General features: G+C 39.0%; 3 protein-coding genes across 8 annotated transcripts; 1 reads left to right on the forward strand and 2 right to left on the reverse strand.

Annotated features, from left to right (window-relative positions):
• Positions 1-22,630: 22,630 nt before the first annotated feature.
• Positions 22,631-33,953, reverse strand: NUP35 (nucleoporin 35). Of its 2 annotated transcripts, none has more exons than XM_032190128.1 (9): positions 33,882-33,953; positions 33,284-33,454; positions 31,393-31,520; positions 29,747-29,807; positions 29,008-29,149; positions 28,554-28,623; positions 28,336-28,464; positions 24,047-24,211; positions 22,631-23,714 (listed from the first exon to the last, which is right to left on the reverse strand). In XM_032190128.1, the coding sequence occupies exons 1-9, from the start codon at positions 33,898-33,900 to the stop codon at positions 23,637-23,639; spliced, it is 963 nt and encodes a 320-aa protein (XP_032046019.1). In that variant the 5' UTR covers positions 33,901-33,953; the 3' UTR covers positions 22,631-23,636. The 2 variants fall into 2 exon arrangements, with proteins under 2 accessions (XP_032046019.1, XP_032046018.1); XM_032190127.1 differs by having other exon boundaries at positions 33,284-33,457.
• A 96-nt stretch (positions 33,954-34,049) lies between these two features.
• Positions 34,050-40,333, reverse strand: DUSP19 (dual specificity phosphatase 19). Its single transcript, XM_032190440.1, has 4 exons — positions 40,070-40,333; positions 39,944-39,990; positions 38,614-38,766; positions 34,050-35,300 (listed from the first exon to the last, which is right to left on the reverse strand). The coding sequence occupies exons 1-4, from the start codon at positions 40,287-40,289 to the stop codon at positions 35,079-35,081; spliced, it is 642 nt and encodes a 213-aa protein (XP_032046331.1). The 5' UTR covers positions 40,290-40,333; the 3' UTR covers positions 34,050-35,078.
• A 16,901-nt stretch (positions 40,334-57,234) lies between these two features.
• Positions 57,235-116,747, forward strand: NCKAP1 (NCK associated protein 1). 5 transcript variants are annotated; one of them, XM_032189746.1, is made up of 32 exons: positions 57,235-57,466; positions 67,279-67,296; positions 68,411-68,521; positions 78,220-78,312; positions 78,509-78,565; positions 79,510-79,652; positions 79,739-79,829; positions 81,735-81,872; positions 82,643-82,691; positions 83,191-83,347; positions 83,987-84,043; positions 84,552-84,648; positions 84,871-84,977; positions 86,676-86,808; positions 89,614-89,695; positions 90,104-90,162; positions 90,969-91,114; positions 92,548-92,680; positions 94,004-94,123; positions 94,416-94,555; positions 95,711-95,842; positions 96,466-96,684; positions 97,042-97,172; positions 97,585-97,682; positions 101,326-101,419; positions 102,164-102,246; positions 102,699-102,779; positions 106,221-106,314; positions 107,942-108,058; positions 112,091-112,200; positions 114,890-114,979; positions 115,585-116,747. In XM_032189746.1, the coding sequence occupies exons 1-32, from the start codon at positions 57,359-57,361 to the stop codon at positions 115,699-115,701; spliced, it is 3,405 nt and encodes a 1,134-aa protein (XP_032045637.1). In that variant the 5' UTR covers positions 57,235-57,358; the 3' UTR covers positions 115,702-116,747. The 5 variants fall into 5 exon arrangements, with proteins under 5 accessions (XP_032045637.1, XP_032045638.1, XP_032045639.1 ...); XM_032189747.1 differs by having other exon boundaries at positions 78,226-78,312; XM_032189748.1 differs by lacking the exon at positions 67,279-67,296.
• The last annotated feature ends 5,149 nt before the right edge of the window (positions 116,748-121,896 follow it).

Here is a 121,896-nt window from a genome sequence, read left to right on the forward strand (position 1 = left end):
TTAAGTACATACACCGCTGGGAGGCTGGAGAACTGGGCTCCATTCCTATTAATGACTTCATGCCCTAAAACAAAAGTATTAAGTACACAATGTAATTCATTAGAATAGACATCATCGTGAATACGGGTGTCAAAAGCCCCACTTGACTCTCAGCATGCAGCACTGTTGCTGGAAGACAAGTTTAGAGATAAAGATAATGGGGAAATATGCATCATTACAGCTCTACCGCACATAAGTGCATCCCTAAACTGCCTGGGATAGATGAGTATCACTGCCCAGCTACCTGGAAAAAAAAAAAAAAAAAAAAGATATGAATATTTCCTCTCACATTTGCTCTGGCTGCTTGCCAAGAGCCTGCATGAAATTTCCACATGGATTTCCAGACTTTCTGTTCTTCTGATGTTTTTATACGTACCTCATCTCAGCGCGTTCAGTAAGGTATTTGGAGTGTGATCAGCACAGACCTGGGGGGGAGCCAGCTTCCAGAGGTCCCATTACATCCTGGGGAGACCTCTGGTATTTGAGGATCAAAGATGAAGGGCTGCATTCAGCTGTAATTCTCTATAGGACTTGAATATGTATATACATATATATATATATATATGTATATATAAATTATACATATACATATATATATATAGAATGTAAGCACGATATCTATAAAGCATAGATATTATACACACAAAACTAGTACCCTCAGCAGCAGAATTCATCTGATGAGCAATTTGTCTTCAAGAGCCACTGCTTGAACCCATGCTTTGGTTACCTCTAACCCAGGGAAAGCAGAGCTGCAAACATGCTATAACTCATCTCCTGCTTTCATGGGGGTAGCTCCACACGCAAACAGGCTAAAGAGAAGGATGTAGAAGGCTGTATCGCTACAGCAGCATAGCCAAGGCAATTCCATTTTCCACGCACCAAATGGTAGCTATTTTTTTTGCCAACTCAGAGACATTTGGATAAGACACCTTATTCTGTCGCATGATATAAAGCTATTTCTAATCACTTACCCTCTAAAGTATGGTAAAATAAACAGCGTAATTAAGATTAATTATTCTGTTAGCATGAAAAACATATCAAGTGTCCCAGACCTTTATATTATAGCTTAAATTTACCAAAAATAAAAAGCTACTCAAGAATCTTCTCCAGAGGGGGAAAAAAAAAATCCCTTTTCCTCATACAACAAAGCAAAACAAAACAAATAAAATAAAACAAGTGAATTTCTTCCAGAAATGGCTCCCCATACCACCATTATTTAATCCTCAAGGTGACCTGATTTGGGCTGAACGTACCAATAGATTACCAGGAGGAAGGAATAAAAATAGCACAGAAATGGTATGCGCTGTTCTCCTGAGACTCACGAACATGAAGGACAAGGACAGAATCTTGCTGTCAGTTCAAGCAAAAAGGATTTAAAGAAAGGAAAGAATAGTAGAATCCAACCCTCCTCCACTATCCAAAGTACAAACTTCCTCCCTTCCAAAAAGCCACGTCTTGTGAACAGAGAGGCTTTGCTTCCTCTAATGGAAACTCTAGCAGGATTGAAAATTAATAGACAGATCTTAGTAAAGTAGCATTTTGTACAGTTTTGTTGCAGTGTGGGAGAGAATTATTAATCAGTGGAGAAAATCATCATCGTGGTTTCCATTCTTCACATTTAACACACAAAAAAAAAATCCAACCCTCTCTGTTGAAGCTTCCCCTTTGTTCCCTTTAGCACTTCCAGCACATAATCTGCACATAACACATCTTAAATATACATCAGTGAGTTTTTTCTCTCCAGGCATTTTATATCATCCTAAGGGGCACAGCACCCATAGGAGCAAGCAGTTGTTGGAAGTCTCTTTACCAGAAGCACAAACACCAAGAGGCAGCAACAACTGTGATTTTACCAGTTTAACATCTGGTTTGTTGTGATTTCCAGATTACCCTTCCTCTAATATCAGAGGGGAAAAAGACCGAATAGGACCTTTGAAAGAGCAGCAGGAAACAGACAGTTTCTGCTGCTCAGTTGTAAGTTTAGTAACCAAAGCAATGTTTTCTCTTGCTGCTACACAGCTGTAAGTGCAAACATTGTGTAAGACTACAAGGGCAGTATGGTAAAGTCTGGTTTTCCTTTCTTTTTCACCAGCAGAAGCTTGTCTCACTATCCTGTGTGCAACAAGCTCCAGGAGAGGTATATGGTGCCCTTGGTCTCCAAGAGTGAAAAAGCACATTATACCCTAGTGCCCCCACCAGTCACCTCAAATAGGATGAGCACAGCATTTGCTGTCTGTAATGCATTCCTGTGCATGTAGAGGAGTCTTATTAGCATGAAAGCTCTATGCAAATCCTCCAGGGAAAGTCCTGAGGATTAGTCAAGCACAGCCCTACCTTAAGTAGTTGGATTTTGTCCTTCATCTTAAAACCCCACGGGTTTCCTGCACACGTAAGTAGGACCTCTGGAAGCTGCGTCCCCTCCAGAACAAATCTGTGCTGATCACACTCCAAGCACCTTACTGAGTTCCCTGTGACACCCCACATCTAGAGGCTTATTGCTGTCATTTGTGGTGCTTCCAATGCAGAGGAGGTACTGCAAGATGGCAAGTTTGTGTATACATACAGTGCTATGCCCAATCACCATTTCAACGAGACTTAAAAAAAAAAAAAAAAAAAAAAAAAAAAAAAAAAAAAAGGAAAATTAATGTTTGCTATAGCTACACCAACAAAGTAGGAGTTACGAAATGCTGCAAATTAGGCACTTACTCATTTATGACTGCTCTGAAAAGTACTTTGCTTTATGCGTTAAATGCATTAACAGATTAAAGGTTTGCATCTGGGCATACCGCAGAACTTGCTGGCCAGCATAACCAGTCAAGGAGAAGCTGGTCTTCCACAGCAGGAAATTCTTTCTTTGCTTTCTTTTTTCAGTATCTTTACAAGATGAAAAATCCTGAAATCCAAGAATAGACATAACTTCCCCAAGGAAGTAAATTAGCCTTTGGATATGTACATACTGTTCATTGACTACTTCTCAAATATATCTAGGAGGATAACATAGCCCTTAGTGATTTTAACCATGTTTAGACCTGACTTTGCAAAAACAGTGCAAGCTCACAGTGAAACCTATTCTGAGATCTAATTCTCCAGATAGCAAGTTGATTCTTTTCTTATTTATAGGAATAATTCCACAAAAGCTACTTTGCTCCACTGATTTGTCAAACAAGTTCAGAGACTTCAGAAATAGGTTTTCAAATAGACATAGAAATCCTGCACACTGCTGTCATGTACACACTGAGTGGAGGATTTCTCCACTAATTACAAGAAAGCTTGATAAATCAAAGCAGATGAAAGTTAGACTATTAAGGAAATTATATTTGCATGAAGCTTTTCATGTTTGTGGAATTTCACAGCTATGCAGATCCCAGATAGTTTTAATACAGACAGATAAGCACATCAAGAATAGGAAGGATAAGCCTAAACGATTGTGTTCACAGCATTTCCATCCTGCTGTATTCTTCTACTCTATGTGCTTAAAAATTCAAGATTAGGGAAGAAAAGCACTGCACAAAACTGAATCCTTCCAAACTACCGTTTCATTGTAATTTTCTGATGTTTTGTGTTGTGTGTTTTGTTTTGTCTTTTTAAGAACTATTGTTGAAACCTCATCCAAATGACCACTTAAGATCTGAGTAAGTGTAACAGCTCAACCTCTGCACACCGCAGATAAAATACACGTAGCTTTCTCTTTTCCATTTAGCACTATGAATCATTTCGGTTTAAAAAAAAAAAAAAAAAAAATCAAAACAGCATATCACCACATTCTCATCAGGAAATTTAAGTAAGCACTCAGGAGAGAAAAAGCAATCAAATAAAAGACTTTCAAGGAAGCAAGGCCGCTGCTGTCCAGGGTGTCAACCTGGTACAGCTCCCCAGCTACCCGCACTGTGATGAAGCAATTCACACTAAAATACAGGACTATGAGCTTGACCATGTCTGCCGTGAGGACAGAAACACTCAGCCAAAGGGTAGTAACATCTTTGTTCAGTAAGAATGAGCCCTACTTCTTCCTCAGCCAACCTCAAAGATTTACTACTACGTAGTTTGAGACAGGTTAATTTTATATCAGTATTTTTCCCCATCCTTTCTCCTCCTCTCATGTTTGTAATTTTTTTTTTCTTGGTTCCAAGAGTTACTAAAAAATTTAGAGTTTAATGCCTTCTTGGCCACTGCTCTAATACCCAACACAAAATGTATCTTCTTCTTTTATTCACAGGTTGCCTGCAATATGGATGAAACTTGATCAAAAATAACTTAAGTATAAATTTCTGCTCTTAGCTGAGTCCCTGAGTGGTAGAGAAATAGCTAGCAATTCAACCATTAATTTGTTATTTTCTGTAATTATACATATGCAACTCCTTAGTAGTTTCAAAATTCAGTATTTTAACTGGAAGGGCATCAAAATTCAGAACAGGATCATTAGAATTTCACTATGGGTATTTGTTTTCTGAATCCGGAGTGGTAAAAAAATCTAGTGAACAACTCATTTTGATCCAAGCAATAGCTACTGTGGTGTGTTGGTTTTTTTTTTTGTTAAACACACAGAAACAAAAATAAATGGCCCCACTGGCCAGTAATTTTCCTCTTTCCCAAGGAACTCTGACTAATATGTCACATTTAGACAAGAGAGACTTGGGCTGCAGGCTTTTTCGGCACACAGAAAATGACTGTTACTTCTGGGAGTTTGTTAAGAAGGCAGCCTGCCTCTTTCTATTTCTCTCTTCATTTTGTTGTTTCCAAACACTCAAACAAGCAAACAATTAGCTCAACAAGCTACTACGGATTACAGTCTGGTTGGAAGGCACGAAGCATGAGCTCTTCAGTTGCAGAGCGATGGACCTGAAGCCTCCGATAAATACCAGAAAAGAAGAGAATACTATTACACCATCAACAGTCCTCTCCTGAGGTCCTTCTGTAGCTAATGCCTCTATCTCAAAAAGGCTGACAAACAAAATCCTGGTGGCAAGTCTCTTCTTCACAGATAAGTATTTCTAACCACAATGAAGCTAGACTACAAGAGATCTTGTTGCCTCTAGCACGATGCCCATCTCAGTATTCTTGTACTAATTTTAACCAGTTAGCAAAGACGCTTTCAAAGCTTATTTTTTAACCTATAATTTTTATTTTCTTTTAAAGACTGCATCATTGCTATTGGGAAAATTACTCTTGCCAGTTTGCTGTGCTGCTTCAGGGCTCTCCTCTCATTTGACAGAGACCTGAGGCTACAGAGCAAGTGCTTGTTTGCTCTGTTGCTCTCCTCATGACTCCAACAAGCTCTTGGTTTTACACTGAGGCCACAGATGCAGGCACTCCTGTCCTCCTTCAGAATGCTGTTTCAAAAAGTAAGAGTCAACACCAATTTTATCCACTGCCTTCTAGTTCAAAGGATCCCCAGAACAAAAGCAACCTGCAGATACAATAATAAGAAGTATTTCCCTAAAATAGTAAGTGTGAAACACATCAGTGTCACAGAATTCATCTACCTTGCCTGGACAAAATGGAAAGCAAACTGCTAGATTTTGAGTTTGTGTCTCTGAAGAATTTAGGGGCTGTGTGACAGTGAAAATATCTGAAGGGAAGATGCCAATTTCTCACCTGCCAGTCCCCAGTTCACTTTAATCTTCCTCACACCACTACCCCTACTGATGACTAATTCTGCTGTCCCTACACATGCCCAATACCTCCCACCTCCCCTGCTCCTGTATAGACTTGTGGAAGAGTGTACATGGAAAAGAGTTCCCTCAGTGTCCTAAGCAAATTGACACAGCAAAGCATTTGGACAGTTTAGCTAATGGGAAAGCTACATGTTTTAAAGTGAAAAAGAATGTGTCTAGTGCATCTATTTGATGACAGGTCACAGCAGATTCAATTTCAGTAATAGCAAGACTATTTTAGACATAGATTAAAAGGCTTTCATAGACTCTATATCTGCAGCAAAGAACACAGGGTGAATTGATTAATCTTCATCAAACAGTAAGTAGCACAGCAAACAAAAGAGTAGATGTCCTCAATTTCAAAGCTGATTTTTTCCCTGGCCTTATTATAAACAAGTTACTCTTAACCTGGAAAAATCATGAGACTATTTTATGTCAAACTCTAACAAGAATGCCTTAGAGTACCTATTTTCAAGTTTAATTTAAAAAAAAAAAGTTATCTGCCTTTTTTCTGCACCAATGCATCTGCAGGACAAACATTTGAATGTTTGCATGCATAAGATAAGGAGAAGGAGCTTTACAAAGAAACACTGACTATGGGATTGCATCTACCACCATTCCAAATAAATTCTGAAGTTTCCAATTGTCAGAGTTTATTATCCCCCAGACACACTGCATAGTTTCTGCCCAGTTACTTTTAGTATTGTGCTTTTAATGTGAAAAGCTATAGCTTTGCTATTCACATTTACCCTTAATATTCTGACACAGCACTAACTGAATTGGTTATATAGATTATATCCTCCCCTCTTTGAAAGGCCTTCACCGATTTTGTTTTGGTTTGGTTTTGTTGCCCATATTGTATCTAGCCTGAAAACTTCATAAGCAGTAGTCCCACAAGTATGACTGTTTACTTGTACAAGTTTAGTACCTCATAATCCCTGGCATCTGTCACTGCAAGGTTTTGGTCTTCTCAAACATGCACGTGCTCACAGCTGTTGAGCTGAGATACTCTGTTTTAACTTGGTTGTTTTGTGTTCACAGCTCTGTTGTTCAAAACAGGCAAATGCATTATACATAAAGAATAGATGAGTTCTGTAGCACACAGCCCAGCTTTTAGTAATGCTTAATATCTTTGATCCACTACACAGGAAGCATTTATTTCACTACAGGGCCAAGGAAAAGTATTCTGAAGGTTATTATCGATACATTTCTGAAGTTCAAGCATCCTATCGTTGGCAAACAGCATCTAAATAGTAATCACAGTGCAATTATCGGTAACATTCTTAAGAACGAAACTAAACCTTTAATTCCTTCTCAGAATCCGTCTCGTCCTTCTTTTGCTTGTAATTCATAGAGAAGTCTGTTGGAACCGCTTCTGGAAATTCTTATCTCTGAAAAGGTGATTCAGATACAGACTGTATGCAGGAGTTGTTTTCTTAGCACTTCCAACAGTGATTCGGAATTTTGCAGAATCCACTCCTAAAGCAAAGGCCTAGGGCACACGTCCTCCATCGTATACAAATCTTAATTGTTCACTGGCCCCTGCAGAGATGCTGTAACCATCCATGTTTAGTTCATATTTCTGGTTTTCACAATCTTCCCTACAGCTTTTCCAACAACTTTGCCACATTTTCAAGAAGAACCTCAAAGGTGAAGTTATCATAATTCAATCCAATGCTGTGCAGCTGCCTTGAGTGGCACAGACAAAAGTTGTCCTGTTTCAGATGGTCTACTTCCTATTACACTGCCTTATCTTCAATGTGCCATGTGCAAAAGTATATAGATAGGTTGTCTTTTATACAGTTTTTGATCCTTTTCTACCAGAACAGTAAATTAACTACTCTAAGATGACAGTGTCTAACTTTTCCAAGCCTTTCAATGCACTCAATTTTTCCCGCTTTACTCTCCACTGGTGCAGCCATACTGCTTTGCAGTAAGCGCTGCATACTGCTTTGGGCACCACAATTTAAGAGACATAAAACTATTATAGAGAGTGCCCGAAGGAGGGCTACAAACATGGTTACGGATCTGGAGGGCAAGACATACGAAGAGTAGCTTGGGTCCCTTGGTTTGCTCAGCCCAGAGGGGAGGCCTCATGACGGCCTGCAGCTCCCTCACGAGGGGAGTGCGGGGCCGGGCCCTGAGCTCTGCTCTCTGGGGACAGTGACAGGACCTGAGGGGATGGCATGGAGCTGGGACAGGGGAGGGTGAGGCTGGGTGTTAGGAAAAATTTCTTCACCCAGAGGGTGGTCAGGCACTGAGCAGGCTCCCTGGGGCTGTGGTCACAGCCTGTTGCCTGCCAGAGTTCACAAAGCATTTGGACGACACTCTCAGACATAGGGTTTGATTTTTGGATTGTCTGGCGTGGAGCCAGGAGTTGGACTTGATGCTCCTTGTGGGTCCCTTCCAACTTGAGATACTCTATGATTCCTTCACCTGTAACAGCAAGAAACTCAAGAACTACATAACCGATTGGCTCTTGTCAGTGCCATACAGCATAGTGACACAAATTCCAACCTGACAGTGAATACTTCTGTAAGACCACCCCTGCCAAATACATCTCAAAACAGAACAAAAACACATTATTTTTTCTCCTAACCCAGGGTATCTATCACATCGCTTTCACTTTTTTTTTTTTTTTTTGAAGACAGAGTTGAAGTACCAAAACTGCAATTATGAACACTTCAACTAGGATGTTGTCAGTAGTGCTGTAACAACTGCTGTATTTGAGTTGTACTGTTCTCTGTCAAAGCCATCATGACACCCCAAAAATAGTAGAGAAGGCAGTAGTAAAGTGCAGGTTTAGATTTTGCTCCATTAGAACCAAAGAACAATAGTGTCTATTAATAAAAATGCCTAGTGAACTCATGTTTCTCTAAAACGAAATATTCCAGTGGCAGATTTAAAATGTCTTTTGTTAACTCTCCATATATTCACTGTTTACTGTTACCATATATAAAGGCTAAATTATATTCCTGGTCTGGTTGTCTGTATATTTGTTAAATCTAAAGCAGTTATTTTTGGATGTCCATGTTTCTGTCGTATAGTAATTGCATTTAGGAAAACGCCTGTTTTAAAACAAAGTTATTGAAAACCATGCAGCACAATCAGGAACATTCTTTATAGCCCATAACATTGACTCAATACAAGTATATCTGGAAATTAAAGGCATTTACCTCTTAAAATATTTTCCTAAATCAGAAACTTTGTTCATGAAGCATGGATTCCCAGCTTACCTACAGTATTATTTTGCACAGTTTGAAAGAAAATAGAACAGTTGGCTCCAGGAAAAAAGAAAACCAGACAAGCTAAGGAAGACAAAAACTGTGGGATGGGGAAAAAGAGATTATGCTACAATTCTCTGATCCTGGGCTACAGGCTAGCATAATGAAGTGCTCAAGGGCGGTATTTTAATATGATTAAGAACAACAGCTATAGTTTTCTTTGACCTGTTTCCAGGCTACTTAGTACAGTCCAATCGTTATTCATGAAGTAGGTCACCTTTTCTTCCAGTTTAAGAAAAGGTTAGTGAACAATTTATGGACTTCCATGAAAGCTTTATATCAGCAGCGTTTTTAGTTATGCCCAGAAACTCCCACGATAGGGGCCCTCTTAGAGAGGCATAAATCCATGAGATCAAGATGTCTTATGTATTTGGTTGGTAAACTGTTAACATGAAGCTACTGTATAGCAATGAGCAATTACACCACTCAGTTTTGAAAAAAATAAAAATCAAGTAAACACGATTGTGCTGCAAACATACAGCATGCAGCAAGATATGCCTAACACACAGACTATTTTGAATTCTTTCCCCATAATCTACCAGGCTTCCACTTTAGCTTTCAGGTTTCTCCTCAAAACAGAATTCCATAAGAAACATGCCCATGAAATAGCAACAATTAAAATGGAAAGGAGAAAATGTGAAACTAAAATTTGCAATCACCTTTCATCTTGAGACAACTCACCTCTTAATTTTCTGAGTCCTAGTTCCACAGCAAAGGATTTCCCCCCCTTGTCTACACATAAATCACATACGTATTATGTGTGTAATTATGCACATAAATTATAATGATTAAATAATTTTAATTACTTTACAGAGTATCTGTCTTTCTGAAACAGGTAAGTATGCATGCTCTCCCTCCATGCAAGCAATGCATCTATCTGCTTTGGAATTAGCTATAAACAGCTTGAAGTATTTGTCAAGTGAAAGATCGGAAAAAGAATGAGAAAAATTGAACAGGTTTGAGGCTGATCTCAACAACACAAACAAATTTACATTAAAGTAGATGGATAAAAGTTCACTCAACTATTTATTTTATGCTTAGAATTCTACAGAGAATTGCTTACATCTGAGAAAAGAGACTGAACACCTTGCAGCTACACACACAGTTGAGAGGTGGCTGCTGTTACAGAGATAGAAGCACACATATACTACGTTCATCATTAAAATGCTCCTGGTTAATTTATGTTAAGTCACAGCAACTATTTTCATATGCTTTCAGACTACGGAAGTATGGTCATCACACAGCATGATTTTCTCCATTTTCCAACTAAAACTTCACATTAGTTGGAAAAGATGCATTTATATTTTACTGAGAACTTTCTGATCTTAAATCCATTCTGAATTTCAGCAGTTATTCACACAGCTATTTAGCAACAACACTGGCAAATCTCTGCTCATAGTTTTCAGAAACAATGCACGGTCAGCAGTGGATGAGGACAACTCTAGAGGTCAAACCCTCACCATGCAGGAATCAGTTTCACCAAGCATCAATTTCAGCGGTCACAGAATTGCTTACTATATTTAAAACACACTGAAAGATTTTGAGAAAAAGTCAATATTCCGGAATATAGGTATTGCTGTAACCACTAGAAATACAACCCCCCACACACACACACACATTTTATTTTACATTTGATACAAATATATTGCCACCTGCTTTACCCTATATCCTAAATACTTTTGTTAAACAAGTTCTACTGACTATAGCAATAATGTTGGAGCCATAACTTCACTGGTAAACACATGAGTCAGTTGGTCTTCAAAACGTAAACAGAAAAAAAAAAAATCTTAGCACTATACTCTATATTGACCTGTTAGAACACTTTCTCTGAATTGTTTTCAGCCTCACAGAGAACACACATTAGAGATATCACTTTATATTTTAAGAGTCACAGAAGACTTTTCTTCAGAGATCATGTTTGTTACAGCACCACAAATGAAGACTGCCACTTTTCTAAATGGTAATTGTTGACAAGAGCCATTTAAGCTGTCACACGTGCTAATAAATAGCCATGCACTCTGCAGGCATTTGGAAGAGAAAAAAATAGACGAAAATGCTTTTAAGCTGTGGAAGAAGCTGAGCTGTGTAAGAGAGAATAGCCTGTTTCCAAGAGCAGGGCAGTACTCTTCTTGAGAGCACTGCCAGCACACAAACACAGTGGGACAATTACATACTGCAGTGAAAGCAAGGAGTTCAAAGTTGGTAGCAAGCTCTCAAGGACAACTGGAACTCTGCTGATGCAACTTTCTTAGCTTTAAAACATTCTGAAAAACTGACCTACAGGAGTTCTTGAAGCAACTACTGGTACTCAAAAATTTTATCCATTTTTTATTGTCTGTTGCTGCCAAGGAGTGCATCAACTCAAAATACAAGTGCCACACAACGTCCTTCAGCATAAAATCACCTATTTATTAGTAACAAGTACCTTTATTATTCACAAGAATTTTCTTTTTGATGCTTTTAAACTGAAGAGCATTGCCTTGCCAAAACTGTATCCTCAGTTTCTTTAAAAAACACCTCAAAACTTAGTTTGTCCAACTCATGAAAATATAGATACAGTTTTTATTTTCAGAACCAACATTAGTTTGCTGCATCATTGGTTGAAATTCAAGCATTTAGGCAAGCTTGTTTCCCTTGCTGCCTGGCTTAGCACATGTAATGAGAATTATGTCTTTCACATTCATGCCAACTTGAATACATTAGATGCAAGAATAACAGAGTCAGCATTATATCAAGATAGACAGCACTGCAGAAAATAATCTAATGCATTCTTACCCAGGTGGCATTCCAATTCCAAATGTTAGAACTAATGAACCATAGAGAGCTAATGATGGAACAGAGTTTACTCTTCTACATTCTCAGCTTGTTTAGTTTAAGCTGTTGCTGGATGCATTTAAAGTATTACCTTGAAAACATACCACGTTCTATGCAGATCAGGTCATAACATTCCTTAAGTAATAGAAATGAAACAGGTTTTGATCTTTGACATCTCACATTCAGATTGAGAAAAAAAAATCAACTTAAAATGCCTTTCTTTCTAATTTTCACTAAAGACAACAGTCAAATCTCTGCTTTGTGTATATTGTTATGTATACTTTTACATCTGAAAAATACAAACCAGGTAAGTTTTGTATATGGATGCACATAAGCACAGGCAATGTTAGTGTTTTATTACTAGAACATAGTTCAGTTTGTAAACATAAGTGAAAGAAGACTTTCTTAATGCATTTCCTTGTTACCAAAAAAGTATATTTAAGCATTTCTGACTTCCTCTGTTTTTCTATTCAGTACGGTATTGATGCATAAACTAAGCTTTAGGCTCCCTGTATAGCTTACATTTAAGTCAATGGTATTTAAGTACCTGGTTAGGTGGAATGTATCCCCAAATAATTTGCTTATTGGAGATTTCCATAAGAACTTACATATTATTCCTTGAATAAGAACCCTTATCCTCAGATTGGGTGAACACGAACCTGAACTAATCAGTGCCAAGAAACAGTATTATCCAAGATGGTTGTCAAGCTGTCCTACAGTTTAAACAAGAAATAAGCAGTTTAGTAGTACTCAGCAGTTCATTTCAATAGTATAAAATATCCCAAAGATTTTATTTATCAATATACATGTATACTCCACAGCCCACAAGGGACAGGGCCTATGTGCCTTGCTCCCCTGCACCAGGACAACTTACTAGTTTCAGCACGTCATGAACATGTAAAGCCAGCTCAGGTCCCGAATTGTACTAACACAATGTGACATTGGAACTAGTAAACCCAGACGGACAATGGCAGCTCTACAAAGCCAGCCAGCTACTCGGAGTAGGCTGTATTTACAAACCAATTAAGACAGATGTGAGACAGCAGGTATATATTGAATATATATTGAATTACAGGCTATTTTGTGAACACAGTGAAAACATTATCAAAATGAAGCTCTAATTTATTCAATTTCAAAAACTTACCTGATGCTTCAATGAGTAAAAGTATTCTCTTTCTGGTTCTACAATAAGGAAGGTGCAGCCCAACCTCATTACATGACAGAGGACAATATGACAACTAGTTGGGCATGTGTCCAGTCTCCAGTAAGGCTGCCTCTGTTGGCAAAGGATTTACAAGGAGAAACTCCAGTTACAAATGAATCCAATACCTGACTTCTCATTTGGGCCAAGTAGATTTCCCATTTCAACGTTATAAATTTTATATTGCAAACACTAACGATACTGTGAAAATTTAAACCAAGTAGACTATCATCAACAAGACCACCAAAACAAATCGACTATTCCTTTCTTTTTGTTTTAAGTCATCTTGATGGAGAATTTGTAAGGTGGCATCAGACAGGCTATCTAATGCTCTCCTTCAGGGGTTGTTTTTGTCTACTGTAACACCTTTAGCCAAGGAGCAATCCTGTGAAAGCATTCAGTTCCCGGAAGAATCAGGTTCCCAGCACCCTCATGCAGATGCAAAAACAAAGCAAGAGCTTACACTGCCAACATCTGATGAAACAAAATATAAAACTAAGTGACATTACTATACTGATCACACTGTAATGGAGATGTACAGTTTCTGACTTGCTCAATGTTGCAAAAAAGTTAGTTTCAATACAACAGCAGGTACTATAATTATCACTCTCACACCAATCTATTTCCAACTTTTTTTTTTTTTTTTTTTTTTTTTAAACAGTGACAATTTTGGTCATTTGATTCAATTCTTTGTCTCTTCTAAATGATATAGGGCACATAGCTCAAAAATCAATCTAATATCACTGCTATAAATAGGGCCTAAATCTCAAAGTCAATAAAGTAATTCCAGAGCACTGTGAGTCAGACTGCTAATGCCACTAGGCACAAAGCAACATCCCTCATATTTCTAGTGTGCAGAAGCAAGACTAATTTGTCTCACCAGAAAATATGCAAGTATTGCATACATATCTGGTAAGAATACTCCAAACTGCATCTCAGTAAGTTCTTTGCCATCCTGAGTATCTTTTTGCTGAGGTTTTTGTTTAAAACCACACTACCAGTAGAAAGACCAGATGAAATCTAGCAAAAATCTTAGCTGCAGCTGTCGCTTTTGAGATCCCAATTACCACATTTGGATCAATACACTGCTTCAAAAGCCTGGGTCATGAGCTTATTACTCTCTGCAATCATCTCTGCCAACTTTTCAAACCCACACAGCCCCTCCAGAGGTAAAGGCTTGCAAAGCCTGTGATATACTGACATGTTTGCTCTTTGCTTTTATACAGAGTATATTTAAGATATCTCCCACTGCCAAGATGCTAATTTTAAGCTTACAATCCTTATCCTTGCGAATACAGCAACTCATTATTGAATACAGACAGCAACTCATTATTGAAATTGATTATTTAAAACGGGAGAAAAAAAAGAGGAAAATATTAGTGACATATGAATTCTATTTGTCACTGAAATTTCAATCCACTAAAATATTCCTACCAAGCTCATGCTTGGAAAATATTAGTAAGTATATCCTGATATTTGCATCAAAGATATAAATACCCAGACTCCTCCACAAAACTAATCTCTCAAACTGACAGGGCCTCTGTTGAGTGAAAAAAGCAAGCCTTTTTTCCTCTCACATAAGCCTTACTATGCAGTTAATACCTAAAATATGGAAGTGTTTTTCTACTTTTCTATGTAACATCAGATTTCTATTGTTTTTGCATATGGACAAGGTAAAAAGTATTGCCTGAAAGCATTATTGCTACACTTCTCAACATGGTTGGCTTCCTATTTGCAAATATTGTGCAGACAAAGGCAGGATGGGGAGAGGGAAGCAGGTATTTTCATCTCTGTGTATTTTTATGCAGCAAAGGAAAAGGTGATTTAATAGTTTTAATCATATTACTTTTCTAGCAGAAGCTACCCAGCACTGAAGTCTCTTAAAAAACTTTCCAGGTCCATAGTGATATGAGGAACAACAGATAGTGAACATTCTTCCTATTGCAGTGCTAAACCAAACTCCAGCCTGCATGCGTTATGCTGCTCCAAATCTACTGTGTAATCTGGAATCAGTCACTCAATCTTTCATTTTACGAATAGAGAAATTGACAGAAATTAGGAAGAACGTACTGTTGTTTGCAGTTCCATCTCATTTACAGGCTGCAAGTCCTGCCAGTACCTACTTATGAAGTGGTGACGTAGTGCTGAGGAGAGGCACTATCACAAAATTACAAGTCTAAATGCCAAAACGTACAGATGCCAAAACAGCTCTGTGTTCCAACAGGCCCCAGACATCCATGCAGATGACTCCAGATACTTCTGCTGAGGACAATCTTCAGCATAAAAGAGGAGATCCCTGGCTTACAGACAGATTCTCCTGCAAGAGAAAGATTCTTTCCATGTCATAGTGTAACCCTGGAAACATACACTTTTATAGCAAACTAAAGCTTCTAGGCCACCATGCTTTATGGTATTTGTCGTTTATATGACAACCATCATATTCATCTCCCAGCACTCTAAATACCATGCAGCTTTTTTTCGTGCCTAGCATTTTGGCAGATAAAGATGAAAAAAAAAAAAATCACTGGTTTTAGTATATGAATTATGAGGTATTGGTCTTTTTTAAATTGAGACAACCTTTCCAGCTGTGCCAAGTTCAACCTGAAATATAAGAAAAGAAGGCATTGGAGAATATGAACGCTAACAACACAAGAGCAAAGAAGTTTCACAGGTCCACTGAAGTACCCTTGAGTGTGTTAAGATGGTGCAATAATTGACATTTTCTACTGCAGAACATTTTTGCTTCCTTTGGAACTTTTTTTTTCTTTCACTTACTATACACCAAATAGGGAAGAAAAGAGTTGGATAAAAATAATGGATAGGATAGAAAATTGTGATCAAGAGAATAATGATCAACCATCCATAATAAGAGTATGCAGGTTAATAACAGATCATTTTAAATTCCATAGCTATAGGAAAAGATGTTCACATTTAACCTTAGCATCAGACTCTAGATCTTATGTCAGCAAGCAGTGACCTAAAATACCAGATACTACTGCTTGAATTTGCAGCAGAAAATATCTATTTTTATTTTCCAAACAGCTAGTTTTATATTCTCCGTGTATTATTTATCACAAAAAGTCTACACTAGGAGGCCTAACAGTGCTGGGCTGCTGTTGGAAAGGCCGTTTCACATGAACATTTAGACCATTTAAAAGGCAGTGCTGGAAACATGATGCCTTCTTCCATTAGCTTGCAAGTTGCACAAAAGCTTACGTTGCTTCTACTGAACTTGCTTTGTCATTAGCGCATTTGTTTTGTGTAAGGTTATTAAAGCAAAAAATACCTGCAATTCATTTAATGAACCAACTCCATTGGCTATTTACGTCCTGACATTACAGAATTAGCAATTTCAATTTTAAAATTTCTGCTGACTTATAAAGAAGCTTGAAGGAAAACATTCTTGGTAAAAACACACGGTATGAAACATAGTATTGTAAGTCTTGAGATTTACAGTTTAAGTTAAATGATTTTTTGGCCTTTTAATGGCTTAAAAGAACAATTACAAAATACTGTTAACTGGAATTTCAACTGCAGTAGGATTAAACAACCTTGTCAATCAGTTTTATCCAAAAAATCCAAGTCTATACACACTACTTCCAATAAATAAGTTTAAGCCAAACTGTTTTCTTCATTTACCATAATATAGTGTTTTTATATAAAAATATATAACTGCAGGAAAACCCCCCAGTCTTATGGGGGCCATGATTTCCAATCAGTAGGAACATTTGACCTAAAGCTACCATGGTGTCTGCAAGGTGTTACTGGCACTGGTAGCTCAAACTTCAGTAGGCTAAAATAGCAGTGCAGCAACGCTGCTGCAAGGAAGTTTGCCAAGCTTCCAGCTCCTTCTCTCTTTAGAAGAGAACAACACCCAACATTATCTCACTTCTTTCAGTTTTCTAACAAAGCTGGCACATCTTTCAGTAGAACTGATCTCTCCCAATTCGCAGTGCAGAATTTTCGATAGTGGAGCGAGAAAAAAAAAAAAAAATGTACCAGAACTTAACACAGAGATTGTGGAATCAAATCCCTGCACAGTTTTTCCCCAGCCAAAAGACTTCACACAAACTGTGTGCAGAGTTGTTCTCTGTACATCCTACAGGGACTCAAATGTCAGCAATTCCAGATGGTCAGAGAATGATACCCACAAGATCACTTCTAATTGTGAAAGAGAAATTGTTCACCCAACGAGTAAAGACCTAGCATATAGCACCAGTCAAAAAAATATAGTAGGTATAGAAAACACCATGCTGTCCTTTCACTACAAGCCCCTACATCATTGCTAGGTCAACCATATTTCATGCACATGCAACCTCCAACAGTGCAGAGGTGGCAGTTTTTTCCAGAAAGAGAGGCGGCAATTCTTATCACACTGCTTCAATTGCACAAAAAAAAAAAAAAAAAAAAAAAAAAGGCAGAGAAATAATGTTTAGGAAATATTCCTGAACCACATTGCTTACTCTTCGTGCTGTAGTAGGCCTGAAAGCAAATGATAAATTTACATAACCTCATTTTGCTATGCAAGGTGCTAAGGTTGAGATAAATGCATCACTGCTACAGTTCTGCAAAGTTAAATTTAAGTTAGAGCTTGAAACTTTTCAAATGCATCTGAAGCAGAAGATAACAAAACATAAGCTTCTAATACTTGAACTTTGAAGTGGCGCCATGACAAATATTTGTGCGGCAGAAAAGTTTCGCAATAGCTTTTTTGAACTACCCTTCGTTCCTTAAAATTGTTATTAGTTTCTGAAGAAATGGTTTGTTTATTGTTACAATATATACTGTAGATTGTACTGTGCGTATAACAGATATTCCGGATATTTCCCAAGGTTCATTATACGGCCATCTAGAGTCAGATACCTCAGTTCTTCTAGAAATAAACAAGTTATGCCAGCATCCCATTTTGATATGCTGTTACAGCTGTAATTCATCTACCCAGTAAACTTGCTTTCATTTCACAGAATGCCAGCTGCCACCGCTGTATCAACATTTTCATATGTTTACAAACACAATTCAAAGAAAGGACTTGTTAGACTTAAAATCAATAGCCCATTACACTATTCTATGATGGATAATTTTAACTGTATTTCATCTACTGAAATGTGACCCTACGTGCTATTATGTTGCACACTTAGAAAATCTTGCAGACCTTAGCTCAATCTCACTGAAGTCAGCAGCACAATCCTATCCCCAGATGCACCACCGGGGACCAGTCCTGCATGGGAAACGAAGGAAGTTTGTTCACCTCAGGAGCTGAGCACACTCAGAGGGAAAGCCCAGTAAGTCAAAGTAATTGCCAGCTGAGAAACGTGTTGTGCAAGAGAAGTCTGTCACTTTGCAAAGTCCTTTTTTGTTGTTTTTTAAAGAGGAGGTTGTTGATGCAGTTTGCTAGCGAAGACCAAAGCTGTAAGCAGCGAACCATAACCACACAAGACTGGAAGCAAAGTCGGAGTTGTGCTGTAGTCTGTATCACTGAGACTTTTTGAGCAGTAGACTGGAAGCTGACAATACTTCAAATGAATTATGAGTGTTATTAACATTATCTAAACAGCGTAATACATTCATTTTGCAGTGTTTCAACCATGATTTTTCCAAGCCAGCTCAACACAAAGTTACAAGGAGGAAAACAAAGGTTTGGGAAAGGGTTGAGAGCCATCTAGCTACTTGCACTCAAAAACAAATCAAAACAAAAGCAGTCTTTGTTGTCATCAAAATATTCAGCCGTGGCATTTTACCTGATAACCACTCTAGAATGTTTTAGACTCTCTCCAAGTTTCAAACAATTAATCTACTAAAACAAACTGGATAATATACAACAAAAATACTGTTTCCAAACTCCACAGATATCCATTTGTCCAGTTATCCTTGCTTCAATATTCAAGGTTATCTTCTTAACACCAGGGGAATAGCAGAGATCTTCAAAAAAAAAAAAAAGAAAAAAAAAAAAGGAAACTGTATTTTTGAAGCATAATTCTGCAGCAAGGGAAAGATTCACAGAACACACATGGCTCCTAAGGCAGCCAAAAAAGATGGTAATCAGGTAGTTGACACACACAGAAAGGAAAACAACACATGGAAAAAGCTCTCTAGTTTTTCCTACTGAAAACTGAATTCATCCCTCCAATGAAACATGTTCCTTAGCAGGTTTTTGCAGTGAAGCTACACCGAAATATGATGTAATAAGCAACTGAGCAAAATAAAACATTCTGTTCAAAGCAATTCTTGACTTCTCTGTGCTGTTTCTAATCATCAGAGTATCCATGTTTATGAACAAAAAGTGTGTAACAGAAAACAGTGCTTCAACTATGGAGACTGGAATTCTGGGTCACTTCAACAGCATCTGTTATGTGAGCAATAAAATCTTTGTTTAAGCTTATACTTACACACTTGCTCTTTAGAGGTAACTTCACCAACATCAGGCTGTTATTGACAGTTTCCAGTTCACTATTTAACATACACCTGTGGGTTTGTTCCCCGCCCCACACTCTTTTGGAAGTCTGAACTCTCATTTATGAACATTGAGAAGTGTCTAACCGTCAGTGCTGCTTGCACTTGAATAACGAGACATGCACCACATGAGAAGAACATCTTTTACTCTTACCCAAACAAATTAAAAAAAAAAAAAAAAAAAAAGTAGCTTACCACAAAGCCACAAAGTTGCCTGAGGACTGATGTTTTCACTAGAGATCTAGGATGTTGATTCCAGTGCCTTACCACCTGCAGTCTGAAGTTCAGAAAACCCACTTCCAAGTTATTCCAAGTTATTCATAACTCACTTTGTTTTCACTTATCTAACAGCTGAATAGCTTACTTTAAAGAAAAAAAAATTTAAGCAGCACAACATTTTTGAAGACCCATCTGTGGTCCAGACATCCACAGTCAAATTAAACTGATTCAAGTCTTGCATATTTACACATGTATCCAATATCAAAAAAGCCTATTATGTTCACACAAAAGGGATTTATTTTACTGTATTTTCAACAAACAAAAAATTTGTGTCTGTTTATCCATCTCAAAACAAGATGAGTAAATACTGTTAAGACCTTTAATTGTTGCTTCAACAGAATAGTTATTAAGCATTATTTAAAGTCTGAATTATCCCTACATTAAGATATTGGATAAGTTCATCTTCATCTCTTCTTTTACTATGTAAGCACTCAGAGACATTTGAGTACTATTTTCTCACAGGGCTGTTTATACACCGCCTAACCAGAGTATTATTAACATACCATAGCCCACTCAGTATCAGTTAAACCTCCTAATGAAGTTCTGATGAACTGCCACAAGGTGGAGGTAGATGCCTACAACTTGAAATTAGTTTAAAATAGAAAGGTAGACATGATGATGTACTCTAAAATTTCATCATTGTGTTACTGCAAACATACTACCCGAATAAACATCACTCACTTTCAAAGTTACTAGTAAACTTTTTTGAGGAAGGGTTGTAAGAAAAAGAAGAACACTATTTGCTAGCTATAAAAACCTCTACAAAAAAAAAGTTAATGAAGTTACCGTGGAAACAACAAAACAAATCCCTCAAAAAGCTGTGGATTTAGGTAAATGGATAGATTCCTGAGTAACTCGCTTGCAATTGAGTCAGACAGAAAGCAAATATTCATGACAGGTTTATTTTAAAGTAATGATCCTATGAAAAACTTAGTCTGCAATCTTTCAAGAAGCCCCCTACAACTGAAACCAGAAGAGAGTTTCATGAATGTTATGCATCAGTAGCTGAAGTCCTTCACCTTGGTTATAATGTAAGTCGCTGGTAGCTACAGCTAGAAGAGAATCCTTCCTTATTATCAAGCAGCCCCAGCCCTTTCATCACACACGGCCCCTGTACACTTATGTAATTAATAAAGATGAGGAGGAGCACACTGCAACAAAACCATGCCGTGCTCTTGGCAGTGTGGGGTCATAACGTTCTCAGAGTCAGGACTTACCTAGTGCATGACACTAAGCCAACACATTAAGGGGAGCCTCCACCAGCAGAAGCCATATGAAGAGAAGCTGCTAACACTACTGACCACAAGGACACACGTTATCTGTTCTCATTTGTCTTCTCCTATTGACTGCCTTCAGAACAAAGTAAACTACATCCAGTACTCCCTGGTGCCCTTACTGAACAGGAAGCTGCAATGACTTGTAAGAAAAATCATCCCTACAGCTGCAAGAATCAAGGGACTAAGTTAAACAAGTGGGGAAAAATACACTAGTTTTAAATTTGGTACCTAATGGTATAATAGTTCAACCCAACTAACAACTTCGTCTCCAACTCCTTTCTTAAGCTTTCTTGAAGCGTCAGCCAGCAAATACAGTTAAATGCATCTCAAAAACCATCTGAACCTGCCTGCACATAGGTTACTTTTAAACCATAAAGTGAAGTACAAAGCATCCTGAGATACAAAAGATCAAGTCAGTATCAGAACTGGAAACAGTACAGCACAGTGCTATATTGTGAAGCCATTAGCCCTGCCAACACTGAGGACTAATTAGCTGTATTGCAACAAAGGAACAACGCAGGCATGCTACTTTTATGCAAAAGAGGGAGTTTTGGGAAAGGACAGCACAAAAAGACACGCACTAACAGATTTACTCACAATCTATGCAAACGTGCAACTAACAGCCAACCTCCGACCAAATGGGGTTACAGTGTGCCCCACAACTATTGTTAAATGAACTATCAGAGCAGAAACACAGCTTGTTAGACCCAGAGATCTCTGGGCTGACTTCCAAGGTTTAAGGCCTTCGAAGCACTGTTGACTGCTGCATCTGGCTGGAGTTCTGTGTGGTAAACAAACCTGCTTCTCCACACTTGGCTAATCGATTAGCTTTGGAAGCATACCTTGGCACAACTGGTCCTAATCCCCAGGTGCATCTACAAATAAACTCCGCTTTTCTAATTAGACTACAGTTCTTTATTTTCACTCAGCCATTCACTCTCTTCTGCCCTAGCCTGCCACGATTCATTTAAACTCATTTTAAAACCTGAACCAAATCAGACTCGGGTTCTAACTCTCCCTAAATTCCAACCATCTGCAAAAAGACAGAAGATAAAGAGCAATTGCAGTAGTTCTTCCTATGAGAATCTGTGGAAAGGTAGTTTTCACAAGACTATAACCACATCTGATAAATATAGCCTTTCAGCTCCAAGTTATTTTTCTTCTTCATTCTTCCTCCACCACCACCCCCAGCTGTAAGGAGCACAGGCACAGTACATTAAGTCAACTTACATAAGAAAGTCACACAGCCCAACCACAGTCAGTGCAGGGAACTTGGCTTCTCACTCAGCACTTCAGGGATTTTACTCAGGACTTCCTAGAGCTTAATCCTGTAAATTGAATGCCCATTAGCATCCAGAGTACATTAGGCATGCTCATGGACTAATCTTCCCAACTAAAATAACCAAAAAGTGCAGCTGATGAATTTTGAGACCACACTGCAGTATGAAGCAAAACATTGTGATTAGGTAGGACTGAAGCTTCACTTCAGGAGCATACACTATTGACTCAAACTAAAATGCCCATCCCTAAAACAGCCCAAAAAAAAAAAAAAAAAAAAAAAAAACAAACATAAAACAGAAATAGCTGCATGTAGTTTACCAAGTATTGGAGAAAAAATATTATTTTCCCAGCCATCTCAAAGACTATGAGCTCACACAATGAACGTGATTTCTCAAGTGGTTCAACTCCAAGAAAACACTTGTTGGGGGGAGGAGAGGAAGGGGAAGTGTTCAATTGTAAAAACAAAATTCATCATTCAGAAAATACTTTAGAAGGAATTAGAGTCCTGAAATGAACGCAGCTCTGGTCACTGACATACTACATTTTTCTATTCAGTTATTTCAGCTCAACATTTTACAGTGTAGAAGGTGCTACAACGTGTTCACTTATGAAGTGCATACCACAATGAGATACCCATGGAGATAACTTACATAGGAATATGTAGTTTAAGCATTCTCACAAGTAAGTAAAAATACTGAAACCCTAACTAGTTTTAACACAGGTGGTACTTCAATAAGTCAGCAGCATCTGCTTGGCTGGTAGACACTTCTATAAAGATTAAGCAGCATCATACTATTAAGAGTAATGCAAACAGTATTTCCTAATAGAACTAGAACTCATACTTCTCTAAAAAGAGCCTAAGAAAACTTAACTTTACTTAGCTTTATTAATAAAACAATTAAAAGGTTGCTGTGACATCTAGAACAAGATGTCAGATAATTGTAAAACAACAATGAGTACAGACTAAAAAAGAATTAAAATCACATGTACTAAAAACCGCCTCTGTCCCGGGGAGCCAGCTGTAAATAGCATTCTTCCTGCAAGTATGCCATCATCTTTACTAGGAAGTAATTCACAGAAAGTCATCACAGAGGAAAAGTCAGTGCTTATATTTTTACAATCATGCATTCAGAGCACAAACAGGAAACAAGCACTTATTTACACGGATTCAGTTTTTAAAACCATGTGTACATTGCCATCATTTAAAGTGCAAGCTACATGTCTGCTGAATTCGTTGAAGGCATAACAGGTGAGATGCAAATTAAAATACTGACACCAGTAGTTATACAACTAACCACTGATGAGAGTAGCATATTTCAAACCCTGACCAACTCAGTATGTTACTTCCTCTTGTAGATTACCAGCCAAACATATATTCCATTGCTTTAGATACAATACTTTCATCTTTCCTAGGCGTCTGTCTGTCAGAAACCACCTAGAAAACAGGGAAAAACAGTAAGAGAAAAAAAAAAATCAGTTCAGGTATAGTTAATTCTTTTTACACTAACTTTTTTTTTTGTAATTTAAATGTTACTATATATTGACAAACACCTAAGTTTCAATAGTTATCAATCTCTGGAAAAGTGTAGATTTGTGTTTTTTTTTTTTAAATGATTTTATAGGCCAAACTGACTAAGTTTGTACCTGTGTCACATCTTTACCCAGTCACTGTAAGAACTGACAAGAAAAAGGCCCGAGGTCCCATTAAAGTGTGTCAAGCCTCACACACAACAGAAAAAACAAACATTTCTGTTTCTCTTAAAATACCTGGTAGTCACTAGTGGAAGCTTTATATGCTGTTGCAAGAGGTCTCATTGTAGAAATTCTTGTAGTACTTGCAGGTTGTACTGGTGTGCCTACAGATTTTGTAGGTGGAGTGAAAACTGAAGACACTGAAGATGTAGAGCTTCTTTCAAAGTTTTCCATCACAGTCTAGAAAGAAGGTTAACGCAATATAAATGAATATTTAAAAGCAGCATTTGTAAATCTATCTAGAGTTGATAGAAGCATTCGTATGCCATAGAAAGCAATGAGTACACTTAAAGTGCCTGTCAGTAGAGAGCACACAAGGTGCTTACACACAACTCCAAGCATTTTTCTCACCGCAGTTGTGTGTATTTTGCATTATGTACCACCACAAAGCAAAGCTCATAATCTGTTGGCTGCATGTACTAAACATCAGCCAAGTTTGAAATCATAGATAGAATACTGTAAAACTTGCAACAAGCCTCATCTTTTTCAGGCCCATTTGAACACAAGTAGCATAACAGCCTCCTCCTAGATATGTCTAAAATATTTTATCTGTTCTGTTTAGGAGAGCCTCCAAGTCTTTATGAACTTGCACCTTCTGGGTCAGATTCACTTTACCAAGAAGTTTCATTTACTCCCTTTAGCAAACACTACAAAATAGAGTCTTCAGGCTCCTTTTCTAAGCTTATTTATGTGCATTTAGAAGGGAATGCACATGAAATGGAAGACACAACAAGCCACTTGATGTAAGCTATGCATTCCAAGAAGGATCCAGAGAACACAAGACGGGAAAACGACAACCAGTCAGGAGAGATGTGACTTACTGGATTCAGACTCAGTGGAGCATCCATACATAGCATTCAACCAGCCTAAGGAAAGCAGAAACCCAGAAACACGTGTGGCAGAGGAAAGCTTTCCAAAAATACTGGGTAGGATTAGCATCTAATGTAGGTGGCTGCTGATTGCTCACTCATTTCCATGTGTTCCCCTCATGCTTATATCTACTTTTAAATCAGAAGCCCATGCTGATATAAAATCCATCTTATTTACTTTTCAATTTGTGAAATGTGTTCATCTCATTTCCTCCCTTTCATCTGAAACTAAGGCTATAGAGGGACTAATATTCTGGCAACGAGGCTCTGCATGAATTAAGGGCACCAGATAAAGGGGACAAGCCTGAAGGGAGCAAAGGGAGAAGGCAAGACCGGGGCAGGACCCTCCACTGCGGTGTGTATGGTCTACCGAGGGAGGCAACCCCTATGGGTACTGACTGCCGAGTGAGAGGGCCTCGACCGGACTTCTACCGCACCAAGGTCAGGTTGTCCCGAGAAAATAACATAAGAAACTTTTTTTAAACCCATATAAAATTGTGATTTGTTTTCCAGGACCTGGATCACCCCAACAGGCTGAACTGCAACACACTCCCAAATCGACCCTGAAAGCGGGCCCAACCCAATTGAAGGCATTTGCCTATTATGATCCAGCTATGTGGGCAGAAGACTGATCCTGGAGCTATAGGACCCCAATATATATGCTTAATAGAATAATTAGGTTACAAGCTATAGTAGAAATAGCTGTAAATAAAACCAGAGATGCACTTGGATTAACTGCAAAACAAAATACCAAGATGAGAACTGCTTTGTATCAAAATCGCTTAGCTTTGGATTATTTACTAGCACAAAAAGGAGTCTGTGGAAAATTTAACCTTAGTAATTGCTGTTTAGAGATTGATGATGAAGGTGGTTCTTGCTAGTAGCTGGTAGGGTGCTATGTTTTGGCTTAGGATGTGAAGAGTGCTGATAACACGCTGATGTTTTGGCTGTTGCAGAGCAGTGCTTGCACCAAGCCAAGGACATCTCAGCTTCTTGCTCTGTCCTGCCAGCGGGCAGGCTGGGGGTGCAGCAAGAGCTGGGAGGGGACAGACCCAGGACAGCTGACCCAAACTGGCCAAAGGGAGTAATCCACACCATCTGACATCATGCTAAACAATACATAGGGGTGGCTAGCGGGGGAAGGACGGCTGGACTGCTCGGGGTTAGGCTGGGCATCGGTCAGCAGGTGGTGAGCAGTTGCATTGTGCATCACTTGTTTGTACACATTAGTAGTAGTAGTACTATTATCATCATTATTGTTGTTATTATTATTGTTATTATTATTTTCCTGTCTTTATCTCAACTCACGGGCTTCACTTTCCCATTTCTCTCCCCAATCCCAGAGAGGGAGGGAGGGGTGAGCAAACAGCTGTGTGGCGTTTAGCTGCCAGCCGGGTTAAACCACAACAGAAGGAAAAGCTGTAAATGAACTTGTAAAAGAAATGTAGAAAATTGCACGTCCCAGTTCAAACTTGGAATGGAATCGATGTAGGAGGACTGTGGGAGGGGGCTTTATGGGCGGTGATTGGCTTGCTAAAATAAGGATGGTTGTATTGGGGATATGTGGAGGATTGTTAATAATTCCATGTTTAATACCTTGTGTTACCAGACTAATACACTCAGTTATACAAGGAATGCAAGTATCTGCAGTACCTGTTGATCCAGAACCAGGGAAAAAGAAAACCCATTCCCTGATGATAATAAAAACAAATGAAGATCCAAAATTGATATCAATTTGGCAAGTATTGACTCGATTGTAAAGGAAAACACGAATCAATACCATGAAAAAGGAGATAGGGGATTGTGAAATGTGTTCATCTGATTCATGTCAATATGGAACAATGCTAGGGCCACATGATATGTGGAAATGTGAGCTTCTGTCTTATATACCCTTGTATAACCACAAGTCTAAGAAAAACAGAGTGGTTAACGTATCTAGTTCTTGTATCGTGCACAGGAATGGTCCAGCAATTTGTGTCAAAAGGGGATTTGAAGGGTTAACATTGAGGCCCGGGGCTAGGGGATAAGAAAACAAAGGGGTTTCAGAATAACTGCTAACTACTATGACTATTGCATGGGACACTACTCAAGTCTCTGATATCTGGCCAAGAGATTAAGGAGAAGGGGAAAGCTGAAGGACGACTAAAAGACGAAGCTTGCATGGGATGCTGTGCAAGTCTCTGACATCCGGCCAACATGGACAAAGGAGAAGGACAAAGCTTGGGAGGAAGACTACGAGCCTTCAGCACGAGAGACCCCCAGAGGGACCACTGGAGACTGATACGCATGCTCCAGTGGGAGGATTTGGATTTCAGGAACAAATTATAATAACCCTGCCTTTTCTAGAAGTAGTAATGAATCTGTATTAGCCTAGGAGCATAAAAACCAGCTGCCTGATACAACTTGCATCCATTTGGTGGAGCAGAGACTCCTGGCGCACCCAGTGCTGTTTGCTTGCCTCTATTCATTTAATAAATTGTAAACTTTAATTGCAATCCCATTTGCGACTCAGTCATTTCTTACAAATTGCAAAAAGTTTTACAGGCTAATGTCAAGCCCTCAATGGCTTAGTCTCCAGAATTCTCTTGCCTCCACAGTACAGATTGTTTGTTCGTATTTTAAAGCAGACACTATACACAAGAAGCAATAAGAATTCAAAAACAAGGAAGAGATCAGATATCTGACAAATGTCCCAAATCATCACGTGTAGAGTTTCAGTTTATAGGAAATACAGTCAGTGATACAAACTGGAAAGCAAAATATTAAATAAGAAGAGAGAACCAAACCCCTACCATTAGAAGCCCATGGAAGAAAGGGGCACTGAACTATGTTTGTCTCTGAATTTTAATCAATGTAAGGAATGCTTCAATCTGATAAGAGATCAAGTAATTTCAAGCTCAATTTCTAGGACCTTCTTCTCAGAAGGTTTACAACTGAAAACTTACATTACTTCTTTGTGTCACTTATCCTTACAGTAGACAAAAGAAGAATAGGGTTAGGACTGTGTTGCTCACAAGTTTTCTGCCTAATGTAGTAAGATAAACTAAAGAGTCAGCATCAGGCAAGTAGTCACATAAAAAGGAGTCAGAAGATTCAAGCAACAACTGGGAGCAATAGCAGTCTTAATCCACCCTCACACATCTACCGCAGTCCCTCACTTGTCTCTAAGTTATGGTTTCACTTTATCTTACACAGCAACACAACTCCATGTATTATAGCTTCCATTCATCACAGATTTCCCATAACGATCCTTCTCAGCAGGTCATTTTGTTGACTAAGTAAGAAAAATTCACGTAAGGTATAATAGACTATGTAACAACTACATGCTGCTTTGTTATTCAAACAAAAAAAATAAAATGAAGGGAGTGGAGGAAATAAAGAGGAACTCCAAAAGCTGAGTGCCTTACATTTAAATGAGAGCAGTAGTTAACTTACTTTATCTATACAAGGTTTGACACCAATCATGATAGATTCACCAAAAATTCTTCCATCTTTGCTTAAGGCTTTTCGGGCTTGAAGCTTAGACTGATATCGAATATGCATCCAATTTCCTGTGTTGGACATCTACATGCGATTAAATGAAAAAAATTTTGAAATTTAGTCTTTTTAAACAATGAGACAGTGTTTCCAGAAATAAGTTTCGAAAGACCTACCACGTGCTTTAGTATGTTTCCATACTGAGCAAACTGTAGAAGAATGTATGAAGCAGATGCTTGAGGAAACCTGAAAGACAGGAAAAAATCTCCAAAATTATGAGTTGTTCAGGATTTTTGGTGCTAAAATGCAACTCTGTGAAGGGCTTTAAGAAATCCAGAACAGACCAATATGTTAATACTGTTTTAGAAGCAGTAACTTGTGTAATGCTATCTTCTAGGCAATTTTACTTTGCCACACAAAATTGTAGAATGGTGCCTTTTCAACTGAAAATAATAATAATGCAGTTTAAGTTAACATATGTACAACTGCTGGCTTTAACCACAGCTGTATTTCCTGCATAACCCAGGAATGCCAGATAGCAACGACATCCAAACGCTACTTGTTTCCATACATTGCCACATTGCCAAGACTTGGCCCATGATGCTCCTAATATTTGAGGCATTAACTTACCCAAATACAGTTACCCATGTGTCATCAAGTTGATCTTCTGAAGTTAGGGAATCACCCTGAGTATAAAAAGGATCTAGCTGAGCAGGAGATAGAGTAGTCTTCCTGGGCTGTCCAATACTTGCAGGACTGAACACACTTGAAGCTGTTAAATTGAAACGGTGCTGTTTAGCAAATTATTTTTGCAAGACAGCTTAAAAGCCTCTACTAAAAGAATTAAATTCAGTATTAAGCGTTTCACTTGTACATGAAAGAGGTTTGGTAGAGGTTTATTTGCAGACAGACAGTAAGCTAATCCAAACTTCATAACTGACAAGATACTACTAAGTTTGTGGCTAGTTCCCTAGCTTCCTCCTTAACCCCTAAACAGCAGCAGATGAACACAGGTATCAAATAAGAACAGTGCACCCAGAGTTCAGTTTAGCAAGAACCTATGGGTTCATACAGAAAATATGAAGATGGAAGGCCAGTCATCAATCTCTGCAGTTTAACTCAAGTATAAACACATCTGTGCTCACTTGAGGAAGATTCTATATAAAGAGTAAGTAAAGTTGACTGAAAGTCAGCCAGCCTGAATGGAAAAGTATTTCCTACCCACACACAATCTGAAAAGCTAGTTAAAAGAACAGATGCAGGTCCTTCGCAACTTAGCAAGGAGTTGGTGTAGTTTGGACATCGATGATTTTTGCCTACTAAGGAATGAATTAAGAACATAAATTGCCAATTTTAATAGAACATCTACCTGTTCCAGGGGTTGATGGCATATTTCCAACCAGCGGGCTCTGTGTTAGGGAAAAGCTGGCCTGCATTAAAAACACAGAAGGTAACAAATCATTCTTACTGGTACACTTTTCAGATCAGAAGAGATCTTTTTAAGGCAACCTAAGTGTCAGGCAGGAATACTGAGCCTGCCTTAAGTTAGGAGTAACTTATGAGTAATAGCAGACATTACATTTAACACAAGGTTCCTAAAGAAGCTATTTGACACCTTTTACATTCCAGCACCCAGTAGGCCTCGACTATTACATTCTGGAGTTTCCAACTGATTAGTAAACCTTAAAATATGCAGTTAAATTTAAGCCTCTTATCAAGAGTTAAGTATTAGGGTGTACGGAAATGCAGACAAACTACTCCACATAAGGCAAGCAACAGGATTGAAAGCATCTAGAGTATTTTATCTAACAAGAAAGCACTGCTGTTATATGAGAAAAAAGGCTTACTTAAATTTAGGTCAAGCTCTAAGCATTGGAAAATTTGGTTAACAAACCCTTCACCTAACACCAATCACATGTACTTTGTGAAGCTTGGTAACTTTTGGTATCAATACTCAAATCTTCTACTTCATCTTTCCCAAAAATAGGCATTTCACCACTGCTATCAGCCAGCAATTCACACTAAGTGCATCCTGATGGAAAGGATGCCAGTATCATAAACCACCAACATTTGTTTTTCACCTTCTAAACAGCTCAAAACAATTATGGTCATCACTACTTTCCCTCTAAATTATTTAGTGTCAAGTTCTAAGTGCTAGTAGTTTGGTATGCTGTTCTTTTGTTTGTTTAAAAAAAAAAAAAAAGAATTTCAATATCTGAAACAATTTTAGTATATTTTTTATCTGCAATCATGGCATATCTTAGAAAGAAGTTCAAATGAACTGTGAGCCCAGCCGCGTGCATTCTCATTATTTTTTTTGAAGTTATCTAGTCCTTTAACACAGTAAAGGACTCTTTCCCTCTTTGGAAAACATTCAGAATAAACCTTTCAGAAGGCAAAATTCAATGAAATGTCTACTCAACCAGTGAAAGGCCTTCTCCCTGCATCAACAGATGCTTGTTCACTGACGCTAACCCACTAACGCTTGACTGCTCAGTTGAGGTAAGCAGAGGAACTTATTATTAGCATAACCTTCTAGAAATTTTACTGCTGCTCTTTTAAAGTTAACCCCACCCTCTCGCCCAAATCTTGATCAGATATTTTACTCAACATAAATTTCCTTCTACCTTGGTAGCATTGCCTCTGTTGCCTACTAAAAGGAAAAGAACACATATTTGGACCTTTCTGGCAATCAGCAGCTTAATAAATTAACAGGAAGGTGAAAAGCTGTAACAAGTTCGCATTTGTCACACACAAAGCACAACAGAAGAACGATTCCTGTTTTTCTTTCCCTGCAGTCTATCGAAAAACCTTAGCGACAGGAGATAGCTTATTACTTCACTTCTCTAAATTCTCAGTTATATAAACCATTGTAGTGAAGTGTCTGGTGAGTCTTCAGATCATGCTGTTACTTAATTGAGTTATTTTGTGTGCCTGTTCCTCTGTACCCTGAGAGATGCACTCATGGAGCTATCTCACATCTGCTAAGGAAAAGGCAGTACTTAAAACACTTACTGGTCTTCTTGAGGTTAGCGGTGTCGATCCAAGCCCAGGACTAGATAAGTCATCATATATGCTTCTAACTGGTGGAGCACCACTTTTGTCTTTGTGCGTGGGGACTACTGGCTGTGGGGGAGAGCCACCTGCAATTAAAAGGATAAAATGAAAAACATGAGAAAACTTCTAATTTCAGTCTAGGGCTAATTGCTCTTGGAAGTTCAACAGAAATTTAGTCATGACAGACTTGATTCTTTCACTAGGGGTTAAGACCAGCTGACCAAACTGTTCAGGTTTGAATGTTCTGTGCAAGAATACCTCCTATTTACCATGAGGTCTCTTTACAGAAATAGCATTTAAAACTTTCAGATCTCTGGATACCAAATACACCTGATTAAACTCGATACATTCACTACTTACATGCACTTGCTCTTTGTAGCCATGCTCGGAACTGCTGGTATTTTTCTATTTTGAGGCAGATTAGAGATAGAGCTTCACTGTTTCAAAGACTAATGTCTTGTAGCAAAAACCATGTTTAAGACTTCAGGGGCATACTACATGCTAAAGAATCATACAAAGAAGCGCACAAACATCGCACATGCCATCACAACCCCACTGTCCAAACTCCTTTATTTAATATGAAACTTCATTAGAAAGAAAAGCGTAAGCTCTTGAAAACAAGAACTACTTTGCACTTGGACAGGTTGAAATAAACTGATCTCCCTTTTTTCACTGATTGAAATATTTTTATATACACCTTTGAATACTTTGTGTGGCTTTACTGCAGAAAAAGTGGTTTGAACAAACAGCTTTTACTTACGGAAAAAAACGTGTCACTTAAGCTTTTCAGAAGTACTTTTCAATCCTTAACTCTGAGCTTCAATACTCTCTCAACAGTGTAATACACTCAAGAGCTGCTACACTGCATTAATAAAGTACTCCACCCTCAAGGCCTAAGTTCAAAGCATGTACTTAACCACTCATTTTGGTTAGTGTCTTATTCATTTCTTCTTTTCTGTAACTGAAACTCTGTGGCTGTAATAATCCCTTTAAAAAATTATTAGGCCAAATGCACGTGAAATAATCATATGCCAAAGTTTCCTAAGAGGCTTGTATTTAAGGAGAAAAAAAAAACAAACAGAAAGCAGGAAAACAACAGACAACCACTCCTACTGTGAAACTAAAAGAGAAAGATTATCTTGGAGTACTTTCACATTTACTTTCTTCCAAGACAGATAGCACACAAATGCCACCTTGTATCTATATTAGGCCAAATAATTCATTACTAAAGCCAAGACCATCCATGATACGAAAAAGAAAGGAGGTACAACTATTGCTTCATTCTTCTATGAAACTGGCATGTAATGTCATCATTCCTGAAGCACAGGTTAAAAAAAAAAAAAAAAAAATCTTCTGCATCTACTGCTGGGAAATGTCACTACTCCAACCCACAAAATTAAACTACTATACACTAATTAAGGAGTGTATCTTAATTTTTCTCTATCCAGTTTTGTAAGTCTAAAAAACAAATAAAGGCTTTCTAGAATTCACCATAAAGAAACCAGCTGCCTCCAGAAGCTGCCTGTAGAAGTTCGCAAACACATCTCTCTGCTGCAAGCAAAGAAAATGTTGATAGCTCTACATGCAGTCAATGTGTAAAGAGATATAGAAAGTGATTTTATGTTAGGCAAGGCTCATGTTACCTTCCCTGTAAAAGCAACTGTTTCTGGTCCCAAAGCTGCTATGTTTAAAGCATTTATTAAGATTAAGTCTACTTTGACAAACTTCATTGAACGTGCATGAACTCAGCGTTAAGCAGATTATAAAGCCTGCAGCAGCCACGCTGAGCAATAAGATGACCTAAGTTTTTTCTTTCGGGATGAACTCTCAGCATGTCCTGAGTGCTGACCTGCAAGCAGGGGAGATCTCATTTCCATCACGCCGACAGCAGGGCCGCTCAGGGCGCGGGGCTGCGGGGTCACCGGCGCCGGCAGGTCGCCCATCAGGAACCCGGGCAGGAACTGCGCGCTGGCTCCTGGCTTGGGCGACGTGGGGGAGCCCAGAGCCATCGGCTCCGCTCCTGCTGCAACGCAAACGAGGGTCAGAAACACCCGGCGCCTCAAACGCCCCGCGCCACCGCGCTGCTTCGGCAGCGGGTCGATTTAAAATAGAAGAATATATCGCGAGTCAGACGCTGCAACTTCGCCTGCTTGGAACATAAGTTATCTCGGCTTTTCCTTTTTAAAAACAGCAAGAAGCGCCGCGCCGAGCCCCTGTTCCTAACAAATATCGCCGTGGGGGCGCCTCGTGTTAGGGGTGTTTGCTACACGGGGGGATCCTGACCAGCCCGGCCTCCCACGCCGCCTGGCCCGGGCCCACCGCGCCCACCTCGCCGCTTCCCCTCAGCCCAGCCGCCGCGGCCGGGCTCGCGGTCCCCCGGAGGCTCCCTGCGGACGGGAGGAGAAGGGGAAGGAGCCAAGAGGGTCGCGGACAGCCCCGCGGCTCACCTGCGGGCGGCGGCTCCATGGCGGAGGCGGCGGGAAAGGGCCGGCGGCGGCAGCGCTTTCAAACGGGCCGGCCCTTCCTCCCGCCGTCACTTCCCGCCGCCATCTTGTGCCGGGACCGCCTCCCGCCTGAGGGACGGTGACAGAGAAGCCACACGCGGTGTTTTTTTCTTCTCTTGTTTTATTGCGTACCAACATTTCCAACCGCTTAGAGCAAAAATACAGCTGTTAATAACATTTTATTATTTTTTTTTAAACAGATTCTGTGGTGTGGTTTTGTGTTGTGTTTTGTTTTGTTTTCCATACACATCTACTTAAGACACTTTTCCCAGCCTGAGAACTGTCAGGATGGTACGAAGAAAAATAAAGCAGTGCTATCTATCCTATGGTGTCTGTTTCTTACATATGATGTGAGTGAGGGGACAGGAGTGGAGGAATGAATGCAAAGACAAGGCAGCATCAGGGAGATAAAAATGTTCTTCATATCTCCACTGAAGTAACTACCAAAAAAAAAAATGATAGCTTGGTTCCCACCGCTTCACAAGCATCATATTAGTGCACTTCAAGTCACTGCTTGATGGGAAATAGTAGAAAGAAATGAAGCATTAAAGCATCCTACACCTGTTTGCTTCTATCAAAAGACCATCTGTTTTGATTTCTAAAAATATTTAATGGCTGGCTAGCCCACAAAAAGTAATAAATTCCCTTTTAGTTGCACTACCAATTTAAGATCCAATAGGAAGGTAATTTATTATATGAACATCTTATTATCTAGATTTTACACTCAGCTAGGATGGATAAAGATGTGGTTTAGCATTAAAGAAAATAGGGCAACTTTATTATCTCAGTTAAGATTTTATTTCTGTTCTCTACTGCCTGCATTCTCTGATGGTTCAATTAAAAAAAAAAAATCTCTTTATTTTACTACTGCAAAGAAAAATTATCTTTTATCCTTGCTCTAGGAAAAGCTTGCTCTTGGGTTAGATCATCTCTCAAATCAGTGTAGTACCATATGGCCTTTAGACTAGATGCTGAAAAATGGGGACAGAACGGTGAACACTGGGGAGAAAAAAAATAAATAAATAAAAATAAAGACTTCAAAATGCACCTGTGAAAGGGGACTGCAAAACGAGAGATTAAAGTACAACCAGCATCTGGTACTGTATAGTCAGAACAGATTGTTTCACTTTCCCCTTTTGATCAGTCGTGATCATCTATGCTTCCATTTGCCTTTATATTCTGTTCTTCGTACTTGTGAAGCTGCTCCATGAAGCCAGGATTTGGACAAACAGCCGGTCTTGCATTTTTCACCAAGGAATAGGCACTAGCAAAATTCAGTCTTTCTGAATTCATCAGAAAACCGATGACTATTGCTGCTGCACGAGAGACTCCTGCATTACAGTGGACCAGCACCACACCATCCTTCAAGAAACAAATGAAACATTAATTGGGATATTTGTTAAGTAGATAAAAACAAGAAACATTATAGCAAAGGAACTTTATCTACAGTCTACTCAAATTTATTAAAAGTTCCTTGCTGAGCTCAAAGCAAATATATACACACAAATAACTCCAAAAACAGATATATGAGCCCAAAACTGAGTATTTTTGTAATCAAGGCCACTTTATAATTACCAAATACTTCAGATCTAACTAATGTTTCAGAACTGAAAAACATTCCTGTGTCCCTTTCCCCAACACCTTCCAACTGCCCCCTTACGTAAAAACCAAATCACAGATATCTGGGATCCTTGATCTACTTGGGTGCTAACTTTAAAATTTATTTTATTTGCAATATGGAAAGGAACTTAACTCTATCTTGTTACCAGGTTAAAAATACAGAAAGGCAGCAAACAGCTAGGCACAGAGGCAGATATTAGAACATCCTGTAGTTTCAGTCACATGCTTCTTGCATACTCTGGAGTTCTTCAGTGAAGATTCTGGGTAAGCAGGATCATGCATAGGAATAGAGAAATCAGAAAAGATATCGTGTGATTTGCAACAAATCTCTACCTCACCATCGCACTGCTGATACAATTGTAGTGGTTGGTACAGCTGCTTCAACTATGGCCCCTTGCCTGGGGACTAAGGTGCAAAATCCAGTGCTACTGAGCTTCTTGTCAATTCACAAATGTTTCTCCTGGTGGTTAAAATCAGGCTTAGCCTGTATTACATACAGAATTAGTATTAGCCTACTTAAAAATTTCTTGCACAATCTTTGAGACACCTGAATGACTCTACAAAGATGCTGCAAGTGCCATTACAAAATACGGAGCACAAAGACATCTAGATAATCTAGAGTGGCTTCAGACACATTTCCAGTGTCCAGGCTCTGTGACCTTGTCATGGTTGTGTGCCAGTCTATGGCCTGGCAAAGGCTTGGCCTGAACTGTTTGCCAAATACCACTTTTCAACAACAACAACAACAACAAAATCATGAGTATCTCCATATTCTGAATGAAGATATTAAAACACCATACAATCAAAAGTATTTGAGGCTATGCAGATATCTTCTAGACATAAACAGCCTGCTCTGTCTGTCCTTCACATGCACAAATTATTCAATGGACATGTTGCCCAGAGGAAGAAAAAAGATGTTGTAGTCAACAGGGCTGCAAGAACTTTATGATTTAAGTCACAAAGCTGGGAGTTCCAATTACCTGGTGTATTCATGTACACACAGAGCAGAAAATGGTTCCTGCTCCAAAAGTCTTCCAATTTAAAAAAATAAGACAAAGGAGTATGAGTTGTATTATCCTTGTTGATGAAATGCTAAGCTGAGAGGCGAGGAATGATTTGCTCAAGTTAACACAATAAGATTATGGCGGAGCTAGGAACTGAATCTAAGCTTGCACATCCCAGCAAAATGAATCACAAACCCACTCTTTTTTCACAATGGAAATCACATCACCTGCTGGAAACTGCAACCTTCATTCACTTGCTCACATTCATAGGGGTGTGTTTCCTAATCACAGATTGTAGCACAGTAGAAGGCAGACTTCTACATGTACCTCCCCTCACTTAGGAATTGTCACTGGCAACCCATAATCCACTGTCTCCTTTACAAAAATAAACCATTAAAATTACTGTTATGCTACAGCTAATGAAGAAATTGCTGCAGCTTCACCACTATAGATCTGGAGTAGTGTTTACTGATTTAATCAGTTTTTAGTGATTTTACTCAGAAAAATATTATTTTACTGATTTTTTTTTCCAGGCAAACCTACCATAACTGAGATTAATATTTAACAGTGGCACTGAAGATAAAAAATAAGCAGTGAAAGTTATCCTTTTTTTTTTTCTTTGTAGAGTTCATGCTTTATTTTCCACATTCACATTGCTTTAAAGTTTTTATTTATGCCTACTTTGTAATACATTGCCAAAAACTATATATAATGATATCCACAGAGTAGACTTGAAAACACAGGCAATCACATTAAGTCAAATATAATACTGAGCACATTCATTTTTCCTTGCTAAACCCTGTTGCTTATTTATATGAAGTTGAATTTGGCACATCATTCTTGACTAATTTTGCATTATATATGAGCCATATGATTTGACACAGGTCACCATGTCATGGAAAATCCGGCTGCCAATTTGCAGCCTAGAGGAAGAGGTGAGCTCTGATCAGTATCAGAATTTGTACCGTGATGTCTACAGACTCAAGCAGTTAACAGGTTTAGAAAACTCGATCCTGTTACAAGTACCAGCTGTCAGCAACTTGCTGAAGAGTGCATGCTTTATTTACATTCTCTAATTTAAATGCTCTCACACTACTTTATTGTTAACAATGTTTTAGTAATAATTTCTTATATAGCATGTTTTCTCATCAGTGAAGGGTCTCTCCCTCTGCCACTTTAGGAGATGAAACAGTAGTATCTCTTTGTAATTACTTACACGAAATAGCCCTTCGTGATACACTTTATCATAAGGACTTTTAACACCAGCTTGACAAAGCAAATAAAGTGATTCAAAAACATCTGGAGATTTGCCCCCACACTACTATCATATGCTTCATGAACTGACCTTGCGGAACATCTATTCCATTAACTACCTGATCTTTTGAGTAACTTTTCCATTGCAAAACTACTGATATTTCTGTAAAATAAATCAGGAAAACCACGTAGTTTACAAAATAGTAACTGGAACATAAATAGCAGAAGCAGAAAGCAACACCATGCAGTTATGAATGGCAAGTCTCGTTTAGAAATGAAGTGGAAACCGTAACAAGAAACTTTGAATTGGTCATTAAGTGACAATGTGTATCACATAGCTTATAAATGATATATGAGAGGAAAGAACATTGTGTGACACAAAGCAAGCTGGGGCAAGATTATCTTCTTTTATCTCAAGCTATGTAAGTAATGAATATGGTAGCTATAGTAAAATAAGGTACAATAACATCTGCTTGTCACATCATTGTGTTTATAACAAACAATGGTTGTTATAAATTATACAATAAACCCAAATATAACAAGTAAGAATCAGGGATAGTCTCAGTTATATGCAGGGCTGCCAAACAACCCCAAATGCAGTCCCATCATGCTATTTCCTATGCTATGTCTTTTTTTTTCAGCAGTTAAAATCACTGGTTGGCTCCAAGCCTATTAACGCATTCTCTGACAGTCTTGGTACATAACTGTATGTGGATGCATGATTTTTGACAGAAGCTGCTTTATATTTTAAATAGAGAAATAAATAACTAATAGCATTAGTTATTAATATACTGTACCTGGTTTTTGGCCTTCTCAATAAACTCAAAACATTCTGGGAAATAGGAGGTGATATCAGTTTCTGGGATGTCCAGAATAGGAATGGTCTTGTATATAAAGTTATTAACAAAGGCATTTTGGACTCCATATGCCACATTTAGAATATGCGTAACCTAAGTTAAAAAAAAAAAAAAAAGAAAAAAAAATAGGAAAAAAAGGGTATTTTCTAAAGACAGCAAGCAAAATGAGCAGTAACAATGGTAAATAATTCTTTGTGTAAATTACAATCTGCAGATGTCTAATCACATTGATCAGTTTTATGTACATATGCCCGTCTATGACGTGCTTTTTTCCACAAGTTTTACTGTGAGATAAAATATAGCACAACATACTATATATATATATGTATATACATTGTGCTAAATTTCACTTTAACTGAAACAAACTGTCAATTACCATCCAGGCAACAGAGGTATTTCAAGTCTTCATACCTACTGAAGCTATTTCAAGACTTAGCTTTCATTTATTTAATGTCTGTGTGGGTATTCAAGATCCATTTCAGTTTACAAGTGGGAGTCATGTGATTCAGCACTGCAGTTTAAACAACTCAGGATGGAACAGAAGTTCTGTTTTACAGTACAGACACACCGTCCAACAGGAAAAGAATAAATATCAGTTTGTAAAAAAAAAAAGTTTTTAGGTACACTGAATGTGACAGTCAACATATTGCGGGGAAATGTCAAGAAATTTCAAGTGACCATAAATACCTCAATAGTCACAGATGACTGTTAACACCTCAACATCTAGTACCACAGCAAGGAAGACCTGCTGTCAGACAACCTGGTCAGTGGGCTTTGAACCTCCTGCTACAAGCCATGTGCTTGAAGAGTTTTCCTTTCCCTCTCATCACAAACGAGAGGAAATGAAAAGATCTGTGCTCACCCAAATCCAGAGACTGAAGGCAGAATTTTCAGCAGGGAAGAGACATGTCAGTCCACAGGTGGATGGTAAAACAGAAAGCAAAGGGAAGGCACAGATCACCCAAGGATACCCCAAATTTAAAGCCTGCCCTAACCCATCAGCCCAATGTTTGTGCTGAGTTCCCCACGCTGTTTGCTGGAGCAGGAGGATCTCCAAGTAACCCATACCTGCACTTGGCAGGAGTCTGCTCAGCATCACAAACACAAACACACAGGGCAATGAGGAATTCGCTTGTCACCAGAGCACCAGCTGTGCAGGGGAACACCCCAGCCTCTTGCGAAGCCCAGAGGTTTTATTTACAAGGGCCAGTAACTCGCAGTTCCCCGAGGCCACCTCGGCGTTTCCAGCTGGAGAACAGCCCCCCGTTACCTTGTGCTTGCTGAGCGTCTCCAGATCGTGCGCGGCGTCCTGCGAGCCTGCGAAGACAGCGAGCCCGTTGCCGCCGCCGCCGCTCCCCTCAGGCCCCTCGGCGGCCGCCCCTCGCCCCGCACTCACCCAGCAGCAGCCAGGGCCGCACGGCGCCGACCTGCAGGTCGCAGCTCAGGTCCCGCACGAAGCCGCCGCCCGGCAGCGCCTCCTCCTCCTCGGCCACCTGCAGGCAGGCGCCGCGCCACGTCTCCACCAGCCGCCTGCCCGTCAGCGTCGTCACCCGCGTGCGCTGCTGCCGCAGCTTGGCCCTGGAGAAGCTCCGGATCTCCTGGGCGAGGGAGTGCATGGCACCGGCACCGACACCGGCACCGACACCGGCACCGGCACCGGCTGCCCGCCGCACAGCCCGGCCCGGCCCGGCCCAGCCCCGGGGCGGTGCCTGGGCTCACGGTCGCACCGCCCCCGTGGCCGCCATTACCGCCCGCCCGGCCCCGCCCGGCCGCGCTGAGGGAATGTCATATGTCATATACACAGGCACAGACACAGAATTTCTAGGTTGGAAGAGACCTCAAGATCATCGAGTCCAACCTCTGACCTAACGCTAACAGTCCCCACTAAACCATATCCCTAAGCTCTACATCTAAACGTCTTTTGAAGGCTTCCAGGGATGGTGACTCCACCACTTCCCTGGGCAGCTCGTTCCAATGTCTAACAACCCTTTTGGGAAAGAAGTTCTTCCTAACATCCAACCTAAAACTCCCCCATGACATATAACACTAAATATAGTTATAAATAACTCTAAATATGGTGTTATGTGTGACATTTTTATTCATAAAGTTACATGGTATTGCCGTTAACTTAAATTGCACCCAAAATTCACCTCAGTTTTTTGTTTTGTTTTGTTTTTTAAATCCTCCTTGTCAGTTCATAGGGTAAAGTTGCATAAATTACTACAGTGCATCCCCTCTGATGTTAAAATATCCATAACTGTCCTTGTGCTGACAGGATATGACTGGAAAGATCCTTCTGATAGTTCCCTAGTATAGAACCAACTACAGGCAATTTAGTTCCACATAAGGAGGTCTACAAATGCCTAGTCAATTCAAGAAGTATAAAGTAGTGTTAGGAGCTGCAACAGTATAAAGTTATTTCTAGGGACTACAGAGGCAATCTTATCACAAGAATTAGACGTAAAATTAAGTTCATCTGAGAAAGGCAGAATGCTACTGTCACGAAAAGCAACAGTGAAAACTGAGAGATAAAACTAAGGAAAAGAGTTAGGATGGGGACAGGAAGACAGCGAAGAGACAAAGGTAACACAGGTGCCAAACAGAAGGCTCCAGGACTAAACATAGCTTTCAGCAATCATTTTCTACAACTAAATTTACACTCAAAATACAAGCAGGAGGTTTTGTAATGTTCTGCACAATAGATCTGTATTTAGTAGTCTCTCTGAAAGTGGTCTGTGGCTTACAGCAGTTCAAACAATGAGATAGAAGATCATTCATTTTTTAGCAAGGTCTACTGATTAATTTTGATGATCAGCTGTAAGCAATGGGGACTGTGGGTTAGGCCAGGAATTACACAGTAGTTCATGGCTATATTTAAGTTGCATTGGCTTGCTACAGCTGCCCTTGAGAAGTGGTGAAAGAACAACAACTGTGGGGTATCCCACAAGAATGCAGAGAGCCTCTTATGTCAGGAATTTTGGCAAGGCCTCAGCAAAATCTCCTTGCAGTCTAAACTCAGGAACCTGCCGCTGGAGTAGCACGGCTCTAGGATGTGTCTTATAATTGACTTCTGCACCATACAAGTATGGGGTATGTTGTGTAAGAGTCTGCAAGACCAAACTGTGACAGAACTGTAAGATGTTTATGATTAAAATTTAATAATACATTTGTATATTGTTCCTTGACATCTGAGGAAGAGTCTGCAATATGTGTGGGTACAGAAAAGGAGCTGATTCCAAAGTATCTCATTCCAAAGTACCTCACTCTCATTCACAACTTTTGTTCCCCAGGGGTTGTTGTTGGGGCCTATCCTCTTTAACATATTTATTGATGATTTGGATGAGAGAATTGAGTGCACCCTCAGTAAATTTGCAGATGACACCAAGCTGGGTAGAAGTGTCTATCTGCCAGAGGGTAAGAAGGCTCTGCAGAGGGACCTGGACAGGTTGGCTCAATGGGCAGAGGCCAAGGGGATGAGATTCAATGTGGCTAAGTGCCGGGTCGTGCATGTTGGTCACAACAACCCCATGCAATGCTACAGACTTGGGGTAGAGTGGCTGGAAAGCTGTGCACAGGAAAAGGACCTGGGGGTGTTGGTCAATGCTCACCTGAACATAAGTCAGCAGTGTGCCCAGGTGGACAAGAAGGCAAACGGCATCCTGGCCTATATCAGGAATCGTGTAACCAGCAGGGCAAAAAAGGTGATCATCCCCCCATACTCTGCTCTGGTGAGGCCGCACCTTGAGTAGTTTGTTCAGTTTTGGGCCCCTCACTACCAGAAGGACATCGAGGCCCTGAAGCCTGTCCAGAGAAGGGCTGTGAAGCTGGTGAAGGGCCTGGAACAGAAGTCCTGTGAGGGCCAACTGAGGGTACTAGGGGTGTTTGGTCTGGAGAAGAAGAGGCTCAGGGGAGACCTTATTGCTCTTTGCCACTACCTGAAAGGTAGCGGGGAGCTGGCGGTCAGCCTCTTCCCTCAGATAACTAGTGATAGGGCTAGACGGAATGGCTTCAAGTTGCACCAGGAGAGGTTTAGGCTGGAAATTAGGAGACGTTTCTTCTCAGAAAGAGCACTCAGGCCTTGGAATGGGTTGCCCAGGGAGGTGGTGGCATCACCGTCCCTGGGGGTGTTCAAGGAAAGTTTGGATGTGGTGCTTAGGGACGTGGTTTATTGGGTGACATTGGTAGTAGGGTGAGGTGATCCTGGAGGTCTTTACTGACCTTAATGATTCTATGATTTCGTGATCTTCTGCCAGGAATGGTTGTCATTGCTATAACTACCTTAGCCACCAGGCGTCACTACTGGACATAAAATCTGCACTATTTTTATCTATGTGAAAAGCAAATATTTAATAAGGAACTCGTATATTAATTATAAGTGTGTCAACATTGTAAGCATTAGGTAGAGACTGAATATTGACAAACAATTTTTTGCCATGCAGGCATTTACATGCTGCTGTCAAGTTGTTCATGCTCTGCATTGCAAGATGAAAGGAAAGCTGATTGTGAGATTAGAGTTTAAAATTGGGATCTCAGTCCATTCTTTTTTTGCATGCTTTTCTGAAGATAAAAGAATTCTCTAAAGATATGTCAGGAGTTGGATACTGTCTCTACTTAACTGCATTAATGGTATTGCTGAATCTTCAGTTTTCGAATAAGCTACCTACCAATGCATATGCAGTAGAGTTTGAAGTTGTCTTTAAGTTCACGGTTCTTCTGTTTTCTGTCAAGAAATTCAACAGAACCTGCTCTAGTAGTTATCAACTGTTACAGAAAACAGCTTGTACACATTCAGAAAGCCCATATGACAATATGTATCATCTCTCTGTTGTATTCACTTCCTTCCACTATTCATTTTGGCCTAGATACTGCTCTTACTCATCCATGCAAAAGAGCCAGCTTCTATCTGAAATGATAATCAGAGATTCCAGATAGCTGACTTTGAGAAACCAGTCATGTACTCTAAAGAATGTGTACGGCAGAGAGTTGAACTTGATTGCAAAATGCACCAAAATTTGAACATAGATTGCATATATCAATAACTTAACTGAAGCAGAGAATCAAACCATAATTCGTATGCTAGTTATTTCAAACTGAGGTAACCAGATGACTTTGAGGACTGTTGTAAGAGAAACAAGACACCCCCCTCCCAAAAAAATATATATATATACATGTATAGTTAGTTAGTTAGTTAGATAGCTCCTATCTAACTAATAATACAAGCTTCTGTTGCACTCTGGAACTTTAATAGCAGAAAATAAATGAGAAGTTGAAAATAACTGTGTGTACCAGTTGGTCATGGGGTGACTGTGAGTCATGACTGCACTGTGGTGATGAGAAAGGCAAGCGTGACCGTAGAATGCATCAAGATATAATTGAAGTAGATAGAGGGGAAATGATAATGCTATTGTATGAAGTTCTGTAAGCCTTTTCTGAGATGCATTGTGCTGCTTGGGGATGACCATATTTTAAAAGGATATATGAAACAAGTGCACAGAATAGCTTAAATTGCTCTGTATTTGTTGGACACTTGACAAAGCACTCAGTGGTACAGTGACCTCTTGGGACAGGCAGCTCATGTCCATACTAACCTGAGCAGCAGTAGCCCCCTGGCATAATAGGAATTTCCCCACCATTTGTGCCACTGCACACACCAGCACTTCTAGCAATGACTTCCCTGCTTCATACACTCCAGGATGGTGTGCCTCACACAGTGCAGAGGCCCGAATCTGGTGCAGAGTCTCAGTTTCAGCTTTGCAAAGTTGTCAGGTCACAGTGCCTACTCTTGCTGCCCTTCCTATCGCTGAAGAAAGTAGCAGTTTGGAGTAACAAGGTCAGGATTGTTCACACCCGAAGCAGAAGGACAAGATGACACATGGGAGGGTGTCTAGTGGATGATGGAGGAAATGCTTTTTTTCCTTCTAGAAAAAAAAAAAAAAATCACATTTCCCTTTGGAGTTGTTTGTTTTGGTACGTCTGCATCCCATACCATATCCCTCATGTAGAGAGGTTTTAACTGAGATGACTGCTCATTTGTTCTCATCCATTTGTTTTCTTTTTTAAGACTTGTCATGACTAGAGGTGTATCTACATCCATGAAAAAGGCATGAGGCAAAGCAGGCATGAAAAGAATTTTCTGGAAGAAAACAGGGGTACCAACAAAGCGTCAGTGATGTTATTGGAGAATGACCTGTCCCCATTTTGCTAAGGCAGGTAATGACAGGACAAGGGGGAATGGTTTTAAACTAACAGAGGGTAGATTTAGATTAGATTTTAGGAAGAAATTCTTCACTCAGAGGGTGGTGAGGCCCTGGCACAGGCTGCCTAAGAGAAACTTTGGATGCCCCATCCCTGAAGGTGTTCAAGGCCAGGTTGGAGGAGGCCCTGGGCAACCTGATCTAGTGGTGGGTGGTGTTCCTGATCATGGCAGGGGGGTTGGAACTGGATGGTCTTTAAGGTACCTTCCAACCCGAGCCATTCTATGATTCTGTGATAGTGGGTGTTTTGTTTTGTTTTGGGTTGGGTTGGGTTGGTTGGTTGTTGTTTCTTTCCTTCTTTCTTTCTTTCTTTCTTTCTTTCTTTCTTTCTTTCTTTCTTTCTTTCTTTCTTTCTTTCTTTCTTCCTTCCTTCCTTCCTTCCTTCCTTCCTTCCTTCCTTCCTTCCTTCCTTCCTTCCTTCCTTCCTTTCTTCCTTTCTTCCTTTCTTCCTTTCTTCCTTTTGTTTTTTCCCCTAGGAACATAGGAAGAAGGGGTAAGGGCAGGGGTGGGTTGGTAAGTATATGGCATTTAAATATTGCCATAGTAGTTGATCTAAAGAGGGAAAGTTATGGGTAGCCAAACTGTGCTGAAGGCTCTGTGCAGAAATTTAGCAGAAATTACCAGGGCATTCCTGCATGTTCCCTACTGCTGCAGTTACACATACGGTGACCTGCTTGTCAGTGAGTTAAGCTTCAGTGTGTTTGTTTCCAGATATCTGGCTCTGTTTGTAATGCATTAGAAGCACTAGATGCCATTGGCCAAACAATGCCCAGTTACCTGTGCTTGGGAATGGGGTGAGACCAGAAGTAGTGGGAGCCTTCTTGAAACTTCTTTGTGCTTTGGTTCTGCGTATCTGTGGTGCTTATTTACTGCTACAGAGGGTTTCAAACTGTAGGGGGTAATATATATCTGAAGCACACATGTAGTATATCCCCTTTTCTTATTCCCTTTAACATGCGTGTATAAATCAAAACATCTGTTAAAATTATGCTTCTGGAATATGCTATGTCATTGTTGACCAGCTTTACTTACATATCTCTTTTTTTTTTTTTTTTTTAGGTGAAAACAGAGGATGGATATTGGTCAGTCTGGGAAAGGCAGCCAACTCCTCAAATCTTTGAGCTGTTTGTCACCCAGGGTGCCAAGCTGGTGATCTGGCTCCAAAAATGCACATATGAAAGCCCAGTTCATGCCACAGAAAACTGCAGACAACCAGGGGCCTTTGTTCCTAATAATCTTGGCAGATCTGTTGACCTGCTCCGAACACTACCTTCTGTCTATGGACTGGAGGTAGGCGGTTTATATTATTTATTCAAGCAGTACTGTTTGCTGGTTCCTATAACACTAGCCTGAACCAATGGTGTTCCCAGTTGGATATCTTCTCCTATTGCTGCAGGGAATTTCCCCCAGAAGCAAAGCTGTGCCTCTAACCAGGCATGGCCCTACAAACACTTATCAAGGCATTCCTCTCTGCTCTCACCACACTTTGTGAGCAATCCATGCAAATGAGCAGGCTGATTCACTGATCTAAAGATGTGTATTTTTATAATGTGTCAGAAATTGTGCTGAATAATGAGCACTGGGGAACAGGGTAGACTCCAGAGCTGAAAAGTTTAAGCCATATCCCTGGGGACGTGTTGGTGTGAGGAAGCTCTGGCACAACTAATTTCTGTATAAAATAAGTAGAATCTGAATTCCATTCCCATTTGCACTCGAGTTTCTGTTTTTCAAAAGCTCTTCATCTTGCTTCAGTGCAGTCATTTGTGAGCTAAGATAGACAAAGAAATATACAGAGATACAGGGGCTGTGCGAGCTCATTAGTAGTGACACATAGTTTCTCAGGGGAAGAGGCAGTCTGTTAGGTAGCAGGGAAAGGGGAGACTACAAAAACATGAGTTACTTTAACAGAAATGTCCACATACAAAATGCTTTCCATCCATACTCCCTGCTCCACAAATGAGTGATGGCTGACTATACAGTTAGCACAGACTGTCAGTCACTAGAGCAGTTGTTCTCTGCTGCTTGTGTTACTGTATTTTAAGAATGCCTTCACTTAAGAAACAGTGACTTTATAAACGATAATTTTGCAGTAAGGCCTGAAAAGAACACGCAGGGTTCAGGGCTTTCACCAAGAGAAGAGAAAAAACAAGCTTTTCAGGAGAAATAATGTTAACATCGGTGAACTTCTGCAACGTTTTCAAGTCCTTTGAAAACCATATCATAGTTTTCCTTCTCCAGTCAGATAAATATATGTATAATTTTTCAATAGTTGATCATTAGACCATTCACAATTTGTTGTTCTACCAGAACACTCAAAAGAGCAACGTCTATGCTGCACCTCAGGTTCTAGCAGCCTGCTTCTGCATAAAAGCAATTAATCTTTCTCCTAACCTTGTTTCAGTACAGTTTTATTTCAGTGGTCATTTAAAGACACAAGAGTTACTTAAGAACAAAAGTTCCCCAAACTTTCTCTTGCAGCAAAGGCCAAGCCTACAGTCTGGAAACTTGAAATTAAAGAAGATCAAATCAAAGTTAATTTCACAACTGTTGTAGCATCTTATGTGTAGGTTTTGCTTATGTGTAGTTCCATAGGCATAATAAAATATTCAGATTTGTACAAGGATGCATTACAAGTTTTTCTAGCTTCAGAGCTCAAGAGGGAAATCATTACAGCTTCTGGTTGTATTTGATGCCAGGATCAAAAAACAAATGTAGTAAGAGGATTATTTTGTAGATTAGCTTTGTAAGACATGGAAGTAGGACCTGTTCCCACTCTTCACCATGAAGATATGTCTTCTGTAAGTGGGGGTTAAGGTGAAATGGAACATACATGAGTATAGCATCTTACTTCCTGCTAAAAAATAAATAAAATCAGAGAACATTTTCCCAGCATACCCTTTTCTTGCCATAACATACTGCTAATATTGCATTGTGCTTGTATGTTCATGTGTGGGAAGAAGCTCCCTGCAGGCAGGGAAGGAAAACAAAGCTATCTGTGCCCTATCTCATTCTACATCTATAGCTTGATCCTGCCAGAGCAGAGCTTCCTAATAACTTCTGTCCCACTAACAAGGAGAAATCTAATTTGTCTTTCCCTCTCAAAATACAACTATGTTCGGGCAGGAGTAGGCCTACGTTATTCCTTCAAATTCCTGCACACAAATTAAGCTAAGTGAGCCTTTACAACAGAATTGCAAAAGTCTGCATGGGTTCAGAAAGTGATGGACGCATTCAGATAAGAGCAGATCAACAGCTATTACATGCAAGATGGCTCACAAAGTCCCAGAGCCACAAATTGCTGGGAATCTGTGAGTATATTCTGCAGAAGCACAGATAAAGCACTTTGTTCTCACGCTTCCTCAGGGCGCCATTCTTTAGCCACAGGTTAGATACAGGACACTGAGGATGGACGGACTTAGGATCTGAGGAAGTTCACATGTTCCAATCTTCTTCCCTGTCAAGTGAATAATGAAAATGAATATGATTAACATTACAAAGCTGAACATTTTCATAAATTCACGTAATATTTTAATTACATAAACCCCCTTACCCCAGAGATTATATCCGTGAACTCTAAGGGAATAGAAATCACAGATGATGGAGTAAAGCCCTTCTAGTCAATACTGTTTATGGGATAAAAAAAACATCATAACTAAGTTCGTAACATGGTATTACTTGTGTCAGCAAAGAAAGTAATGCTGCTGGGATTTATTTTCATTATGGGGACTGAGATAGATGTATCTATCAATATTTTGGTGATAGCTGAAACTATTTGAAAACCATGGCTTCAAAGAAGCTAAGAGAAGTGATAACTTAAAGGAAAGACACTTCTAGAAAAAGAGGCTAGATTCTGGAATACACACATGCACACAATCTGAAAAAAAAAAAAAATATATATATATATTTTGCTATACTGCACTGTTAAAGAATGACCCAGATTGACCTAAGAGGTCTCCTACAGCGTATTTAATATTTTCCTTTTATTCTTTAATAAGCAGACAGGTTGAAAGGTTCCTTTAAAAAAAAAAAACTGCCTTCTTTTTTCTTTTCAGAAAAGAAAAAGTACAGAATCATTTTGCTTCAATTCAAAAGTTACTCCTAACTTTATCTTATTCAGTCATGACAGAAAAGTAACGAAAGGCTTCCATTCTGTTCGCTCATAATAAATAAATAAATAAAGTCATTTTTTTTTTACATTCTAGATGAGATAGCAATATTTTCTGATTTACTTTGGAAAAAAAAAAAAAAAAAAAAAAAAAAACACATGTAAATCATTTAGACTTAGACTTATGGTAGAAAATTACAAATTTCAAATTCAATAGGGATACATTTAAATTAATTTACTACGTTGATAACATCTTAATTATGAATGGTTCTTACCTTTGGGACTGTCTTGTCAGAGCAAGTCATGATGAGCTTTTCCCTTTCTTCCTGTTTCCCCCACATCTTTTAACCACATTTTCAAAATCACCAAAAGAATCACTGAATTACATTGTTCTTGAATGTGAAAGAAATCCATTCAGATTTGGTTGGCAGGACAAGCATCCTACCAAAAAGGCTGTTTAATATTTTAAGTACCAGTCACTGGCTTTTTTTTTTTTTTTTTTTTTTTTGTGAGTAGCATTTAGAGTTCTTGGCTTTGCCTTAATTTCAAAACTTCCCAATTTTTCCAAAGATTGAATAGCTGTTTTCTGTCCAACCCTAAACAATGAGCTTCATTAATTCAAGTAGATGAAATCTCTGCTGCTGGTGTGCTAATGACATCCCTTATTACGGAAACATAATTCAAAAAGTTGAACCTCAACAAGAAGCTATTTGTGATGCTGGCACTATCTATAAAAGGACAGGATTTTTATTGATTAGAGATAATACTTGTTTGTGAGTAGTGCATACTAGACCATTAACAGTTCTGTTATCAATGTCATGAAATATTAAAAAAGCAAAAACAAAAATCTGGAAGATACATAGAGGTGAGTTATACCTGTAAGCCAAACTTTTTTTTTTTCAGACATGTTTAAAGGTATTCAGGGGAACTTATGTTTAAAAAAATAACTAAAAAAATCAAACAAAATGTGACAAATCCTGAAATTTTTATCACCAAAGAAGAAATGTATGTGAAATATTCTAAATGCAGTAGAAATAGTCTATCTAAGGAGATCCAGTAGAAATAGTTGGTATAGATCTTAATGATCATTTTTTATACTTCCTTAAAATTGTTTGTATTGTTTCACATTCTGCTTGATCACTCTTATTACATAAATTGAAAATAAAATAAAAATACACAAATTAGTTGTTTAAGTAACCTACACAACCAGATTCTTTGATATCTAGTCCTCTACTTCAGTGAAAGCGATCATGCAGTGTTTCCCTAGAGAATCAAAGCATTAGGAAATAAGTACTTTTGAAGTACTTATGTTCCCTGTAGTAAAGTTATCATACCTGGTTTCCCTATAAGCAACATCTTCTGCATCTTATTTCAAGGAATTCAACAAACTAGCCTGTTTGAACAGCAAATATTAAGATGCCAGTTCATTCCATCTGTGTTTCAAGTGATCCGAATTTGAAGTGATGATCACGTAATTTTATCGTAGCAATCTTAATAATCACTGAACTTTAGATCTGAGCTAAAATTATTTGAAGCATGAGCACTCCTTAGTGTTCACAGCCCTATCCTGTCGAGCTGCCCTTCTCCACACATATGGATTCACACTGCATACTAGAGATACACTTTTGTCATATCTATCACAATATTGCTTCCACTTCTGTTTTGAGTTGTATATTTCTGTGTTGTGTGAAACAAGTGTTATGTTTTCTATACCCTCAAGTGATTCATATTTTTGTCAAATCAAGAAAACATTACAGATGGAGATGTAGAGGATAACTGTAGTAGTTTTTTCAATTTTTTTTTTCCCAGCTTGATGCTAGCTCATGGGTGTGACAATTTGGGTGATGCTGGTGTCACCCCCCACTAGCTTTCTTCTCTCCACACGCTTTTTTTTTTTTTTTACTATAAAAATCTACTGTTGGATTGTTCTGTTATATTCAAACCTAAAACTTTTTAGCTTGATTTTTACTATAGCTGGTATTCAAGGTCCCCACTTGTCGGTAGACATGATTCCTAGCAACAGCGAGGGATAAGCCTTCCTTCTGTGGCTGTTCCCTGACTAAAATTTTCCACCCCTAAATGTAAAGTTTAATATATCACTTTTTTTTTCTCAATCTTTGGATAGACCATAAAAGCTATTGTATTTAAAGGTATATATGCTATTCCCCAGCATTCTCTTGGGGGAAGGGGTGAGACAAAGAAATCCATAAGAGGTTATTTTTGTACAGTTATAACTGCAGCCACACGTTAGTCCCTGGTGCTACCCCATTTGTCTAGGACACAGTCTGAAGAAAGTAGGTCAGAGCACGTGAGTTTCTATGTGCCTACCAGAGAAGGCTCTGTAGGTAGAGCAAGATACTGGAAAAAGTCTGTGGGGCCAGCAGGAGCCCCAAAGTTTTTGTGTGCAGGACCACCTTGATGGGTCCTGTTTGCTGGCAGATGTGTTCCAGCAGCAACCCATTACTTTCTGACCACATCCCAGTTTCAAAGGGGATGGAGATCATTCCTTGCACACTGATCACTTGTGACTTACTCTAGTCAGTGACCAGTTAATGTAGGCTAACTCATCTTTATGGTAAAGATTTGCAGGCACATTAGGCATTGTCTCTATTTGGTAGCTGCACAGACACTTCAGAGATTGCTGATGGTTCATCTTTACTTCTCAGCCTATAAGGAAACTGCAAATAAATCTGCTTTCTGCTTTAGGTAGACTCCTAATCCAGTGCCCTTTCTGATTTCAGTCCTTACCAGGGTGTATTTAAACCTGGTGATGTAACCTCTGCCTAGAAACCTAACTTAAGGTCTACGCCCATGTCAGATTAGGGCTTTAATTTAGTTGGGTGACTCATTCTGACAGGCTTCCTGGGCTTTACTTGATAGTCAGAGAGAAAACTCTTTAATCCATTTGTTCAATGGGTTCTGCAAGAGCCAACTGTAACCCTAGCTCTGAAACCATACAATTAGATCTAAGCTAGCACTTTGATCCCACCTTTGTTCTAAAGTGGCCAGCACTTCATGCTGAAACAAGCCAAATCCTAGCCCACCAAAACTTTCTAAGTTCCTTCTGTTTAGCCATACTGGTAGCTCACAGATAACAACTTTCTTCCTGCTGTCAGAGACTTCTGTAGGCACCAGGCTGACATTGATTTGCCAATTATTACTGGTGTATCAAGGACCTGGGACACGCTGAGAACGCTCTCTCAGACGTTGATAACAACCTGCTTCTCTACTGATTAAGGCTCATTGGCATAGTGTAGGACTAGATGTTCTGGAGTAGGCTCATTATACTTGTCCTTCCAGTATGAGCAGAAGGGCTCATGCATTCTCAAACCGGCAGGTTTCTTCATTAGATAACAGCTGTTACAGTATTCTTCACCTGTTTCAAACCAGCTTTGCACACCTTTCGTGTCCTCCACATCCAATGTTTAAGTTATTTTCTTTAGAATTCAAACTCCCAGCGTATCCTGAGCAACTGCTGTATGTCACATACCAGCTCAGCTATTAGGACTTACTGAGATGTGCACAAAACTGAGCAAGGAGCAGACAATGCTCAGATGTTAATGGCAGAATAAATTAAAATAATGTCCAAATACTTCTCAAGAGAAGAAAAAAGAAGACATGGAAAATTGCAGACATGGTAGCTTCCTGACAGTTTAAATAATGAAAAAAGGTTGAGATTCATTAAGGAAACCGTAGATTGAAATATAACAAATCTGTGTCAGCTTGATTTAGTGAGGACGATAGGTCTTTTGAACCTGTTGCCCCTCTGCACAAAAGCCTGTTCAATAGCATTTGTTCCATGCTATTTATTATTTTTACAGGTGATCTAAAGAACGTTATAGACTTCGTATGGTACAGTTTTCATCCTGTTTGCCTTTTAGTGCAAGATTAACTATGCAATAAATATTTGCTATTACTAACCAATAAATACTATGACATAAACTAAATAATTGGGAGTACACTGGTGATTGTTTAAAAATTCTAGTCAGCCAGTTCAAATAACAGTTTGGCTTTGTTTTGATTTCTGTTTGAAAAGGAAATACTGAACAAAATGAGTCTATGTAAGAATTGCTCCTTGAGTTCTGTTGGCCAAATTGGCAGAAGCCTTGCAGTGGACCGTGCTAGATCACTTGCCATCAGTTCCTTATGGCCACCATTTCACGGTGTTCATGGAGTCATGAATAGTCCCCAAGTCAGAAGTTTAATCAGGAATAAAGTGCAGACAGGAAAGGAAATATATAGAGAAATATAAGTTGGAAGATTGGCAAGAACCTAGGTGACAATCCTGTCTGCTCCGCAGTAATGAATTGCCCATTGCATATTTTAAAGTTGCAGTGCTAGAAGAGTATGCATACAATTTACATACTTTGCAAAACACCAGCTGGAGTTGCTGCATGTGGAGCTACTTGGCTTGTGGCGATTCTCTTTCTAAAGTTCTCAGACAACATTTTCATTACTGTCTGAAAGCCCCATAGTGAATTGCACTGTTAAACACTGGACTGAACTGAAGGTTGGCTTTAAAAGGACCAGAGCTGAGCCCAAAACAAATCTAAAATGTTATTTGAAACACCCTAAATTTGTCATTTTGTAATATAGAAAGCCATTTGAATGTTAATCATTAATCAAATGTCAAGCAAATAGTTGTGTTTTAAAAATAATTGTGTAAAGCCTTTTTTTTTCCCCCTTCCCTTCATTTAATTTTGCCACACCTGTAAGAGCTATGCTGTTACTGACAAAGCTTGTATTTCCACTTTATTGTTATGCTTGTTGCTAGACTGGTGAACCCAGATTGTACGATGCAGACATGTTTTTATAATCCAATAAGCAATAGATCCTCCTGCTGAAAACCTATACCTAGGCCAGCAGCTTCTCCATTAAGTTCCAGCAAAAGTGATATGACAATATGCACAGCCACTAAAAGCAATGACAAATTTATTTTGACTGCTTAAGTGTATATAATCACATTAACTAAGTTTGATCTCGGTAACATCTGCTTTCTGTAGCTGTGATTTCTCCATTCGCATATAGCGAAGGTTTCTGAGCTGTTTTTCTTTCTGATGCAGTTTCTGTGAAATGTAACTTTTCAGTTACATCCTGTGGTCCCTAAGAAATGTGCACATTTTCTCCCTCTAATAAGCAGTGGAGTGTTTCGAAGCAAAAGGGAAAAATGCATGCTTTGTAGTTCCAAACTTGACACCAGTCCTGACACTGATTAGCAAGATGCTGCCAATTATGTGATCAGCAACATCTTGCGTCTGCGTGGGCAGTAACATCTTCTGTCACTGAGTTCTGAACTCGCCTTTCACATCTTCCTCTGAGCAGAGTTTAGACACACCTCCTGCTTCTAATCAGGTCTCAGCACCTTGCTGATACCTCTGATACCTTTGCTGAAAAAAAACTTGTTTTGCTGAGGGTTGTAAAGGACAGTCTGTACTTGAAAAGACCTGGTCTACTTGGTCAGGCTTCACTTAAAGAGACGCTTTTTCATTTTAAAGTATCTGCTTAAATATCAATAGAAAATCAGTAAAAGTCCAACAAACCATGTTACAGTGGTAATTTAATCATAGATATGTACAGCTACAAGATAGTAAAATTTCCGTGTAAGTATGAGAGATTGTTGCTTGCTGGTGCTGATCCCTTCCCTATTCTGATATACAGTATGTTTTCAAGTAATGCAGCTAACTCAGTGTCATTTGCATTAAAAATTATAGCAACCAGGGGTGCTCTCTATAATAGGATTTTGTAAATAGCCTCATGAATAGCGTGGGAGTTTAAAACCAGGATGCTCTGCCACTAGTACAAAGGAGAAAGAGTCAGTCATTATTTCCTTCTCTGCCTCAGCCTGTTGTTATCTTTGCAGCATGGAGAGTAATTGTGATTGCTTTCATGTTGAAAACTATGTTAGTAGTTACAGGGAGCTTGAAAGCTCTCCAGCAAGCTCAGTAAGCACAAACCTTATCAAAACCGAGTGACCTGGTCTCCATCATAATCCATAGCTTTTCTACTCATTTCAGAGAGAGAAAGGTTGGGATATTAGAGCACAGATGATTTAATATGACACCCAAAAACTCACAATGAACTGTCACGATGTTACTGTCATTCTACTTGCTAGGCTATATATAAATGACATATTCTGTGACTGTTATTTTTTGAAACTACCAGAAGACTGAATATGGCTCAGAAATAATTGAATACAGAATTAAAAATTGGCTGCTACTTGTTTTAGCTGCAGATGAGGAAAGAAAAATGCACTCAGCAATAGTATTTCTTATTTTGCAGTGCAACTACATGGGAAACATCTTTATTGTAACTAGAAATAGTAATATATATATATATATATTTTTAATGAATTCAGGATCGAAGGAAGAATCCTTCTGCAAAAATATTACTACAGATATTTCATTAAACATTTTGACATTACATGGCATTTTATGCTTTATTTGAAGACTGATTTGAATGCTTGTGATGTTTTCAATAGGCCCCAGTACTGAAAGGTCAGGTCTAACCCAATTAATCAGTACAGCATTGTTGCTAGGTATTCCCAACTCTTGGACACAAAGCTGGGACAGAAAATTATCTGATAAAGGCCAAAAAATGAGTCAATAGCAGGCTTAAGATTGGAACTCTAAGTTCTTGCTTCCTGGTTTCATTCTGAATCATAAATTATCTTGTAACTGCTAAAAAGAAGGTCAGCAACAATTTAATTACATTTAGGCTTCTCGCGTTCATTTCTACGCTTTCTAAAATCTATTTGTTTAAAACTGCTGAAAGACTGAGGTAATCTGATTCTGATTTATAACGTAAAAATACAAACTGAAAATTAAACATAAGTATTAACATATATGTATATATATATAAAGCACAGATGGTGGTGCAATTATTTTAAAAAATTAGATTAAAAGGTTAATTCTGAAGCTTCTCTCCCATAAACTAGGTTAGGGAGCCCTTCGTGCCAGCTGGCTGTGCTGGCTGCTCAGCAGAGCCCAGTCTCAGAGCCAGTATCAGCGGGGCTGGCAGTGAGGGGTAGGTCCCACGGAGGCCTCTCACTGGCATTCACAGCATGGGAACCTCACTCGTACTTCAAATATATGCTTTTAACTCTCATGGCTTCGAGAGTAAAAATAGTCGGGATGTGACTCATCTAATTGGTGAAATGGCATCTCTATGAATTTGCTGCGTGGCAATCGAGAGCCATGGCTCAGAGAAAGGGCCCGAGCCTCCTCCATTTCGGAGAGCCACCAACGTGTGGGCTGGCTGGGTCTGGGGTGGCCACGCTGTGTTCAGTTTTGAGCCCTTCAGTATCAGAAGGACATGGAGGCCCTGGAGCACGTCCAGAGAAGGGCTATGAAGCTGGTGCAGGGCCTGGACCACAAGTCCTGTGAGGAGCGGCTGAGGGAGCTGGGGGTGTTTGGTCTGGAGAAGAGGAGGCTCAGGGGAGACCTTACTGATAAACTTCCTAAAGGAAGGTGTGGGGAGCTGGGGTTCAGCCTCTTCTCACAGGCAACTAGCAATAGGACTGGAGGGAATGGTCTCAAGGTGCACCTGGGGAGGTTTAGGTTGGAAAAGAGGAGACATTTCCTCTCAGAAAGAGCAGTCAGGCATTGGGACGGGTTGCCCAGGGAGGTGGTGGCGGCACCATCCCTGGGGATGTTCAAGGAGAGGTTGGACGTGGCGCTTGGGGACATGGTCTCGTGGGTGACATTGGTGGTAGGGTGGGGGTTGGACCAGATGATCCTGGAGGTGTTTTCCAATGTGATTCTTTGCACTTTGTCCCTGCCTGCAGGTGCCTCGCAGGTGCACTTGTGTGGGACCACACAGAGCGTAGGAGTTGCAACTGGGACAGCGCCCGGCACACAACGCCCTCCTGCGCCTCAGCGCTGGCTTTCGGGTGGCTAAGGGCGGTGAAGCACCGCTCATTAGGAGCTCTGGAGAACATTCTGCACTGCCCTGAGGTGCGACATGGAGCTGTGACACAGACGCGGCCCCACGGCCCTGACACCAAACCCCACGGCGAGCGAGCTCGGGGGGCGGGCAGGGGGCGCCTCTCGCAGCGCCTCCGCCGCCGGGCCGCAGGGGGCGGCCGAGAGCGGAGCAGCGTGACGAGAGAGGCAGCGAGCGAGGCCGGGGAGAGGAGGAGGAGGAGGAGGAGGAGGAGGAAGGAGAGGAGGAAGAGGAAGAGGAGGAGGCGGCGGCAGCAGCAGCGCCGGGCCGGCGGCCGCGCCACGGCGGGGCTGGGAGCGGTGTCGGCGCTGCGGGCAGGGGCAGAGCGGGACCAGGAGCAGCAGGACCAGGAGCAGCAGGACCAGGAGCAGCAGCAGCAGCAGCGATGTCGCGCTCGGTGCTGCAGCCGAGCCAGCAGAAGCTGGCGGAGAAGCTGACCATCCTCAACGACCGGGGCGTCGGCATGCTCACCCGCCTCTACAACATCAAGAAGGTGCGGGGGGCCCCGCCGGGGGGGAGGGGAAGGAGGACGAGGAGGAGGAGGAGAAGGAAGAGGATGAGGAAGGAGGAGGAGAAGGAGGAGGAGGAGGGGGCGGCGGCGCGGCCTAGCCTGGGGCAGGGCAGGGCAGGGCGGGGAGGGGAGGCCCGGGCGCGGTGCCCCGGCGCTGGGCAGCCCCGGAGCGCAGGGCCCGGAGCCCCCCAGGCGGCGGCGCGGGGCCTAGGCCCGGCCCCGGGCCCCGTGGCGGCGGCGGCTGCGGCGGGCGGGGGCTGCGGGTGCGGAGAGTGCGGCCCCGGCGGGGGGGCGAAGGAAACTCCAGAGCCAAATGGGCCTCGGGGCAGGCCCCGAGCTGGGCACAGGCTGCCCCCCGGCCTGGGGAGCCCCAGGCAGCGGGATGGTGGGACTCCAGCTGGTGCTGCCGTGAGAAGAAGTAGGGTTGTGCTGTTCCCAACTCGGCGCTAACCCAAAGCGATCCCTTCAGTTTGGGGCGCTGAGGTGTTTCTGCAGATCCGCGCTGGCATAAATCAGCTGTTCCCAGTAAAATATTGCGAACTGATACCTTCCAGGAATAGAAATGAGGTTCCTCGTAGCTTGCAGTTTTTCATGTTGGACGACTGCAGCGACTTATTAATGGTAACGATTCCCTATTCATGAGGAGAAACATCAAAATGTTGAAGTCGCTCTTGTGTGTATTTGTTGTGCTCCAAGAGAAATGTCAGCTGAAAAAAAAGCCCAGCCCAGTGGAATTTTGCCTGAGCGAGGCCCTCGGCCAGTATGGCTGTGCTTTGTGGGAAGAAGGCTGGAAAAGAGGCAGGAGAAGGCAGACCCTGTGACATATAGCTGTGTTTGGAAAACTGTAAGTGCAGGCTCTGTTTGATTACTGGTTTGGGAGCGCTTACGGTGCCTGGTCCAGTGCCCATAGGCAGGTTTCCGCTGCCGTGTTTGGCTGACAGAGCCCTGTGCAGGTTTGTCCATATGGAAGCTCTGCCAGTGCCGGTGAAGTGATGCGAGTGGAAGGGCTCTCAGTGTGGGAGCGTCAGCACTGGAGGTGACAGCAGTTTTTCCTGCAAATGCCATGAACCGAGTCCAAAACTGCTTGGGTCTTGCATACGCAGATGGGAGGCACGTCCAAGCAGCTCAGTTACTGCGGGACGTACAGCTTGGCAAATCTGGAGCTGCCCCATGTACAGCACTGCGTATTCAAATGGTGGTTTGAGATCCAAGTAGTTATTTTCTTGAGCTGCAGTAAACACTGCATGACAGTGCTAGCTGGCTGGCTCTAGTGGTGAGACCTAGAAGTCTTAAGATTGGTAATTGTTTTATTTCTTGGGAGACCAGCTTCAGCGTAGCTGGCTTCCTGCAGCACTTTCTTCTTTTCCTCTTTTTTTTCCCCACTTTTACCCTTTTTGAAAGCAGTTGATTTCAAAACTGCTGGTTAAGGTTTCCGTAGTTTCTCCACAGAAGACAATATCGAAACTCAAGTTAGTAGAGAACTACACAATATGTGGTATTGCGGTTAAAGGAAATGGTTGACTCTTTTTAGTAAGAGGAAGTGAGAGGTGAAGCCTTACAGATTGCTGTAGATGCTGTCTAGGGAGCAGAGATTTTAAAGGGTTGTGAATTTTCTTGACTGCTGGAAAATTTTTCTTCCCGGGGAATTACAGAAATTGTTAAGAGCAGTTAGAAACTTGATATTTATACTTCCTTTTCCTATAAAGAATTCAAATCTCATTTTGCTTATAACTGTTGATTGCTCATCGTTTCCTGTTTGCTGACCTCCTGTGCTGTTGTTGTCTTCCGAAATAGTTCAGTTTGTTTTTAAGACAGAGTGTCTGAAGGCATGACTTTCTGCCTCTTTGAGAGTGGCATGGAAAATATGAGATGTAGAGTTGCTGAAGTAATAGTGGATGATGAGACTAAATTCCTGCTTGACCTGCATGGAGGTGCATTTTTTTTATTTTTTTATTTTTTTTAAGGATGACACTTTGCTGGTTGCTTTCCGCTGTCTTTAGCTGCCCTTTGTACTGGGACCAGTATTGGTCCTGAATTTGAAAATGGTATTTTTGCAATTTCTCTCCTGTTTTGCTCCTTCTGGTTTTAAAGTATATAAAATCTTCATTTATACAGGCTAACAGTTGTATTATCACTCGTGCTGTTGAGCCCTCAACTAAATGCCTGTAAATCACACTCAGTTGTTTTTTGTGCGGGTGAAGCTTGAATTTTGTTGTTACCTGTCAGAGCAGACAGACCATGTTGGTAGGCTTTGTGTAACGCTGCCAGTACTGTGAAGTGAGCGTGTTGTTCAAGAGTGGTTGCAGAGAAATAATCTTATTTTCTATGAGTCAGGGTTTGCTTGTTTATAAACTATGTGGGTAACAGAAAGTATTTGCAATAAGAGATTTCGTGTTAAGATACCTGAGCCACAGACTTAGAGCAAATCAAGAGAGCGTGATTGTGATGAATGTCAGCAGGATGTCACGCTACTGTGAACTGTTCAGGATAAAAGTTACGGTTTTGAATTATTTACAGTATATGTTAATCAAAAATGATGAGTCTGTTACTTAGTGTTAATTGCTTTGCTAGCAGTGTTGTTCTGTTATTTATAATACAGGTTTTAACTTCTGTGCAATTTTTTTTTTCTTAAGAAAAAAGTCATTAGTACAAGATTCACAACTCTCACGATCACATAGCATCTGCAAAATGGGACTCTACAACAGACTCCTAGATACAAACTGCAAAACCAAACCTAACTAACAGGTAAAGAAGAGAAAAAATATTTGCAAGGGCTTTAATTGCCCTTATCTTTACCATTCTAAACCAAAACATAGTAGAAGAGCCTCTTAAGTGATAGGTGGCAGAGCATGGAGAAATTTCCAGTCTGCAGAGCTCTGAAGTCCAGAAGGGTGTAGGGCTAGATCACTTTTTTGACACCGGGCTCTGTGCGGGAGTGCAGAGCTTGGAGCTTAAAGGCGAAGCTCACTGACAGTCTTGTTCTGGACCGTGCGGTTGGTGTTGGAAGGAACAGATTGTCTTCAGGCTTCAGGAAGTGACTTGGGTGGGGCAGCGTTGTTCTTAGTGCGACAGATACTAGCGGTTCCGTGGAGGTTGAGATGGCAGCGTGTGTTGGTCCAATTGCATCTGTAATCGTAGAGGAATGGTCCTGCCCGGCTGCTAGTACGAGGAGAAAGCCTCAAGCATGATCGATCCTGGTGAAGCAAAAAAGCTAATTGCTTTGGTCAGGAAGCAAAAACAAACTGGTGGTATCGTGTCACAGGTTTTTTTCAGATGTAAAATTCAGTCTCTCCTATGACGAACATGCTGAACAGCCCCAGCTCTCTCAACCTAAGAAGAGAAGGCTCCGTGGAGACCTCACTGCAGCTTTTCAATACTTAAGGGGGTTATAAAGAAGATTGAGAAAAACTTTTTGCTCGTTCAGATAATGACAGGACAAGGGGGAGTGGTTTTACAGTAAAAGAGGGGAGATTTAGATTAGAGTTTAGGAGGAAATTCTTCGCTTGGAGCATGGTGAGGCCCTGGCACAGGCTGCCCAGTGAAGCTGTGGATGCCCCATCCCTGGAGGTGTTCAAGGCCAGGTTAGATGAGGGCCTGAGCAACCTGACCTAGTTGGTGTCCTGCCCATGGCAGGGAGTTGGAACCAGATGGGCTTTAAGGTCCCTTTCAGCCTGAGCCATTCTAGGACTTTGTAAGGAAGCAATGATACTTCTTAATACAATATAAAAATACCTAATCGACTCTTCTCAAATACACAGAAAGAAATCCAGAGGGGCTTATCCTCTTGCATCACTTATAGATGCCCCCAGTCACCTCGCATTCTTTCTTTGTTTAGCAATATGAATGTTACCTGCCCACCGTCCCCCCCAGCTGCTGTTCATTTGCCCTGCATTGTGCTGACACAAAAGCAAATCCAGTTGTAGTTGCAGGAGGTTTTTGAGATGGTCTGCAGAGGAGATGCAGCTGACAGTTCTTAACAATTCCTGCTCTAGAGTCCAAATGGACCAGACATGCCCATTGTCTTGTTTTTCTTTTTAGAGACTTACTTGATAAATTACATTTAAGGGAAGTTTTGTGGCAGTGAAACTCCTCTTAATTTTTTTTCTTTGCATCTCACCTGCCCTGTAGTTGATTAATAGACCCAAGTGCTTATTGAAACAGGTGCTACGAACAGAAGAAGATACGAGTTTATCATGTACAGACAGTGCCAAACCAAGTGTATTTCTTTCATCGGTGAGGTGGCAGGTTGCTCCAGTAAGGACAACTAACTGGGTAGGTATTTTACACATTGACCTTAGTGAGGCCGCTGACATTACCTCATCTGATTGTTTGTAAGAACAATCTAAGGAAACAGAGCCCGGGTGAAATCGGAATAATGAAAGCAGACGGGCAACCATATTAGGGAGTGGTTGCGGAGATCCCCTCGTCGGACTGCAGTCCAGCAGGCCTCGCTGGGCTGTCCCCTAGCTCTGCTCCAGCCAGGCTCTGCGTTAACAGCCTAGGTGATGAAGCCAGCCTGCTCATTAACTTTGCAGGTAGGAAACTGGCAGGAGCTGCAGAAGTAATGAAAAATGTAATTAGAATTCAGTTCCAGCCTACCAAATCATAGGTATGCTCTAACGAATTTTGGAGGTGGCTGAACAAGTGTGATTGTAACTTATTTTGTGCTTACTGAAATGTAAAATGGAAGATGAGGAGTAATGAGGCAGTAAGCCTGCAGAAAATAGTTGGGAGAAGTTCGGGTAAACTTCAGCCAAGTAGGCTGAATTGCAAAAAATAAAGGGAGATTCTGGAAATGTATGAGTAGGTATGTGGCATGCATGAAGACTCATCTGAAAAGTATGTGATTCAACACGCTCTGAAGTATGTGATTCAACATGCTCTTCAAGAGCGGTGTGGACAAAATGCAGAAAGTGCAAAGAAGAACAAGGATGATCAGAGATGCAGACAATCTGATCCCTTAAAATACAAACAAACAAACAAAAAAGGGGGGGATTTTTTTTGAAAAGTAGATCATGATTACTGCAGATTTTTAAGTACTTAACACTTCTGGAAGGAGAAGGGGAATAACCTGTCCAAGTCAGTTCTCTCAATGAAGTTCTCTGGATTAAATTGTAGCAAGAAAAGTGCAGATTACATTTTAGAACTTCCTGATGATCGAGTTAGTTAAATAATGGCCGAGGCTGTCTGAGGATGTTTTGGAATATAGTCCATTGGAGACCTGTAAGTAAAGATGTAGCAGGTATCTCCCAGGAGCAACAGAGGTACAGCTGATCCTGCTTTGGAACAGGAAAGTAGGGTAGGCAACTCTTTGAGGTCTCTTCTAGCCTGGTTTCTTCTGGCTTCATGTGAGCCAGTGGGTTGGATCTCTGAGTACAGAGATACCGGGATTCAAATTGAAGTATGTGCTGTGGGGTGAAAGTGCAGTATCCTTCAATGGATACTGTGACAATGAAAGGGCCATTACATTTATAATAACTTTGAGCCATGTTTTGGGTAAGTTCAAGGCCCATATATATGTCCTGAAATGAGGTAAGTGGAGCCTTTCCCCTGTATTCCAGATCCTAGTTGGATCACAGGAGCAGCACAGACGAAATGTACAGAATAGGTTCACATTTTGTATGAGCACCATTTATGTAACTGCAAACGCCAGGAACTGAATTTACTTGGTACAAGATTACCCAAGTGATACTAGATTAGGACAGTTAAGTTTTAGCCATCAAAATAAACTATAATAATTTGTCTCTGTGTGGCCAGTTAATTTTCGCATCTTCTTTCATAGCTGTTAAAAGGGACAAGGCTTCATTCACAAGGCTTATCTGGGACAAGCCTGTGTATTATTAAACTCAGGCTTCCACAAAACCTAAAATACAACAAAGTGTCTGTGGCAGGATTCATCAGCAATGTTAAAGCAAACGTAGTGTGAACTGTTTCCTAATGTGTTCAGCATTCAAAGCAGCTCTTCATCGATTATTCACCTCTCTGTGCTCAATAGTTTGGCTTTTTCAAAATTAGAGATTGTCGGGTGGTAATCTCATTACTTTTAAATGCATGACAGAAATGGAGAATAAATAATACGTCCCAGCTTGCAGAAACAACGTTTTTTGATGAACCCGTCTCTGAATACTTCTTTGCCATGTGTTAGTATAATTTTGTAGGATGCAGGGCCACAAACCAGGCATTCAAGCTTACAGATAAATTTTAGGGTAAAGTCTTTAATGTCAGCAGCTAGTACAAGGGGAGAATGGTTTTACTGCACATGCCTTTCCTGTGTGTCAAGGGAATGTGCTGTAGTAAGCTGTAAATGGTTCACACGGGAGTTTTTCCTTTTTTAATGCTAGAAATCTTAGTGTATTTCTATTTTCTAATGAAAGTTATTAGCTTGGGGATGGGAGGCTGTCTTTTTTTTCTTGCTATCACAGAAATTCCGTCTATTTGCTGCTAAAAGTTGCAGTGTTTTTTAATGCAGATTCACTCAAATGAAAATTGAAGGTGGGGTGATTTGCTGACTAAGATTCCTTCGGTGTCTGTTGCCACCAGGGGAAAGAACTGTGCTCAGGAGTATTCTACCTCAAGTCTGCAGTTACAGTAAAATCGAGTTCTCTTAAAGTAACAAAACCATGTTCAACTGCTGCAAAATACAACTTGTTCTATGATTGTCTTCTGATGCTGACAGCTTGGAGGATGAAAAATAGCAAATACCAATTCAAGTGATAGCTCTTTGCTGCCCTGTTTCTCTTTTTTTTTTTTTTTTTTTTTTTTTCAGGCAACAACCCTGCTAATTATTTGGAATAGATTGGCCTTAGCACTAAAAAGAAAGGTATAAAAGTGATTTGCACATGACAGGAGCTTAGGCCTTTTTTATTCATGGTGTAACTCAGGTGTGTCTCCTATGCTCTTATGTGAGCACATGTCACAGGTCTATGCAAAAAAGGCAGGAACAAAGCTCATTTTTTTTGCAATGCAATTTTGTACCCGTACGCTGTGCCATGCCCCTGGCTTTGGCCGATTGCCTGAACATAAGCCTAATTTGTGTGATACCAGCTTGCTTCGTATAAGAATTTTATTGCTGGATCTTTTATCATCCTTGTCCAGCACCCTCTGTCCTCAACAAGGAAGTGAAATGTTAGGCTTTGCTTTTTGCAGTGGTAACTCTAACACTATTGGGGCAAAAGATCTCTTTGGGATGCCTCTTAAAGTAGGTGTGCTGTGGTCCATGGGCAGCTGGACTGGATTCTGGGCCATTCGTTAGGGACTGCTTACCTTAAATGGAGAACTTAGGCATGTTTTTGTTGGCGGGTGCTTCCTTGTAAGGTGCCTCTTAGAGAGGGCCACCTAGAAAGTGAAGCTTTGTGGTGGTCTTCGTTTTCCAAGTGACAATTGCATAGAAGAACCCGAATAGCCCCAATGCTGTTTAATAATAATAATACCTTGCATTCCTGAGAGAGGAATAATAATACCCTAATTTGATAGAAATCCAGTGTCTGAGTCCTTTTTTTAAAAAATAAATAAATAAATAAATATGTAGATCAGTCTTAATGGTAGCTTTGCATTGTCTTTTTTTTTTTTTTTTTTTTTTTTTTTTACCATAACTGCTTGGCAGCTGTTGAATAATGTGCAAAAGGACTTGGAGATGGCTGAGGGGAGATTCTGAGCGTGCAGTATTTCGGGGCTGGAATCCCAGAGCTTCTGGGAGCTGTAAGCTGTGAATGTTGCACCACCAAGACCATCTCAACTCCTGGATTTCTTTTTAATGCTCCGACATGTAGCCACTCTGTTGCTTTTAAAAAAGATAAGAAATGGAAAAAAAAAAGTTATTGCAGCCCACGTGTGGGAAGAAGTGATTTCTGAGGCTGACAGAGAATGAGCGTTGAGTGTCGGTGCAGTATTCCTGCTGTACTGCTGGAGATCTGCGTGTGGCAAAGTGATTTTTGTGTGTCACACCACAGCGTGCCTGCCTATTGCAGTATTGACAAGGGGTTTGTATTAATAAAAGCAAAACCCACCTTTCTTATCTGCATTCTACCCACGACCACTGCCCTCAATGCCTTTATTCTTTCGACAGTGCAAATCTGTGGTTAGGCGCCTTACCACGCTTCCGTGCTCGTGCAGAAAGGTCCGTCCTCTAGGACAGGGGATTGTCTTTTCATGCCCTTCTGCCTTCTGGAGTGAACTGTCCTGAGCATGAGCCTTGTAGGTCTGTGTGCAGTTTAGGAAAGGTTTGGCTTATACAGACTTCACAAGCCATACTGAATGCAGGTAACAGCATGGATGGAAAATGTATGGATGAAAGAAAGCTGGTAATCAAAGAAGTAAGCAGAGGTGTTAGAAGTGGGCTGAGCTGCTTGGAACAGCCTGTGTGGGTAGGCTCGCCCAGCTTCCTGCAGGTGCAGCTGGGGCAAACAATACTGCAGCCTGCTGTCTGGCAGAAGGCTGCTTTCTGCTCTGTGGGTTAATCTTGCATAGCTGAGTACTGGAGGAAGAACTGTGGTTGCTCTAAGTGTGATGCTAGCAAACACACGATGGAAAGGGAAAAAAGCTGTCTCACATATTCGGATGTATTTAGGGGGTTGCCACTTAGGCTCTGGATAATATTGGTCATTACAAAGAACCGAGTTCCTGAAACCTTGTTGAGGATGTTGGGTGTCAGTATTTTCAGATACTTGTTTCCGTGTGAATACTCTGCATGCAAGGGCCTGGACAGGATGTCATTTCTAGAGTAGTGAACCTTTGATTTATAGGAGCAAAGCACATCTGTTACTAGGAAGGAGTAAGAAACAGTGTATGTAGAAGTAATGTTGGAATTCTGGCTGAAAAGTTTAGGAAGTCAGCGATGGCAAGATGAACATTTTTCATCTCCTATATGAGAGCAAGCACATTCAAATGGGAACACAGGTATATGTTGTCTGCTAAGCTCTTTTCTTAGTTTGTAATACTTCTTTTGGCAGAGAGTTACATAGTGTGTGGCAAAGCTGGTGAATTGCATTCATCTGACACAGCTTTTGAGAAACCCATGACGTCTAATTAATTAAGACTTTATTGAAGAGCGAGTTGTTTAATTTTTGCGACCTATTTATAGTATAATCTTTACTTTAGAAACTGTGTCAAGACTTTAAAGCGTGTATAGAAAAGTCCCCTGGCACAAATTGTTTGCTCTTGTAAGAACGTGGGAGCAACTATTTCATATCTAGTCAATGATGAACATTGCTGAATTTGTTATAAATTCCTCTTGGAGTGTTACGGATGTAACTTCTAACAAAAATTTAGTATTTTTGGCGGGAAAAAAATAGCAAATGTGAGAATTTGGGTATTAGAGTAGAACATTAGCATATATTTTAATGGTCATGTACTGCAGGCAGGAGTTTTAGAAACTTAAAATAATGACTCTTTTGTTTTTTGTTTTTTTTTTTCTTGGCTACCGTTTCTTTTTCAGGTATGTAAAACTTCACTGAGTTTCTCTCCTTTTTCCCCCTGTAGATGCATGTGATGTTTAACTCCTTTTTTCTCTCCCTACCTGAACTTAAGTTTGGAAGTACTGTTAGCAGTTACATGTTTCAGCATATACTCAGAGCCTTGTGCAATAGTAACTAATAAGTACATGTAAATGTGTTTGTGAGTACCAAAATAATCGCTATCCAGTAGAAAGTGTGCAGTCTATAGTAACAGACGGTCTGAATGTTCTCTCGGATGTAGGTAATAGTGTATTAGTTCACTTAAGTGTAACGTATTTTAGAGTTTAAGAGTCATTTGTTTATATGTAATTTTTCTCTCTTTTTATTACAATGCTTTCCCAGCAAGGACAAGTTTGGAAGGTTTGCAAAGCTTTTCACCTTCCCTTTGCCCGCTTGCCCGCTTTCAGAATCGGTCTCATACTCCATGACTTCTGTCTCTACGGTCTGCAACTCAGCCATAGAAATCGATGTGGAAAGTTTAAATGAGCTGCCATTTGAGTTCACTATGTTGCGTAGAAACGCCTAGCATGTAATTTAGTTTTGCATGAGACACTGAACTTCTTTGCAAATACCTCTGAGGACTATAAAGCTGAACACACGTTTGAGAGAAAATACAATTTGAGCACCAATTTTGTTAGGTTAATAATGCTGCTTTTAAGTATGTTTCTCCCAACTGAAGCAAACAGCATGGCTTGTTAGGGTAGTTGAGAATAAATAGAGTGTCTGACAGCATGCACCGCAGCTGGCAAAAGTAGGTTCTTCATCAGTTGCTTGTTCACTGAACCTGTTCTTCGGATATGTCCGTGTAGGCTCTTTAAAAGACTTGACATTTAGTTGTGACTTCTGTTCAAATTGAAATTTAATGAAATTTCTCAAGTGCTGCTTTTAAAGCACAGCTTATGCTTCTGTAGGAATAAAGGGAATGAGCAAAACATTAGTTCCTACTTTAAGGAAATAGGGCATTTTAGGCAACTACCGGTGGTTTTATTATGGGATGGAAAGCTCTCTTGCAGTTAACAATTTAAAGAAAAATTAAATGCAGACTGGTGGTGGGGCTTTTTAGTTTTGTTTCACAAAGGATAGTCCTCCACAGATGATGAAATGATTGAATTTTCTAACAGTTTATTAACTCCAGATGAATGAATACAACACTACCTCAAACCAGGAATAGCAGTAAAAAGAAAATGTTTTTTTTTCTTTCTTTTAGGATTGAGTTTTTCCCCTCACTGCTGTTCTGCACTAACTGCTTTGATACTTCCATGCATCTTTTTCAGTAGAAGAGCATCTCTGTACTGTTTCCCATTGCATATTTCAGCTGTGACAGTCCCTGCACTTTGCCTCTCATTATCACCTGCTCACTTAAAACAGAACAAAACAAAATCTTTCTAGTTTGTCTTCAGATTTGCAACTATCACTTTACTTCAGATGGATGATTGTGTATTTTTACTTCATTTTGTATTGTATTTTCTTATAGGCATGTGGTGACCCCAAAGCCAAACCATCCTATCTTATTGACAAAAACCTGGAATCTGCTGTCAAATTCATAGTCAGGAAGTTTCCAGCAGTAGAAACACGCAACAACAATGTAAGTAACTAAATGGCTATACAAACCCTATTCTTTTTGGTACTGTTCAACATATGTTGCTTGGATCTTAGAGGTTTTGTGTGTTCTTTGAAAACATCTGACACCGACAGTCATACTTGGAATACAGTTGTTGATTCAAATGCCCAACAGTTGCTGATTTGGATGTCTGACAAGATACTATAGAATGAATTAACTCCAAAGTTAGAATATAATACTGTAATTCCGTCGTCTTTTTGATTAGGGTTTTCTTTTTTACTTACTCTTTGTTCAATTCCAAAGAATTATCAATGGGAAATAATCCTACACAAAAATCTAAATTTATGTCCTGCCTTACTTTGATAGCAGAAATTGTTGGTGACATTATGATCATGGAAATTGGAAGTTGCATAACATTTTGTGATGAGACCTCACCAGCAGATCAGTAAAAGCCGACTGACTGAAAAATGGGAAAATGTACCACACAGGTGTTCTTGCCTGTGGGGGCAGTCTCCATGGGAATAAAGAATGTAGGAGGAACCTTGCGAAGTACAAAAACACGGATCCCGAGGAAATATAATTATTTCCTCTCAGATGTGGTGAGTTCAGTTGCAAGAGGAAATCATACTTCACCCTTCTGAGTGATCCAGTATTGCTGAATGTGACTTTGTAGTCTTTTGGGGATAAATAAAGTAATTAGATTACAGGTTACAGGTGTCTTTTGGCAGGTGATGAACATTAGTTTCTCTGTTTCAATTTGAAAGCAAAGGGAAAGTTATTTTTTTTAAACTGCTTATATTTCTTTCAAAAGGTGGAAAGTGGAGGTAGGTGCTGGGGTTTGCATGTTCCCTGCATGCAGTTACATGCATGTATGCTTGAGATGTTTAGGCTTGCTTTAAGCATTCTGGTTTCTGCAGAATGGTAGTGGTAGCAGCAGTGGGAATAATTAGTTTCTTTTACAATACCTTCTAGAACTCCCATGCAATGTCTCCAGTAATGCCAACACATAAAATCAGAAAAACTCTCCCTTATGGTGGAGCTGTTTCATTGACAATGTGCTTTCTCATTTAGAACTTCCTTATGTTTTGTACTGTTTAATATTCCTTGTCTTTATAGTGAATATGGTTGTATTGCTAACAAATGCAGCCAGTTCTTTATCAAATTTATGTGAACAGTAAATACTTCAAGCCACATTCTGTAGGTCCTTCTGTGTTCTCTAAACTTCTGTGGCAGACCTATTAAAAACAAAAGGTTATTATGTACATAAGAACTTGTTCAATGCAATAATGTCTATGCTCTGAGTGTCTTCCAGTTGTTCACTATGAACTTAGAGCTTAAATAATGATATTGAAGGATTTGTTACGCTGAAGTTTATGGAAGTTGAGCAAAGCTAATTTGAGGTATTTTAACAGTTCCATTTTTTAAAATAGGACATACTCATAATGTTTCCTCGTTGCCTTGCCTTATTTACCATGAGGCAGCCATGCCTGTGTTTAAGAAAAGCAGTGTTATTAAGCAAAGTTATCAGAAGCCTACACTGCATCTTTGAGCACAGTTTAAACCTTGGATTTTGTCTTGCAGCAATAGGAAGCTGGGGGCTTTCCCTCCCTGTGGTCTCAGTGGACAGGAGTTTGCTTTTAAGTTATTTACACGTTTTTCTGTGGAGCATTGTGTCTTCCAAAAGAAACCTTTATCCATAAGAGCTACCTACTGAGGCAAAAGCTGTGCCACGTTGCAGGGAAGGTTCACAAGTTTGATGTGAGATAAGCATTTGTTCATAAAGCTTAGGTTCAAAAAGGCGTAAGCATCTAGCTCCGAGTCAGGAAGAGGCTGAGCTTCCCTCCTTGCTCTTTGTCTCCTTTCTCCCACTGGCCAAAATCCAGCTCACTACAAATTAGAAAAGCAGACCAGTAAGTTCCTTCAGCAGGGAAACATGCTCATGGATTCAAAAGGGCAAAAAGTTTATTGGAACAGGGAAGCATCAGTTCATATTATTGAGGATAATTAGAGGGGAAATAGTTGAGAAATCACAGGCTGTGTCCTTGTAATGAAAACTCCAGGACAGCCTTTCAAGGATGATTTTTGGATTTTCTACATTAAGTTGCAGCAGTTGCCATTGCTTAGCATTGTGCATCTGCACAGTTTGTAATGCCTACTGATACATCAGTAGGTAATGTTGCCAAACAAACAAGCTTGCATTCAGATAGAGAATCATCAGTGCTTGCTCTTTGATTTATTTTTTATTTTTTACCTAATCTTAGCTGTTAGATAGTTTTTCTCACATTCCATCATGTATAGATAGTACTGTGTGTGTCAGAGGTGAAGAACGTGTTTTATTGAGGGGTATGAGCAGTCTGCACTGGAATTAAATGGGTGCCTGATCTTGAAATGTGTGCATTTTATTCCTGTGTAACCAGTGGTTCTGTTACATTTACCATGGATAGCTTTTACATTTTTATGGGTAGAATCCATGGCTTCTGGTTGTGATCCGCCTTCAGTGTTTGGCTTGCTGAGTCAGACTAGACTCATGCCTAACAATCGCTGCAGCAGCTTCAATATTGCAACAAGAGTGAACGTTTGAGCAGTTCAAATAAAAATGAAGCATCCAGTGAATCCTTGCTGACTGGGCTGGAAAATGAAGTGGAGTAGTCTGACTTCCAAAAGATTGATTATAGATAATTGTGGAGCTCGTCAGTTCATAACTCTCTCTCTCTCCTTCTGTCAGAGGGCAGTCCCAGTGATCTTACACTTGGCCTTTATTCTCCAATCACTGTCTTGAGCCATATAACCTTGTAAATGGGTAGTTTGAAGACTGAGCTCTTAAATCAACTGTTACGGCTGTTGGCCAGCAAGGTAGCGTTGCTTTACAACATATGAAACATGCTATTGTGTAAATAGTGGTCCGAAGGATTGACAAAGAGAAGCTGGAGCACTTCAGAGTGGTGTTTGAAAAGGAAACCAGATAACAATAAAAAAATACCTGCTTTCTGTCTTTGGGAAATCCTGGTATTGACACTTATGTTAAATTGACTTAAGGTAGGTTTGTTTCCGAGAAGTCTTCTAAACTGGAGAAGCCCTCCCAAAGCTTTGCAGCTCCACCATGCTGGGTCAAATCAGCGAGCTGGTTGTGTTACAGCTGGCACAGGGAAGTTTATTTGTACTGAATTTCTTCAGTTGGCTTCAGAAGAAAAGTTCCCCAGTAAGGGACGTGGAAGCGGTCTGATGTTTCTCAAGTGTTTTTAGGATGTATCCTCTTACAGGGTGTATGGGCTAAGTGCACACTGCAGACAAATCAGAAGAGAACATCCCAGTCTTCCCAAAAGTGTAGGAGGACGTAAAAATGACTCTCTTCTTAACCAGTGCTAACATTTAATTACATTGCAAAGCAGGAATAAAGCACTTCACAATCAGGTAGTGGAGATGGAGGGAGAAAAGACGTAGATTTTCTGTAGATTGTGGGTAGGAAGTGAAAATCTGCTGTCTGCATATGTAAAGCTCTGTTTTATGTAATAAAGCTAGCCTGCTTTCTGCTTTCCAAAACAGCACATACGGGATATAGTGAGGATTTCTGCATTTTTTCCTGAACATATGTTGTTCTACTCACATTGCTCCTGAGCAATTTGCCTTCCTATATTTTGAAATGTCTTCTGGTGATGTTGAGCCTTAGTCATTGCTTCACAGCCAGCAGAGCAGTGAGACCTTCCTCCCAAGGAGTGCCTAGTGGGGGGAATGTCCGTGCTTTCCAGCTCCTGTTAATCTTGATTTGCTGGCAGCTACATTCCCAGTACTGTGCTTATCTCCTCAGATGGGTTTTGTGCTGACTGCCCACTCAGATTCTTGAGATAGGGGAATACCTCCCAGCTGACCGACCCAACTGTATCTGCTGCTTTGTGCCAGTGGGGGCAGGAAATGAGATCAGATGAGAACACAGTGCAAGCAGTGAGACCACTGCTGGCCTGCCTAGGTTAGGGTCTGTCCATGTCAGTTCACTCTGTTTTTATTTACTGTTCCTTGGTGTTTTGGCTTCTTCCTTTTCGATCCCGACAGGTATGCCTGGGCTGCTGGCTGTCCCTTTCCCACTTTCACTTTGGAGTGACCCAGTTGCACAGCCTGTGGGAGCGGTGCTGCGGGCACGGGGTGGCTGCCCTCCTTGGCTGACGCTTACTAGATGACATTAATGCATGCCTTTAGTAAATGTTTTCTTGTGTAATTAAATTGTTTAATTGTGGGCTTTATAACCAACCTTCATAATAATTTCTGATAGGTTTTTCCAATATCTTTTCCATTTCAAAACACTTAATACAAATAAAAAACATTTTTTGAACTTTAATTTTAGAATTACTCCTTTCATGCCCTGCAAGTACAGTGCCAATAAGCAGGGCTTGCTTGCTTGTTTTTAATGAAGATCTTAGTATTGTCGTTTGCACAGTGCTAATGAAGATAATCCTGGAGTAGTTTTTCATCCAAGGGAGTTTGTAGGTCTTGACTATGCTGCCTCATGTATTAGTAATACTTCTTCATGAAAAAATAATCATTTACTTTCCAGGAAATGGTAAGGTATTAACACCTATGGCGGCTGTTTTTTCAAAAGTCTTAAATTAAGACTTAAATCAACTTAAATCCCCCTAGTCAGTAAACTCAAGGTCAAATCTATTTCTCCAGCTTTCTGGAGTGCTGGATTTCTTGCCTGGGAGACTTATTTTTTTTCCAGACACCTTGTTGTCTAAGCAATTAAAAAACAAGTCCCTGTATGCCACCACAAAGCTACCCAGCTTCCTGGCCAGGAAGACTAAAACCCTTTCTGGGTAAGAGGATGCTGTGCTCTCCTTGCATGGCTGCTTGTTCAGCTCCTGTGCTGCTCGAGGAACCTGCAGTGCTGGAGGCAGCACAGGGAGATGGGCTTCCCTGAGCTCCTCAAGGTGATCATTTGGCTTACAGGAGATGCCCTGTGTGACTGAAGCAATCCGAGTAACAACTGCTTTCTCTTCAGCTTTGCACTAGCCGTAGTGTTTTCTGCTGGTGGTTGTGATGATACTATTTCGGAAGATACTGTATGTTCTCTGCAACAGTTAAAATTGTATCTATATGTTTCCTAAGAATCATTCAAATGTGAATTTCTGCTAATCCCTTGCTCTGCTACACTCCTACCTTCTGTTTTAGTTTTGTATGCAGCAGTATGGCTGATGTCTTCAATTCTCACATGACTTCACAAGTTAAAGTGGCTTAGGCTTTCACAGAATCGGAGGATATTAGGTAGTAATTTTCAAACTAAGTCTTTTGAAAGTAAACATTTTTATTATTTTTCATTAGCAATCCCAACCAGCTATGTGAAATGTTAACTTCTCTTTATGACAGCTCTTTTTGGTGAACATTTTAAAGTAATTTATTTTCCTTGTGAATTGTAAGCCCTCTTAGCACTGATGTTTGTTCATGGTTTAACCCTTGATTGTGTGTGAATTTGAGATAGAACAGTGTCTAAACACATTTTTGTTTTATCACTATTTGCAATAAATCATTGTATTATACTGCTGTAAGTGAAATCAGTCCTTATGAGTCACTTGCCAAGGTAAGCCAAACTTGTAATGTGGCTCCTGTTGCTTAATAGCATATGCAGTACTTGCAAAAGAACAAATGTGTGTAACACTGACACTGTTTGCTTCATCCACTCACATCAAAATCTTATTTTGATTTGATGATTGAGAACTTAACAGCTTGGCCATTAAAAAGAAAGCAACAAAAAAAGCACCACAAGCTCATTAGTACCTAAACACTGTATTAGTTATTCAGTGTTACTGAAATGGCATTTCAAAATTAGTTTTCATGCATTTTGAATGAAGAGTTCCTCCGTGATTTCATGCTATAAATACAAGTATGCCAGTAGCTAGACTTCTGTCCCAAACGTTTATCTGTACAGCATCATGGCAGAGCACTTTATTCCACAAACAGTTGGCACAGGGACATCAAGACCTGCACCCGTGCTTTGGGTGATGCAGTAATACATATTGAGCTTACCGTAGGAATTACTTAAAAATCGAGGGAATGGGGAAACCGTCCCTTAAAACTGACTGGTTGGTTGGTTTCTGAAGTGGGATGTCACTGCCCCCAAAGTACATTAACTGTTGTTATTGATAATGTGACCAACCTAGGGACAGTAGCAGTTGTGAAGGGTCACGGGTGGTTATTTCCTTTTCAGAAGAGTGGCTTTAGTGCTAGAAGCATGAGAACAAACAAAAAGTGAATCATAGCGTACAAATGCATTAGTTAGTAAACATGTTAAATATTCTGTTACATCTTTATCTGCAGCCTGCCACTTTAGAGCCTGCTTTTAATTGGAGATCATAAAATCAAGGACACGTCCATCATTCTACAGTTAATTGACAGAATTTAAAACTTTTTCTTCATTTAGTTAGATCCTCCTTCTTTCTCCTCATCGTTCTGCTATGGCTTTTGTCGATGCAGAATTTTGTTCCAATAATTGAATCTTAGAAGTCTGCATATGAAGTGGCAGGCATATTGAATAAAATAAATGACTGGAAGAATACTGGCAGACATTATTTTCCCTGTATCCCCCAAATTTTAACAGCAGGAATTTGTAATAGTGCTTTTTGCGACATACATGTCAGCTGGGAAGATGAAGGTGGTGGTGTGTTCTCTGAGGGGAATGTAGTATCCGTGGTGTTGGTTTATGGAAAACAAATAGTGTTTAATGCAGGAAAAATGTCAATGATGTAAGAAGCAGAGAATTCCCTTCCCTATCATCTACTCCTGGATCATGGAATAAGACATTTGTTCACATGCTGCTTTTACCAGTCAAATAAATATAAAGGAGTTACAGAAGGATAGTTATCCTGTTTTTCCACACACAGCTCTCTGAACAACCTTTCCAGTTGTCATATTTTTCCTGTGTATTCATATTAAATTTGTATTTATTGATGTCACTAATATGCCAACATCTGTGTTGTTGCTCTTGTCTCTGAGCATTCATACAAGCGTTAAGTGATGCTGCAATTCCTGATTTGTTTACTTCTTTTAGTATACTTTCTCCGTGAACACAATCAGTTCTGTAAAGACTTGCGGGGGGTAAGATGAAGAAGGAAAAACACAAGACAACTGGTAAAGATCAGTTCCTTTTCTGCAGATAAGGTGCTTTGCCAGCTGCAGTCTCTGGTATTCAAAATCCCAATTTTTAAATAATATTCCAATATGACTGGAGAGGTGGTATTTTGTCAGCAGAAATGAGTTAGTATAACTAGTTTCTGATCTTGCTCTAGTACTCAAATTTCTACAGCTTTTCATATGTCTTAAATCTAACCTTTTTCAAGAAAGCATTGTTACCCTTTTGGGTAGGTTTTGTACTTCCAGTTCCGTAAGAATAAGTAAAACCCTTACATCTGACCAATCACCAAAGCAAGGTTATCTATAGTTAAAACAATCTTGTGGTGATAGTAATGTTTTAGGAGTTGCTTCTTCAGCTCATCCTATTTTAAAACTTCCGCTGAATATTGCAATCAAAAGTGTTTGCTGATAAATGAGAATTAAAGCAGAGGAAAACAACCTCAAACCAAACACAGAAACATATAGCACCCAATGCATCTAAACAGCTGTTAGGGAATTGGTAATGGAAAGTTTTGTTGCAGTGGGTGTGGAAAGAGCTCCACCCGCATTCCTGAGTGATAAAAATGCAAATAAGCATCCAAGACACTGCATGCTGTAAACCACTTTTAAATCTCACCACTGGGTCTGTGCTGTATGAGTTTAACTTTGTGCACCATCCTTACCCAACAGGTTGCAGTTGACATATGGTTTTATTTGGATTTTTATACTGCAAAGAAAAGCTTGCTCCTACCTTCTTAAGTCTCAAAGCTCAACGAGCTTCGCTCTGTAAGGATGCTGTAGTTTTGTTTAAATATTTTTTGGGAAGATAACTGGGAAGGTAACTAGCTAACAGCATACAGCAGCAATGCCTTAATTTATGGGGGAGTGTAATGAATACCTCCTGATATACTTTTATTTAATGAACAACTTCAGATAATTTCTGAAAATAATGTACTGCTCCTGTAACTGCGCTTTCCAGCACTGCCTCCTGCAGTGCCTTCACTCCCCACTCCGGGCACTGCGGCCTCAAAGCAGTCTTGTCCTAACCACACTATCTGGGTGCCCTATACAGCACCCTACTGCCCTGATGGGCTCATCTTAGCATGGCCCCTTCCTTTGGCTGAGTTAAGATTGCTCTAGGAAAAAGGCGTTAAGCCACATATGCACTTGCAAGGCGACTTTTTTTCCTAGTTTTTTTTCCTCTCTGCACTGAGGCACGCTAATTTCTGAACAGTACCCCGCAGTCTGGTACTGAAGTCATAAAACGACTCCTCAAATTCACTTGTGTTAGTTACACAGAAATAAACCCTATTTTTCTTAGTATTTTAGATGCAGATTATTTGCAATATTTTTTTTTAAGCATCTTGGGTTAGGCTGAAGACTAAACCCAAACATTTTAGGCAATTCACTTTGGTCGTGTACTGACCGTGGACTAATGAAGCAGCCCTGGAAGTACGTCCTCTTTCCTCTACATCCAGTGATTATGGATGCTTCATTTTCTGAGCTTAAGGCAGCTAAAGTGTGAAGTTGGTAGCAAATTCATACCAAGTGTCAAAGTAGAGCTCAAAGGCCTGTTTGAAAGCAGATCTTGTACCGCTGCCATTTGAATGGCGATAGCCTATTTCCTAGTAGATGCGAGTATCGGGAGAAGTCACAAAAGGAATGCATTTCATTTTATTCAATCTTGAAAACAGAACAATTTTTTTTAATAAATGATTGCTCTTGCTCAGAATACAACCCTGTTTAACTTGACCGGTCTTTAATTTAAAATGTTACAGATACTTAGGGCAATTTTTCATATTAAGTGTTACAAGATTGCTTTAATTCACTTCAATTCGCATATCAAGAGAGTAATTAGTATTGTAATCATTTAAGTGAGCAGTCTGGCTGCAAGAAAATAATGGGGAGAAAAAAAGGAAATTAAAAGGAGATTTCTTTGTCAGATTTAAAATAATAATCCATGTGGACTATTTTACGCCTTTGTATTCACATTTGCCTCTTCCATTTTATCCACCAGTGTCTAATGCTAGTGTTTTGCTTCTTTTTTGTTTCTTTATTTTGTTGCTTTTGTTTGAATGTATTATTGTGTTATATGGAACTGGTCAAAGAACCGTTACTGTATTTTATGTTTGTATCTACATTTTATTTTGCATGCTTAACGTGGCTTTGCCTGGATATTCTTTTTGGTAAGTTCAGACTTTAAAAGCATAATGTTTTTCTGTAGTAAGATTTGTAACCTGCCACCTTTTTCCCACCTCGAGTAACGTCATTATTTTTTTTATCATACTGATTTGTGCTCACGTACTGTTCTGCTTTTGCTAATTTTACACACGATAACACTGTTTTCCTAACTATCCATTTTCGTCTCTAGTTGAGCTAAACAATATTACTTTGGTACTAATGTATACTAATTTGATTTTTATCTTCAGAGTATAGTCAGCAGCTCTTAAATGATCCGTTTTGAGAAGTTTGTGTGCATTTAAGAGACACACAGAACCTCAGGCTTAGAAAACTATGTTAAGATTTATTGATATGACCTGGTGGTTAATCTGCATCTCTCAGGTATTATTTTTCAACTGTCTTCTCAAGATCTCAGAACTGTAAACGTGTTTCTGTTTCTCTTCTAGCAACAGCTTGCTCAGCTACAAAAAGAAAAATCGGAGATTTTGAAGAACCTGGCGTTATACTACTTCACGTTTGTTGATGTAATGGAATTTAAGGTAAGGTACAGCACATATGTCACATCAAGCTTCTGTTTTTTATTTGTGAATGAATACTTCATAGTGAAACATTTGAACTCGTAGTTATGTTTTTTTGTTTTTTTTTTTTTAAATCAACATAGTCTTGGTCACTAAACATAGTTAAGTGATTTACTTAAATCTCTTTAAACTAAAACGATCTGTTTTGTTTTTCAAGGACCATGTTTGTGAGCTGCTGAACACTATTGATGCTTGCCAAGTCTTCTTTGATATTGTAAGTTTCTGGGTTTAAATTTTCAAAAGCCACTTAAAAATGTTTCTGATCCAAGTTCTGCATGGACAGTTAAAAAGACTTGTTTATTTTAGCTCAAGAAACATGACATCTCCTGTTATAACAAGAGAAATACAAGTATCATAATGTTTGCATCTCTAACTTTCATAAATAGTGTAAAATCTCTGGAGTACTTCTAAACAGGCTAATTATGGACAGTAGTAACAGCAAAATACAGACCGTATTTTTTGCGCTGTTGCTTCTGCTAGTTAATTCTTAGAGATTTACTGCAGTCTGTATGCTTAAGTCATGTGAGGCTCAAAAACAAGAATAATAAGTGTTCCCCTAGTATTTTTTTGGATGGTTTGTGGGCATCACTTCTGTTGGCTAAAGCAAGAACACACACCTGACTGTTATATTTAAAATAAAATACTCAAACACCTTTTCCTTTTGGTTTCAGCTTTCTTTCCTATTGTTCATAATGCCACCTTGTTAGTTTTAGTTATTCTTAATTTTGGCTGACTTAGTTTTGTAATACAAAAGAGGAGCAGGCACATATCCTACACAATGATTGTCACAGGTCAGTGTGTATGTGCTGGCTTTTTACATTGGAGTCTTAATACAGAACAGTTCAGAGAGTCTTATTAAAATACAGTTCAACACTTGTTGAGTGCTTAGTAACACCCAAGAAAAGCTTTTCTGTCTGTCAGCTGTGATGGTTGGGCCTGAAAAGATTTATTTGCATGCTTGCTTTCACAAATACAAGCAGTTCTGGGGATTTGGATGAATAAATTAAGATCATACAAAGTCTATATGCAAACAGAACAAAAGTACTGGTCAAGACAGTCCGTTGTATTTTTAGAAGGCTGAAAATGGGTGGAGAGATGAGGAAAGTTTTATGCTGATTTCTAAGAGTTTCAAAATGATATATTTTTTTAAATCTCTAGACTGTAAACTTTGATTTAACGAAGAACTACCTAGATTTGATTATAACCTACACGACTCTAATGATACTGCTGTCTCGAATTGAAGAAAGGAAGGCTATCATTGGATTGTATAACTATGCTCATGAAATGACACATGGAGCAAGGTAAATATCTGCTGTGTAGGAAATGTATTTATAAAAACACATAATAAATAACTACACCTGAGTGAATTATTTGTTGTTGCTTTTAGTGACAGAGAATATCCACGCCTTGGCCAGATGATTGTGGACTATGAAAATCCTTTAAAGAAAATGATGGAGGAATTTGTACCTCACAGTAAAGTATGTAACCACTTTTCGCAGGAACACAGTAATCTTAATTGAGACAAGCAGAGATTTAAAAAAAAAAAAAAAAAAAAAAAGTAAATACACAGGAGTTTTTGTCCAAGACTACTAGGTAAAATTTTACAGAAGCTCTTACTTACACTGGATGGGGCTGAGGATTGATACCCTATTAAATGAAAACTATAGAAATATGGGAATGCTAGGACCCATTGGTAAGATTCCTGTTTATTCACTAAGGAGTAAAAATTGCTTAAAAATTAGTTGTGGTTCATCTGCTGTGGCTGGTTCTGTGTTTTGGTTTGCTTTGTAGATTGAAATGAAGGAGATTTGTAATGTTTCTAAGAAACTATTATTTTCTGGCTTACTATCCTAGTTGAGTATCTCTTTCTGTTTTGTAACCTGAGGGTTTTTTCTTTGGAATGCCTTTAAATTGGGCATCCTGGGAATGGCTGATCACCACTGCCTCTTTAATAATATCTCCTGCATGCAAAAGCTGGCATTGTGTGTCCTGCTCACTTGACCCTGCGAAGTTAAACGAGCCTTTAGCCTCTTTTGTACAAATGTTTTTAAACTAGTATTCTTACACAGCTGCTTGTGTCCCAGTTCTCTGGTGATTTATCTAGACCATGTTTTCTTCTGAGAATACCTTTGGAAAAGTGATGGAAGCCTTGCCAAAGTCAATGTATATCTTGTTTATCACTTCCCACATGTTCACTAGGCGTGCTGCCCTGTCCAAGGAAACTAGATTTGTTTGATGTGATCAGTACTGACCAACCCAGAATGGCAGGTGTTGTTCTCTAGGTGCTTGCAGATTGTTTGCCTAACACCTTATTTTGGAATTTTTGGCATGACTTGAAGCTAAATCCTAAGTAACTGCCTAAAGTTTTAAAGTTTTGTCTTCATGTTTTGAAATCTGGGTACTGGTTGTAGTCTTCTTGAGATTTGATGCGTTTCCTTAAACTTTTGAAGATAGTCAGTAGAAGTTCAGAGAATTTTTCAGCTGCTTCTTTAAGTGCTCTGAACTGGTTTTAAATATTTGTCATTTGTCTAAATAATCAGTAATCAGTAACTCTACTTTTTTTACACTTTCCTGTACATGATTCCTGTCTCGTTAAGACTTAAGTTGCTAAAGATCTGATTTCCAGGTAATCTTTGCTCATGCGCATTGTAGCAAAGATGCTCTGCTTTTTGGTATCATCTTTGTTTATGCATTTGTCTTTAATAATGGACCAGTCCTTTCCCTTGAAATGTTTTGTAAAGCCATTTTCCAGGCCAATTTCTGCACTTCTGCTGATTCTCTACTAGAGGTATAAATTGGGGTCAGAGATCCCTTCAGGCAGCATGCTGCAGAAGTGCATACTCGGTTAAGTTGTCATGGAAGAGTGCACGTAAGTTGGCCTTCTATCATCCCACAGTTTTGCAGTAGCCATGCCATTTATCCCTCTATATTAGCTCCAGCAGAGAACTTTTCTTTTCCCTGAGTGATCTTAATCTGCTGGTTTATTGCTTCGACCTGGCTCCCCATAGGCTCACGCAAGCATTAGGATTGACACAGAAGACAGGGAAAAAGCGTGGGACCGCACTTACTTGGATATGCTCAATCTGTTATAAGGATGCTCCTGTAGTATCTGCTCAAAACCATTGCAGTTTGCTTGCAAGGTGGGAAGGACATAATAAATGAAGTGGCAGAGAAGGGAATAACACAATTAGGATGCTTGAATAAGTAATGAACAAATAGTATTTAACTTCTTTTGTGCTTGGAATATGCCAGTTTTTGAACTTCAGTTTTATCATGTAGTGATTTGCATCAGTTTCAATTTCTGATCATTTAGTGAATTAAGGCTTTTGTGCTAATGCATTCCATAGCTTCTAACCAACCTCCTTTGTCTATCTCCTTTTCAGTCCCTTTCAGATGCTCTGATTTCACTCCAGATGGTCTATCCTCGAAGAAATCTCTCAGCTGACCAGTGGAGAAACGCACAACTACTGAGCCTCATCAGTGCACCTAGTACAATGCTTAATCCTGCACAGTCTGACACAGTATGGCCTTTTAATTTGGTTTATATGATAAAGTTAAGCGATGTTTTCTGTGAAACAGTGTAGGGATGTTTCATTTTCTGTTCGCTAACCTTTACATGACTTTTGATAAAGGGAAATTAATTGGTTTGTTGGTAGAGCTGCATCCTTTTATACAGGGGAAAGATTTTTTGCATTAATTAAAGCTTCTGGTGTATAAGCCCATGCCTTCATTTCTAGTATCTGATAATCTGATGAAGGGAAGTTACTCCTGCAGTGTGGAGTGAAGGTATCCTGTGTACTCTAGGTGATTTGGGGCCAAAAGACTGAAAATCAGAACTGATACATCCTTTAAAAATTAACTACTTACATTTGCTGTCTCGTTTGGGATATGAAGGTTTATCTTTTTGGGGGAGGGGAGATAATCAAGAATAAAGAACTGTCAGGTTGTGATTGTAATACATCAGAAGCCTTGTGTTCTTAAATATTCTTAAATACAGTGTTGGTTGAAACAAAACATTTCATAGAATCATAGAATATCTGAGTTGGAAGGGACCCACAAGAATTATCAAGTCCAAGTTCTGTTCATGGTATAGGAGGCTATGGAATCTCATTTCATGTTCAAGTTCTTAGTTTCTAAAGGGATGAAACAATAGCTTGTTAGTAATCAGAAGCAGTCTTTTGTGATTCATCAGCATTTAAGACTTTGTCTCTTTTTCTAAAAAGTACTTCTCATAAAATGTATTGTTTTGGATATAATTAGTTTGCTACAAATTACTGTTTTTTTCCGACAGATGCCATGTGAATATCTCTCTCTGGATGCAATGGAAAAATGGATTATTTGTGAGTAAAATTTTCTGAAACAGCTCATGGTTGTATTAAAAAATAAATTTGAAAAGCAGCTTGTTTTCCTGTACCATACAAAAGCTGTTGGATTCAAAACAGATTCTGGAGAACTTGATTAAACCTTGGGTTTATGTATCATACTTTTTCTACAGTGAAGCTAGAATTCAGCTTATTCTGGAATGGAGTTCGTCATAAATTTATTCGAGACTTAAACTAAAAAATGGTGGCTTTTGTAATTATGATGAAAATAGTTGAGTTGTATTCTTGTAATGAATTACTTGTTACTTATACTGCAAAAATATAACAATTTCTCTACTACAGCATAATGTGGGGTATTTTCAGTTGTACACATATACGGATGGATAATTATGTTATCCATACAGAGTTTCAGTAAGCTAATTAAACAATTTAAAAGAAAAAGCATAATAATCTCACTGTTCTCTTACTGTCTCTATGCGTCTTGTTTGTGACACACGGTGATTGTGAACTTCTGAAGTTGGATTTATTTTGTGCCATGGAGTCCTAAATAGTGATGCTACAGCTTTGAACCTTTGGAAACTTGCACTTCAAAGCAGCTCTTGCTTGGCTTTGTTTAGAGATGAAGTATTTCATATTCACAAAGCTGCAGAAGACCTGTTTGTAAACATACGAGGGTACGTTTTCTTTTTTTTCTCCTTTCAGATTATCTGTTAAATATGTACACGTATTTCTTTAAGAACTGTCCTGAAAATGTTAATTGCGCTTCATGTAAGATCCACTTGCAGATAATCAATACCAAAACATTTTTGCTTAGTGTCTTGACTGTTTCTTTAATGCATATTTTCGAGGAGCCTGATTCATAACCATCACACTTTTTTTTTTTTAAAATCTTAGTTCTGAGAAATGTTGGTGAATCAGTCTCTAAAATGGAAAATGTTTAAAATTAATGATCTTGCCCACAAACCGTAATCTAGGGAAGAGAAATTATGTTGTGAATGCAGGGTTTGCTTGAAAAGTTGCAAGCATTTGTCACAATTCCTGCCATACATCATAAGAGAACTCAGGCAAAAATGAAGTTGAGATCTCTCTACCGGAGAAATCCATGAGCACTTCAGTAGAGAGGTTTTGGCCTGGGTATCCAGTTTTAGCATTTATCTGATCCAGGGAAAAGAAGTCTTGCCCAAGCTGTTCTGAGGGTGAGCTTTTTGCTGTATCCTGCTAGCTATGGAAATGCAGCTCCTCCCAAGTCTCAACTCTTGCTGAATTGTGCTACTGATACTTTTAACCACATTGGGTTATTTGTTTACTTGCAGCTACAACAAACGTATTAATGACATCAGAGAGTGTAAAGAAGCTGCAGTTTCACATGCGTAAGTTTTTAGTATTTTTCTTCTCAAAGAAGTTATAAAGAATGTATAAACAGGACTTGCTGAATCTTGACCTAATTGTGCGTTTTCAAATGAGGCCATACACTGATTGTTCTGGATTTGCCTAATGGTATACCATTATTGATTTAACTTCCCAAGTCTTAGATTATTTGTCAGATTGTCAGAGAGAAAGCATAAATGTATTTTCCTTTTTTTTTCTTGTATAATTACTTAATGTGAATGCTAATTAAATAGGAAAGTTTTAGTGAAGTCAAATGCAAAGCACAGAGCAGAGACAGAGGGCTAGTTTTTTAAGTTTAACCTTACTTCAGGAATATACAGCATGGATGGTGGAGTTGCCAATTTCGTATGAACCATGTCCTTTGAAATACTAAACTTTTGAAGTTAGTATGATGTGAGCTACCTACACTTGGCCTTAAATGTCTGGGAAAAAATTAAACGACTGTGATTAGCACATTCGATGATGTTTTGGTTTATTCTTTTGATGTAGGGGTTCAATGCATAGAGAGAGGCGCAAGTTTTTACGTTCTGCACTCAAAGAACTGGCTACTGTCCTGTCTGATCAGCCAGGCCTGCTGGGCCCCAAGGTAATTACAGTCCTTGAGTTTCATCTTTAGGCAATGGTACAGTTTGTTCATCCGTGCTACTGTGCCATTCAGTTCCTCTGAGGGAGGGCAAAACCCACCCAAAACCCCTACTCTAAGATAAAACCTGCTTAGGTTTTAAGATTGTTTAGTTGTAGAGACTGGTTGTTGCTTAGTGTGCACAACATGTCCAACTCTTATATATATCTTGTGATTTTTTTTCAGGCACTTTTTGTATTTATGGCATTATCCTTTGCTCGTGATGAAATTATTTGGCTTCTTCGTCATGCAGACAATATGCCGAAGAAGAGTGCAGATGATTTCATAGATAAGTACGTTAACAATTTTTAGTGTGATACCTTAAATATTCACGTGAACTTCATAGAGGAAATGCATTTGACGGCAAGAAATAGCAGGAAGTAATAGATAAAAAGAATTGGGACTAACCAGAAAGTCTTTACAATCTTAAATGTTTCCATCAAAAACAGAAAGCTAGGGTATTTATTGTGTTAGAAACTGGAGCCCATTGGTGAAAACTGATTTTCTGCAGAGAGTTTATTTCTAAAATAAAAATGATTTCATTAAAGTTTTATTTGCATTTAACAAACGAATGATGAGTTGGGAAGGAAACCGTCAAAAAGATTCGTTTGTAAATGTCTCCTTTATTGTAGCAGAACTGTCTTTAAAATCGGGTAAGATTTATTCATGTAATACAGCATTAGCATCCTCATAAACAGGTCAAAAATGAGAAATGGGATTAAGAAACCTTAGAAATGCGGGTAGGCAGAAGAGTACTGGTTGTTCTTGAGTTGTTCTCAAGATAATAGAGCACATCAGTTCAATCATCCGAAAGAAATCTTAAAGAGTATTCATGTGACAAGTGACAGTCAATCACAAGGCTATTTCTAGAGCTGGAACAGAAAAATGTTGAGTTCCCTTCAGTGGACTAGGTGCTAGGGATAGAGATACCACAGATAAATACACTATCTTGCTGAAATGTTACAGAAATCTTTTCGTGTACATCTTCTACTGTAAAAGCCATCTTTATTGTTATACAGCTTCCCTGGTGATACTCTTGGATTGAAGTGTGGGTGGTCAGCATCCATTACAGTTGCTCAGTTTTACTTAAAACCTGGGGATCAAAAACTCACTGTTAATGTCATGTCATGTCATGAGTTATAACCCTGGGTTTAAAAATCATCATAAAATTCTAGCACTGTGCCTCCTTGGTCTTCTGAAGGCTGTATTCTTCTTGGTCTTGTTTAAATAGGTGAAATGTGAACAAAGTTTTTCTGCCAAAAGAAAATGCGTGTTGGAGAAGTTTGTCAAGCCATCTGATTGTTGCTCAGGCAGGATGGGATTTAATCCAACAAGCTATCAGTCTAATAACTGCATTTTAAGCTTTCAGTTTAAGTTGCATTGCAGGCGTTAGAATATGGATAGTTACTCATAGAAAATTGCTCTGTGTTAAACTATTTTTAGTTTATTTAATGTCTGCCCAGCAGGTGGTATGAAGTAGTCCTCTGTACAGTGCTTTCACTAGAGGGGGAAATTTTACTGTCTTGAGAAGTCTTTTTTTTTTTTTTTTTTTTTTTTTTTTTTTTTTTTTTTTTTTTTTTTTTTTTTTTTTTTTTTGAATAAAGAAAGACCTACTGACATGAGCTCAGAAAAGCAATTATTACAGTTCTGGTTTTTGGATTTAACTGCTTCATGAGGAAATACACTTATTCAAATTGAGCATTACAAAAGGGCTTCTTCAGAAAATACGTGGGTTGTACAAACCTTGGAGGATTACCACGAGGGGGTCCTGTTAATTTATCTCCTGTTGAATGTATTTTACTTTGCAGATGAAAGTTTCTTATGTAAGCTTATTTTATAATGTGAGCAAGTATTTTAATACAAGGGTTATGTATTAATAATAGAAGCAAAATACAGGAGGGAATTTCCATGGGAAACATTCCATTGACGGAAATTATTTTCCATATTTATGTTTCCTATTTTTAAGTTCTTCTTTGTTTTTTCTTGGCTAGGCACATAGCTGAGCTAATATTTTACATGGAGGAGCTCAGGGCACACGTGCGGAAATATGGACCAGTGATGCAGAGATACTACGTGCAGTATCTCTCTGGCTTTGATGCAGTGGTCTTAAATGAGCTTGTTCAGGTACGGCAAGACAATGGTTTGGGGTTCTGCAGGCTTTAAGAAGGGCTTTTTGTCCAAAATGTATGAAATGTGTTCTGGTTTTGTGCATTTTAGTGAATGCTATGGAATAAGGCAAAACTAACCGAGCTTGCTGTTTAATTGTGGGATATAGAGTTGTGCTTTTGGCTGCCATATGAATACTTAAATGTTATTAAGCAATGTTCTCTTCAGAGATGATTAAACTACCTTTCTCCTCAAGGAGTAAACTATGATTTATTTTAACATCAGGATATAGAGATTGGCAAGAATTTAATGAAAGGCTTCTCTTGGGGGTCTGAGGTTCCTTTTAACATTTTCAGGAATTCCTATGATTGTTTGCTTTATTCTTAAATGTGTTACAGTTTTGCATTGCCTTGCTTTCGAGAATAAAAAAGAAAAAGTAATTGCACTTGCAGGAGCACCAGGCTGATCTTGATTAGCGCGATTCTTTTATGTAAGATGTTTCTTCTCTGAATTTTTTTGCAAGCAGCAGTGCTGCCTGAATAGTACCCTTAATGCTCTTTCAAGATGTTGCTTTCTGACATGATGGAGAAAACATGGCCTGTGTCATTTACCAAATGATGCCAAAGAGAGAAACTAGAATCCCACGGTATCCTGTGTTAACATACTCTGCAAATGGATGATTTCCCTTATTTAGCATCACTGTGTTTAAGAAGCAATTTAAATACTTGGGATCAGTACTGTATCATGCCAGCACCATTTAGAAACCAAATGACAGAATTGGTTATCTAAGCTAATGGTTGACAGTCTGTATTCTTGTATGTTGCCAGGAAAAAAAAGAAAAAGAAAAAAAAAAAAAAAACAAAAAACAAAAACCTGAAGTAGTTTGACATTCTTAAGCCTAAATAGGAAGCCAAGTAGATGTAGGTGTCTTCAGTGACTATTTCGATTTAAATTCTCTGGAAGTGAATTATACTTGCAGTTAACTTGGGCCTGTATATGGCCATGAGAAACACAGACATTTGCGAGGAGAGTTCAGACATGAAATACCACTATGAAGGTAGTGGCAGACTTGATCAACTTTGACAGGGTGTCACGTCAGAAAAAGCCTCCTACTCTAGAGAGTGACGGGGACGTTGTCTTTTACATAGTAGGTAAGGTTGAATGTGGAAGTCATGAACTTGTGCAAAAAGAGAAGTTAAACAGAAGTGGAAGAGAACAGTTTTAAACTCAACGGATTTGACATCCCAGGTTGTTCAAAACATCACGGAGTATGGCTCTGTAAGAGCAGGGAGATGCTCTTACAGAGAAGAGAGTGATGGGTTTTTCATGGAAGACCATCCTCTATTGTTCCGTGTAGGTTTGCATCCAGAGCTGCAAGTGTCTATTACTCTTACTGAGTAGCACCTATTGCTAAGCAGAAAATGTTCCTAAAGTAAAGGCAGTAGAAATTATTTGTGTTCATTAACTGAATTTGCAGGACTGATTTGATGTAATCCAGATAAATAGATACTGCTGCTGAAGGAGCAGTGCAGAAATAATTTTTCTTGTCTACACTGACAAGGAAATGACAGGACTTCTGCACTGTTTTGATTTGATTCCCTAGTGGCCGCTAGGTGGAGCCCAAATTTTGTGAAATCTTGAGCTCCTCAAACTGGAAGAGCTTCTATTGAATTTTAAGCTTTTATGTTGTTTTCAGAAATCACTCCCATGCATTAAACAGTAGTACATCGATGACCAGAAGGTGGAACTTATATACTCTGCTGTTCATTTATTGTTTTCACTCTACTGTTCATGTTTGTTATATAACAAACTATTGAAACAGTTTAAATACCAGTTTCTATCCCAGCTGTTTAAACTATTAAATATAAATGAATCCTTCATTTTACTTTTAATGCCAAAACAACTGTATTTCTTTTTTTGCTCGTAACTTTATACTTACATGTTAGCAATTCTGTTGATAACAAAATGAAATATTTTTGAGATTTGTCATCAATTCCTAAGATGGTTTTCTAGATTTAGTGAAAGAATTCTAAAACTTATACAAATGGCACAAATATTGTGTTATTTGTAGGATGATCCTCAAGGTCAAACTGAAATGAGGGGAAAAAAGAAAGTGGTTTGCATTTTAGTTGTAGTTAACTCATAAAAAGTATAAAATACAAGAGTAGACAGAAGCAAATGATAATTAGGATTTTTTCAACCTTTAGGTTAAAAATGGCAGTCTTATCTGTAATTACATGAATCTTCCGTTCAACAGAAATGTGATCTTAGCAGTTGCTGAAACTGCTTCTTCGTGAACTATTGCTTTTTTGTAGGACTTTTGGGAGGCTATCTTTCAGGTGTTAGAAATCATTTAATTCAGTGTTAGTAGAATTCTGGTTTTAGATGGTTCTGTGGGAAGCAAAGTGATGCTGATGTCGGCTCTGTTACATTTTGCCGTGGCTAAATTTTCTGTGCAGACAGATCAGATGCCTGGAGAGGTCAGACAAATGTTTGGTGTCTGTTGTATAACAAAAACATGTTGTGTGACCATTCTGTAAATGACTGCAGCCTGAAAATGTGTGGGCATGTTTACTGACAGATTTTTCACTTTTGAGTCTATGTTGGTTTGGAAGCAGCCTTTTTTTAGGTGTTTTTCATCAACCAATGAATTAAAAACTAAAAGTTGTGAAATAGTACTACTTGCGATAATCCATTGATAAAGTTACTTTTTGTGAACTATATAAAGTATTTTTCGGACTGCAGCTGATAAACTGGTTGTGGGATGTGATGTTTTTTCAAAAATTAAGTTTGAAATACTAATAGTAACAATATTTATTTTAGAATCTTTCAGTGTGCCCGGAGGATGAATCAATCATCATGTCCTCTTTTGTAAACACTATGACTTCACTAAGTGTGAAGCAAGGTAAGTCTGTTCAAATGAACTTGGGATTAGTGGCAGCAGATAACTTGCATAAACTGTATTAATTCCCCTGTTTCTCTTCTGCTTTGATATCTGCTTCTTGTTCTCTGTCCCTTTTCCTGGGCAGGTCTGTACAGATAATGTTTTTGAAGGATGCTGTTTTGAAATAATTCATACCTTTTAATTTAGAAAGTATATTATACATATTTTGTCTAGCTATTTAAATTCCTAATTAGCATGGTTGTGCTGGTTTGAAATTCTTAGGTAAAAGCAAGCGCTTTAAGTTTTCAAGTACTTTGGTGGGTTTTGTTTTTGATTTTTTTTTTTTTTTTTTAGAAGATCTGATTTAGTATTTCTGAATTGTAGTTGCTTCCCTAAAGGCTTTATGTTCTGTATTTTTCCCTGATACAGTTGAAGATGGAGAGGTATTTGACTTCAGAGGAATGAGATTAGATTGGTTTAGATTGCAGGTAAGATGTCTGAATATCTGCTTGACATTTAAGTTAATGCACATTTTGGTTTAAAGCTAGTAATAATTTACTGCTCTTCTAGATTACTCTTACACTGCAAGTGGATCACAGGCTGTAAAAGGAGAACTTCTTGGCATTTAAAATCAAACAAATACTTAAGCAAATAATTTGATGTAACTTTGTTTTTGCCTTTGCATTGCATGCTTTTTGCAAAAAAGTCTTTGAAGGATTTATAACAGTTTGGAAGTGGAATGTGTTGAGGATGAGCAGTTTATTGGCACTGTACAGAGTATGATTCAGCCTTCCCAGCTAGGAGAAGATAATGTTCATGGAGATCACTTTGGTGTGTTGCAGTAATAGTGCCTTCAGTTAACTTAACAAGGGGGAGTACTGTTTAGACTGTAAACTAATTGTCCCAATATTAGACATGTTCTTTATATATTTTTAAAATATGCAGTTGTCTTCTTGCATACCCAAACCTGATTATTAAAAGGAGCAGGGAGTGGCTTCAGTGAACTTGATTCCACTAGTGTGCGTACGTGTTTTGTCAGTGCATTTGTTCTGCAGTTTATTTCTGCATTGCTGTTGTACTTAAGACATTTGGTGACTTCATTGAAAGGCAGTTGGCTTTTCTTAGGTTATAGTGGAAAGATAACGTAAGTCTTTGCCGAGTCTTTAAAAACAATTGTTCTATGCACAGCTTAAGCAGTACTTACCCTTTCTGTTTGGCAATACTGATGGAATTTGCAAAAAAGCAACAGTAGATACTCTACAGCAGTAGATTTTTTTTTCTTCTGTTTTTCCAGGCCTACACCAGTGTTTCTAAAGCCTCACTTAGTCTTGCAGACCACAGAGAACTAGGAAAAATGATGAACACAATCATTTTCCACACAAAAATGGTAGATTCTTTGGTGGAGATGTTGGTTGAAACATCAGATCTTTCTATATTTTGGTAAGTTACTAATCTGACAGTAGAAGCTTTTAGTTTATTGTTTGTCCTTGCACGTGTAGCTTTTAAATACCAAATTGTAGGAAAATGATCTAGTGGAGAATCAATTACAATCTGGTTAACAGCAATTTTTCTTTGAAAGAGTTGCTGTTCTAGGGTTTGGGGTTTTATTTTATTTATGTATTAACTTTCTTTCATACTGGTCTTCTTGCAAAGTATACCGATCAATATGTGTATAATATATGTCTATAATTTTTTCTAATGTAAAGAATTTAAATTTTTTTTCTCCCATTGTTAACTACTGATTCTTCAGAGCTTCACGATGAAGTATAAATCCCTCAAAGCAACAATTAAAATAAGAGTTCTCTTCCAGCAGTTAAAGTTCTCTTACGTCTCTGCAGCTCATGTCCCCAGCTGAAGTTAAAGCCGTAGACAATTACATTGTTTAAGCAAGAAATGAAATTTTTTACTACTACTTCTAGTGTAGTTGTAAAAGATCCACAAAGTTCCTGCAGCAGAAAAGAAAAACAGTTGATTCCCTTCTCTTTCTTCCCCTGTTTCCAAACAGGAAGACCTAGCTTTGCATTGCCACTTCCATACAGCGATTTTTCGTAGTAGGCTTTATTTTTTGTTTAGTTTGTTGGCATTAGTTGCTTTGGAAAAAATAAAGCAAAAACGTTTAACTCTTGGAAAAAGTCTGTGAAAACAGGATCAGGAAGCAGGTTGATAGGAATCTTTCTGCGGCTGTTTAAGCTGAAATAATTAAGTGTTTGCAGTATCAGCAGATAAATAAGCAGTCGTTGAAATAAATCATCGGAAGTCCCAGTGTGAGAATACTGTTCTTTGAGAAATTTCCTCGGTCCTATTTTAGGTTCTTGTTTTTCAGTTTCCGGTGGAGAAGCGTACACAATGATTTATAGGGGCTAGATTTTAAGGTGAAAGGCCAGTCTTTATATGGTGGTCAAGTTTATGTTGAAAATAGACTTCAATGTAACTTATTTCTTTTGCATGTGTTTTAAGATTTTTTTTTTCTGAAGATTATTTGAAGCAACCATGGAACACGAGTTGTTTAAGTGTTACCATCAGAATTTAATAAAGGTGTTTCTGAAGGTCTGACAGATTCTTCAAGCAGTCAGTTAACTGATTTGGGGTCAACTGCAGATTCTGTAATAATACTTGCTAAAACTGTACATTTTTTGCAGCGGCTGTGTGTCAAACATCAGAACAAAGATGATATGATTAAGAGATGTAAACAGAATGCATTAGTATTGCATGTGGAAAACAAGCTTACTTGAAAGCATGATGTGTTTTTTTGGTATCAGATAAGCTATAATTACAGATCTGGCATTAATTTAGCATATTTGATTTGTATGAACTAGACTTCATTTGCAGCAAAGTTATGCGTGTGTTACATTAAATTGTCTATTTTTGGTCAGTTTTTATAGTCGTGCTTTTGAGAAGATGTTTCAGCAGTGTTTGGAGCTTCCCTCTCAATCAAGATACTCAATTGCATTCCCACTGCTTTGTACTCATTTTATGAGCTGCACCCATGAGCTATGCCCAGAAGAGGTAATTTTTAAATACATCATCTTTAGATATTTTCAGCTCTCATCTAAAATAAAGAGAACTAGTGCTGAATGCTGCAAGAAGGTGTTTGTTACACCAGTATAAGATTCAGGGAAGTAAAACAAGTGAGCACCTTACTACGTGATTCTTTGTCCATAGATCTCAAAATGCTGCCACAAACAAATTGTGGCATTTTTGTTACTTTGGTCAATTCTTTATATTTTGATGTTGTAATGAAATAGATCTTTTAGTACATTGCCTGTATGTCCATTGACTTTGGAATTACTCCAGAGGTTGACTTTGCCAATGTTCTCTAGTGCTTGTGAAAGTGTCTTTTCATTCTTGAGTGCTAATCTGAAATAATTGGATGAAAAATATCTACTTTGCACAGTGTGGGTTTTTTGTAGTTAAAAATTAAATCCTCTTCTGCTAAGAGTCATTTCCATATACGTCTATATCATTATTTTCCCCGTACGCTTTGCTTTAAACAGCTGCAAAGTTTATTTGTATTAGAGAACCACTAAAAAGTTTCCAGGAAAACGTACCTTCAGGACAAGAGATGTCTTTCAGAACCATTCTAGTAACAGTAAGGAATCTTGTAGCCAAAGTCCACTGTGTGCTAGTTACTGAGAATTCAGCTGTAGCAAGCATATTTTGCCACAGCCAACAGAACTTTGAATTCAGTGTAAGACTTCCAACTCATAGCTACTATAATTTTGGAAAAATAATATTCACTGCACTGTGTACAATATGTGGTAGTGTAGCTGTTACGAAGTACACATAAGTGGTGAAAGACGGATTTCATTAAGACAGAATGCTGGACTTGTGCAGATCCAGTAACAAAGGAACTGGGTCCAGAAACGTATGAAGCAGGGCTTCATGATCGACTTTCAGGGGTATGAATGACACTGCTTTTGCTGTAACATGAGTTGCATACTCTTTCTCTTCCTTAATTTGTACCAGTACTGAATCTAAGAAGAGATTCACAGAAACTTTGAGTGTTGGACACTTTAGATTTATTACAAAATTGGAAGATGAAAACCTCCTTTTAGAATTTTCTGCCTCCTTTTAGAGGATTTTTCTTGCAACAAAGGTGTTGTGTGTTTTTTTTAATATGCTGTGTCAGTGACTGAAGATTTCACAGTTCAGGTTCCCTGCAACAACACCAACAAACCCATGCTGAAGTTACTAAGGACTAATTAATATTTTTTGTTACCCTGGGTCTGTGATTTAGTGAACTGTTATCTGCAAAACTGTATGCATTTTGTGAATAGCATAGGACTAAAGAAACTGAAAAACAGACTTGCTTATTTCTGTTTTTAACAGCGACATCATATTGGAGATCGTAGTCTTTCCTTATGTAACATGTTCCTGGATGAAATGGCTAAGCAAGCTCGAAATCTTATCACAGATATTTGCACAGAACAATGTACGCTGAGTGATCAGGTGAGTGTTGTTCTGCCTGTTTTAATTCTTATTTGAGATTTTCTAGGTAGTTTGACCTTTGGAATTATGCTTGTTTCCCCTTCCCCTTTTTGCCCCTGACTTCAGACTGTTTTCTGTTCACAAAGTGGAAAGTGGCTCAAGGAAGACTTTTATATTAAATGGTATAGTTAGTAGTCAAAGGAGGTGTTACTTGTGTGATGAAGTCTCCACCTACATATAAGCTTATTTTGTATCTTGCGGCTGCAAAGAAGTTGTATTTTAATTTGGGGGGGGATTTCTTTCCCTCTACTAGTTGCTGCCAAAGCATTGTGCCAAAACCATCAGTCAAGCAGTGAACAAGAAGTCAAAAAAACAGACCGGAAAGAAAGGAGAACCTGAAAGGGAGAAACCAGGAGTAGAAAGCATGAGAAAAAACAGATTGGTTGTGACAAAGTAAGCTGCCTCTTCTGTACCTTTCACCATGAATCCCAAGTCAAAACTTGTGTTTTTTACATGTTAAATACTTCTTGCTTGTATTATTTCAGTAAGGTTGACTGTAAATATGGCAAGTTTCTAGCTTGTGAGCATATGGTCCTTCTATAGCTTGAACAGAGCCTGAAATAACGTATTTAGAGCAATAGGACTGTACATCTCATTTATTAATCACATTGGCTCTTTCCTTTTTTTTGAGCAGAAAGGGTTCGCGTGCTGTTGTTAGGTTTCCTGCGTAGTCATATCAATTGAGGAAGTGGGAGTTGAAGGCGTGGATGGCATCTTAATTCTGCTTTGCTTAACATTGTGATCAGGATAACGTATGGGGTGGGCTGGAAGTTGTTGCTGCTGAAATATAGCTTGCTGCCTTCATCTCCTGGAGCAGAAATGAGGCTTTTGTGCCTGCATCAGAGCAAACCAGAAACAAAACAAAATAAGACCAACCTCAAAAAGAAAGGGAAAGATGAATAAGTCCAGTTTGAGGTGTAAGAGGTAACAGGAGAGGAAAAACAGTGAGGTAGATGATTCTTGGGAAGGATGACAGGACAAGTTGGTAGAGCAACAGACGTAAGAGGAGGAAGGAAGCTGCAAAAATGAGACAATAAATGTTTGGTGTTGTGGCTGGGAGCTACTAAATGCACGGTGCTGAGAAGGAAGTCTCTTTGTTAGAGTTGCAACAGTCAAACATCAGAAAACTAGAATTGACTAGAGAAGTTGAGGGAAAATAGCTTAAGATTCGTTTTCCCTATATTTAGTGCTGGTTAGTAGCAAGCATTACTTCTATTACTAAATTCAGTTAAGAAGGAACCACCTTAACAGACATTTAGAGGGAAATTGTTTGTGTATAGCTATATATAAAAACATATACATCACATCACTGTGCATAATGCAGACCAATACATTTGTAGGTTTCTGTTCTTAGCCAAAATGTTGATTTTTCGATGTGATAAGCTAGAGTTGTGTGTCTGATGAAAGCAGATAAAGCTGATGAACAGAAAGTTAGAGCTGTGGGTGGTCTCAAGGTATCTTCCATTCAGTGTATGCATTCCACAAGAATATATTCTAATGTTAAATTAATTTTTTTTTGTTGTTATTTTTTTTTAACTGTTCATAAAGCCTGGACAAACTGCACACTGCACTTTCTGAGCTCTGTTTCTCAATCAATTACGTACCAAACATGGTGGTTTGGGAACACACATTTACCCCAAGAGAATACTTAACATCTCACCTGGAAATCCGCTTTACCAAGTAAGAAATATTGTAAAGATAGTTGTACTCATAAACAAGATAAATCCTTGCTGGTTTGACATTAGGAGTATTGTGTGCTTACTATATAAGATTCATTTTTAAAGGTAGACGGCAAAACTCTTAGGTCAAATTCTTACAGATGTTACAATTAAGTTTACATGTGCAGACATAAATAGGTGTAAGTTGTTTAAAATATATGGAAATTAGTATCACCTCCTTAACAGCCTGATTCTGTGTTCTTAGTCCTGTGTGTTCTGTAGGCACTGGTGATACTTTTGGTTTTTAGGCATTTATAGCGACTCTCTTGCCACAGGTCTTTTGCACAATTTCTGGCTTTGTTTCAGGTGTTTGAGTCTAGAACTCGTTTGAAACTAGAACTGTGACAGCAACCAAGATTTTTGTCTAGATTTTTTTTTTCCAAAAAAATCTTATTTTAAAAGTGCTGATGTAGTGTAGCCATGATTTAGAGCTTCATACTTGCAGATTAAGGAAGAATTCTAAAAGCTTTGAATAATATCGTAATCATAAATATGAAATTGATAATCACTGATGATTTTAATAGCTGCATCCTTGTTTAATTTCACTGAGAAATGCATGTAACTCCTATTTTTTGGTTTTAAAAGGTCAATTGTTGGAATGACTATGTATAATCAAGCAACACAAGAGATTGCAAAACCTTCAGAGCTGTTAACCAGCGTAAGAGCCTATATGACAGTCCTCCAGTCAATAGAAAACTATGTACAGATTGACATCACACGAGTATTTAACAATGTTCTGCTTCAGCAAACCCAGCATTTAGATAGTCATGGTGAGCCAACCATTACCAGTCTGTACACAAATTGGTAAGTAATTATATGAATACTTGTTACAAGCTCTTTATATTACTTTTATTTAAATAAAAAGCTGGAATTGGGGAACTGGAATTGTATGTGGTTTAGGTGTTCAGAACTTTCTTAAGTTCCAGACTTCTCAAGTTTACTTCTCCCGGTACCTGCTAAAAAAGCATTTTGAAGTTTGCCTGTTGTGAAATTCAGTCTTTCTCGGGGGAGATGTAGCAGAAGGTACAGGTATTCACTAGAACTATGAAAGTAAAACTGAAGTCTACAGGCTTTGCTGTCTCTTTATCAAACAAGGGCATTTCATTTGTATAGAGGTATCTGTGAATGTCTTTATCTAAAACTTGTTCCCTTTCTGATAAGGTATTTGGAAACTTTGCTAAGACAAGTCAGCAATGGTCACATAGCCTATTTTCCAGCCATGAAGGCTTTTGTGAATTTGCCTACAGAAAATGAATTAACATTTAATGCTGAAGAATACTCCGACATATCAGGTAAACTTCGTTCAATGTTTCTGTTGAATGTTTGAAAGACAGTTATCATCTGCTTGAGTAGTTGGAACTAGAGCAACTGTTAAGCTGTTAGATTATAGACAGCACTTGTTAATTTTCGGTAGTATTTCAGTTTCTTTTTATTCCTATTGCCTCTGTGCCTTGAGAGAGCTTGTTTTTCCTATTTTTTTAGTTTAAAAAAAAAAAAGTTAAAGAGCGGGGTCTTTGAGCTACAGCAATGGGAGTATGATGTGTTGGTGACTGTTGCTTCAGTTTTGTTACAAGTTCTACTATCTAAAATTGTTTTTAGACATGAAATAGTTTTTTAATTAAAATGCTATTGCTAGATAGATGATGAACATCACATAACTGCATAAGGAACATTTGAAGTAGAACAGTTTGTTTTATTTCTCAGAAATGAGAGCCCTTTCAGAACTTCTGGGACCATATGGCATGAAGTTCCTAAGTGAAAGTCTGATGTGGCACATTTCATCGCAGGTTGCTGAGCTTAAGGTAACCAAGGAAGTTTGGGTGGGAAGAAGGGGAGTTTAAGGTAACCAAGGCTGGGTGGGAAGAAGGAGAGGGAGTTCTCTGTTTCAGCTTCCTTTAGGATATTTAATAGCCGCGTTTCTGCGTGTCATCCTTATGAAGTGACTGCATCACACAAACTGATAAAGCTGTGAATTTTACCATTACTTTGTAGTACCCTTGTCCATGTAAAACAAGTGTATACCACACTCCTCAATAGCTGGTCAGGATTTTATGGTCCTTTTTATTTTTGCTAGATGGCTTGAGTTAAGAGACAAGTCTCTTTCTCTCTCATAAGTGGGAAGAGAAATGCTTTTTAAGACCTCCAGATGCTTGCAGAGAGCTTCCCCATCTCTGTTGACTTCCAAAACTCAGCATGAAAAACTCATGTGTGTCTTAGACAAACCTGCAGGCATCTTCAAGGACTTACTTTCTTTATTATGTATGTTACTGTGGATTGACAGGGAAGCATGTGATGCCTGTGTAATTAAGTCTTTCTGGAAAGATTCTTTAATAAACTCAATAGCATATACTACTTGCCCATGATAGTCAAACTATAAAAATGCCACTAATAGGCATATATTTGTTTTTCGTGACTTACTCTTCTAAAGTCATTTCCAAGTTACTACATCTCATCTTGAATTTATTTAACCAATAATTGCAAGAAATATTTTTTGTATCCATTCATGTATGTTGCTTTTTTAAAGAGGCACATTCAGTCCTTACGGATATAAGGAACTTTCACTGTTTCTTCAACTATTTATTACTATTATTAGCACACCAGGCCTTTCGAAGCGTGTGTCATAGAACCATAGAATGGTTTGGGTTGGAAGGGACCTTAAAGATCATCTAGTCCCAACCCTCCTGCCGTGGGCATGGACACCTCCCTCTAGACCAGGTTGCTCAAAGCCCCATCCAGCCTGGCCTTGTGTCTTTCTAATACATCCCATGTTATATTTTCGAAGATCTCGTTCTCTCTGTAAACATTGTGAATGCTAGTGCTGCTGAGATGCTAGGACATACGATGCCCTAAAAGATTTGAAGCCTTTTGTTGGCACACCTTGAAGAGAGAGGGTGCTTCTTCACCAGGTGCAACCCTGACCCAAGTGACCAACACAGAGCTGGACAGGGCAGTTGATTCTTTGTGCCCCTTCCGGTTGCTGAGTTTTAGGATGAGGCTTGCTAGTTAAGAATGCTGTAATTTTGAAGGTTAAATTTAATAGGTCCTGGCTATGCACAGTGACATCTGTCACGTTTCAAGTAAAACACAAAGCCAATGGACAGATGTTCTCTGGGAGCTGTTTTCTCAGCTTACTCTTGGGTTGTCATACTTCCTTAAAACCAACATGTTTGTTATTGTAGCTCCGTATATGCTTTTTAAAAAGCCAACTTTAAATTCTCCGACATTTGTTTTCTGATGCTGCTAAGGATAAGCAGAACATAAGGTAGATCCACGTGCACATGACCACATATTTGGAGGAGAACAATAAAGCAATAAAATGTTCATCTCTTTGGCTCAGATGCAGTTGGCTTTGCAGAGAGCATGGAGAAACATCTGTGTTTGGGGGAAAGGAAACACCAAGAGGATAGAATGGGGAATTTATTAAGAGAGTAAGGTTCAAAATGCTTGCTTTGCTTCCCACAGTGGGACCAGGTGTTGGTTTTGTACGTGAAGGAGGGGGGTGTTGGATGTTGCCTCATATAACTAACTGTTTGAACTGTAATCCAGCCTGTCCCTTTTAAATCTTAAACCAATATGCTGGTTATTTCTGTGAAGCTGAAAGCTTGACTCAATAACAGTGTGTGGGCTATTGCCTTCAATCTTTCATTCTGGAGCGTTAAAGGATTGAAATTCAAATGTCACACATCTGCCAAGTTCTGATACATCAGTTGGTTCAAAATTGCCCATCTTGATTTCAGTGCAGACCAGTGATCGATCTGTCTGTTGGCTTTGGCTTTCAGCAGAGAAATTCATTTTTTTCTATGTGCACACACGTGCAAATTCTTGGAAGCGTTTGTTTTGCTGGATCTTTTGTAGTATCTTTCTTTCTTTGCTTCTCATTTAAAATAAGAGTGAAAATGGGCAGACTTCGATGAATTATGGATAGACTAGAGATTATGGAAATAGCACAGCCATGACACAACGTACTGTTATCTGAGAGGTCTTTGCATGGGCTACTTGACTGGGTGTGACTAAACAGAGACCACAGTTTATTTCATAGCAGCATTATGGTTTAAGTCATCTTGTTTATTCTCTTCCTGTGGTCACAGGAGTATTTACTATAAAACTTAATTTCACTTCTTGCCAGTTGCTATGTTTTGCCCTGTTTTCAGCATGGGTTGAATAAGATAAAGCTATTAAAGTAGGTAGCAGAACTGTCAAAGGTCAATTATTGTCGGATCCCTAGCAGTAAGTTCCTTTGTGTTTCTTTTTTTAGGTTATACATGGTATATCTTCAGTTAAGCTCCAGGCCTATAATGACCTGCACGTCTGATGAATTTTAGCTTTCCTGGTCACTCTTTTGGTTCTGCTGCTAAGTAATTGAGCTGGGTCAGGATGAATCCACCTGAAAAATAAAATTAGTCACTTTGAAAGACTGCCCCCAGTCCAGAATATACTGTTTTCTGTTTCTGTCCTTATTTTTTTTTTCCTACCTTGATACTGTGTAGTACACAAAGCACTGGATTATGTTCTCTTCAACAGTAGGGAAAAGTTTTCTTCACTTAATCTTCAGAAGCACACACCACATAAGTTTTCTAAACTTCTTTAGCTGCTGGTTTTCCTCCATAAAAAGAGAGAGAATCATATTTTCCATTTCCGAAATGGAGCAGTTGGTAATCAAACTGCAAAAACATTATTTTTAAGAAGAAAGTACCTATTTCTTGCCTGAAGAGAGTTTAAAAATGCTACTTGGCAAAGCATAAGTTTCTCAGCTAGCAAGAAATGCTTTTTGGATTTAACGTTTTATAGATCTGATTATGCAATTTTAGTAATTTAAATATGAATCTTTATATATTTGGAGAACAGTTACAGGGAAGTTATTACTTTTACCTATATCCTATAATATGCATACATGGGAGTTGTGACAAATTTTATTTATGCTTTTATTTTGTGTTGTAATGGAAGAAAATTCCAAGTAAACTTCACCAAGATTAAATGATTTGACTCTTGCATTCTTTATTCCATTTTTCAATTTTTCCATCGTTAAATTTGTAGTCCTGACGTCAGGCCAGTCTTAAATTTATATCCAGTGAAAGGAGCAACCCACGAGAAGGAATTGCTTTTGGAATCTGCCTTTTTGTTAACGCAAGCTTATTTTTCTTATAGAAAGCGAAATAACATGAGGAGTTACTGCTTAGTTTTACTGAGGGTCATTCCTTTAAGTACATTTTTCTGAATATAAAAATGTTTCAAGGGTTATCTGATCTTCTGCTTTTTGATTCAGAGCTTGCTTTTGTGTAGAGCAGGTCCTGAGGGTAATTTTGATGCTGTAGTTCCATTTAGAATGCACTGGGGGTATGTCTGTATTCCATGAGCTCAGTTCATTCTCTGCCAAACTGAAATCAAGCATTTATCCTGCTAACGTGTCTGAATCTGTAACTGACCTGAATCATTGCTTCTCCTTAGAAACTTGTGGTGGAGAATGTTGAAGTTCTAACACAAATGAGGACCAGCTTTGACAAGCCAGACCAGATGGCAGCACTCTTTAAAAGATTATCATGTGGGTAATTAGCAGGGTGCTACTATTGGTACAGAGTTGTTTTTATCCTTATCTTTGTAAAGAATGCAAGAAAAATTAATGTTGCTGTACAAAGCTTACAGAAGCAGCAAAATGTATGCTGGTTACTGTATGTGAACTCATAAACTGATGCACCTTTTCAAAACTTTTCCAGTCTTCTCATGTACAGACAAAAACAAGGTTTCAGTGCAGACAGTACAGCAGTGTGGAGCTTTTAGCATTGTTTTTTCCTTCAAGGCTGATAACGTATAGCCATAACAATTATCTAGATGTACATGTGGCTATAAAGTAGGAAGCATGGGTCTTTTTGACACATGCTTCGGATTCCTTCACAGTGAATTAATTATTGCATTTATTGAAAGAAATTTTGCAATATAGTTAATATAAATAATATTTTTTTAACAAATTACTATTAGAGTGGAACATTTCGGCCTCAAGAAAATGCAGAACTAGTGATAGCATTGAATACTGTCAACTGTGTGTAACGGGGTCATTCCATGAAGTGGTTAACAGGAAATGTCTTCTACTGGAAATCCCATCATCAGATCAGATTTAAAAACCTGCTTAAGCACATGTTTATTTTGGCTGTATTAAGGAATGCCTGTGCTTTTCAGTACCATGTGTCTTTCAGTATTTTGTTAAGTGTTTTTTTCTTTTTTTAAAAAAAAAAATCAGCTTGTACTCATAAAGAGGTTCTTGATAACTATTGTTCTTGTTTCCCTGCAGCTGTTGACAGTGTTTTGAAGAGAATGACGATTATTGGTGTAATCTTGTCTTTTCGGTCGCTGGCACAGGAAGCACTTAGAGATGTAAGAAATAACTGAATATATTCCAAATAATTTTCATTAAATTTTATCTAATAATAAGGTATTTGAAACTTCAGTGCTCAGAAATGATGCTACGTAAAAGGTTGGCACGTGGGTAAAATACTCTGTCATAAGTGAACATTGAATTGCGAGTTGTGGGAGAAAAAAGGTCTACTTCTTGAGTACTGCTTAGAGAAATACTACATTAAACCATTCAGGTTTTAGTTCAAGCATGTCTCAGTGTTTTTAGCGTTTAGTAAGCTTTAAAAGCTTGCTTTTTGCTTGTTCACCAACTGCTCGATTTTTGGGTTTACTGGACTTTAATGTCTTAAATCCATAAAATAATATGCATAAAATAGCTCATCAAAAATGAATGCAATAAAATAACAGTGGTGTCTAATTGATCGTTACCATGAAAGTATCGTTTTCTCATTTTCTGCAATTGTCTCTTGTAGGTCTTATCCTACCACATTCCTTTCCTTGTAAGTTCCATCGAGGACTTCAAAGATCACATTCCAAGAGAGACTGACATGAAGGTAATGTTGGGCCCAATGAGTGGTGGAGTCATTTGTGGAGGTGACTGAAAACACCTAGGGGGCAAGACTTTCATGCCCCTTACTTAAATGATAAATGTTGAAGAAAAAAACATGTTTTTTTTCCAAAGAGCTAAGTAATTGTGCTTCTGCAGCGTACTGATGTTCTGGGAAAAAAATCTGATGGGGTGAGCACGAGTTCCTATTTGCCTGTGATCACATTTGAGAAATTTCATGGAAAGAATTAAGAACAAAATTTATCAATTGTTAAAATATGACTAAGCAATAAGGACAAGAATGCTGTGTCTTCACAGTATGAGCAGTGCAACTAGTAAAACTAAACTTTCCAAGGACTCTGTGTTTGGAGGTCTGGGCATGGATTTTCACATTGAATTGAAAATTGTTCTGAACATAGTCTCTGACATGTTTGAAAAAAGCTAGCAACACAGATTACATGCCTTGATTCTGAATGGTAGTATGCTTCCATTCCGAAATCCTTCTTAGTATATTACATGGCTGTTCATTTTGGATACACAGTAGCTGCAGCTTAGCTTGGTTTTTACCTTCTCCTTCCTACTTGGAGCCCATGAAGGGCTGCAAGCCTTCTTAAAGGTATTGTGGTGATGCAGGAAGCGTGTAGCAGCCGTACTTCGCACAACTCTTCATTTTGACAGAAGCAATTTTTAGAAAACTCCTCTTGAGTCAAGTTTGGTTTTTAAGGGTTTTTAAGTTTTGCCATTTATTCTTTGTGCAAAAAAAAGAAAAAGTTTTGTTGTTTATTGGAATGTATTAAATAAATAAACCCTTCTCCTCTATACAAAACAAAAAATACAGGTGTGCATATATATACTGATGACAAAAAAAATTCATAGTCCACTGCAGTGATCATCATCGTTTGACAAGGCACAGTTACGCAGTCTGAAAATGTCGAGGTTGTGTGAAGAATATAACTTACTAAAATTTCACGTGCCTTCTGAAACTTCTAATGCTGGTAAACTGGACATAAATGTTTTATGTCCCACAAAAGACTGAAATGTATACCACAATAGAAATTCTGTGGAAATGCTATGGAAAATGAACTTCCAGGATGCTGGCTTATGGTAATTATATTAAAATGATGCAAGTTTCCTTTGCACTTCTCAAGAAAAGCCTTTTTTTAGAGAAAAATTCTCACTACATCAGTTATCAGTTAGTTTCTTTGCAACAGTATTATGTTTATTGAACTTGGGGAATCAAGCATGTGGAAGAGATGAGAAGGAAAGTTCACTGCTTGCTTGTGCCTAATCTTTTACAAAGGCATCTTATGACCCCTGATATCAAAGAAGTACTGAAAAATAGTATAGGATAAAGGCTGCAACAGTAATAAATACTTGAAGATAATATTTTTATTATTGACATTTTAAAGTTGGTGATTCTAGATCATGTTGAACATCTAAATGGATTTCTGAAGACATCACTGAACTCATTTGTGCCAGCAGATACATTGAAGCATAGTACTAGTACATAGTATACATGAAGTATAGTACTTGCTGCTTCTGTTCTGGAAGTCACTGGTGTGACTTGCAGTCATTGGAACAATTAGATGTCAAAAAGGATATCTACTGCTAAATGAAACCATTTTGAGGACTTCTCCCTGGCTCATACGCCACACAGCACCACCTGGTCACCCCTGCTTTATATGATAGTTGGCTGCTGGCCTTTTCTGGGCCCTGCCTGTTTTCACTATGATTCTTAGATAAACCTATTTTGTGTGCATTTCTCCCAGTTCAAAGTGTCTAAAATAATACAAGAGCTATAGTTCAGTCCACCAGTATGGTGTTTGTATGATATCAGCGTAGGTATCACATCTTGTGGTGTGGCATGATGCCATGTAGCCTTGTTTGAGAGTACAGGCTTGCAAGGATAATGTTGGAGGACTGTGCGTGGAGAAGGAGCCAAACCTGTGTAGTCTTATCCATAGTGCCTACTGGGAATACTGGGAACTCTGGCATGTGCTACCTCATAACTCTGCCAGAGCTTTGTGTTGAAAACAGCTTGTTGGTGCAGCCAGAGCTACAAGCCTGCTAACAATTAAGCCCTGTAGAAAATCAGCAGTTCCTTGTTTGAACTTTCTCCCTGGTCTAGTTGTGTACGGATCTCACAAGTCTTTGTACAGTGGATTAGAACAATCACATATTTTAGAGTATAGTAACACAATAATATCCTGTATGATGAATTTGTGATAAAGCATAAATAGCTCTAAATCTGTTAATGAAATACATACTTGATATGAAACGTGATTTTTGTTTTGGTATCCCTGAAATTTATGATTTGGGATGGCTAGTAAAATGAGGATTTGTTCTCCCTTTATTTTGTTATTCTTAGTGTTAAGCTGTTGGGATGTCTATATAGGCTTTTAGAGACAGGCCTATTCTTGATCCACTTTGTATTCCTTAATGGTTTTGTTGTGAGCTAGCTGCTGTTCAGATGTTGGTAACTCTCTTAATGCAGCTCTGTACTCAAGTTACCTTATGTCCTGCTGGCAGCAGAGCACCATGTGAACAAAGCAGTGTATTTTCATGTCAGAACTAGCCCTCAGGTGTCCAGGCTGGGCAAAATGAGTAAATACAGTCTGCACAATATCCCCTGCCTGCAGCTGACCAACTCTTTGTGAGAATTTATGGGAGAGGTGTAAAACTTCTCAGCTGTTAATGTCAGTAAGGCACTTCATCGGCATTTCTCATGGTCCTTTGTACTTGGTAGAGACCTGCTTTTGGAGAGATTCGGTCTGAGCTACAGCTTCAGATACTTTATTCAAAGCCTAAATTAGGGAAGGAAGAAATACACAGTTGTAAGCGACAATATAAAGTACAGCCTGAGGCATGCTTGAAAATGGACTACATTTCAAGGTGTTTTTAGTTCCTCCAACTGTTAAGAATTAGGCTGTAAGTGATCCTGGCACTTGGAATCTCTGGACACAGAATCTGTATCAAATTTGAATGTTGTAAGATTTCTTTTCTGCCTTACTCTAGTATTTCATCAAATTATGAGCTTTGGCTTCTGTCTAAAAATGCTGTGTTTGTAGATGTTAGTTGATAGATCTGGTAGAGCAAATCTGTTCGTTTTTTGAGCAGGAAAGAAAGGCAGAAAACAGCTAATTGGAAGTCGGGATGTTTGCTTTGGAGGTGATGTAGGAAAGTATACAAGCTTTGTTTGGCTTGACAAAAAGAAATGATAATCCAGCACACAAAGTACCGACCGAGCTGTTCAGTGTAGGTTAGAGGCAAAAAAAAATAAAATAAAATAATGCCGAGGCTCTTTATCTTGATTTAGCTAAGCTGAAAGTCCCTTAATGCTTCAAACTAATATAAACATCTTAAACACGTCAGCATAACTGCTTCATCATGTTTACACAAAACCATTCAATGTTGTCTTCCTTGTAATTATCTTTCTTCTGGTCCTCAGGTGGCAATGAATGTATACGAACTGTCATCAGCTGCTGGATTGCCTTGTGAGATTGATCCTGCCTTGGTCGTAGCACTGTCTTCCCAAAAGTCAGGTAAGAAATTACAATTTAAAAGATCTAAGTGGGGAAAAAATCACAGGAGAAGTAAAAGAAGTGCCCTGAGGCACTGAGGTGTTTAGAGAGCTAGGAGACTTGTATGTTTGGGTCCTTTTTTATTCCTTCGATGAACTTCGTAAATGACAAAGCATGAATATTTTGTGCCTGCTGCCTAGAATGCATAGATGTTATCTGAGAATCTTTTCAACCGCATACAAATTATCTTCTTGACCTAGAGAAGAGTAATGGATAGATGCTGAAGGAGTTTAATGGCTAATGGTTAAGAACTTCAGTAATTTGGGGACAATGAAAGTAGGACTTGATTGTGAACACTACAGATGTAATCAGTTCCCTCTTATAGACCTGTAACAAGTCTGTGTCATGTTAAGTAGGCACTAGAAGGTAAATGCCAGCTGAAGTTGTGAATTTCACAACATTATTACTGGTTTAATATACAAGTGCTAACATGCAGCTTGCAAGGGGGGAACATGTAAAACAAGCAAAACAAGCATGCTGATGTCCTCACATGTGTAGTGCTTCCTCTCACTTTAAAGCACCACTGTTGAAGCTTTTCAATTTTGTTTACACTGGCAGTTTGGAAGGCATGAATTAAGATCCTTAAGTGCTTTCTGGCAGTCTTCAGCTTTGTTCCCTGTCTTCCTTACTGAGCACTTTATTGCTTTTGTTCCCATGTGTAATGGATAGTTAATGTTCTAATCAGATTGTGACTATTTTAAATGTCAACCTGATTTTTTTTTTTTTTTTTTTTTTACTTTAATAGATGTTTGGGAGGAGAAAAAAGAAATAACTCACAAAGGGTAATTTAGCATTAAAACTTAAATGTGTCGAGCACAATATAGTCATATACCTTAAGATATAAATGTGTATTTGCTTATATGTACCATATGTGTAAAATACATAGGTATATCTTTGGAAGACAGCAAGTTTCAGAAATGGCATTTTAAATAGATTGTTTTCATTGTTCTGCCCTGAAATATTTCAGCTGTGTGAACAGGCCAGGGAATGTTTGTGTTTTCATGATTGGTTTGGATCTTGTATTTTGGTTCTTGCCTTCTTTGTTGTTTGTGTTCTACTTCTAGTAAATCAGTGTGTAGAGATTTAGGTTCTGTATTTTACCAACCATTGACTTTTATAAGCTAAACTGAACGCTGAGGTGTGGTGGCAATGATGTTTTTGAAAGGAACATCCTTCTAGTGCGAATTGTGATGAATGCACCTCACTGCCTTCTGCGCATTTGCCAATGGAAGAGTGCTGGAGGAGCTCTCTTCTTAGAGTGGTAACTGGATTTACACCAGCATTAAAACTACTACATGAGAACTACTCAACATATTAAAATCTTCGTAACTAAATAGTTAGAAGTGACAGGCTAGCAGCAGTCTTCATCTTTGTAGATAACAAGCTGGACATTTTGAAGCTCCACCCCGTGTCTTCTGGCAGAACTGCGATAGGATTCCTTCCTTCACAACATTACCACTGATTTTGTTGGTTTTGGTTTTAAATTTCAGTTTGGTCAAACGCTTTATACTCTAAACAACCTACAGCTGAAAATACACATTTTGAGATGATTTTTGAATTAAAGAGCTTTTATTATTTTTGTTTTCAGAAAACATTAGTCCAGAAGAAGAATATAAAATCGCTTGCCTTCTCATGGTCTTCGTGGCAGTGTCCTTGCCAACTTTGGCTAGCAACGTGATGTCTCAGTATAGCCCTGCCATTGAAGGTAATGTAGAGTCAGCTGTTTGCTATGAATGCTTTCTTCATAGTAGTCCTGGGAGTTTCTTGAGTGCTTTTGCTGTAAATATTTACTTAAATTTTGCAGTGAAGAAAATTTAAAGCTCAGCTATCCCCAATCCAGAAAAGGTCTTTTGAAAGGTACTTTGAAAAGCATTTACTTAACTCTTGTTTGAGAGAATTTTCTATAAGAAGTGTGAGTCTCTTACTTGAGATTTTGAGAGCAGTTCAGATACTGTAGGGGGCAATCTTGGACTAATATGTGGAATTGGTAGAGCATATATTCTCTGTTAATTAGTGCAACAGTACAGATGATTTAGCAATAGTTTTATTGGCTTTGTGATACTCATATGAGGTATTTAATGTGCTGTTCATATTACTAAGCATAACGTTTTGAAGACGGGATTTGTGAGGTATGAGCTATGGACAGAATTGTATCCCACAGAATAGTTCAACTGGAAGGGAAAGAGAGAGAAAGCTTTTGCCTCAAGGAAATTCTTTGCATGTAATTCACCAAAAAAAAAGGCTCTTTCAGACAAATCTAAGTTGAAAAAGGATGACTGACAAATCTGTTCCAGTACATACAAAAGTCACCTTTTAGCTGTTCGAACTAGTTCTGTTGTGGTGTGTAGCATGGCTTGCATAAAAGACCAGGTTTGTTCTGCACCCATTTACCGGATACAGTGGGAAGGTGTTTTTTTTTCCTATTTTTTTAAGTCGCTTTACTTTAAATCAGGACGAAGTGTAACTCACGCAGTGTCTAAAGTGACTTCTGAAAATATAAAATACCAAAAAAAGAGCAAAAATTCTGAAAGCCTTCTATCACTTTGTGGTATGCAAATTGCATTTTTTTTTGGGGGGGGGACCACTCCGCACCCAAGGTTGGGGTTTTGAATGGGGTTAAAGATTTTGTAATTATATGTGTAAATTATCTTTCTTGATAGGGAACATTTTTTTCAATTTGAAGATCAGGTTTTTGTTAACTCAAGTTTCATTTTAAGCAGTGTAGCCTTTTGCCCATTATGAAGAAGTTGAATAAATTTCTGATGCTGTGAGTTGAACCTGAATAGTGATTTGAAAGGTCAAGAATTTTGAAGTTAACAGATTGTTCTGATGAACAGGGAGAACAATTTGTGTCCTGCAAAGTTCTTTCATGTTACCTACACTCAGTATTTCTACTGCTGTGTGTGTGTTTTCAAAGTCATGATGGCTAAAGGAAAAACTCAAAATACAGGCAAGAAGGACTATGAAATGGTCGGTAGGGACAGGGAGAAACTTGCTCGTTAAAGCACAGCTAGGGCAGTTTTCTTAACTTCATCCAAATGAACTCACTTATGCATGCTTAAGACCACATCTCTTAAATATTTATTGTTTGGAGTTTTGTAAAAGAAATCAGCTGGAAGCACCTTTTGATACCAGTTTTTCCTCCAAGAGTATCTTACATATTAGTCTCAAAGCTTATACTATTTGCCAAAGGGACAGTATTAAAATTTTTATTATCATTATATTTTCTTAATATTTATTTGTAAAAGAAGTCTGTGAGAAACACCCAGCCCTCTAAAAACATATTTCTAGGGAACCAGGTCAGGCCAGCTAGATGTGACTGCCCGTGTGCTTTCCCCAGAAGGTTGGAGCTTGTGTGGTTTTGTTTTGTTTGAATTTCCCTCTCTACTAAGGACCATCTTAGTCTGTAGGTTGCAAGCAGACTTAAACAGTAGATAAAGTTATCTTGTATCTATTTTATATTATGTAGCTTAAATATTCCAGTTTCTATAATTTAATTTATATTTGGTAACTCTTACTGCGAAGTCAGGCAAAGCCTGTTTCATAAGTGGTTTCTTAAGTTAATAAGATCTCATAAAACTGCGACTGGAGAGAAATTACATCTAGAACTCAAATAAGCCTGTATTAGGAGTTGGCACTGATTTTATGAGATGTGGTCCCTGTATTATGTAATTCTTTACTGAGTAGACTCTTTTTTATTAAGAGAAAAATAGTCTGGCAAAAGAACTATATAAATATGTTCACTCTACAAAAATAACTGAGCAAACAGAATAGACCTTGTCAGTCCTGCCTTCCTTGCATAATAATATTTTCTTGTTCTGCCCCGTATTGTAGAACATCTGGCTTTATACACTTCAAATATAGATACTATTTGCCAAATGGGAACTTAATAAATGCAGCTTTTTATGAAGTAAATTCTCTGGCCAAATCATGAATATTTTTTTTTACCATCAAGAAGCCACAGATTTGAAGGAGTTTCAGCTTTCTGCTCTGGCAAGACATGCCTCCCAATTACAGGCAGTTCTTGGACAGCTTTAGCAATGTCTGTGTTCTCTCTGCCTTCTTCAAGATCAAGGCTGTTTCTTCCACTAGCTCCAGATAAAGGCTCAGGCTCTAACAGACCGTTGTTTTTGTTCCCAGTGAGAAATCCGAATTTAGTCAAATACCAGACTAGAATGCTAGTTTGTTGTCTAGAGGCTAGACAAGAATACTGGTCTACAAGAGACAGCCTTTTCTGAATACCTGAAACCTGCCACAGATTGCAAGACCACAGTTTGTTGGTTCAATTCCCCTTCCTGATGCTTTTTGTACAGTCTCTTCATCACAGAAGTCAAGTCACTTGAGAAAGTAATATAAATTTAAATCAGCATTATTAAGCAGAGCATGTGTTCTTGACTGATCCAAAGTGATTATCCATTTCTTGATTACCATATTTACACAGCCTATTTAATTAAAAAATAGGAGACAGTAGGGTATTGGCTCTTGCCCAGACGGGTAAGAGGGCCTCCAGGGGGAGAACCACGGGGATCTTTGCTGGGACCTACAGGTCAGCCTATTCATAGTCCACCTGGAAAGGGTGGTGAAGGGTGAGGTGAGAGTTTTTGTGTCTGCGAAGTTCTTAAGGATGTTAGAGGAGTGAGGAGCTGCACATAGATAACCTGACACTGAGTAAAATGGATAATAAAACACCAAGTTAAACGCCTTGTAAATGAGTACGGTAATATGCAGGGAGGAGGGAATCACACAGGGTCTAGCTGACCTCACTATTTGAGCACCATCTTGGAGTTATGATAAATGACTGAATAAAATAATGAGCTTAGCCCTCAGCAATGGTCAAAAAGTGGGCTGGTAAGAATAACCTGCCAGCATTATTTGCACGCATCCATGCTTTTTAACGCCTTCAAAGACCTCTTCCTTTTCAGGCTCTAGCACTTTCCCAAGGTATTTGTTTAGGTATGTATGAATTTTGTTGTAAAGTGGCAGACTTGGCTAAGTTGCCTAGAAGAGGTAGCAGGCTGACTGACGAGCAGTTCTTCTTGCTTTTTAGTTGTAGCTCCCTTTGAAAGCTGGTGTCATCTAATCACCTTCCAGTCCTCTGAAGCTTAGGTGAATTTTGGCAAGGTGTTATATACAGCAGTCAGTAATTCATAGAATCACAGAATGGTTTGGGTTGGAAGGGACATCAAAGTCCATCTCATTCCACCCCTCTGCCATGACCAGGGACAATTTCCACCAGACCAGGCTGCCCAAAGCCCCAACCAGCCTGGCCCTGAACACCTCCAGGGATGGGGGCATCCACAGCTTCTCTGGACAGCCTGTGCCAGTGCCTCACCACCCCCTGAGTAAATAATTTCTGATCTAAATCTACCCTCTCTCAGTTTAAAGCCATTGCTCCTTGTTCTGTTCACCAGTTTTGTTCCTGTAGAACAAGTCTTTGTTCGCTCTCAAATTCTGTAATAACCAAATAAACTCCCAATATATTTTTCTTTCCTTCTAAAAGCCACGAGGATCTTTGTCAGGTTGTTCTGACTATTACAGCATTTGGAGGGGAGATCCATACTTATGGTTGCTCTCCCAGTCCCAAGTTCAGTGTGAACGAGTGCTTGGCTGCTGTTGTGTAAGGCGCTAGCAGTTGATCTTCCATTGTGACAAGTCTGTTTACTCTTTGGTAACATTTTCCAAAACACTGTCATTTTCAAACACAATGCTGATGTAATTTGTATATGTTTTTGTTTAGGGCATTGCAACAACATTCATTGCTTGGCAAAAGCTATCAACCAGATTGCTGCAGCTTTATTTACCATCCACAAGGGAAGCATTGAAGACCGTCTAAAAGAATTTTTGGCTGTATGTATGATTTAATTCCTAAAGATAGCTTCTTTAAACAGAGGGAACTCTGGCTCCCCACTGCCCCCCAGTCCGTCTGATACGTAGTTCAGTTTTCATAGATCTGTCATTAAAGTGTTGATGTGTTTGTGATTCCAAGTGTTGCCTTGACTGCAGTAATCAGCCATGAGTGATCTTAATCGCAAGGACATACTGTAAAGATTTAGACTAGCATGGATGGATACGGATAAACAACGATTTTTCCAGTAGCAGTACTGTTTCATACTGCAATGTTACCTGTTTCTGTGCAGTTACAGGTTGCAGAGAAATCGAGATTGTTGTATAATGCAGTCTTGATTTTGATTGGCAAGAAATCAGATGTCTGTTAATTTTTTCAAGTCTAGAAATCAGTTTAAAGTCATATCTTAACAAGAAAAATACCTGTTGACTTCAGGAAGCATTTCCAAATTCACGTAGAAGTTGAAACTGTAATTTGGGATGTAATGCAACTGATTTCATAAAAGGTTGGTTGTGGTGCACAAAAAAATACCACAAAACACATTGTTAATAGCAGTGTGTACATAAATTAAATCTAGGAATAGTCCTGTAGCAGTAGTCAGTTGTGTTCGGTGATAGAAAGTAACAGTAGCACAAGACTACTAGTGCCATAATTTTTTTTCAGTATAACCTTTTGTTTATTAGTATTTTAGCACGTACCATCTTTTGCATTGAGTAGTCTGGGACTGCCAAAAGAAATGAGCTAAGATAAAGTGAGATAAAGTCACGATTCTGTCTAGCAGGCTTTTCCCGTGATGTATTGGACTCTTTTTAGTTTATTTTACCTTTTCATGGAAGGTAACTCCAGAGTGGCTTTTCGCATTGAACCTTTTGACGTGTCAGCCCTCCTTACACAGTAGCTGTCTGGTAGCTGCACGTTACAAGGATATTTGGGGAGAGGAATTTGTTACGCTTTAGTGTAGGTTGAAGATCAAAGCTTCTGAAATCTTTAGTGCTGCTTAGAAAAGAGCCAGAAGCCCTGAGGTGCTGGAGATGTATTTTAAATTCATTTTGGTGTGCTTCTTAACCAGAAATAGAATTTGTAAAGTTTATTGCCTGCTACTTGAAACTAAGGGCTGAAATGGCAGATTCACTTCAATTTTCCTAAAAAGCCACTGATTTTGAGTGATTCTTGGTTTTGGGTGCTTGTCCTTGGACTGAGACAAATATTCCCCCACCTCTTATTTTTGGTGCCTTACAGAGTTATAAGGTTTGGGTAATGGTAGCTTTCTGTACCAAGATGACAGAAGCAGTTTTCATTTTTTTTCCTTCAAAGGATCTTTCTCTCCTGGAAGTTCATTGCATTTTGTTAAACTGAAAAAACCTTTAGCCATTGACCTTGTGTAAAGCAACTGCTGGCTGTAAAAGATGAAAGAGAGATGGTCGTGTCAAGTTGCCTACATTTGACAAGTGAAGGAAACCAGTATAGTTTCATGTGATAAAAACACTTCTGGTATGAGGTTTTTCAGTGTTCATGAACTGGTTTCAGAGCATTGCTTTTGCTGCACAGACCATGACTTGATGGTTCAGATATTTTGTTAATCTATCTTTTATGACAACTTTTATGTACCACTTGCTGTTAGTCCGAAAGGAAAACATCTCTCTAGAAGAAAATGTGCTGCTGGAGGTGATCTGCTTTCCTGTCAAAGTTAGTTAAATGGAGAAAAAAAAAACTTCCTAGGTTATTTAGTACTGATGAGTATGTGCTAAGATTCTTTTGAAGCAAGCATATTCACTTTATGCTACAGATTTTGGTTCAAGAGGAATGCTAAGTTAGATGTTCAAGTTACTATTTTGAATTTAAAACCATTTCTGATAAACGTGGTTCAGGCATACTGCTGTTGCTTGGTATGAGTGCATAAAAGATTGTGCATCTGAAAGTTGAAAAGAGGTGTGGTTTTTTTTCCTCCATGTTTCTGTAAGGCATGAAAACGTGGTTTACAAAATCATCTGGAGATCACATATTTTATAGTATTGTGTAATCCTGAGCTTGTTTGTAGCTAAGTCTATGTATAAGTTTCTAGAATATCTAGTTTCTGGGATATCTTTAAAAAAAAAAAAAAAAAAAACACACTAGTAAAGTGAGGTGCTTATGGTTTAAAAAAACATGATTCATTTACAGTCAGGGTGACATTTCTTCAATTAAACATTCAGCTTTGAAAGTGAAACAGCTTTTCATTCTGCTACAAAATGGTATAACTTCAAATAGTGAGAACTCTACCTTTTTTAATGTAACAAGTCTATAAGCATATTGGGAAAGTGATTTTTTTTTTTAACAAGTGAGATCTTGTTCTGTGGGATGTGTAATTGACTTCAGTAAACTTGATTACAGTCAGCTTATCTACTTTGAATACACGTTCTTCACAATAAATGAATTGGCTTTTATTGTATTAAAATAGCACAAACTGCTTATTAAACACTCTAGAAGTAAACAGAAATGTCTCCATGAGAGTGAAACCCAGTGATGGTTAGTGCCCTCAGGTTTATTTTCCTTTGTAGTTGCTAGTAAGGTGCAGTGCTATCAGATAGCTTATCTATGTATTCAGAGGGGTGTGGGTGTGTGTGCGTGTGTATAGTAAAGTAGCTGAAGCTGATCAATGTTGTGGTTTTGTTTTTTTTTTTCTTATTGCTTTGAAATACTCAATGTATGTAGCTTGCATCGTCTAGTCTACTGAAGATTGGCCAGGAGACGGACAAAACTACTACAAGGAACAGAGAGTCTGTTTACCTACTGTTAGACATGGTAAGCTTTTGTCTATTTTAGTTGTGTTATTAACTTAAGAAATAGTCTCCACATCACATTGTTCAACAAGTGGCTTCAACAGTCACGTTTGTTGTTGTAGTTCATCAACCAGTAGAGATAATGCCTCGTGTCATTCTTGTTGGCATTCTAGTGTCAGGAATTAATCTTTTTTGTTCTCCCAGCACTGACACGTTTTTACCATTGTCTTTTGTTGCCTAGAGCATTGTATCACATTGTTCAGGTAATTTGCATTGTTGATTTAGTATATACAATATTAAAATAAAACTTTGCATTAAAGAAGTGCTGTTCAGAGTATTGGGGGTGGAAGCCTCTTTGCTGGGAGGTTTTTCTTTTAATATTCTGTATATTGTGAAAATAGAAAGAATGATGCATGGTTTTACGTATACATACGACTAGCTTTGAGGAGCAGTGAATTTATAGTGGTCTGTTTCTCTCCCATCTGTCCCCAAACTTTGTATTATTTCTTTTTGCTATGAAAAATGTCGGTGGTGTGGTGCAGACCAGAAATCCTTACACTGAAGAGATTATCAGCAGCAACCAGTTGAAGGTGTTCCTTAAAACCTTGTGTTTCTGGTGTTTTTCAGATTGTGCAGGAGTCTCCATTCCTGACAATGGATCTCTTGGAGTCTTGTTTCCCTTATGTCTTGCTGAGAAACGCATACCATGCTGTCTACAAACAAAGTGTCACATCCTCTGCCTAAGTATCTACTTACTGGAGATAAGACATAGCACGCATCTATGTGGCCTCAGTTTTATCTGTAAACTGTGGAGCTATTTTACTTTATGGCCTGATGAACAGTTTTGTGGATTATAAACTTTTTCCATAAAGTTGTATTTCTGATCAGTGGTTTCTTAATATGGTTGTACTACAATATAAGCTTGGTTGATTTTAGGTTGCACATTCATGGAAAAATCTTTTTTTTTTCTCATTTCTTCCTTTTCTTTTTTATTTTAGAGCATCAGTTATGTTTAAAGAAATACTACTTCTGCTATATGTTTTTGATATTGATCATGCAAAACAAAAATTGCTTGTTTATTTCCCAGAAGAAAAATGTATTTAGTGATTATTTTAGATAGTGTAGCTTTCATCTGTGTGTAAATTATTTCATATAGGGAGAGTTATAATCTTGTACCTATTGTTCTTATTGAAAACAAATATTGGATGTGCATTTCTGTGAAGTAATTACAGCATTTCTAGTTTTATTTTGAAACATTCACCAATCTATGTACTATGACACTATCTAACATAAAATGTTATAGGACTGCTTATCCTTAGGACAGCAGTCCTCTCCTGATACTCTTAAACAACAGCAAGTGATGTTGTTTGTATAAAGCATAGTGGAAATTTTTTTTAAACTAACTTCTGTGGTGCCCTGTTGGCATTAACACTACCATTGTACCCTGCTGTATAATAAACATTCTTACACCTTTATCACATGTTGATAAAATGTTAGCCCCTAACCACTTTTTATATGTTTTAAATTTTTGAAATTCAAGTGTACCTTCCATAACATACAATAAACACTAGACTGTATTATCTGTAGGTGAATTATTTTTAATATAAATGTTATCCTAGTATTTTAAGCTTAAACTGTGCTGCTGTGCATTGATTTACATCTCACAGTTCATTAAATATCAATCCTTGGAGCTTTTATGTGAAGATTTCTTTTAATCCTTCACCTTTTGGCTTCTGTGATGCTGAATCTTGTAAAAAGTGGAAGAAGGAATTAAAACCAGTGTAAAAAGAGTCAGTTCAGTGCCATTATCCTTTGAATCGTACTTGTATGTAACAAAAGAAGAACTGCATGTATGCAGTACGTAGCGACGCCAGTTATACCCGTAGAAACGAGTGAATTGTTGAAGTATAAAACCCGAAATAACCATAAAACGGGAGAGTGTTGCTAAAACTGTAGCATCACCTAGACAGATGGACAAAAGGCCTGTTTTTAATCGCTTGTGCAAGTTGGCGTGTGGGCCAGCATTGGCTCGTGTAGCCCGAAAGCTGGGCGGCTGGCTGGGCTCTCTAAGCCGCAGCGGGAGAGAGCTGCGTGGCTCTCGGTGGCACGGGCTCTGGGCATTGTACAGAGCCCTTCTTCTCAATGCAACTTACGTGCACGCTGGTAACTTTTTCTATTATAAAAGAGCTGTTGTGAGCTCAGTTACAATAGCTTCCTCTGTCCGGAGGAAAAAAGTACTGGAATAAAATTGTCCTAAGGAAGCAAGGCGGTACATCTGGTTTTTTCCTAATTATGCTTTATGTCTTAGAACCATGGAGCTGTTTTTAAAATTAATAATTTAGTAACATGACAAATAAGTTTGTTCATAAAGAGGTTAGGTCAAATGTGAGACTTAAGAGTTTTGTTCGATATTTAAGGTCTAATACGTTCAGATGTCTTATTTAAGATTTGGTTGTAAGTAGCCTTTTGTGGAAGAAGTAGTGCCTGTTTGCAAGACTGACCAATGAAAAACTCATGTTACTTGTGGTTTAAGAAATAACCTTTTTTGTCTTTTATCTTTTAAAGTTCAAATGAATTGTATTTTGGTTGTTTACCTCTGATCCGTATCAGCTTTCCACTGTCGCAAGGTGTTACTGAACTAATCCTAGAACATAGCTGATCTCTAACGAGTAGATAACAAGTACAGCATCTCTGCAGGAAGCTACATCCAAAGCACTCCAGTGAGATTGTCCTGACCTTTTTGGACTTGGTAGTTTCTCTAGGAGCCCTTCTATGATTGTGCTATGCTGTCTGGCACACAAATGCCAGATGTATTTTTAGCTGTCCTTCCTAAGAGGACTAAAAGCAAGCTCAGAATCAAACCCAAGGTTTGGACTCAGCCGTGAGAGGTTTGGGCTGTGGAGTGGTGAGTGTTGTTGGTTGGTTTTTGTTTGTTTGTTTATTTATTTGTTTGGATTTTGTTTTGTCTTTCAGGGGCAAGGGTTGTTCTTGCTTTGTTCTTACTGTATTGCTCTTACTTCTGGTATCATTCTGGTTTCCTCGAGGCAGCCTGTGTCTATGCACTCCATAAACAGTAGTCAGTCTGCACCGAGATCGTTGGAGAAGAAGTTAGAGGAGGAGTATTTCCTCTGGAGCCAGCAACACCATGTCCACAGCTTCACAAGCTTGTCTGTTGGTGTTGTATATTGAGTCACTTCAGATGGCAATTGATAAGCACAAGTGCTTGTAGCTCTGGAGCATGAAGCACGGTGGCTGAGCTGGTCCCACATGGATCAGGTGTGTAACTTGTAGGGGAGGGCTCTGCCTCACGCAGGAAAGAGCATGGAAGAAGAATGTCCTGTTGCTGCCCAGAAAACTATTTTTCAGTTGAAGTGTCCATCAGGGTAAAAGATTACCACCAAAAATAATGGCTACTGGTAAACCTTTTCAGCAGGTCCTTTTCTAGAGGGGAAAAGGAATCGGTAGTCCAGCCGACACTCAGGCTATACTTCTGATGCACTGGAGAGTGGCATTCTCCCCAGAAAATGTTGAAATCAGGTGGTGATTTGAGGAAAGACAGGAGCCTGCAGCTGGTCATCATAGGCTTGGTGTAGGACTTCATAGCTTATTTATTCCAGATTCCAGAATTCTCAACCACAAGCCAATGAACATCTCCTGTTGATGAACTGTGTTTTTGCCAAACGTTTCCCCAGTCCCAGGGATTCAGCAGGGATTCACATACTGAAGGGGGAGTGCGGGGTGACTCACCAGTAACTTCCACATCCTGTAAGTACAGTTATGTCTGCACTAATGCTGTAACATTTTTAGGTGAATCACTCTCAGCTGAACCATGCTCAAAGCTAGGCTGATAGATGTAGCAAGTTATTCTGTTGAATCAATTATTTTTTTCTTCAAATTGTTTTAACATAGAAATTCAAGCATCTTTTAATCCCATAGTGCATTTTGGGTACTGTAGAAATTTACTTTAGTTGTATGGGCTGATAAAGTAAGGATTGAATAAATACAGGGAAGCTGCTTTCACTTGAATACTTCTGGCTAGTCCTGAAACAGTGACACGGCTTGCTGTGCAAAGCAGGGGAGTTTAAACGACAGCTACTCACATTTGATTGGTTTTGTGAATGGGAACCACTGCTTTCAGGATTGTCAATTAACCAGTTTTCAAAAATGTTCAAGTTCTGCCTATTTTTTTCTTAAAGTACACATTTTGAATCATTTTTTACGATAATTAAATTCTCCCACTGAAATTACAAATGTTTTTTGTTTGTTTGTTTGTTTTTTCTAGAAAACGAGCACTTCTTGTGTGCTTTTGCTTTTTTTTTTTTTGAGTTACAAAGTCTGTAGACATTCGTACTAACGCATAACAAAATGTACCACCACCACCCCCCAGGCCTGTGTCCAAAACCGTGTCTAATTAGCTATTAGTCATGCTGTTTCTAGTGCTAGGAGGTTAAAATGACCCTGCTGTCTGGGTATAGTGTCAGTGTGTCTTACACAATTCATTAATTGAAAATGTACTAAATTCTGAATCAAAAGCATATGTTTTGTCCAGCATTACAGCACGGGGATTGGAATAGTTTCTTCTGTTGACATTCAGGATATTTATCTCGCTGATGATTGTAGTTATCTTGAAAGAAGTGTTTTCTCACAAATAATAAAGTTTTTAAAATAAAAATAGTAATACTGACACGTGTGAGTATAGATGAGAGTTGCAAAGCTATTAGAGCCGAGTGTTTGAAAGCCCGATGCTAGTAACTCTTGTTCCTTGTCCATTAACAAAGTAATTTCCTATCTTTTTGCTGGTCACTTGACATTGCCACCAGGAGATGAGGAAGGCATTCTCACAGGGTGTCAGCCAAGTTTTCTGCTTTCCCCTCCCTGCCCTTCCCTCTATAGTTGTTGTGTGGGCTTGGAGTTTGGCTAAATGTGAAGTAAACCCAAATGGGCAGCCAGTGCAGAGAGCAGAAGTCTCATGTTTAGTAAAAGCAGTATTATTTCTAAACTAAACCTAAATGGTCATTTCTTTAATAGCAAGGACACAACAGTAACAAAACCAAATCCGTTCCTTGCAGAGCCACGTGGAGGAAAGAATGAAAGTTAGAATGCCCTGTAAATGTGTCTTGGGATATATGAAAGAGGAGGAGTAAAAAGAAAAGGGAGGTAAGAGGGGAGCTGAAAGCAGTGATCATAGTGCTTGGAGAAGTCAGAGACAGTGTTGCTCAAGAACTCCGAGTCCGTTTCCGAAGTGAAGGCTTCATTCTGGCACTTTAAGCTTAAATCCAGATCATATCTCTCCACAATTGCATTAAAAGGCTCAACAGGGATGGCATCTGTTTGCCACTCCACAGACAAAGCAGCAAATGTGTCCAAGCATAGGATCGCGTGTAAATAAAGGATGCCTCAAAGTGTACAACTGTGAGGCATCTTGATGTGAGCGTGTATTTGGAAAGCCCAAGCCAGCAAAACCAGATTGGAACATCTCTCTTGTTTCTGTTACAGTGAAACCGTAAAGACTGCTGCTTGGATTTAGTTCCATGCACGCGTTTAAAGGGGAACACAGCAGGAGTGATGCTTAGCGATAGCGCCACAGTGGGGTCAGGTAAGCAAAAGGGTTTGTCTCAGGGGTTTATTGCCTTGGATAGCGAAGTCCTCACAGATGAGATGCTAAGGAGCAGTTCTTAGCATTGTCTGAGCCTGTGACACTTGCTTTAAATTAAACTAGGGAAATCATTGCACTACTGCTTTCATAGGGATTTTTGTTTGAGTGCTAAGTGAACTGTTCCCCAACGAAAGTTCAGAGGAAAAGTGTAACGATTACCCTGGAATATCTGCTTGACTTTTATCTGTAATAGTAACTTACAGTATTAAATAGCATGGCTAATAAATGATAACACTGAAGCCAGTTGAAACTGGTGGCAATCATTTCCAGAGAAGTGCATGGAGTCGGTTCTCTTGATGTTATATCTCTTCAGCTGGTGGGGATGGAGGTGGGCCCGTGGACTGTGGGACCCGGCTGACCCTTGGCACAGGCACAGCTGCCCGAGGCCTCAGATGCCTTTCAGGAAGGATCTTTTCCAACCAACATCACCTTGGAGTTTCTCAAAATCTCAGTGACTGCAGAAGATCCAAGCAGCAAAAAAACAAGTAGCATGTCAGTCTTGTTATTTTGCAGGCGGGTGTTGGGAACAGGGCAGAGTGAGTAAGGATGTAGCCTCTGGTGTAGCATCGAGGTGCCTGCACCGCAGCTTTTAGGTCTATGAGCTGTTGAGCGTTCAGTGAGCCCCTGGAAGGCAGGGGGGATGAAATCCAAGGCATGGAAAACCACGCAGGAGCAGTGTAAATCCACCCACAGGCTCTTTGAGACAAGTGGGCTGGGGCGGTGAGGGGCTGGGTAGCTCCCAGCAGTGTTGTCTGCAAAGCAGACAGAAGCGCTGCTGTCTTCTCCCGAAGGAAAGCTGCCAATAAAAAAATCCAGTGGTGGTGGAAGATACGTTTCTCCAAATTCGTATGCCAGTGGTTCCAGCGGAGAGGCAGAGCACCCCACAGACAGGGTACTGGGTCACTGTAGGTGTAATTAGTGAGCAGGTTGAGTGTGAGCTTTCCTAAGTCACAAAACCTTAATCCAATCTATTCCTATCCATTGAAATTAGCCAAATGTTTCTATCTTTGGTTGTGAGTTATACTGCTCTAAAGGGATTTGTGTTTCCAAATTTAGTAAACAAGCCTGTGGCTTCAGGGAGGGAAAAAGCAGCGTTCTTGTAGCAACAGTCTAGAAATGTGTGAAAAACGAGGCTGACAAAAAGCTCATTGGGAGGTTTGTTTTATGGACCTCGTGAAAGTAATACTAGGTGAGGATAACAAAATGGCCTGCGTTTAAAAACTATAAATACTGTCTGGAAGAGTGCCACTAACTCTTTCCCTTGGCAGTGTTTGAGCTGTGGA

This window comes from Aythya fuligula, chromosome 6 (assembly GCF_009819795.1).
Source record: "Aythya fuligula isolate bAytFul2 chromosome 6, bAytFul2.pri, whole genome shotgun sequence".
In the NCBI taxonomy this organism is placed as follows: domain Eukaryota; kingdom Metazoa; phylum Chordata; class Aves; order Anseriformes; family Anatidae; genus Aythya; species Aythya fuligula.

What these genes read in the sequence shown, in the direction of transcription:
- NUP35 (XM_032190127.1), bottom strand. An exon ending in CGCTAACCTCAAGAAGACCA is followed by an intron (nt 29,808 to 31,392) that starts GTAAGTGTTTTA and finishes TTTTTAATGCAG; the next exon opens with GCCAGCTTTTCCCTAACACA. An exon ending in CTTCCACTAGTGACTACCAG is followed by an intron (nt 23,715 to 24,046) that starts GTATTTTAAGAG and finishes CCTGTTTTCTAG; the next exon opens with GTGGTTTCTGACAGACAGAC.
- DUSP19 (XM_032190440.1), bottom strand. Translation starts at nt 40,289, where the DNA reads ATGCACTCCCTCGCCCAGGAGATCCGGAGCTTCTCCAGGGCCAAGCTG. An exon ending in GCGGCCCTGGCTGCTGCTGG is followed by an intron (nt 39,991 to 40,069) that starts GTGAGTGCGGGG and finishes CTGTCTTCGCAG; the next exon opens with GCTCGCAGGACGCCGCGCAC. An exon ending in TTGAGAAGGCCAAAAACCAG is followed by an intron (nt 35,301 to 38,613) that starts GTACAGTATATT and finishes TGTTTCTTGAAG; the next exon opens with GATGGTGTGGTGCTGGTCCA.
- NCKAP1 (XM_032189746.1), top strand. Translation starts at nt 57,359, where the DNA reads ATGTCGCGCTCGGTGCTGCAGCCGAGCCAGCAGAAGCTGGCGGAGAAG. An exon ending in ATGAGCTATGCCCAGAAGAG is followed by an intron (nt 92,681 to 94,003) that starts GTAATTTTTAAA and finishes TGTTTTTAACAG; the next exon opens with CGACATCATATTGGAGATCG. An exon ending in ACCAGTCTGTACACAAATTG is followed by an intron (nt 96,685 to 97,041) that starts GTAAGTAATTAT and finishes CTTTCTGATAAG; the next exon opens with GTATTTGGAAACTTTGCTAA.